This window comes from Toxorhynchites rutilus, chromosome 1, assembly GCF_029784135.1.
Source record: "Toxorhynchites rutilus septentrionalis strain SRP chromosome 1, ASM2978413v1, whole genome shotgun sequence".
NCBI classification, from domain to species: domain Eukaryota; kingdom Metazoa; phylum Arthropoda; class Insecta; order Diptera; family Culicidae; genus Toxorhynchites; species Toxorhynchites rutilus.
This window is the reverse complement of record NC_073744.1, coordinates 109581306-109725484: the sequence shown is the minus strand read 5'-3', so window position 1 is coordinate 109725484 and position 144179 is coordinate 109581306. Positions and strand designations below refer to the sequence as shown.

At 40.4% G+C, this 144179-nt stretch overlaps 6 protein-coding genes across 9 annotated transcripts; 3 read left to right on the top strand and 3 right to left on the bottom strand.

The window, feature by feature from the left end:
- Positions 1-3440: 3440 nt before the first annotated feature.
- Positions 3441-4187, bottom strand: LOC129761316 (uncharacterized protein K02A2.6-like). The gene has a single exon (XM_055759035.1). It carries the CDS (start codon positions 4185-4187, stop codon positions 3441-3443), a length of 747 nt encoding a protein of 248 aa, XP_055615010.1.
- Positions 4188-80372: 76185 nt separating this feature from the next.
- On the top strand, positions 80373-96628 carry LOC129774032 (probable methylthioribulose-1-phosphate dehydratase). Of its 4 annotated transcripts, none has more exons than XM_055777731.1 (8): positions 80373-80529; positions 80792-80964; positions 89636-89730; positions 89791-89904; positions 90025-90132; positions 91350-91395; positions 96090-96292; positions 96350-96628. In XM_055777731.1, the coding sequence occupies exons 2-8, from the start codon at positions 80911-80913 to the stop codon at positions 96459-96461; spliced, it is 732 nt and encodes a 243-aa protein (XP_055633706.1). In that variant the 5' UTR covers positions 80373-80529; positions 80792-80910; the 3' UTR covers positions 96462-96628. The 4 variants fall into 4 exon arrangements, with proteins under 4 accessions (XP_055633706.1, XP_055633703.1, XP_055633711.1 ...); XM_055777728.1 differs by lacking the exons at positions 80373-80529; positions 80792-80964 and adding exons at positions 88598-88933; positions 89455-89478; XM_055777736.1 differs by lacking the exons at positions 80373-80529; positions 80792-80964 and adding an exon at positions 88606-88933.
- A 7666-nt stretch (positions 96629-104294) lies between these two features.
- Positions 104295-106178, bottom strand: LOC129761315 (uncharacterized). Its single transcript, XM_055759034.1, has 2 exons — positions 105899-106178; positions 104295-105838 (listed from the first exon to the last, which is right to left on the bottom strand). Exons 1-2 carry the CDS (start codon positions 106176-106178, stop codon positions 104295-104297), a joined length of 1824 nt encoding a protein of 607 aa, XP_055615009.1.
- Positions 106179-110545: 4367 nt separating this feature from the next.
- On the top strand, positions 110546-118383 carry LOC129761314 (uncharacterized). Its single transcript, XM_055759033.1, has 2 exons — positions 110546-111215; positions 118319-118383. Exons 1-2 carry the CDS (start codon positions 110546-110548, stop codon positions 118381-118383), a joined length of 735 nt encoding a protein of 244 aa, XP_055615008.1.
- Positions 118384-118956: 573 nt separating this feature from the next.
- Positions 118957-124727, bottom strand: LOC129761313 (uncharacterized protein K02A2.6-like). The gene is made up of 4 exons (XM_055759032.1): positions 124595-124727; positions 123197-124505; positions 122148-123104; positions 118957-122022 (listed from the first exon to the last, which is right to left on the bottom strand). Exons 3-4 carry the CDS (start codon positions 123102-123104, stop codon positions 118957-118959), a joined length of 4023 nt encoding a protein of 1340 aa, XP_055615007.1. The 5' UTR covers positions 123197-124505; positions 124595-124727.
- A 2665-nt stretch (positions 124728-127392) lies between these two features.
- LOC129761312 (uncharacterized) lies at positions 127393-130689 on the top strand. Its single transcript, XM_055759031.1, has one exon. The coding sequence runs from the start codon at positions 127393-127395 to the stop codon at positions 130687-130689; it is 3297 nt and encodes a 1098-aa protein (XP_055615006.1).
- Positions 130690-144179: the final 13490 nt, after the last annotated feature.

Sequence of the window (144179 nt, the reverse complement as noted above, 5' to 3'; positions counted from 1 at the left end):
GTACGTCACATTCGTTGTTTGACCGTCGATGGTGATGTAGCTCTCAATATTGCGCTTTACCATCATGCGCGCAATACGAGCACCAGTCGGGCGTCCAGCGAAGCGATATTTTCTGTCCCAGAGTTGATCGGTAACCGAGAGTACCTCACCGTAGGCGCTGAGAAATTCAGCGATTTGTTCGTTTGTTATATCTTCGGATAGGTCTGTCAGCTTCACCTCTACAGCCCCGTCCTCCAATGTAATACGAAGTTTATATGTTTTACCGCCCACTTCTGTCTCATGCTTGTTGTCGTGCTCTGCCACTATTCTCTGCGCTAGTTCTAGGCCGATGACCTTTACAAAGGCACAGCCAAGTGCTCTGCTTGGCTGGAGACGAAGGACTTGCTCATACGACAGGCCCAGCTCGGAAGCAACAAAGTCGTGAAGCTCCTCATATGAAGGCTTCCTCGGCACGTTCGCATAATCTATGCGAAACGTGTTTTCGCGTCGAACACTCATCGCGGCGATATTCGCGGCGGGAGAACTTCACGAAACAAAATAATGATGAAACCAATATATATAACAATCCGAAAATCGATCCGAAAATCCGAAAAATATAGCTGGCGTGTGACTTCTAGCAGGACAATACGTTTGTTCCGCTTAGAAGTTGAGCGCTGACTGTATTATATTCGTGAGTATACAGTAAGCTTATATAATAAAGAGGGTGGGGTTTACATTCGATTCTTTTATGTTTTATAAAATGACACTTATCTTGCTTTCGTTCATTTCTTACTCTACTCTCGCACCGTGAGGACTCGTTTCATCGGGACTAAGCAGACAGCTAGTTAGTCCTTCGGTGGTAAGGCACCCCGAAAGCAGCTCGGATAAGCGCACCAGCCGCAGGAAGCGTGAAGAAGCCACATCGCTATCGACCGGGAACTTCGCATGAAATACGTCGCTATCAGAAGTCGACCGAATTGCTGATCCGCAAGCTACCTTTGCAGCATTTGGTTCGTGGAATTGCTCAGGACTTCAAAACCGACTTGCGCTTCCAAAGTTCCGCGGTTATGACGCTGCAGGAGGCTTATTCGAAGATACCAATTTGTGTGCTATCCATGCAAAACGCGTCACATCATGCCCAAGGACATCCAGCTGGCCCATCGTATCCGAGGAGAGCGTGCTATATTAGCTTAGCATATAATCAACAGCCCTTTTCAGGGCTCCAAATTTGATGGATTAGAGTTCAGAAAAGTTTTTTACAGGCCGAACTGAAAGGAGCATTTAGCGAAAATCGTGGTGTCGATGATAATTCGATACCGATAGGTGCCATGGATATGGATTTCATAATGAAGAATATGAAATACATGACATGATGTAGTGAATATATCCCCATATCGAAGAAATCACTTTAATGAAACTGTTTACCGTTTGTCGTTTTTAAGTGTAGGGAAAGGGCATTATTTTTGCTGAGTAAATTCCAAGAAAATATCCATTCCTTCTTTAAGCGTGATTCATTCTGCTTCGGATCAACGGAACAGTGATAATCATTTCATACAAAAGATAAAATGTCCAATGTTGCTATTTATTGAGTCGGAAAATTGATTCAATAGCTTAATGATAGCTTCGAAAACAGGTTATAAAATGACGCTTCCTTTGCTTTCGTTCATTTCTTACTCTACTCTCGCACCGTGACGACTCGTTTGTTTGGGACCAAGCAGATAGCAGGTTAGTCTTTCAGTGGCAAGGCACACGAAAGCAGCTCGGATAAGCGCACCAGCCGCAGGATAGGTGAAGAAGCCACATCGCTATCGACCGGGACCTTTGCGTGAAATTCATCGCTATCGGAAGTCGACCGAATTGCTGATCCGCAAGCTACCTTTGCAGCTTTTGGATCGTGGAATTGCTCAGGACTTCAAAACCGACTTGCGCTTCCAAAGTTCCGCGGTTATGACGCTGCAGGAGGCTTATTCGAAGATACAAATTTGTGTGCTATCCACGTAAAACGCGTCACATCATGCCCAAGGACATTCAGCTGGCCCGTCGAATCCAAGGAGAGGGTGCTATATTAGCTTAGCATATAATCAACGGCCCTTTTCAGGGCTCCAAATTTGATGGATTAGAGTTCAGAAAAGTTTTTTGCAGGCCGAACTGAAACGAGAATTTTCGTTTGGATGCCATACAGCATCGAGAAAATTCCGGAAAGATCTAATCGTTGCTGAAAAATAATCTGTCAGTTCCCTGGGAATTGAAGAATACATCCAATACATTTTCGTGAGGCGTCGTGCACAAATTACGTAATGCGATAAGGGGGGAAGGGGTTAGATGTTGCGTTACTTTCTGTTTATTTTAGATAGGAAATTGCGTTACGAAAGGGGGGGAGGTTCAAAATCCGGATTTTTGAGTTACGTAATTTGTGCACGACGCCTGAGGACATCGACAAGACAACATCGTTACTGAACGAGCTGAACGGCGAGGGATCGAGGTATTCATTACCTGGCTTGACCTGACCTTAAATGCAATCAGTTTGTTTTAACTGTGAGGGAGCGCAGAAAAGCCGATCGATCAGAAGGAGAAGAGAAGGTGACCAAGAGAGTATCAGCATCGAAATACGGTTCCTCGGGAAGACATAGAAGCAGCTGCCACACACACACACATACACGCGCGCAACTCTTTTCGTTTGCTGGTTATCGAGAGGAAACCTGGAAAGAAATGATCGTTGCTGAAAAATAATCTGCCAGTTCCCCTTGGAATTGAAAATTACATTCAAGCGAGTTTATTTTAATGTTTCCTATCCATATAATACTGCGACCACATACATTTGGTTTTATGATTTGTCAATCAAGTGCAGTTAACAGGAAAGCTTCTGAAGATTATTCTTCAGAACAAGGTTTTTTGTATCCAATATTGGATGCATAAAACCTTGAGTCTTCAAAGTAACACTCTCGTTTTTGAAGTCACCCAAATATTTATTTATTCATTCATTCAGGATGGATTTAGATTCAACTTCAAACAAATGATCTCTAAATCAACGATAGTCCTACGTCACCCTTGCGGTTATACCATAGATATAACCCACTTCCTGTTTTTTCGCAAGTGCAATATTTTTCCAAAAATTTCTAGGCTTTAATTTGATATATCTATCATCTGAATCGCTCTAGCAGTTCAAATGTTATGAATTTTTGAGAATAGGAAAAAGGGGAAGAAATTAATTGTTGTGACGGGCCGAGTATAAATAATCCACAACAGTTTAAACGGAATCTATTTTATTTGTCTAAAAGAATACAATATTCATTTCTATCGCGGAAGGCGAACTTACTCATAGCGAGAGTGAAAAACTAACTGACGCGCACTGAAAAACTAACTGACAGTAGAAGTAGTGGGCATGGTTAGTACGTAACGTTCAATAAACTGCTCCCTAGGAATGTCCACCGAACTCTCCTGTAGTTCAGCGCCCACACCGACTATATGGTCAATATGACGCTCCCAGATGCGTCCATCGTCGAGACGCACAGTATATCGCAGCTTCCCAAGCTTCTCGGCGATCTTTCCAAACATCCATTTGTCTTTGGATAGAAAATCTCGCACATGTACACGGTCACCATCCTGGAACTTGCGCACATATCCGCTTTGTTTGAAGTTTCATTCTTCGGCAGTAATAGGTCGAGCCTTGATCTAATTTGTCGACCAAACACGAGCATTGATGGTGACTTCCCCGTAGATGGATGGATCATCTTCCGGTAGGTAAGAAGAATGTTGGATAGTTCCAGATTCAGCTGCGACTTTGAACATTTCAACGCCTTCAATTTCTGTTTGAATGTCTGAACGTACCGCTCAGCTTGTCCATTTGTTGCTGGATGATACGGTGCTCCCATCTTATGTACCACCCTATTCATCTTAAGAAATTGCTGGAAGACCTCTGAAGTAAACTGGACGCCATGGTCGCTCACCAAAACTGAGGGAATGCCGAACGTACTGAACAATTTCCGGCACATAGCTACGGTACCTTCAGCTGTAATGGATCGGCATATCTTGATCTCCGGCCACTTACTGAAGGCATCCACATATATGAAGAAGTAGGTTTCCATGAATGGACCCGCAAAGTCCACATGGACCCTCTGAAATGGTTCACTCGGAGTTTCCCAGCAGTGAAGGTTCATCTTCGTAGGTTCCGCACGCACCGACTGACAGTCAGCGCAATTCGCAATCATTTCCTCGATTTCTCGATCTAATCATGGCCACCAGCAGTATCCTCTTGCCAGCGACTTTTTACGCGTAACACCAAAGTGAGCAGAGTGTAATTCCTCCAGAACACGTTTCCGGAGAGCAGCAGGAACGTACACACGAATTCCCCGAAGTAAGCATCCTTTTTGTAGGGAGAACTCGCTCTGTTCTACCTCGAAGCAATCCTTCGCTTCCACTGATTGACCGTGCTTGACTCCTTGGATTAGTTTTTGCACCACTTGATCCTGGGAAGTTGCTTGACTCAGCTCGGCTGCAGTCAACGGTAACGTATCGATTTGGCTCAATTCCACCACATCGGATTCTTCGATCTCGTTCTCGGAATCAGTAATCTTCAACGGAATTCATGACATTGCATCAGCATTCGCATGTTCGGTAGATTTACGAAACCTGATTTCGTAATCGAAGCTTTGCAAGTAGGTAGCGTAATGCTGCATCCTCAATGCAGACATGACCGGTAATCCTTTGTGCTCCCCGAAGATCTTCGAGATCGCCTGATTATCGGTTAGCAAAGTAAATTTCCTCCCGTACAAATATTGGAAAAACTTCTTCACGCCAAAAATTATAGCGTATGCCTCCTTGTCCACCTGCATATAATTCTGCTGCACCCGAGTCAAGGTCTGGGACGCGAACTGAATTGGGCGTTCCGTGCCATCGGGGTACACATGACTTAACACCGCTCCTACACCGTAGGGTGAAGCGTCTGTAGCAAGCAACAGTGGCAGCTCAGGTGTATAGTGAACAAGGCAATTGTCGGATAGCATCTGTTCTTTCACTTCCCTGAAAGAATCTTCGCATTGTTTAGTCCATCTGAATGGAACATCGTTTTTGAGCAGGTTATTGAGAAGATACAGAACCGTACTCAAATTCGCAAAGAATCGTCCGTAGTAATTTACGAATCCTACGAAAGACCGAACTTCATCTTTGTTCTTCGGCCTTGGCATTTCATGGATGGCTTGTACTTTTCCCTGAATCTTATGAATTCCATTTTTATCGATCACGTATCTGCAGTATTCAATTTTGTCCACGAAAAACTCACACTTTTTCTTATTTACCCGTATTCCGCATTCGTTCAGTCGCCGAAGTACCTCTTCTAGACGACGCAAATGAACTTCATCCGTTCCACCCGTGATCTTAATGTCATCCAGAAAAACGCTAACTCCTTCTATTCCTTGCAGTATGGCCTCCATCTGTCGTTGCCATATAGCTGGTGCCGATGCGACACCGTACATCAGTCGATTCGGTCGGTAAAGACCACGGTGGGTACTCAACGTGAGTATCTCACGATCTTCCGAAGTCACTTCTAGTTGCAGGTACGCTTGGACGAGATCAATCTTGCTAAACTTGATTCCTCCTGCGAGCGAAGCAAATAGCTCGTCCACAGTAGGCCACCACGAGATTCGGGTTTACGGTCTGCTTGTAGTCTCCGCAAATCCTCACCCGGTTCTGCGATTTCTTCACAGGAACAATTGGTGTTGCCCAGTGTGGTCTGGAGTACATTTTAGTTATAGTTATAGTTATAGTTGTAGTTGTAGTTGTAGTTGTAGTTGTAGTTATGGTTATAGTTATAGTTATAGTTATAGTTATAGTTATAGTTATAGTTATAGTTATAGTTATAGTTATAGTTATAGTTATAGTTATAGTTATAGTTATAGTTATAGCTCTGCCGTGGAGCTGCCGGCCTAGAATAGCACTTCGGGTCTTGGTCCCTGTCCCTGTCGTAGAAGGCGACTAATCGGGTGACAACGCGAGTAAGGGCGCGGTAAAGCCTATGGAGATTGCACGGGGGAAATACCGTGTACAGGAGCAACGTAGGGAGTGCCGAGCACATCAGGGTTGACGCCAGTAAGATCCTGATTACGACATACTGGTACGACACGGAAAACGGACATGTTAAGGATGAGAACTACTTTCGACGCTAAAGGCTGACAATCGTGCTATCCTGTTCCCTGAGTAAGGAAGGGTGACACCTTCCTGAAACGGCGTGTGGGCTAATAGCGCGGTTGCCCCCGTCCCGGTAATAACTTGGCAAGTCTTCGGGTACGTTCGATGCTCGTCTAGGCTTAGGCACTAGGTACTAGGCGTCAGATGTCACATTCCTGACTTGCGCTGATCTGGCTCTGAACACGGTCCCCATGAAGGACCGTGTCAACCCCCTGCATGGCCTCACTGCTTGCATAGATAACCATGGGATCACTGATAGCGACTATGTGCAACGAGCGGAGATAGCGGCCCGGAGTTGGGACCCAACAACAAAAATGAGTTTCCAAACAAATTCAACAGAAATCGAGAGCGAAATCGAAGAGGTAGGCATCTTTGCCAGAAGGGGACAGGTGATGAGATCTCCGCCGCTGAGCCAACCACCAGCACCAAAATCCACAAGCGATAAATACATCGGAGAGCAGCCAAACCTGCAACACGAGAAAACTAAGCTGGGTGAGGCCAAAAGGGCATCTGATGAACTCTACGAGTACATTAAGCCTCGCAGTAACGTTCACGCCGTCATAAGGACCTTGACGATTAAAATCAAATCGGCGCTTGCAGCAGCCGAACGCGAGCAACAATTCTGGAGAGCAAAAGCTGAAAAGGCGGAGAACGCACTGAAAGAGAATGTGCAGAGTAAGCCGATAGAAGCGATCTCGACACCAATGAGTGACAGTACCCCGTTAACCGCGAAAAGGAAAAGACTAACTCCTGAAGAGAAAAGGGCAGCAAAGAAACAGAAAGATGGTAGCGAAGTGGCTAATGGTGAAAGCAAACAGAACAACGAAGAGATAAATGAGTGGAAAAAGATCGAAAGAAAGAAAAAAGAAGAGAAGAAGAAAGAAAAATTAAAGCCTAGGCTGGAGAGGCCAAAGCCGGACGCTCTGATTGTGGCTACAGCGGGCGCTGCAACATATGCTGAGATCTTGCGGAAAGTAAAAGAGGATCCGTCCCTGAAAAATCTCGGAGAAAACGTGGCCAAAGTAAGGCGAACTCAAAATGGACAATTGCTGTTCGAATTAAAGAAGGACCCAACGATTAAAAGCTCAACTTATAAAGAGCTTGTCGAGAAATCGTTGGGCGAAACAGCGAAAGTGAAAGCTCTGTCCCAAGAAACAGTGGTAGAATGTAGAAACCTGGATGAGATCACTACAGATACCGAATTGAAAGAAGCCCTGAATGAACAGTTTAAGCTGGGAGAAGTCCCCATATCAATCAGGTTGAGGAAAGCATTTGGAAATACCCAAATAGCAACCTTAAGACTGCCAAGAACCGCAGCCAGCAAGCTGTTGGAGGCTGGTAAGATGAAAGTCGGATGGACGGTGTGCTCCCTGAGAGCTATCCAGCAAGTATCTAGGTGTTTCAAATGCATGGACTTTGGCCACCAAGCAAAGTACTGTAAAGGACCTGACAGATCGGAGCTCTGTATAAGATGCGGCGACAAGGGGCATTTGGCAAAGAATTGTACGAAGCCCCCAAGGTGCTTGCTCTGCACGACTGAGGAAGAGAAGGACCACGCTACAGGGGGACCGAGATGTCCGGTCTTTAAAAGGGCGATGGCAGCAATAACCAAATGGAGGTAACCCAGATAAACCTGAATCACTGCGACACGGCGCAACAATTGCTATGGCAAGCCGCATCAGAAACCAAATGTGATGTAGCGATCATAGCAGAGCCGTATCAAGTACCTCCAGATAACGGAAACTGGGTGACCGACAAAGCTAGAATAGCTGCAGTGAAGACAACGGGAAGATACCCCATCCAGGAAGTGGTATCCAACGCATATGAAGGGTTCGTGATAGCCAAAATAAATGGAATCTTCGTATGTAGCTGCTATGCCCCCCCGAGATGGACGATAGAGCAGTTTGATCAGATGCTCCACAATCTAACCGAAGATCTCGTAGGAAGGAGCCCTATAGTCATCGGCGGAGACTTCAATGCCTGGGCAGTGGAATGGGGTAGCAGATTTACCAACACGAGGGGCTTTAGTCTGCTGGAAGCTCTGGCAAAGCTGAATGTGAGACTGGCCAATGAAGGTTGCACCAGCACCTTCCATAGAGATGGTCGAGAATCAATTATTGATGTCACATTTTGCAGTCCGACACTGGCATCAAACATTAATTGGAGAGTGTGTGATGATTATACTCACAGCGACCACCAAGCAATTCGCTATACCGTCGGCAGCCAGAACTTAGTAAAAAGACGAATAATGAGAACAGAGGGTCGAAGATGGAAGTCGAAGGAATTCGACAAAAATCTCTTCCTGGAAGCACTCCGAGAGGAACGATCAGTCAATAACACGAGCGCCAGTGAATTGACAAGTATAATGGTGAGAGCATGTGACGTCGCCATGCCGAGAAAAAGAACACCGAAAAACGAACGCTGCCCAGTTTATTGGTGGAACGAGGTGATTAACTCCCTTCGCTCGGACTGTCTCCGAGCGAGAAGGAGAATGCAGAGGGCTAGAACTACTAGCGAAAGAATAGAGCGTAGAGAATTATTCAAAACGGCAAAAGCCGCCCTTAAGCACGAAATCAGATCCAGCAAGAGAAACTGCTTCAAAGAGTTATGTCGCGATGCCGATGCGAACCCTTGGGGCACAGCATATAGGGTAGTGATGGCCAAAATCAGAGGCCCATCGATGCCCCGTGAAAGCTGTCCGGATAAGCTGAAGAAAATCGTAGAAGGGCTCTTCCCGAAGCATGATCCGATTACCTGGCCAGCAACGCCATATGGCGATGATGAAGAACGCGTCGAGAGAGTGTCAACAGAGGAGCTGATTACGGCAGCAAGAAAATTAAAAGTCAACAAAACACCTGGCCCCGACGGAATCCCAAATGTGGCGGTTAAAGCCGCAATACAAGCGAACTCTGACATTTTCAGGGCAACGCTGCAAAAGTGCCTGGATGAGGGGTACTTTCCAGACATGTGGAAGAAGCAGAGACTGGTGCTACTGCCAAAACCAGGGAAGCCACCAGGGGATCCATCCTCGTATAGACCGATTTGCCTCCTTGATACCCTTGGGAAACTGTTAGAGAAGATCATCCTCAACAGGCTGTCGAGATGCACAGAAAGTGAACACGGACTCTCGAGGATGCAGTTCGGATTTCGGAAAAATAAATCTACGGTGGATGCCATCTTGTCAGTTGTCGAAGCAGCTGAAAAAGTGTTGAAGCAGAAAAAACGTGGAAATCGATTTTGCGCAGTAATTACGGTCGACGTAAAAAATGCGTTCAACAGTGCCAGCTGGGAAGCTATCGCCGAAGCGTTGCACAGACTGACGGTACCAAACTATGTTTGTAAGATCCTGAAAAGCTATTTCGAGAACCGAGTTTTGATTTATGACACAGACATGGGACAGGAGTCATTTAACATAACAGCGGGTGTCCCACAGGGTTCCATCTTGGGTCCAACACTATGGAATGGAATGTACGATGAAGTGCTGAGGTTGAAGCTTCCGCAGGGTGTAGTGATTACCGGCTTCGCCGACGATATATCCTTGACGGTAACAGGCAAGTCCCGAGAGGAAGTAGAAATGTTGGCTACTGAGGCAATACAAACTGTTGAAGATTGGATGAACGATGCTAAACTGAGGATCGCACACCACAAAACAGAAATGGTGATAATCAGCAACCACAGAGCAGTACAGCAGGCAGAAATAACAGTTGGGGCGCATACTATCGTCTCCAAACGCGAACTTAAATACCTGGGTGTTATAATAGACGACCGACTCAATTTTAAGAGCCACGTGAAATACGCGTGCGAAAAAGCGGCTAAAGTTTCCACGGCGTTTGCTAGGATAATGCCCAATAATGCAGGGCCAAGCAGTAGTAAGAGGCGCCTTCTGGCCAGTGTAGCCACTTCGATATTGCGATACGGTGGTCCGGCTTGGACAGCAGCGCTTAAATTACAACAAAACCGTAGACTGTTGAACAGAACTTACCGGATGACGGCGATGAGAGTAGCCAGTGCCTATAAAACGATATCTGCGGAGGCGGTATGTGTCATAGCCGGATTGGTTCCTATCGAAATCACTCTGAGCGAAGATAGTGTGTGCTACAATCTGAGAACGACAAGCACACAGAGCAATAGAGAAGCTCGAGTAACAGCAAGAGCCGACTCCATGAGGAAGTGGCAGCAGGAGTGGAACAGCACCCCTAACGGTAGATGGACCCACAGACTGATCCCAAATATAATCAATTGGGTACAAAGAAAGCACGGTGAAGTCAATTTCCACTTGACGCAATTCTTATCCGGACATGGTTGCTTTAGACGGTACTTGCACAGATTCGGCCATGCAAGTTCACCGTTTTGCCCTGAGTGTGATGGAATAGAGGAAACGCCGGAGCACGTGGTTTTCTACTGTCCTCGCTTTGTCCAAGAAAGAGAACAAATGTACCGGGAGATCAGCCCAGATGTGAACGCTGGAAACGTTGTTCAACGAATGTGCGAAAAAGAGAGCACGTGGAATGCGGTTAATTCTGCTATTACCAAAATACTCACGATGCTCCAACGAAGATGGAGAGAAGAACAAAGAAGTAGCAATTCATAGAGATGAGTGCATGAGCACAGCCTCCTCCCGAAGTAATACCAAACGGTGGTTCCGGGGGGGGAAAGGCAAGGCGCATAGGAGGTGGTTTTAGTGAGTAAGAATCTCACACTACCCAGTCAACATGGCGACTGGGTGTCTATGAAGATCTCCACCTTCTTCACCAAAAAAAAAAAAAAAAAAAAAAAAAAAGTTATAGTTATAGTTATAGTTATAGTTATAGTTATAGTTATAGTTATAGTTATAGTTATAGTTATAGTTATAGTTATAGTTATAGTTATAGTTATAGTTATAGTTATAGTTATAGTTATAGTTATAGTTATAGTTATAGTTATAGTTATAGTTATAGTTATAGTTATAGTTATAGTTATAGTTATAGTTATAGTTATAGTTATAGTTATAGTTATAGTTATAGTTATAGTTATAGTTATAGTTATAGTTATAGTTATAGTTATAGTTATAGTTATAGTTATAGTTATAGTTATAGTTATAGTTATAGTTATAGTTATAGTTATAGTTATAGTTATAGTTATAGTTATAGTTATAGTTATAGTTATAGTTATAGTTATAGTTATAGTTATAGTTATAGTTATAGTTATAGTTATAGTTATAGTTATAGTTATAGTTATAGTTATAGTTATAGTTATAGTTATAGTTATAGTTATAGTTATAGTTATAGTTATAGTTATAGTTATAGTTATAGTTATAGTTATAGTTATAGTTAGGGTACTTTTCCAGTACCGCCTTCAATGCCGCATCACGACACAGAGAACCATTAGCAGTAGCAGCAGTAATCGTGTTCACATTCGATCCCTGTATCAAATTGTTCCAGTCCACTGACATTTGTCGTAGCCATTCTCGACCTAGTAACGGGTGCTTCCCGGAATTCACAACGTATAACGGCATAGTCATTTTCTTTCCCGCGAATTCCACACACGCGTCAAGACTACCCAGCACATCGATGCTGGTATTGCAATAGCTAACCAAATTCGTATCACATTTACGCAACCGCACTCTCGGATAAAGTCTGTTTCGACATTCAGAACTGATAATACTGACCGGCGAACCAGTATCGATTTCAAAACGTATGAACTTTCCGTTAACGGGCACATCCAGTATAAATTTCTTACAACGCGACGTAGATTCGACCGTACAAACTTCACGTACTTCCGCACTCCCGGCACTTTTATTGTCACTGGATTGGTCCAAGTAATTGGTCTGAACTGATTGACCTTTGTTCGTCGAACGAGAATCATATTTCAACGTAGCGGATTTCTTCAGGCAAACCTTCGCAAGGTGCCCCGTTAACTTGCAAAACGAGCACACCGTTTGTTTATGCTTGCACGCATTCGCAAAATGCGATTTGTCCCCGCACCGATAGCAACTTCCATCGCTCGCACTTTTACCCGTATTTTTACTCGCATTTTTGTTTACGGTATGTTTTTCTTTTTTAAAAATTTTTTTTTTTAAATACATACACACACTCTTTACAGATACACGGGCCAAAGGTTGTGCAGTCCACTGATCATTCAACAAGAGCCAAAGGTTGTACCGCTCATGACAACTCTACACGAGCTGATGATTGCGCCGGCTAGTGACCATTCTATCCTGGATTCCTCGAGTCGAGAAAGACGCACCACGCTAGATATGGGGTACAGACTAGGGGGGCGTTGCTGATTAATGGTCAGCTGCATCCCAATAGGAAGTATCCCGTGTCGGGCACACGTACAGAGCATCGAAGACTGCGACATACCAATTATGAGAACACTTGTAATACTAACCTCGAGTCAACCGCGAGTAATCGGTTACATATTACTAACATAGTCTAAGCAAACATTGTCAAAATATTGAACTCCCGGCCCCGTTAGGCTGACGCCATATGAGCCTTAATAAAATATATATTTTGGATAAAAAAAAAAAAACTGACATACAATTATGACGGATGATTGCTTCTTGATTGACGCGTGCTCCAACTAGCGAACTGCCTATTAAAAGGCACTCCAACTAAAAAAGCGCTATAAAACTACTATAAAACTGTGAAAAATATATAAAAAATATACGAAGACTCTTTTTGTCGTTTATGAGTTTTTTTTTTAAGTTACTACTAGGCATGTTTGCGGATTAATGGAAAGATATGATATGTTGATCCTTGATATGAGAATGAAAGTTAATAATTGGAAAAAAAAATTAAATTCATGTGAATGGAGACGATTTTTGTGTACAGCACATGCCACGTGGGCCTTTTGCTGATTAAATAAGTAAGATTTCTTCCAAAACGTCATAATTTTACAACCATTGAGTCGATTTCAAAAATCGTAATATCAAATGAAATCTTATTCTTCTATGAATCAACTTCAATCTGTCATTCAAACAAACTCAAAAATTAAATACTACATAAAAACATTAATTATAAAGTTTAGAGAATTTGCGACTTAATTTTCTACAATTCGCTCTTTCACACCAAATTTCTATCTTGTCGCAATTTCGAACCTCTTAAAATGATAGGTCAAAGAACGAAAAGCAGGAAAAATTAACAAATAATGGGGGGTAAATAATAAAGCAAAGGTAATCATGGATTTTTAATAGATTAATCTCATAAAAATATTGAAAAAAACATTCCTTTTTTAATTTCTCTTTCAAATTTTGATAAAATTGCATTGAATAGTTAAATAAGGGCAATATTAATATTTGAATAAACTTATGTAATTATAAACATGTTTATATAAACCTTCCCATCTTCTCATTTTTCATTAAAGACCTTGCGTCAAGACAGCTAGAAATCCATACACTCTCAAATCAAGTGTGCCTGAAAAAAATATATTCTTCACGTAAACAAGCGATGAAAATGTGGACACTTTTTAGTTAGTGAATTGTATGGAGTTCCACTGCTGTGATTTCACTATTGATATGTATGCATGTATCGAAACTCGCCAATGTCGAATTTGGCTCCCACATTAAAATCTTGGAGTGAACTAAGCGTTATTCGTAGGTTGTTGATATTATGTCAAGTTCTGATACCTTGCAATATGAGATGCTCTTTCAGAAATGCAATGGTCAATTAAACAATTGACGGAAAAATGTAGTTCGTTCATCTTAAAAGTTTAACAATACCTTTTTTATAGTGTTAATTATCATAAGAAAAATAACACTCCTGATCGTTGGATCTTTTTTGACAGCCGTTTTGATTCAGTCCGCACTACCTAGGTTCTAACTATTACCTTGAAAACGTGTACAAATCAGCTAGTGACGCAAAAGTTTGTACCTTTGAAAAACTCGAACAGCTGGTACACTTTGGATCTTTTGCGCCTTAAACGTGAGAGAGACAAATGGTACAACAAATTTCGTAGAACAAATGATGGAAATCATTGGAATATGTACACGATCGCGCGCAATAGATATTCACAATCGATTAAGAAAACTCGTTGTGAATATATTCAGAAGAAGATTGATAAGCATCTAAACAACAGCAAAGAGTTATGGAAAATTTTGAAATCTTTACTGAAACCTAGTAATAGTAAACCGCGGTCCATAGCTTTTCATGGCACACTTGAACAGTCTGAACAGGCTATAGCATCTAAGTTTAATGATTATTTTGTCAATAGTGTTTCATTGATCAATCAGTCCATTGAATTGGTCGATGAACCTGATGAAATAAAACAGCCGGTTGATAGTAATTGTAGACTTGAAAGATTTCACCCAATTACATTAAATGAACTTAGAACTATTTGCTTTTCTTTAGGAAAAACGGCTGGAGTGGATAATGTTAATGCTAGAGTTATTCAAGATTGCTTTCATGTCATTGATCACATCTTGCTGGACCTTATTAATAAGTCTTTATTAACTGGGCATGTGCCTCAGGTGTGGAAGGAATCTTTCATAGTTCCTATTCAAAAGGTTGCTGGAACGATCAAAGCCGAAGAGTTTCGTACCATCAACATGTTGCACACATTAGAGAAAATATTAGAATTAGTTGTGAAAGGCCAGCTGTTGCAATATTTAAATCTCAACGCTTTGCTAATACCAGAACAATCGGGATATCGGGAAGGACATTCCTGTGAAACAGCATTGAACTTGGTGTTAGCAAAATGGAAAGAGAAATTAGAATGTAAAGATACCATAATTCCTGTTTTCTTTTCATAATTTCTGTTTTCTGTTTTCTTGGATCTAAAACGCGCTTTCGAGACAATTTCTAGGCCCTTGTTGTTGAATACGATTAAGCGCTTTGGAATTACGAGTACTGCTTATAAATGGTTTGAAAGTTATTTGTATGACATAACTCAACGGACTATTTTTAATGATTCAATTTCCAGTCCCGTAGGGAATAATCTTGGAGTACCTTAGGGAAGCGTATTAGGGCCCCTTTTATTTATTATGTACATCAACGATATGCGACGAGTTTTACGATCTTGTGATATTAACCTTTTTGTAGATGATACTGTGTTATTCATTGCAGCTAATGATTTGAATCAGGTCGTTTTACATTTGAATGGAGATTTGCGTTCTTTAAGTAGATGGTTGAAGTATAAGCAATTGAAGTTGAATATAAATAAAACTAAATTTATGGTAATATCGTGAAATCGTTCTAATGAAAACGTCTCAATTGTAATTGATGATGAGACCATTGATCGGGAGATTAAATATCTTGGCGTGATTATTGATGACAAACTCAAGTTCAATACTCACATTGACAATGTCATCAAGAAAATTGCCAAGAAGTATGGAATCTTATGCCGATTGAAAAACGATTTAACTATTTGCAGCAAAATATAGCTATACAAATCAATCATCTCTCCTCATTTAGACTTTTGTTCTTCCATATTATTTTTAGCCAATGATACACAAATATCGAGATTACAGCGTTTGCAGAATAAGATAATGCGGTTGATTCTAAAATGTAATAGATTCACTTCCTCATCTTTGATGCTGGACGCTCTAAAATGGTTATCCGTGAAGCAAAGAATTGTCTATTAAACTATGGTGTTCATTTTTAAAGTAATTAACGGTTTGCTGCCTCGATATTTGTGTGATCGAGTTGAAAGAGGAAGTGATTTCCATAGATATAACACTAAAAACACGAATGGACTATTTTTATTTTTATTTTGTTGTTTTTATAGTTGTATTAGTTGAAAAAAAAAATAAAAGTAGTCTACAAAAGTTTGAGCATCGCGCGCGTGGCACAGATATAAAGGATATTAAATTGAAAGATTTTTAAGTGCCGGTCTAGGAATTTTTCGTAAAGGAAATTTTCTCGATTTCTCTGAATGAGGATATTCATAGTCAATCCAAAACAAGGCTGGCGGTTGGACATGTGCTCTGGTGGACCACTTGGCTGCAAGGGCCTCGTCGGGACCGTATTGGCTCTGTGGCGGACATGACTGAGTATTGGCATGTCTTTTGACATTGCAATTTTTTAACTTATATCTGTGAATAAAATCAGTGCGTTTTTTTTGTGTTTGCTATACTGATTTCAATGTTGAGAAAAAATAAATAAATTATCTTTTAGATAACTCGTCTTGCTCAAACCTCTGTAGGGGAAGGAGGCGGGACCATCATCATCATCATTATGCGTAGTCCCACGTCAAAAAATTGTTCCAGTTTGTTCAATGTCTTGCTTTCGGGCGTCAATGCGCTGGTACCGTCTGGTACTGACCTTGACCTGCAACATAATTCAAATGTAGGATTTGAGCGTATTCTGGAACGATGTTATGCGAATTGAACAAAAAACTAGAAAGGTCTGAGCCTAGGGGCACGGACGGAAGTTTGACGTAGGACTGTGATTGTTCAGAACACTTGGTTATTATTAATGTAATTCTTTTCATTGTTCAGAAATTTGATAGTTTAACTTTTTTGAAACTCTAAATAGTAGCCCTGAGAAGGGCCGTTCGTTATTTGTACTCATAACCTTCGAACGGTTTATAACGAACAAAGAAAGACAATAAGCTTGTAACATCCGTTCATATTGGCCTAAAGCGATGACTCTGCCATCACTAAAATAAAGCTGAGCCGCAGACAACAAAATCTGCCAAATGTCAATTGACAGGGTCATTGTAAGCTCTGCGCCAGCTCATCTGGGGGACCCCGCGTCCTTAACAATGTACTGGTTTGAGCAAAGGAGAGGTCGCGTCCATGAATGGGGCAACTACCGTCGCTCAAAAGGATAGGGCATAATTGTGCTCGGCCTGTCGGCATTGTTCCCTTTTGTCCGTTTTATGTGGTCTTTCTTTCTGTTCGTGACCGTCTCCGGAAGTAGAAGTGCGCGTCGTGTAAAGTAAATGTTTTAATTTAAATATGTAGATAAGTGTAGTTTTCAGTAATGTTAAGTGTTGTTTGTTTATTAGGTTTCGTATTACGTCCACGTCGTTGATAATTGTGGACGTCGTTAGAGTTTAAAAAGTATACAAAGAAAAGGTAATGAGAAAAATTATTCCAATGGGGACGCCACGGTGGTTAACTTCTGCTGGTCAGGTCCGACCAGTGGGCCTTTTCTTTATTATCTACAGTCGAGGACGCAGAAGATCGAAGAGGACACGACAGGAAGAGGCCCTACGGAGGGACTATCAGTACCGTTCCAGTTAAGAACCGAAGGCCATCTGATTAGGGAACGGAATTTTCCTCCCCTGCACGCCGAAAACCATCAGACCGCAAGTACCGTATGCTTTAAACCCCCCCCGAAATATATAGAAATCACTACCATTACCTTCAGTGTCATTCCCTTTTAACAAACAGCCCTGAACATACATTCTTTGACGTTATTCCGGGCTCATAAAGGTAGCCGTCACTCCTCGTCCGTAGTCGGTTGTAGAGAAGGTTTCACCACAGGAGCCTTGGGAACTGTAGCAAGAGAGGCTCCCCACGAGTGACGCGAGTGGCTTTATTTAGGGTAGATAAACGGGAAAGGGTAAACTCCTGGGAAATTGTGGGTTGTGTGGTTCTTCTTGAGTCTGAATCAGCAGTTTGCAACGACCCTGAGTAATCGCGAGCAGAAGGCATTACAAATTGGCGCCCGACAAAAAATCGCTCAAGCAATTCAGTGAAAAAAAACACAGAAGAAAAAAATATATATTTTGATTTATTTTTCATTTTTCGTTAAAAAAAATAGTGTTCAAGTTACAGTGTGCGTGGGAATTTAGCAAAAATGGATTTAGAATTCCATTTACAGTATAAAAATTTGTTAGTTCATCATTTGGAAAGGCATGAAATAGAATATGAGTTAGCGATCAGAGCAGTTCAGTATGAAAATACAGAAAGTCGTGCTGCGATTCAAAGAAGATTAAGAGATAGATTGAAGGAGGAAAGAGATAAGAATGTAGTGGATGTGGACGTTCAACGTTGGCAGAAGTCCGTAGATGAGGAAATTAAGAAGATAGATGAGAATTTAGAAATAATTAGAAAATATTTGGAAAATAGAGCGCGCTTTGAAGGAGTAAAGGATAGTTTGAAAACTCGACTGGTTCATTATTTCATACGAGCACGTCGAATTCAGGAATACGCCGAGATAGAAGAAGATCTTCTAGATTTGGATAATTTAATTAGTGCTGCGCGAGGGATGATGAATACTTACTTCTCCCCGTTTTCACCAGTGCAGATAGTTCGTGAAGAAATGGTGCAGCAAATCGCACGATCATTGTCGAACATGCAGATGGGGGAGGACAATCAACACCGAAATTCTAATTGCTCCATCCCAATACAAAGTGAGGTAGATGGAGAGTCGGAAATGTCAGAGAGAAATAATAGAGAGAATCCGTTGGCCAAAACTTCTAATTCGTCAGACCGACGAAAACTTATATCCATACGTGAAACACCAAAACAATATGTACAGTATCCACCGTTCGGAAACTGGTGTCCTTTTGCGTTTCCTGCGGGTCCATATGGGTGTCCGCAGCCAGATATTCAACCAGGAAATAGCAATCAAGAAAAGGAAATTCGTAAAATTTCGCTTCAGACAAAAAAATTAAAAGTACAAAAATCGCGAGCCAAATTAGTCGACTCGGAAAACGAAGTAGAATCACATGATTCAGACTCATCATCGAACGAAATATTCCAAAGAAAAGTGACGCGTTCGCGTCGACCATCTCGTCGGCCTCGTCGTCCAGTTTCTGATTGGAATCTGTGGTACGATGGGAGAGATAACGGTCAAAACCTCATGCAATTTTTGAAAGAGATAGAGTTCTATGCAAAGTCTGAAAATATTTCCCATAGAGAATTATTTCATTCCGCGATTTATCTTTTCAAAGGCCAAGCTAAAACGTGGTACATGACTTCCATGGAAAATGAAGACTTTTCAAATTGGAGGGAGCTCGTGCATGAGCTTAAAAATGAGTTCCTCATGCCGGATCATGATCATTTGAATGAGATACGAGCAATATCGCGTAAACAGGGGTTAAAAGAAAGATTTCAAGATTATTTGGGTGAAATGCAAAAAATTTTCAATTCATCGACAAAATCGATAACAGAAAGCAAAAAATTCGAAATAGTTTTCAGGAATTTACGTTCCGATTACAAAGCCCACGCCGTAGCAGCCAATATCGATAATCTTGTAGACTTGAAAAAATTTGGTCGAAAACTCGATGCTACGTATTGGTTTAGATACTCAGTCAATACACAGGAACTAAACAATCCGCGAACGCGACCCCAAGTTAGTGAAATGGCATTTGTTAGTAAAGCCAAACAAAAATCAGTAGAAGGTGAACCGAGAAGAGTTTTTCCAACGCGAAACTTTTATCGTTCATCCAAGACGGAAATATCAGAGGATGAACAGGGGGGAAACAGAATTCCTCAAGAGCAAAAGCGGTCCGTAGCTAGTAAAGAAAGGATAAACGGAATGGAGGAAATCTCGAGAGGCACAAATATATTGCTGGAGAAATATGTTCCCCCGAGAGAGGGTATTTGTTTCAATTGTCGCCTACCGGGTCATCACCAAGAGGAGTGTGAAGCCCCGCGACACAAATATTGTCACACGTGTGGGTTTCATGAAGTAGACACTCGAAGCTGTCCATATTGCGCAAAAAACGCGCAGTAGACGATCTGTGGGGGCAGGTCGGTCAGAAAGCAATGGTAAATTCTCCTAACTTTGTCGATACACCCACTAATTTGAACAAGCTAGGATACCGGCAAGTTAATAAAGTGGAGTATAATGAACCGGGGACTGAATTAGAAGAAATCTTTCTTCAGTTAAATGAAGATGATCGCCCCTTCGCTCAAATAAGCATTTTAGATGTTCCAATTCTGGGTTTGTTGGATAGTGGAGCACACAAGAGTATTATAGGTGTGGGAAGTGAAGACTTAATCAGGTCCTGCAAATTGAAAATTTTTCCCTCTAATGTGGAACTGAGTACAGCCAGCGGACAGAAACTAGAAGTCCGGGGATATGTTAACATGCCTATGACTTTTAACGGGACTACCAAAATAATTTCGACTTTCGTCGTCCCGGAATTGAAACGTAAATTGATTCTCGGCACTGATTTTTGGAAAGCATTCGGAATTGCTCCCACCATTCAGACAGTTTCTGTCAACGAAATACACACGGACTCTGATAAACAGGAGTTATCTCCAAATCAGCAGCAACAACTAGAAAATGTGAAGAGTTTGTTCAAAGGGGTAGGAGAAGGGTGGCTAGATTCTACACCGCTCATCATGCATCGAATTGAGCTAAGGGAGATGCGAAAAAAATAGGCCCCGTGCGAATCAATCCATATCCAAATTCACCAAAAAGACAAGAACAAATTAATATGGAACTAGATAGAATGCTTGAGGCGGGAGTTATTGAAAAGTCTTATAGTGATTGGGCTCTAAGGTTGGTCCCAGTTGATAAAAAAGATGGTTCGGTCCGATTGTGTTTGGACGCGCGAAAATTAAATGAGCGCACAGTCCGTGACTGCTATCCTCTACCTCATGCAGACCGGATATTGAGTAGGCTAGGTCCATGTAAGTTTATATCGACCATTGATTTTTTTTTTTTTTTTATCCAAAATATTTATTTTTATTAAGGCTCATATGGCGTCAACCTGACGGGGCCGGGAGTTCAATATTTCGACAATGTTTGCCTTATAACTATGTTAGTAATATGTAACCGATTACTCGCGGTTGGCTCGAGGTTAGTATTACAAGTGTTTTCGTAATTGTGATGTTGCTGTCTTCAATGATCTGTACCTGTGCCCGACACGGGATACTTCCTATTGGGATGCAGCTGACCATTAATCAGCAACGCCCCCCTAGTCTGTACCCCATATCTAGCGTGGTGCGTCTTCTCGAGGAATCCAGGATAGAATGGTCACTAGCCGGCGCAATCATCAGCTCGTGTAGAGTTGTCATGAGCGGTACAACCTTTGGCTTTTGTTGAATCATCAGTGGACTGCACAACCTTTGGCCCGTGCATCTGTAAAGAGTGTGTGTATGTATTGCCGCGACTAAGTAAAAGTTTATAGATCGGATAGGAGGGATACGAAACAGGGACACAACGAAGGAAACATCATTAAACGTTGACACCGGCGTTTCTGAGGAACAGGTATAAATGAAGCAGAAGATCAGGATCACGGCTACCTAAGATATCCCGGACGGGGATATCCGATTGTCTGCCTTTTGCTCTCAGTGCTCTAGAGAGCTGAGAGCGAGCAGCATGGAACCGGATACACGACCAGACAATATGCTCCATGTCGTGGTAGCCATCGCCACATTAACAAAGATTGTTTGCTGCGAGCCCAATGCGATAGAGATGCGCGTTTAGGTTGTAGTGATTGGACATAAGCCGAGATATCACGCGAATGAAATCACGACCGACATTCAATCCCTTAAACCAAGCTTTCGTCGAAACCTTAGGGATAATCGTGTGTAACCAACGACCGAACTCATCTTCACTCCACATGCGCTGCCAACTAACGAGTATGTCCTGACGAGGAATGTGAAAAAATTCGTTATAAGCAATTTGCCTTTCAAAAAGTGTGCTTTCTGAAGCGCCCACCTTAGCTAGCGAGTCCGCTTTCTCATTCCCCGGAATCGAGCAATGAGAGGGAACCCATGCTAAGGTAATCTTGAATAATTTTTCGACCAAAACACTCAATAGTTGTCTTATTCTTGTTAGGAAATAAGATGAGCATTTATCAACTTTCATTGAGCGGATTGCCTCTATTGAGCTGAGACTGTCTGAAAAAATAAAATAGTGGTCGATGGGCAATGTTTCAATGATCCCTAATGCGTAGTATATCGCACCCAGTTCAGCGACATACACGGAACAAGGATCTTTGAGTTTGAAAGAGGCACTGGAATTTTCATTGAAGATGCCGAAGCCAGTGGACCCGTTTATGCATGAACCGTCAGTAAAGAACATTTTATCAGATCTAACTTTCCCATATTCTGCCGAAAATATCTCCGGAATATAATCGGAGCGTAGATGATCTGGGATTCCATGGATCTTTTGTCGCATGGACAGATCAAAATTGACAGAGGAATTGCAAAAGTATGGGAAGCAAACTTGTTTGGAGATGCCCGGTGAAGGGTGCACTTCATGGGTAAGGTACTCATGGTATAAAGACATAAAACTTGACTGAGGAGTCAGTTGGAGTAGATTTTCGAAGTTATCAATCACCAATGGATTCATGATCTTGCAACGGATGAGAAATCTGTAGGATAATTCTGTGAACCGAAGAGTAAGCGGGGGTACTCCTGCCAAAACTTCGAGACTCATCGTATGTGTCGAATGCAAACACCCCATGGCTATACGCAAGCAACGATATTGTATTCTCTCCAGCTTGAGAATATGAATCCTGGCAGCTGATCGGAAGCAAAAACTGCCATATTCTAACACTGATAATATCGTTGTTTTGTACAACTGAATGAGGTCTCCTGGATGGGCGCCCCACCATGTTCCGGTTATTGTTTGGAGAAAATTGATTCTTTGCTGGCATTTCTGTTTCAAATACGCAATGTGTATTCCCCAGGTACATTTAGAGTCAAAATATACTCCAAGGTATTTGAAAAACATCGAGTGCCTGATCGCTTTGCCGGATAGGTGAAGCTGGAATTGGGCGGGTTCGTGCTTCCTAGAAAAAAGACGGGTGGGTAATGTCGGGGACATAACCGGAGTGACGTAGGACTATGCAAAGGGGACAGCTTTTGTTAAATATATATTTTAAATATATTGTTTTATTTTCTTCACCTACGTGAATACCTACCTATCTACCTGAAAAATGGATTAGTTTACTGTTTACTCTTTATGAATATGTTAATGGTTCTGAAAAGAACCTTTGGTGTTGTGTTTTTGTTATCACTCGATATTCCCATCTTGTTCGGCTAAACCTTCCTGTTTAGCGATTTGTTGTCACTCGCCACAGCTTTCACAGTTGGAAAATTTCTTCCCATCCAGCTTGTGACATATTTTACAGTAAATTACATTCAATGGCACGTCGCATTACCACCACTCAGTGCCGGATTGGAGGTAATTTTAACCTGTAATTGAACATTTGCGATAACAGTGGTACAGTGTCGACTTTCAATGTGGGATCATAATTTGGATCTTTATGTTTACCAAAATATCCAACTAAATAAGTCACATTACATGTCCGTCCAATTAGCTAAATGTCGAACTAATTGTAGATTACTGTACTTTCAATCTGGAAACAATTTAAGAATTGGTGAAAATTGAATAATCAGGAAAGTCCCCAACTATCAATAAGCTCAGAACAACTGCCAAATTCACATACTCATCAAATCCTGGCAAACAAATTATGAAAACATCAATTTGTGTTTTATTATTATTTTGGATAATGTTTTAGAAAGCATTGAACTTTATTTCCTAAACTCTTTTTTGGAAGGTTTAATGGCCCTGAAAAGCGCCTTGTTTTATGGAATGGTTCCAATTTAGAAAACTTAGTACTCGTGGTTTTGAAAAAAACCATTTCGAACGCCCTCGATGCCGCCTTGTTCTGGATTTGCCACCAAAGCAGTTTGTATAAAGAACAAACTTTTTTCTTCTGCTACCTGATGCCGTTTTGCGATTGCGTTTGCCACTCGCCATTCGCTGCAACTGCCTGTTGTCTTGATGTCCGCCGAACCGAATGTGTTATGTTCCGAATGCAGGTTTTCTTATCGTCGCGAGCAGCTTTGCCAGCTAACTCGATCACTCCGGCGGCCGAAACTATATAACGCCGGCTAGGTGGACTGGTACACAGGTACTAACGCGCTCGACCTAGCTACCTTTTCCGGTGCAATTGGCGGATACACCTACGGGAAATTGCAGACCACCACGGTTCGAGCGAGATTTTGCCTTTCCCTTCTCTTTTCCTCCTTTGTTGAGTACACGATGCCGATGCCGTACAACCACACGGGTTTACGGTTTGAAAGAAAATAAGATATTTTTTTGGGGTCCGCGTGTTTTATACTCTAGCGGTACACACTCACAGGATAGAGACAAATCGGCAGACTCAGCCAAAGGGGCGGGTCCAACGAGACGAACGAATGAGCGTTAAAAGGGAGCGATGGCAAAAAAATACATTCATTACGATTTGTTCGCTCGTTGGATTCACATACAGACTAAGAAGGGTCCTTTTCAGGATCACAAAAAGTCTAAAGAGTTTATTATTTTGTTATCACTCGATATCCCCATCTTGTTCGGCTAAACCTTCCTGTTTAGCGATTTGTTGTCACTCGCCACAGCTTTCACAGTTGGAAAATTTCTTCCCATCCAGCTTGTGACATATTTTACAGTAAATTACATTCAATGGCACGTCGCATTACCACCACTCAGTGCCGGATTGGAGGTAATTGAACATTTGCGATGACAGTGGTACAGTGTCGACTTTCAATGTGGGATCATAATTTGGATCTCTATGTTTACAAAAATGTCCAACTAAATAAGTCACATTACATGTCCGTCCAATTAGCTAAATGTCGAACTAATTGTAGATTACTGTACTTTCAATCTGGAAACAATTAAAGAATTGGTGGAAATTGAATAATCAGGAAAGTCCCCAACTATCAATAAGCTCAGAACAACTGCCAAATTCACATACTCATCAAATCCTGGCAAACAAATTATGAAAACATCAATTTGTGTTTTATTATTATTTTGGATAATGTTTTAGAAAGCATTGAACTTTATTTCCTAAACTCTTTTTTGGAAGGTTTAATGGCCCTGAAAAGCGCCTTGTTTTATGGAATGGTTCCAATTTAGAAAACTTAGTACTCGTGGTTTTGAAAAAAACCATTTCGAACGCCCTCGATGCCGCCTTGTTCTGGATTTGCCACCAAAGCAGTTTGTATAAAGAACAAACTTTTTTCTTCTGCTACCTGATGCCGTTTTGCGATTGCGTTTGCCACTCGCCATTCGCTGCAACTGCCTGTTGTCTTGATGTCCGCCGAACCGAATATGTTATGTTCCGAATGCAGGTTTTCTTATCGTCGCGAGCAGCTTTGCCAGCCAACTCGATCACTCCGGCGGCCGAAACTATATAACGTCGGCTAGGTGGACTGGTACACAGGTACTAACGCGCTCGACCTAGCTACCTTTTCCGGTGCAATTGGCGGATACAGCTACGGGAAATTGCAGACCACCACGGTTCGAGCGGGATTTTGCCTTTCCCTTCACTTTTCCTCCTTTGCCATATCCAACCATGGCTGCTTGTGTTGGTTTGTTGATGTGAGGTGATGCGAAACGATGTGGTGTACGGTTCGGATGAGAATGATCGTTACGGCAGCGGAGAGGGGATTTTTAAGCTGACTGGCTGGCTCGAGAATTACGCATGTGTGAGACTGCGACCAATGTTTCCCTCATTTTTTTCTTTTTCCTTTCCAATCGTGCTTCATTCTATTTCGCTGCTGCTCTGGTTGCCCGTTTTGGTCGGTACGATTTGAGGAGCACAAAATGGACCAATCAAAAATGGGCACATAGTGTATTTGGACATTGCTTGATATTTCACAATTATTCAATTATTTATCTCAAGAAAAATGAAATGTTATTCGTTATGATAGATGCGTAGATATATTTCCTATCAATTGATGCAAAAACCTTTGCGATCTATTGAGAAATGCTCGAGTTATAAGCGTTCCAAATCTTGCATTTTTTCCTACTTGTTCAGTGCCTAGATTTCCATTTCACCCCCTATATCTTCCGGTTAGACGTAGTCCTACGTCAAAACCATTTCGAACGCCCTCGATGCCGCCTTGTTCTGGATTTGCCGCCAAAGCAGTTTGTATAAAGAACAAACTTTTTTCTTCTGCTACCTGATGCCGTTTTGCGATTGCGTTTGCCACTCGCCATTCGCTGCAACTGCCTGTTGTCTTGATGTCCGCCGAACCGAATGTGTTATGTTCCGAATGCAGGTTTTCTTATCGTCGCGAGCAGCTTTGCCAGCTAACTCCATCACTCCGGCGGCCGAAACTATATAACGCCGGCTAGGTGGACTGGTACACAGGTACTAACGCGCTCGACCTAGCAACCTTTTCCGGTGCAATTGGCGGATACACCTACGGGAAATTGCAGACCACCACGGTTCGAGCGAGATTTTGCCTTTCCCTTCTCTTTTCCTCCTTTGTTGAGTACACGATGCCGATGCCGTACAACCACACGGGTTTACGGTTTGAAAGAAAATAAGATATTTTTTTGGGGTCCGCGTGTTTTATACTCTAGCGGTACACACTCACAGGATAGAGACAAATCGGCAGACTCAGCCAAACGGGCGGGTCCAACGAGACGAACGAATGAGCGTTAAAAGGGAGCGATGGCAAAAAAAATACATTCATTACGATTTGTTCGCTCGTTGGATTCACATACAGGCTAAAAAAGGTCCTTTTCAGGATCACAAAAAGTCTAAAGAGTTTATTGTTTTTTATCACTCGATATCCCCATCTTGTTCGGCTAAACCTTCCTGTTTAGGGATTTGTTGTCACTCGCCACAGCTTTCACAGTTGGAAAATTTCTTCCCATCCAGCTTGTGACATATTTTACAGTAAATTACATTCAATGGCACGTCGCATTACCACCACTCAGTGCCGGATTGGAGGTAATTTTAACCTGTAATTGAACATTTGCGATAACAGTGGTACAGTGTCGACTTTCAATGTGGGGTCATAATTTGGATCTCTATATTTACAAAAATGTCCAACTAAATAAGTCGCATTACATGTCCGTCCAATTAGCTAAATGTCGAACTAATTGTAGATTACTGTACTTTAAATCTGGAAACAATTTAAGAATTGGTGAAAATTGAATAATCAGGAAAGTCCCCAACTATCAATAAGCTCAGAACAACTGCCAAATTCACATACTCATCAGATCCTGGCAAACAAATTATGAAAACATCAATTTGTGTTTTATTATTATTTTGGATAATGTTTTAGAAAGCATTGAACTTTATTTCCTAAACTCTTTTTTGGAAGGTTTAATGGCCCTGAAAAGCGCCTTGTTTTATGGAATGGTTCCAATTTAGAAAACTTAGTACTCGTGGTTTTGAAAAAAACCATTTCGAACGCCCTCGAAGCCGCCTTGTTCTGGATTTGCCACCAAAGCAGTTTGTATAAAGAACAAACTTTTTTCTTCTGCTACCTGATGCCGTTTTGCGATTGCGTTTGCCACTCGCCACTCGCTGCAACTGCCTGTTGTCTTGATGTCCACCGAACCGAATGTGTTCTGTTCCGAATGCAGGTTTTCTTATCGTCGCGAGCAGCTTTGCCAGCTAACTCGATCACTTCGGCGGCCGAAGCTATATAACGCCGGCTAGGTGGACTGGTACACTGGTACTAACGCGCTCGGCCTAGCTACCCTTGCGGGGAACTCCAGATCAACACGAGCGGGAACTCCAGATCAAGGTTCGTGCGGGATTTTGCCTTTCCCTTCACTTTTCCTCCTTTGCCATATCCAACCATGGCTGCTTGTGTTGGTTTGTTGATGTGAGGTGATGCGAAACGATGTGGTGTACGGTTCGGATGAGAATGATCGTTACGGCAGCGGAGAGGGGATTTTTAAGCTGACTGGCTGGCTCGAGAATTACGCATGTGTGAGACTGCGACCAATGTTTCCCTCATTTTTTTCTTTTTCCTTTCCAATCGTGCTTCATTCTATTTCGCTGCTGCTCTGGTTGCCCGTTTTGGTCGGTACGATTTGAGGAGCACAAAATGGACCAATCAAAAATGGGCACATAGTGCATTTTGACAATGCTTGATATTTCACAATTATTCAATTATTTATCTCAAGAAAAATGAAATGTTATTCGTTATGATAGATGCGTAGATATATTTCCTATCAATTGATGCAAAAACCTTTGCGATCTATTGAGAAATGCTCGAGTTATAAGCGTTCCAAATCTTGCATTTTTTCCTACTTGTTCAGTGCCTAGATTTCCATTTCACCCCCTATATCTTCCGGTTAGACGTAGTCCTACGTCAAAACGACCATTTCGGTTTTCTCCGTAGAGAATTCGATACCCAGCTTGAGAGCCCACGTGAACAGGTTGTTCAGGGTATCTTGCAAGGATTTTTGCAGAACGGCGGGATTAGTACCCGTGATGGAAATAACTCCATCGTCTGCAAGTTGTCTCAACGTGCAATCTCTAGTTAGACAATCATCTATATCATTGACGTAAAAACTGTACAAGAGGGGGCTTAGGCAGGAGCCTTGTGGCAGGCCCATAAAACTGTATCGAGAAGATTTCAAGCTGACATGATTGAAAAACATGTGCTTTTCTGAGAGTAAATTGTACAGAAAATTATTCAGAATTGGCGAAAGTCCACGATTATGAAGTTTCTCTGAGAGAATTTCCATGGAAACTGAATCAAATGCCCCTTTGATATCGAGAAAAACGGAAGCCATTTGTTCTTTGCGAGCAAATGCGATTTGGATTTCAGAAGATAGCAGCGCGAGACAATCGTTCGTCCCTTTACCTCGGCGGAAGCCAAACTGCGTATTTGACAGCAAATTGTTCGTTTCAACCCACTTGTCCAAACGAAGTAGAATCATTTTCTCTAACAATTTACGAATACAGGATAACATTGCAATCGGCCTATACGAATTGTGATCGCAAGCCGGCTTATTGGGTTTTCGTATGGCTATCACTCTCACTTGTCTCCAGTCATGCGGGACTATATTCAGCTCCAGAAACTTGTTGAACAAGTTCAGCAAACGCTGTTTTGCCAAGTCGGGAAGATTCTTCAATAAGTTGAATTTAATCTTGTCCGACCCCGGAGCTGAATTGTTACATGAGAGGAGGGAAATTGAAATTCTACCATCGAAAAATTCTCTTGATCGCATTGGAGCGGAATGTCGCGTACGACGTTTTGTGCAGGAACGGAATCGGGACAAACCTTTCTTGCAAATTTGAAAATCCAACGGTCAGAGTATTCCTCACTTTCATTTGTATGGTTCGAGCCACGCATTCTCCTAGCCGTATTCCAATGAGTGCTCATAGCTGTCTCCCTTGACAAACCATTGACGAACTTCCGCCAATATCCACGCTTTTTTGCTTTAATCAGACCTTTTAGTTTGGCTTCTAGAGCTTGGTACTTTCGAAACCATTCCACTAATCCAGTTTTCCTGAATTTTTTGAAAGCGGATGATATTTCAAGGTAGACCTTTGAACACTCCTTGTCCCACCAAAGTGATGGAGGACGTCGTCGGAAAGTGGTAGCAGGAACACGTTTCTTTTGAGCTTGAAGTGCGCTTTCGTAAATCAAACTCGATATAAAGTTATACTCTTCGAGTGGAGGAAGTTCATGCATTGAAACAAGTGCTTCAGATATTATTTCTGCAAATTTTCTCCAGTCAATATTTTTCGTGAGGTCATACGCAATATCGACTGACTCACAAGAACCTGATTCATTGGCGATCGATAAAATTATTGGCAGGTGATCACTACCGTGGGGATCTTGGATTACCTTCCACGTGCAATCCAGGGATAATGAAGAAGAGCAAAGTGATATGTCTAGCATACTTGCCCGTGCAGGAGGGTTGGCTATCCTAGTTGCTTCCCCTGTATTTAAAACTGTCATGTTGAAGTTGTCGCACAGATCATAAATCAACGTGGCACGGCTGTCATCATAGTGTGACCCCCATGCTGTTCCATGGGAGTTGAGGTCACCTAAGATTAGCCGCGGCTCAGGCAATGCCGCGATGATATCAAAAAACTGATGGCGGCCGACCATGGTTCTTGGAGGAATATATATCGAGGCAATGCAGAAGTCTTTGCCATTGATTTGTGTCTGGCAAGCGACAACTTCAATGCCTGTCATCGATGGGAGAGTGACTCTATAGAAGGAGTGACATTTTTTGATCCCCAATAGTACGCCACCAAACGAGTCATTTCGATCGAGGCGAATAATGTTGAAATCGTGGAAATTCAGCTCGTCGGCTGAAGAAAGCCATGTTTCACAGAGGGAAAATACATCACAGTTAGAACTGGAAAATTTAAATTGATCTAGTTTAGGGTTAGGCTTCTGCAATTCCACTGTATTACAGTGGTCAAATCCTTGACCTCTTGCACTGAATCAGGCATCGAGGGAAATGAACGCTGCTAAAAAACCACATTTTTCTTTCAAAAATGTTCTCACAATCGGAAGCAAACATAATACTATGCTTTTAAGAGGGTCATTTATATTTAGAGCATTTAAAATGTTGTCCACCAGGTCAGAAAGCGCAAGCAAACCAGATTGTGGCTGTTGCCTCGACCGCGAAAATGGAACAGACCGGGTGGGTGCTGCTCCGGGAAGTGCTGAGGACCCCTGGTGCGTGGAAGAACAGCTTAAACCAGGAGGTACTTGCTTCGGTCTATTCTCAACACGTTCAATTCGAGTTTTCATTCCAACTTGGGAAGTTTCGGTCGTCTTTCTGGGGAGTGAAGGAAAAGAAGTAATTTTTCTTTTCCTGACGGCACCCTGCGATGTACCGGAACTTCCTACATTGGGAGCGTCAGCAACAGGCTCGTTGTTCTGCAGAATGGAGTAGGGATTGTCCTGAGTCGCTGGAACGGAACTCTTAAGCATTTCTGCATAAGTCCGCTTGGAACGTTCCTTTAAGTTTTTCCCCTCGTTGTTTGTACACCGGGCATTGAATAATATCATGAGGAGTCCCGCCGCAATGAAGACACTTGTGCTCTTTCGCGCAAGGATTCTCATCATGGCTCTCTCCACAATCTGCGCAACGTTTTTTATTGCAAAAATAGGCGGCCGTGTGACCGAGTTGCATACATTTGTTGCATTTCATTACCCGGGGTACAAACAACCGAACAGGTAACGAAGTGCACCTATTGCAACGTAGTTTGGAAGGGCAGAACCCTCAAAAGTCACACGAAAAGAGTTTGTCCGATTGAGAACCCTTTTGTCATTTTTTGTGACACAGATTTCAGTCGATCGCATGCAAGAATCTTCACAGTTTTTAGTGAAGAGTTCTCGAAGCGACCGACACAATCGATAATCTCTTTTCGAGTCAAACCCTTTTCGGTTATTACGCCGTCTATTTCGACGTTGCAACAGGGCACGTATACGCGATACTCAATCGCAAAGAGGTCGCAGCACGTGATTTCGTTCGCTTGGGTCCTGCTTGAGACGACAACTCGTAGTTTGTCTGGCCCCATCCGTGTAATCTCGGTAACTTCGGAAAACTTCTGAGTAAGTTCCTTCGAGATACGAATGACATTGAGAGGTTTAGATTTTCGTCTAAAGTATACAATGAATGGGCCTTTGGAGCCTCTAGGGTATTCTTTTGGACGAAAATCCTGTTTTTCTTCAATGTCCTCATCTTCGGAACTTCCAACTTCATATACAGAAGTTTCTTCCTCAATTTCTGCTTCATCTTCCTGCTCTTCAGGAGGAGGATCGGTATTGGAAATATTCAATGGCGTCGATGGGGGATCCTTCCCGCCCTCAGCCATATAAAAAAAAATCGGTCAACTGTTCGATATGAACAGAATATAATGATAATCAAAATAAATAAATAAGTGAAAAAAATATTTTTTATAAGGTTATGATGCGAATATTAAATTCAATTTATTTTATGTTAAATAAAATGATAAAATGAAAAAAAAATCCAATAAAAGTTCAACGGTATATAAGAAATAATGATCACCCCTAATGCCAACGTTTGCCGATTTGGTTAACACAAAGTTGAACAATGGTGTAAATCGTGCACAGAAGGTAGAAGGAATGATAGGGAAAGAAAAGAAAAATAAATTTCTACTTGCCGCGGCTGTGTGGCGTGTGTGATGAATGTGTCTGATTTGGATCCTCAGCGCGCACCACTTTAAACTTCGCTCCACTCGCAAGCGCAACCGGTGAAAAAGAACACTATTATTCGATGTGAAAAAAACACCTTTGTTGGATCGATTAAAAACTTGTCCGATCTGCTTGCGAGTTGTCAAACCAATGATGATTTATCTAAAGCGTTTTTACAAGTCCCGATTCATCCAAAATCTAAGAAGTATACGGCTTTCTCGGTAGTAGGGAAAGGGTAGGGTAGTAGGGTAGATTGTTCCAATTCACTCGAATGCCGTTCGGATTAGTTAACAGCCCAGCTACCTTATCAAGATTAATGGATCGAGTCCTGGGCGCAGGGGAGTTAGAACCAAAAGTTTTTGTGTACCTGGACGACATAATTGTTACCAGCCAATCTTTGGACGAACACATATTGCTGCTTCGGGAAGTGGGTTCTAGATTGAAGAGAGCAAATTTGTCAATAAATCTAGCTAAGTCGCATTTTTGTGTTTCGGAGGTACCATATCTAGGCTATGTTTTGAATGAAAACGGATTGCGACCAAATCCAGATCGCATTGAGGCTATTGTAAACTTTGAACGACCGAAATCTCTCAAAGCATTACGTAGATTTCTGGGTATGAGTAACTACTATAGACGATTTATATCCGAGTACAGTGGAGTGGTACAACCCTTGACTGATTTGCTCAAAAATAAACCAGTGAGTATTCGGTGGGACAAAGGCGCGGAAAACGCCTTTTCCAGGATCAAGGAACTGCTCATAAGCGCTCCGATTCTTACAAATCCGGACTTCGAAAAACAATTTTCAATTCACTGCGATGCCAGCAACACAGCCGTCGCAGGAGTCCTAACACAAATGCACGAGGAAGTCGAAAAACCAATCGCGTATCATTCACAAAAATTGAGTGATGCTCAACAACGTTACTGTGCAACCGAAAAGGAAGCACTTGCAGTTCTTAACTCGATACAGAAATTCACATGCTACATAGAAGGCTCTCGATTTACAGTAATCACAGATGCGTCGGCGTTGACATATATTTTACAAAGTAGCTGGCGCACATCTTCCAGGCTATGCCGGTGGAGTATGGAGCTCCAAAGATACAATATGTCCATTAAGCATCGTCGAGGGGTTGATAATGCTATTCCTGACGCATTGTCCCGGTCGGTTGAAGTCTTAGGTATAGAATCATCCAATGACGATTGGTATGCTAAAATGCAGAAAAAAGTTGTGAAAAGTCCGGAAAAATATAAAGATTTTCGAATCGACAACGGTATACTTAAGAAATTTGTCCCAATTAAGAATGATAGTTTAGACTATCGATTTGAATGGAAGATGTGCGTTCCGGAAAGTAGGCGAGAGCATATTTTAGTGGAAGAGCATGATGATGCGCTTCACCTGGGCATGGAAAAAACCATTTACAGGATCCGGAAAAAACATTTTTGGCCACGGATAACCGAAGATGTCCGGGAACATATTCGTCAGTGTACTATATGTCAGCAGAACAAGCCCTCAACTCGATAACAGCATCCTGAAATAGGAAAACAACGGGTAACTACCAAACCGTTCCAAATTTTAGCGGTTGATTTCATTCAATCCCTACCACGAAGTAAACACGGCAATTCCCATTTATTGGTCACGATGGATCTGTTCTCAAAATATTGTCTTCTTTTTCCTCTTCGTAGAATCTCCTCGGGGCAGGTGGGCCGAATCTTAGAACAGAATTGGTTCAGAAGGTTCTCAACTCCAGAATATATCATAACTGATAATGCATCGACTTTTCTTTCGCACGAATTCCAAGGTTTGCTTGAAAAGTATCACATTCAGCATTGGGCCACGTCTCGACATCACAGCCAAGTCAATCCTGTCGAACGTTTGAATAGAACCAGAAACGCATGTATTAGAACATATGTTCGTACGGATCAAAAGCTATGGGATTCACGAATTTCAGAAATTGAATATGTTTTAAACACTACACCTCACACCTCTACGGGTTTCAGTCCGTACAGAGTGCTTTTTGCTCATGAAATAGTAGGAAGAGGGGACGAACATAGAATGGATAGGGACGAGAGCGAATTGGAAAAGGAGGAGAGGATAGAAAAAAGGATAGAAGTGGATAGACTGATTTTTGATTTAGTCTACAAACAGTTAAAAAAGCAACATGACAAAAACAAATCACTGTACGATATGCGATACCAACATAAAGCACCTTCCTATAAAGTGGGTCAAAGGGTCTTGAAACGAAATTTCCGTGTATCATCTGCAGCTCAAAATTATAATTCCAAACTGGGTCCCTGCTATGTGCCATGTGTGATCCTTGCCAGGATAGGTACTAGCTCATATGAACTAGCCGACGATTCTGGGAAAAGTATTGGAACATTCTCGGCGGCAGATTTAAAACCGATGGAAAATCTAAAGAAATAATGAATATGTTGAGATTGTTTTGATTCATAATGAATAACATTACCTTCAAAGATGGCGCATTGAGAATGTCACGAGGGTAGGATATGTAATCGAACATAGCAAATAGTTAGCTTATGCCTCGGAATTGAACGTAGTATATTCGAAGGACATGTTTCCGGTTAGATGAAGCAGCGATATGCTTTTTTTCCATTTAGCTTACTTTATGATACAGTTTTCTTACCGGGACGGGAGGGTAATGTAACATCCGTTCATATTGGCCTAAAGCGATGACTCTGCCATCACTAAAATAAAGCTGAGCCGCAGACAACAAAATCTGCCAAATGTCAATTGACAGGGTCATTATAAGCTCTGCGCCAGCTCATCTGGGGGACCCCGCGTCCTTAACAATGGACTGGTTTGAGCAAAGGAGAGGTCGCGTCCATGAATGGGGCAACTACCGTCGCTCAAAAGGATAGGGCATAATTGTGCTCGGCCTGTCGGTATTGTTCCCTTTTGTCCGTTTTATGTGGTCTTTCTTTCTGTTCGTGACCGTCTCCGGAAGTAGAAGTGCGCGTCGTGTAAAGTAAATGCTTTAATTTAAATATGTAGATAAGTGTAGTTTTCAGTAATGTTAAGTGTTGTTTGTTTATTAGGTTTCGTATTACGTCCACGTCGTTGATAATTGTGGACGTCGTTAGAGTTTAAAAAGTATACAAAGAAAAGGTAATGAGAAAAATTATTGGAATGGAGACGCCACGGTGGTTAACTTCTGCTGGTCAGGTCCGACCAGTGGGCCTTTTCTTTATTATCTACAGTCGAGGACGCAGAAGATCGAAGAGGACACGACAGGAAGAGGCCCTACGGAAGGGACTATCAGTACCATTCCAGTTAAGAACCGAAGGTCATCTGATTAGGGAACGGAATTTTCCTCCCACGCACGCCGAAAACCATCAGACCGCAAGTACCGTGTGCTTTAAACCCCCCCGAAATATATAGAAATCACTACCATTACCTTCAGTGTCATTCCCTTTTAACAAACAGCCCTGAACATACATTCTTTGACGTTATTCCGGGCTCATAAAGGTAGCCGTCACCCCTCGTCCGTAGTCGGTTGTAGAGAAGGTTTCACCACAGGAGCCTTGGGAACGGTAGCAAGAGAGGCTCCCCACGAGTGACGCGAGTGGCTTTATTTAGGGTAGATAAACGGGAAAGGGTAAACTCCTGGGAAATTGTGGGTTGTGTGGTTCTTCTTGAGTCTGAACCAGCAGTTTGCAACGTCCCTGAGTAATCGCGAGCAGAAGGCATTACAAGCTTCTGGCAGGTTGTTCAACTGTCTTATTGAAAATTATTAATGAATATCAGTGGGACAGTTCGGAATGGTAGATGAAGTATATGTGAATCGGTAAAAAAAAATTATATCGTCATTGATTACATTGAATATTAAATTTATAGGGAAGAAACGAAAAATCAAGTTGGAAATACTCAAGATTCCGTGATATTTTGAGGTGAAATATCACGGAATCGTGAGGTTGCTTTATTTGGATAGCTATGATATTGTGACTTCTTCTCATTGTCTAGTTCGTATTATTAGGCATCGAAAGCAGTAGCTTTTTCTGTGAAATAATGTTCGTTTGCAGACTATCACAATCATGTCGTATTGATTCTACTGCTCAATCTATCATAGAAGGAATTGAATCATTGAATATGAATATGAATATGAATATGAGTCATGAAGAATATTAAGATCTCAATAAATCTTCGCATGATATTCGTTGCCTCCTCCTAATTAATGAACGATCACTGTATGGGTGACACTCGTAGCTTTGATGAAATCTCGCATGAAGTTTGAGTGATAGGGGAAAAGGGGGGAATTTGGACCACCTAAGCAAAATGCCTTGTATTCCCAAACCAATACGATCTAAATAAAAAATGTCACATTGTATACTGAGCTTCACTTGTTTTCTCTCAATAAATAATGTTTAATCATTATATAAAGCTTCAATCTACCAAATATATCATAAAATAAAAGAGATGATTTTTGGACATTAAAATTTGATGCGGGGTGATTTGGGCCATCTGTGGGATGATTTGGTCCAGTGTGTATTTCATTGAAAAAAAAAACCTACTTATGTTTATGTAATGTTTTTGGGATAATTTTACAAACAGTAACAATGTGTTGGGATCGATACCAGGTGTCTTGGCCAGGTTCCAGACCAGAAAAGTTGGATTGACACCATCTCGAATTTTGCATGAATCTTTTCACTGTTGGGCGAGCATTTTCAAACACTTTTGATGCTTGGTCAAAGAAAATCCGTTCTAGATGGCCTGCGTTGCTCTTTCAATCTACACCTTCTACTAACGTTGTCAGTCCATCCTCTTTTTGTAATTCAGCGGCATCTGGAATCAATTATACCAAAGAAAAGTCTCAAACCTGTAGGACCAATTCACCCTACAGAAACGTGTCCATGTCACCCCACACAACACGCAAATATTAAAATGCAATTAATTTCATTTATTGTCATCAAACTTACAGTTTCGCTACATCAAATTGTTCCTCTTCTGTAGGAGAACAGAACTTTACTGCACAATACACGAAAAATTTGTTTAATTAGCGGGAAAAACCTTAAAACCACTATCGGAAAGCTCACATTTTTTGACGATTAAAGTGCTTGTTGTGTTTATGCTACCGTTTCCCTCTACTTGTGAGGTTATACCAAAGTTTTTTTACTTTAGCTACATACGGTTCAACAATAGAAGGAAATAATTATAAAAAATCCAAGTTGAGCCGTAATTTTTGAGATAAAGGGGTGGCCCAAATCACCCCATATGACCAAATCACCCCTTGTTACCCTACATGGAATCTTGCATCTGATTACTTTAACACCTTGCTAATTTGTTAGATAGAACGAATCATTGCACGCAATTTTGTGTTACATACAACATTCATGGGAGCGAAATTGGAAGAAATAATGCATAACACATAATTTACCTTCGCACCCGATCGCAAAACATACCTCTTTTATCTGCTAAATTTTTCACTTGTTTTATTATTCCCACTGTTGATGTCTCAGGCGAAACAAATTGTGGATAAATTTGACGTATAAATGTATACATTGTAACATATATCGTAAGAACGATTCTGCGTAATATGCATTTGAAAACTTCTAATAAACGTTATATTTTTCGAAGAGTGACCCCCCTATATAGAAATCAAAGACGTAGTCCTACGTCAAAATCCACAAACAAACCAATTTTTATTGCATTATTCGCGGTAACCTTACCACCCAATTCCAAGGATAACGGCTCAACTGTATTTGTAAGGTAAGACGAGTTCCTTCCTGAGAACGTGATGCATAAACTCAAGCAACCCTTGCCAATTCCTAGGCAAGTTAATTACTGCTAGTGCGCGAGTTCTGCCGAATTCATTTCCTCATCATTACATGTAGTAGCGGCATTATTCCAGCCACTTAGATGACGTTTCGCTAATCTTCTAGTTTGAGTACTGTTGGAGAGCGGTAGGATTTCAGACATGAATATTCCAGTCGAATTCAGGGTCTAATATACACTATGTTTTGTAATCGTGGTAGCATGCAATTTATTTTAGTTTCCAGTGATAGGTAAGAGCTCTGTTGAAATGATTCATAAAGTGTAGAACATAATAGCTTCGTTTATCAGACTAGTTTTATAAACATTATTGTTTTTGTCTGGCTCGAAACATTGAAAAAATCGAAGGGCCTGATCACGAACGTCACTTCACGGTAAGAACGAAATGAAGTGCATATAACCTTACATACAAATCATTTTATTTTCACCAGTCAGGTGCTATGATTGATGCTAAGATCATTAGGAAAATCTAAAGCAGGCAGAACTGTCAGTGGGGAACTCGAAATGATGGCTTCTGTCAGTTCAATAGGGGTGCAATTTGGACGTCACTGACGTGGTTTTCACCAAGATGCTGAAACGATAAGGGTGCTCATACACTGTTTGACCGAAGCCAAATATTTGACTCTTTTTGACAGATAAATTTTGTCCAACGTGTACTGATCAAATATATTCTACACAAAACACGACAAGCAAATATTCAATTATTGGATGCCTAAAATATTTTGTCAGTTTGTTCTTCGAACCTGTCGGTATATGGTTGGGTTACCTTGAATATTTCAGTTGATTTTTTCCATGTTCGGCGTTTGATATTGTTTACTACTGTTGAAAATTGAAGAGTGGCAAACAAAATAGTGTTTGTACAAATATCAAATCAAACCTTATCTGTCAAAAAATATCAAATATTTGACCTCCGGGCAAACAGTGTACGGCCACCTTAAGTGTTTCGTTCTTGACACATTCATGACATGATGTGAGACGAGTAGCGAGACGTAGCTTTCAGATTTATTTACTTTTTGTTTGGTTGTGTGGTTATGGTTTCAAATCAACTCACTGGTGAATATAACTGAAGGAAACAATTGTTAAAGATGCCGTACCAGCTGATGCCGTTCGACAAACGACACTCTCTTAATCTAATTCATATATCAAATTTCAGCAATATTGCCACGGTGTTTACAAACCTAGTGTAGTATGATTTCAAACCCCGTTCCAAAGTCCATCTTAAAACTCCCAATATACAAATTATCCTTCTCCTCATAAGCAGTTGATTGTTTCAAAATAAATGACTCATGCGTGGTCACTTCAATTTACGATTCCCACGAAACATTCCTCAAGCGCAACTGCATTATTTCGTTAATTGTTTTTCTTCCACATTCGTCCATGTAAACAAGCCAACATGCGCGGGCGATATGAATGCACCCTTACATCATGTCGCGCGCAGCTAAAGGCAATAAACCAGAAACCAAAACAAACCCAGTTCTATTCTGATTAAATACGCGACCGTACACAAAGTCGTCGTGACACTTTACGATTTCTCATGAAATCGATATGCGCGCTTATGAGCGCAGTAAGCAATTCTATTTCTTGACACCATTCACATCGAACACTGCATTGGCTATTCCCCTTTGAAATAGACTTGGCTCCTCCCAATGAAACTCTCCACAAACTGTTGGCTAAGTTAGATTAAGACTTTTGTAACTAGCATTAAGAGAGTTCTTGGATGACACTCGACGCGGACGGCCGCGTGGAGCGATGAGAAATAAATAAAGTTTTTTTAAATAAAAGTATAACTTAATTAATAGTAATAGAAAATGGCGACCGTGATTTTGTTAAACTGCAATCTTCGGATCCGTCTGTGCTCGTTCGTTAATCTGCTGGGATGTGGTTCTACTACGGTGTTATACTTTATTGAGTGATAATCGCAATTTTATACAGCCGACCCGTTGACGGGTGCTTCGAAATTACGTGCTTCATAAACATTTTGCTGTGATCATATTAGAGGTGATTTAAATTTAGTTATTACAAAAGAGTTCCTAAAAGTGATACAAACAACTTCCGTCAACTTCAGTCAACGTTATCCTGCTGTGATAGTGTGTGAAAGTATTGAACTTCGAAAATTGAAAGCTGCAGCGCAGCGATCTAGGTTGAGGCCACAGACTCTGTGCATGGCAATTGTTTAAGAACTGGATCGCAAGTTGAAACCTGTTCAAAATGATTTGCTAAACTACAATCTTCGTATGGACAGTGTTTATAAATACAATCTCCAAAGTGAAAGTCGTGATGTGCTTTTAGACGGAGTCTAGACTTAATGAGTATGCTTCAGTGAATGGAAAAATTACTTGCCAACTCTACGGAAATAACGGCACCAGAGTGTAATTAGCATGCGCAGACAAAAAGCGTTTATTACCGATAATGATCCCAAAATCGAGCAATAACAAGTGAAAAAAAAACGGTTGCGAAAAAAAAAGGGAGACAAGCAGCAGATTGTGTCGAGTGTGAGATCTTTAGAGGCAGTGAATGTGTGGCAACAGGAAAATCGTCGACTCAGAAGGTGGTTCCCGGACGCGAATCATCCGCCAGTGGTAATGGTTCGCAAGTGGTCCTGATTTGTATCCCCCACGAGTGAAGACGGAATTGTGAAGCGGAACCGTATTCCAGTGTGAGCAGTGAAAGCAACGTTCCAGCAGCATGCAGCCTATGTGCAATTAGTGCAGAAACTGTGAATATCATCATCAGCCAGGAAAGTTTTGGTGTGGTTCGATCAGCAGCAAGCAGCATGAGCAGCAAGCAAAGTGAGCAGTGTGAGCAGCAAGCAAAGTGAGCAGTGTGAGCAGCAAGCAGCATGAGCAGCAAGCAAAGTGAGCGGCGTGAGCAGTGAATCAAGCGACGGTGGTCCAAGGACAGTACTCAAGTAAATGATTAAAATAGTTTTTTATATATCTGTAGATTATACTCGAGGGAATGCAAATAGCACCAAACAACAAAAAAAACCCCTACACAAAACAAAACAAAATTGAGTGAAGTTCACTTAAGAAATTTTTTTTTTGATTACACAAGAATGATATGATGAAATAAGAGTGATTTATACAAAAGAAACAAAAAAAAATGGGGAAGACTTAATAAATGAAATACAAGTGAATCATATACAATTAAATAATTGTTATCATTTAAATTGCAGTAGCAATTAATGAAATACGAATATTATTATTATTTTTTTCTTCTCTCTAAAAACGAATATTAAGAAAACGAACTAATATGGGATTAATTAATACAAAGAAGGTTACAAATTCAGGAGACCCTCAGGTTACGGTCCTTAACTATCTCGAACAACATTCGCAGTTTCACGAGACTAATGAGACTATCCTGTGTGTAGTTCTAGTTATCGTACTATTGCTTGCGATTGCAAAAATTTATAAGGCATATAAAAATTGTACCCGATCGGAAGCTCTGAGAGCAGCAAGATCTGTTGCTGGACTACAAGAGACAGCTTGAAATATACACATATATACCTTATTATTATTTTTTTTTTGCAAATTTTTGTAATTCTGATAAAAGAACGAATACGAAAATGATTAAAGACGAGCTCCAAGAGTTCCTAGAATTATTGGAAGCGGTTAGCAAGGGCAAAGGCGAAGGACCTTTCGCACCCGATAATGAAGTATTTGAACACTGCAATAATCCTAATACATGGGAAGATGTACTAGATAGAATCGATGAATTACCTGGAGATGATCCAATCACTTGGTTAAAACTCCCAGGGCAAAAGGAAAGAAGAAAGCAGAGATTAGCTAACAAACAAAATAAGAATCAAAAGAAATACTAGTTAATAAACAGAAAAGGCATTATAATCGCAATATCTTGTATTTTATTATTATGAAAGAACAAATACTATACGAAGTAAATATATAATGAGTTGTGTTAGAGTCGTATAATGAAATTTGTAAGAACTATGTGTTAAATGGACCAACTGAAGGAAATTGAATCATATCTAAAAAAGGAATACCAGAATTTAAATAAAAATAAAAACAGACCACGAACATTGCATAATATAGAATCTAAAAGGCAACAATTGCAAGAAAATATAGCCAAATATAGAACTGTATTAAAATCGTTTGAATATCGACTAGGAGCATCAGTTTGGAATGATGAAGTTGAAACTTATGGTGCTCTGAAACAAATATACCAGAAAGCCATAAAAATTTTAGATGAATCAGAAGTAATACAAAGGGAATACGACAGTGAACCGGAAACATATGGAAAATCCAGTTGTTCGTTACACCCTTTCAAATTAAACACTGAAGACTCATTATTAAGAGTAAAAAGCGAAATTAATTTGATTAAAAAGAGAATCAAATTAAAAATACTGGTAAAAATTTTAATTTGGTATTTCAAAACACGTAAACCAAGCAAAATGGCATTAAGCATCAAAACAGCTGCTGAATTGGCAACACTAATACCCACCTATGATGGAAGTCCAGGTGGAGTAAGATGTTTTATAGATGCAGTTAATCTGACTAGTACAATAGTACCAGAGGAAAATAAGGCTGCAGCTATTCAAATAATCTTGACGAAATTGAGTGGTAAAGCGAGAAATTTATTCTCCGCCACCCCAACTGATTATGACGAAATCACAACGCGAATAAAATCAAATTGTGAAGAAAAAGGGACTTCTGATTTAGCAGTAGCTAATCTGAAAAATTTGAAATTGAAATCTGTTAATGAAATCGAGAATTTTACAAAACAACTCGAGGTTCTAACAGATAAATTGAAAGACACTTATATTAGAGAACAAATTCCTGACAATGTGGCTAGGAAAATGTCTCAAAAGACAGCCATTCAGACCCTTATAAAGGAAACATCAAATAAGGAAACTGAAGATTGGTAAATTTGATAATCTCCAAGAAGCCATCAATGTCATGATGGAGAATGAGAAAACGGAAAATAGAGATACAAATGCCGTAGTACTACATTCGAACAAAAACAGACAACCAAATAATTTTGGTCAGAATAATAACAAATATATAAATCGCAATTCTAACCATAGAAATCCAATGATGAACGACCGATTTAATCAGAGAAATTATTCTCAAGGCAGATATCAGAATAGATATCCAAATAACAACAGAAACTTCAATCGTAATTGGCAACAATATCCCGTTAGTAGAAATTTCAACCAAGGCTCTCAACAATACTCTTCTCAAAGAAATTTCAACCAAAATATTAATAGAAATCCTAACGGAACTTTCAATAGAAACAACATTCCAACGAGAATGTACGTTGCTAATCAGCATGACATTCCTCGACTGAATAATCATACAAGCAATAATCGATTTTATCCACAGAACGAATCAGATAATAATTGCCAAGCTTTGATACCGTTCAACAACAATAATACAAATAACCATAACAATCAACCGACACAATCAGGAAATTACAATCCCAATTTTTTTTAGCCAACCAGTAACAATTGAGCACAGATGTCGACTAACTGGGCAATTGTTACGGTCAGGCTCACCGATTTTGACAATAAATTTAAATGCATCAAACTTTATTCAGGTCAAAGTGCACATGACTGGAAACAAAGTATGCAATCTGATCATAGACACCGGTGCAGATATTTCGTTGTTTAAAGCACGAAATATTCTCCCAAATCAACCTGTAAATATTAATAATAAAATAAAATTAACCGGAATTACGGAAAATAGCGTAGAAACTTTAGGAATAACAAATACAGCTATGTGTTTTAATAATACTTTAACTTTAAATCATGATTTTCATCTAGTTACCGCAGACTTACCAATACAAGCAGACGGTATACTAGGACGAGATTTTTTAATAAATTATGAGTGCTTAATAGATTACGAACATTGGCTACTTACCTTTAATATAGCTAATATACAGATTTCAATACCAATTGAAGATAATTTAAAAGAAGGCTTCATGTTACCAAGCCGAAGTGAAGTAGTTAGAAGGATACCGTATTTGAATATTATAGAAGATATGGTAGTTCATTCAGAAGAAATTTATCCAGGAGTTTTCTGTGGAAATACTATAATTTCACCAGCAAAACCCTATGTAAAATTTGTAAATACAACAAGCAAACCTTTGTATATACACTATTCAGAATTTAAACCTACTTTAAGTATTTTAAATAATTACTCAATACTTAATGGTAATAACAAAAAACTTAATAGTGATAGATTCGATGAAATTTTTAAGACCATTGATACAGAAAAAATTCCCATATATGCTAAAGACAAGTTTAAAAATTTAATTAGTAGATATCAAGATATATTTTGTCTTCCGGAAGAGGATGTGACCCAAAACAATTTCTATTCGCAGAATATCGTTCTGAACGACAAAGTTCCAGTATATATTCCTAATTACAAGACAATTCATGCTCAACATAATGAAATAAATAGACAGGTGAATAAAATGTTAGAGAGTAATATAATCGAACCCTCGGTTTCACCATATAATTCACCAATTCTTCTAGTACCAAAAAAATCTTGTGATAATGACAAGAAATGGCGTTTAGTTGTCGACTTCAGACAACTAAACAAGAAAATTTTAGCAGACAAATTTCCTCTACCAAGAATTGATGATATTTTAGACCAACTTGGAAGAGCAAAATATTTTTCAACTTTAGATCTCATGTCAGGATTTCATCAAATACCTTTGGATACTGAGTCTAGAAAATTTACAGCATTTTCAACACAAAACGGACATTATCAATTTACGAGATTACCGTTTGGATTAAATATAAGTCCAAACAGTTTTCAACGCATGATGACCATAGCAATGGCCGGTTTAACCCCAGAAATATCTTTCATTTATATCGACGACATTATCGTCACGGGATGTTCAGTTAATCATCACATTTCAAATTTGACTCAAGTTATTGAACGATTAAGATTTTATAATTTGAAGCTCAACGCTCAAAAATGCAAATTCTTTAGCACAGAAGTTACCTTCCTAGGTCATAAAATAACAGAATATGGCATGTTACCGGATGATACTAAATTCTCAGCAATTCAAAATTATCCAATTCCAAAAAATGCAGATGAAGTTAGAAGATTTGTTGCATTTTGTAATTATTATCGAAAATTTGTACCAAATTTTGCATTGATTGCAAATCCTCTTAACCAACTGCTGAAAAAGGATTCAAAATTTATTTGGACAGATAATTGCCAAAATGCATTTAACATATTACGAAATTCATTAATGTCACCTAGATTACTCCAATATCCAGATTTTACGAAGCAATTTATATTAACAACAGATGCTTCAGACATAGGTTGTGGAGCTGTATTGTCACAACAAACACCAAATGGAAATTTACCAATAGCATTTGCAAGTAAAACTTTTACACTTGGCGAGAAAAATAAACCAGTTATTCTGAAGGAATTAACAGCTATACATTGGGCTATAAATTATTTCAAACCTTACCTATACGGTAGAAAATTTTTAGTGCGAACAGATCATAGACCATTGGTTTATCTGTTCGGAATGAAAAATCCAACGTCAAAATTAACCAGAATGCGTCTTGATTTAGAAGAATATGATTTTACAATTGAATATATATCAGGAAAATCTAACGTAGGAGCCGATGCTTTGTCAAGAATAATAACAACCTCTGACGAACTAAAGAAATTAAACATATTAGGAGTAAGCACGAGAGCAATGACTCGTAACATAAAAAACGACGATAGTATAGGAACATCATCTCATAAAGAGATTTCTGTACCAAGAGAACTTGATCACTTCTCTACGTACATGACAAACAACCCATCAGAAACCAACAAATTAATCAAACTTGAAACAAAAGTTGACAAAAATGAAATGAAATTTATATTGAAGAAAAATAATAAAATTCTTGCGCTAGTGCAGCAACAAATTTTCAATGGAAGTCAGACATTAGAATCTGCACTTCTAAAAGTCGAAGAATCAATGATTAAAATGAACCAAAGGAAATTAGCGCTGTCAACTAAAGATGAAATTTTTAAAATGATATCAATTGAAAACTTTAAAATATTAGCAAATGCACAAGTGTATTCAATTGAAATTATTATTTACAATCCACCAATATTTGTAACAAAAAAGGAAGATATTAAAAAAATATTATACAACTATCACAATACCCCTACTGGAAGACATATTGGTCAACATAGATTATACCTTCAAGTAAGAGAAATGTACAATTGGAGCAATATGAAAAGATCGATTGCAGAATTCATTAAGGCCTGTGAATTATGCAAACGAAACAAAATCATAAAGTATACCAAGGAAAAACAAGTGGTAACAACAACGTCATCCTACCCATTCGAAGTTATTTCCATAGACACTGTTGGACCTTTGCCTAGAAGTCACAACAACAATAGATATGCAGTTAGTATTCAAAGCGATTTGACAAAATATGTCGTATTGATTCCGGTACCCACAAAAGAAGCTAATGTAATTGCTAAGGCGTTAGTAGACAATTTTATTTTAACTTACGGAACATTTTTAATTTTACGCTCTGATCAAGGAACTAAATACAATAATGAAGTCTTTGAGCAGATCTGTAAAATGCTTAAAGTCGAACAAAAATTTAGTACAGCTTATCACCCTCAGACGATAGGATCGTGGGAGAGAAATCACAGGTGTTTAAATGAATACCTGAGATCTTTCGTTAACGAACATCAAACTGATTGGGACGAATGGTTACAATTCTATTCTTTCAATTATAATACAACCCCACATTCAGATCATGGATTTACCCCTCATGAACTTATTTTTGGAAATAAAGCTAAACTACCACATGAATTATTCGAAAAAGGAACAGAACCAATATATAATTTTGAACAATATAGTAAAGAATTAAAATTTAAAATACAACGATCTAACGAAATAGCAAAAGACAAGTTAATTAAGCAGAAAATTCAAAGAGCAAGCAACTCAGAAAACAATAGTAACCCAATTCATTTAAATATTAATGACAAAGTTTATCTAAAAATAGAAAACAGAAGAAAACTTGATCCATTCTATGACGGACCATATATAGTTCAAGAAATACTAGATACAAACTGCAGGATTCAGAACCCCAAAACAGAACATACACAGACAGTACACAAAAACAGGTTAATAAAAATATAAAATCAAACAACATTCATTTTTTAGAGAAGTTACTTCATTCGCAAAAGCCAATTATATTACAATTATTTATAGAAATCTTTAGAAATATATCAAATTACCAATATTATACAAAACCACATACCATTGTTTACAATATACCAACAGCTTTGGAAAATAAAAGTTTAGAAACCTATAAAAAGTCTATACAATATTTGTAACATTGAGAGAAGCCAAGGAATAATTAATCCATAATCTGAATACTAAGAATGATTCCATTGCATTACATCATTCTCTTAAAGAGGGATGGTGTAGTATGATTTCAAACCCCGTTCCAAAGTCCATCTTAAAACTCCCAATATACAAATTATCCTTCTCCTCATAAGCAGTTGATTGTTTCAAAATAAATGACTCATGCGTGGTCACTTCAATTTACGATTCTCACGAAACATTCCTCAAGCGCAACTGCATTATTTCGTTAATTGTTTTTCTCCCACATTCGTCCATGTAAACAAGCCAACATGCGCGGGCGATATGAATGCACCCTTACATCATGTCGCGCGCAGCTAAAGGCAATAAACCAGAAACCAAAACAAACCCAGTTCTATTCTGATTAAATACGCGACCGTACACAAAGTCGTCGTGACACTTTACGATTTCTCATGAAATCGATATGCGCGCTTATGAGCGCAGTAAGCAATTCTATTTCTTGACACCATTCACATCGAACACTGCATTCGATTGATTGGCTATTCCCCTTTGAAATCGACTTGGCTCCTCCCAATGAAACTCTCCACAAACTGTTGGCTAAGTTAGATTAAGACTTTTGTAACTAGCATTAAGAGAGTTCTTGGATGACACTCGACACGGACGGCCGCGTGGAGCGATGAGAAATAAATAAAGTTTTTTAAATAAAAGTATAACTTAATTAATAGTAATAGAAAACTAGCACTACAACATTTTGCGCGCTATTTTGCTTCAAATTTATTCATGTAACACAAAAGTCAAAAACACAAAATTGAAGGTTCAGGATTTCCTTTGATTAAAACATCCAACGCAACTGGTTACTTTCCTGTAATATATGTCAAATTAGCAACAAAAAAGAAAACTAATTTGAAAAGTAAACACGAACCTGTTGCAATCATTGTCAACCTCCTTGTGCTCTAGGATTTATGCAAAACGAATTACTTGCAGGGGAACCCGGGGCAAGAGTGCCCATCTGAATATTTTGCCTATTTCCATCATTGACAATTATTTAACTACAGAACTTTGTTTTATACAGATACTGCATATATCTCACATATTATCAGCCAGAACCTTAAATATTTCTTGTTGGAAAACAGAGAAATACTAACTGAGCTTCTTACAACTGCAATCTATATAAGAACGCACAGACGCAAATTAACGAAATACCCTCAGTTTCTATATGTTTGCATGACTCCACCCATAAATACAAATAGAATAATCATTTTTCTTCAACTTACTGTATGAACTAATTTAAATCGTACGCATTTATTTCAATAAAAAAGACGGGTGGGTAATGTCGGAGACATAATCGGAGAGACGTAGGACTATACCAAGGGTTGTCCATTATTCGAATATTATGGAGCACAGATCCCAGAATGAGCAGCTTTTCATGTACAAAATTACAGAAAAAAATCAAAGGATAAAATAAAACCTCAGAACTCAACAATCATTCAATCGTTTAGATTCAAATACGAACAAATCAAAATTTGTCGTGCAAATGTTGTAGGAGTTATTGTTCAGCCGGCAACGAACACACAGTCGATGGCAAGCATATCGTAATAGGAATTTACCGTCTCTTATCGTGATATAATTGGGCTTTGCACTCCTCATGAATAACTGTGTTCTACTAGTCAAGTCCTTCATTTGATACCCATATTGATTGGGTTTAGAGAAAATATGTAATCCGCCATTTTGTAGCGGTCACCATCTTGGATTTTCAAGATCATGAAATACGCAGTTTTATAATAACTACAGAGATAAAGGTGTGTTCCAAATTTCAGATCAACCGGTCAACAGGAAAGGGATCAAATTTCAATTAATGTGGTACCGCGCCATAGACAAAGATGTTACATACAAACATACAAATATGTCACAGCTAAATAAAACCGTTTTAAACTCCAGCATTCTATCAAATCGAGCGCTATTAGCCACTCATTCACCCGGCGCGACGCTTCCACCGCTTTTAACACACTTCGATAGGCTCTCCTGTCCCACATCCCATTGAAACTCCTGTCTCTCACTCTTGCGGTATCGCATCGCATACATCCCCGGCAAATGCAGCGATATCTCTTTTGCTGACAATCAATTTCAAGATATCGTCCATCCTGCTTGGCGTCCGATGATAGAATGTGGCCAAGCCCCACCATCGCTCACTTTATATAGCCATATAGTTAACGTTGTAGCGACCGCCTATATTTATTTATAATCTCTTTTTTGTCTCCCTCTTTCACCTTGTCCATACGTTTCGCTCGTGCCCGTGGTTGCTTGTAATGAATAGCTGTTCGCTGCGGGAGCGCAGACAAAATGTATGGGAAAGTAGGAAATTCTTTCTTCCAATTTTTCATCAATTTGAACTTTATATGAGCCGTAATGTGTAGCATATAAACAATTGCTGAGGATATCCATTCATTAATTTGGGAGGTATTAGCGTTCAAAAACTGAACACTTTTTCACACCGAAATATTGAAATGGGCCCCTATACTGAAAAGTTAGACGTAGTCCTACTTCAAAATAAATTTGTTATCTCTCAACTTCCGGGGCAAAAAGAGCCATTATTACCGGGGTAAAAATGGCATAGTCGTAACCTCGAATTCGATCTGTCAAACGCAAATAGTGTAATCGTGGTTGTGTTTGTTGTGGTCATAGTTTGTAAATATGGGCTCTATTCCAGAAAACGAGACGAGCAATTCGTCTCGTCTCAGCTTCAGTCACTGTCGAGACGAGCAAAATATCCCATTCCAGTACAAGAGTTTCATTGAGATGTTTTATTTGGTAGACTGGAGAGACTTCAGTCAATTTTTCTCGGTATGATCAGTGATGTCAGATGAGAAGACATGTTTTTGTTTTGAGAAAAACAACAAACAGTTTAAAAATTGATCAATCGATACTATTTTCTCAGTGCCTAAATATTAAAAAAAAACATAACAAAAAGGAATAAGTTTCATATATCTTTTGGTTTCATTCATCACTCAGACGTTTTGTCATTATGGATTTATTGGGGGCAGTGTTTGTACACCTAATCAACGATTTATCATGAAAAGTTTTAAATCTATATATACGTATTTCCAATGTTAATACCGTGTTAATATATTCAAAACAGTCATCTAGCATCCCTGGATATAAGTTCAATGTTTACATTTGGTTGTGTTGTTTGGAAGAGGCCCATTAGAAAATCTGTAAAATCTTGCAAAAATCTGAATTGAATTTGATGGTTGCAGTTGAAAACATACATTGCTCATGCGATACTAGTTCAGCCGTGATACAATTTTTGAAGATAAAGGCGGAGCAGAAGAATACCGATGCTTTCAATCAACAATGTGAACAAACACATCAAACAGACGATTCGACTGATTCATCGACGAGCGCGGCCAAACGGTCGTCGAGCCAGACGGGCTACTCGTCTGTTTTTAGTCGAGCTCGGCTTCTGGAATATGAAAACAAACAAGACGAGCACTCGTCTGCTCATCTCGTTTTCTGGAATAGGGCTCTATGATCGGATTTCGTTACGAAACCAGTGGCAGATGGAAACTATGGTTGTTGCCGTACATTCTGTAAATCATGGAGACGTGCTGCGGAGGAATATAGTTTGCCCATTGTGCAGAAGTTAGGCCGTTTTAAAACTGTGTTTTCTAAACAACAGGAGGAGTAAATCGTGAGTCACATCCTTAATATGCAGAAGTTATTTTATGGGCTGACAACACACGGCATCCCGAACCTAGGGCATAAAGTCGCAGAGTGAAATAATTTAGATCACTCTTTCTACAAAACATCCAACTTGGCCGAAGAAAATTGGCTTGCCGGTTTTAGTGAACGCCACCAGAACTTGAGTTTGCGCTCTTTGGAACCATCGTGGATTTCACAGTGCTTTTTTCACCTAAAATTATATTTTTTTAAGATTGGCACTCTTGCTCCGTCGAGGTGGCACTCTTGCCCCGTACTGGAAAAATACAAGCCAAAAACATCATTTTTGTAAATGAAACATTTTCATAGTAAACATAACTTTTGAACAATTTGATGCATAGCTACACCTAAATAGGAGTATAAATGAACAAACCAGCAAAAAATGGAAAAAATATAACAAAAGAGCATTCAAAAACGCGTATTAGCTTAATGTGGCACTCTTGCCCCGGGTTCCCCTAACAGCACTTTCCGGATCTTCTGGATCTGGTAATCTCCTTCCCGGTATATGCACAGCATTCTCCTCCTCTCTGAGCAAAATCAGTGGAGCCACAATCAGCGTTATTTGTTGTCACCATAGCAGTAAGCTGATAGTAATCTGTTTCCCGCCGATGGGAGCTAAACAGAAGTACATCTTGCTTGGGAAGAAAGGCATTGATTGCGCGGCTAGGAGCGAAAAGGTAGACTAAAAACATCCTTCTGCACTGTTATGATTCGACCACTAATTGTAGATATCTAAATAAATAGAAGCAATTATGAGAAATTGTTATAATATACCTAGCTACACTGAAGCGCGAGCAGCTATTTTGTCAACGAATGCATTTGTCACCAATATATACAATTTGTTTTGTAAACAAATTTGTTTTTTCACGAGCAATTATTGACATTCCTGTCCACCTATAGTACAATACCTTGGTTTTCACCATGAAGTGACGTTTGTGATCAGGCCCGAAATATTGGTGTTTCATGGCTATAATACCAGATTGAAATGCACTCCTTTACAAAATTTACATAAGGTGAAGGTGGAAGCTAGCCACATATGGCTGCCACAATGGCGCTCATTTCTTTCATCCCCCTCCCTCACCCCTCGCCCGAAAATCAATAATTTTGCGAAACAGTGTGAAGAAAATGATCGTTTTCGCACACTTCCCATCAAGTAATATCAACCAAACTCTAATCGATTACTCACAAGATATTAAATTTTCATCTGCTGTCCCAGTGTATAGTGAAAAACGTCGGAAAACTCGAGCAAGTGCTCTGAAAGTTAAATTTTCATTTTTCAATCTTCGACAATGGTTTTGTTTGTATTGGAGAAAGCATCGTTATTTTTTCGAAACTAATGCCAGACAACAACATCGAAACAGCTATAAAAACCACTCAAAAAAATGTTATTCCTGAGTCATAGTCATGAAAATCAATAGAATAAAATTGTGTTGATATCAATATAATTATTATATGTACGTTTAATGGGTCTATAATGTAAGTTTTAGCTGCTTTAACATTGGGTAAGAAAATTGTATTGCAGAGCTCGGAACACTGCCATGGCTGCCTATGCTTTTAAAAACAGTAAACGGAAAAGTATTACATTCAATCAAAATGCCTCTATATATTAGGCTGTCAAAAAAGTCCTGCGGTATTTCCGCGAGGTGTCGTTGTAAGCGCGTAGTTCTAGTTGTATTCATTGTATCGCTTGTTGGAAAGGTATTTTTGGGCGCTATAATATAGTCCTTGACAGTGTTTTGTTTGGTTAAGTCGTTCATGAGCTATAGTGTCGCAAATATGGAGCAAAATAAAGAGAAAATCCGACATATTTCACAGTACTACTATGACAAAGGCAAAAATGCATCTCAAGCTGCCAATAAAATTTGTGCAGTTTATGGACCCTATACAGTTTCCATTTCCACCGCACAACGATGGTTTCAACGTTTTCGTTCTGGTGTAGAGGTCGTCGAAGATGCGCCACGCTCCGGAAGGCCGGTCGTCGAAAATTGCGACAAAATCGCTGAATTAACCGAGAAAGACCGGCATAGTAGCAGCCGTAGCATCGGCCAAGAGCTGGGGATAAGTCATCAAACCGTTATTAACCATTTGAAGAAGCTTGGATTCACAAAGAAGCTCGATGTATGGGTGCCACACACGTTGACGCAAAAAACATCTTTGACCGTATCGACGCATGTGAATCGTTGCTGAATCGCATCAAAATCGACCCGTTTCTGAAGCGGATGGTGACTGGCGATGAAAAGTGGGTCACTTACGACAACGTGAAGCGCAAACGGTCGTGATCGAAGCCCGCTGAAGCGGCTCAGACGGTGGCCAAGCCGGTTCTGCTGTGTGTTTGGTGGGATTGTCAAGGAATAATCTATTATGAGCTGCTTCCCTATGGCCAAACGCTCAATTCGGACATGCCAACAACTGGACCGCATGAAGGTAGCACTCATGAAGAAGAAGCCATCTTTGATAAACAGAGGCCGCATTGTCTTCCATCAGGACAACGCCAGGCCACACACTTCTTTGGTGACGCGCCAGAAGCTCCGGGAGCTCGGATGGGAGGTTCTTTTGCATCCGCCGTATAGTCCGAACCTTGCACTAAGTGACTAGCACCTGTTTTTGTCCATGGCGAACGAGCTAGGTAGTCAGAAGTTAGCCACAAAAGAGGCCTGTGAAAATTGGCTATCCGAGTTTTTTGCCAATAAGGAAGCGAGCTTCTATAATAGGGGTATTATGAAGTTGGCATCTCGTTGGGAACAAGTCATCGAACAACAAATTTTATGAACAAATGAAAATTCAAAAAAAAAAAAATACCGCAGGACTTTTTTGACAGCCTAATATATTTATGTTTGCAACTGTTCATCGGAACATTTTGTTCATACATCTAACTTCAGTATTGAATTGTTATTTTTTTTTTTCAAATGTATTCAAAGACTCGTGTCAATGAAGCGCCACACAGGCTGATAAGTGAATTGATCTATTTACATGTGCTTTGCTCTTCTCTCACAAACACTATTACCCCATTTTTACACGTGGGTTTACCTATACTACTACAATGGCTAGCTTCCACCTTCACCTTAACGTGAAGGTGGAAGTAAGCCATTGTAGTAGTATACAGTCTATCGCAAAATTGAGTGTGCAAATGCTACTTGATGATACTTTCCATTTATTTGGTATAAAATATTTTGAATACATTGATTCTATTGATGCATATTAAGTACACACACAGTTAAGCTGTACGTGCAATAAAATTTCGCGAAAAGTTTTCTGCTAACTGTTTATTCTTAAAAATTGAAAACAATCTCTATTCTAGGCACCGCAAAATTGAGTGTACACCTTAAATTTCTCAGAACAAATTAGCCTTGTAAGTAAGATAATAAACAAGTGGAAATATTGACGGCGCCAGTGGTTGTGTGGTTAGCGTAACAGCCTCACAATCCGATCGGCCCGGGTTCAATCCCAGCTGGCGTCGTTGGGATTTTCTGAGGCGAAAAATCTCTGGTTACGTCTTCCTTCGGAGGGGAAGTAAAAGAAGTTGGTCCGGCTCATGAGTTGTTGAGTCTGATAGGTAGGAACAGGTGGAGTCGCCTCCCTGATGTCGGTGATTGGCACTGAAGTGGCGGAAATAGGCCGACGAAAAATAAGCGAAGATAAAAAAAAAAGTGGAAATACGAAGAAACCATGGAAAATCTCCCGAATAGAAGACACAAACGTACCCTGTCTTCTGATAACGAACGAGACATTGTGCGAACATTTCGAAAGAACTCTGAAACAAACATTCCTAAATTGACTACTGAAGTAGTCGGCATCATCGGCATCATCGACCTGTCAGCACAGATACTGTCCGGAGAGCAGCATACAGGAACAACCTGAGAGGTGAAAAGTATTTCATCTCAAAGACGAATATGAAAAACGACTACAGTTTGCTAAGGCATATGTAAACTGACCTAAGAAGTTCTGGAACAAGGTCCTTTATACGGATGAGATGAAAACCAATCTCTTTGAATCGAATGGAGGACAGATGGTGTGAAGGAAACCTGGATCGGTGCTTCAGATTCAGCATTTGGTTCCCACAGTAAAAAACGGCGGCGACTTCAGGAACTGGAACTATGGAGTTTATCGATTCGGCGATGGACTAGATGGCTTCATTTAACTTCCTGAAACATAACTTTCAGGGTCCCGTGCAGAAATTGGCTCTCCCTCGTGATTACTACTTTCAACAGAATGATGACCCGAAGCAAACCGACCTCATCATACAGTAATAACTGCTCTATAATGTCCCAATCAACTCAAAACACCTCCGAAATCACCGGACTTCAACACTATTGAGTATCTTTGATGGGAAATCGAGAACCATTTGAAAAATAAAAATCCAGTGAACAAAGCGGAACTCGAAACGACGATTACGGAGATCTGGGAGCCACTTCCGTCTACAGTGACCAGAGATCTCGCCTCGTCGCTTGCACGAAATGCTGGACTCCAAAGGGGGGCTATACCAAATACTAGGGGATTGATTTTTGTTATCTGCTAACATTTATGAACTGATTTCAATTTTCTTTTTAAGAAAAACTTGAACTGTACACTCAATTTCGCAACGTCTGAATCGAAGATTTTTTGTTTGTTTTTAAACATGAAGTAGAAATGTGACCATTTCAATTTTTTTCTTATCACTACATGAGAGTGAAAAGGATCAATTATACGATGAATATGAGTCGCTTTCAATTATTTACTTTTAAACCCCGAAAAACTGAAAAATAACAAACCAACGCGGGTTGTATTCTTAATTTTGCGATTGACTGTAGGTTAAACTACGTGTAAAAATGGAATAATAGTGTTTGTGAGAGAAGAGCAAAACAAACAGTTTTTTTGTGTGGTGGTTCACTGACACGAGTTTTAGAATACATTTAAAAAATTATAGGAGGTTGTTTCCAAGATACGACCGCATTGTTGACGTAGAACTACGTTGTTATTCTATATAAGTCGCTTATTCATACCTTCGGATATTATTCTATAATGCTGTGAAATTTTAGAAACATCTGCTTAGTCGAATAATCTCTGAAATGCTTTTTTCATTGTAGAATTTGTTGACGATAATTAATTGATGATTCATTCTTGCCCTCGCAAAACAATACACTAGCTGATCGTAAGTCGCAATTTATTTCATGTCAATGCAATGAAAATTTACCTCGAACGCTTTTCTTTTTTTTGACCTTTTTCGCAATTGACATAGATTCGGCTAGATTCAGCTCGCGCAGTCCGAAGACATCGGTCGCAAATTTGTTCGCGATTATTATAAAGTGGAGATTATACCGTTATCAGTTCGTGGCTGGTGAAGTTATTTCGCCCTAACGGGGTTCTCTTTATTGCGCGAGTGAGGAGAGCAGCAATCACTACCAGCGTGAGGAAGAAGTCCTCCACGGCGGACGCGGTGCGTGTGCCGTATCATCGCTGTGTGTGCTTTAGCATCGTCATCGATTCCATCATCGTGTTGTGGTGCGATATACCGTTGCATCTGTGCCGAGCGATTGCCACGCGGTTCGATTGAGACACCGCTTCATTTCATTCGCATTGGTGTGCGATTTAGGTATAATATATATTAGGTTTAGAAATACAAAAAAAATAAGAATTATAGTATTTTATATCTGCCGTAATGGCAGAAGGTCATGTTAACATGGAGATTGAAACTACTGTTTCCTCCTCACTAGCTACAACGGGGGCTGGGAAGTCGCTTAAACGCGTTCCCCCCTCAGAAGATGCCTCTTCAGAGAAAGAGATAATCTACCTTAACAAGCCCCCCTCAAGAAAATTGGCAAACTTTTCCTCTTCGCCCCCTCAATCTCCCGCTCCCGCTTCCGCTCTACTACCGAACTTGCCTCCCAGCCCTACTGATACCGCTCCCGTTCAACAATCGACCTCGTCCTCCCCCTCAGTTGTTTCCTCTCCTCGTGTCAAGGTCTATCCAGACGATGCACTTGGAGCTGGTCCATGGGTTGTTTTTTTCCGGCCTAAACCAAAAGGAAAGGCAATTAATGTCATTCAGGTTTCGAAAGATCTGGCAAGATTATATTCCTCCGTGGTCGAAATCTCTAAGGTTAGACCGAACAAACTGCGTGTTGTCGTGAGTGATCGGAAACACGCGAATGCAATTGTGATCGACGAGAGATTCTCCCTAGAGTATCGCGTCTACGTGCCCTCCCATGACGTAGAAATCTCGGGGGTGGTAACTGAAACTGGTCTGACGTGCGAAATGATAAAAGAAGGAGTTGGTAAATTTAAAAGACTCCCGTTGGTGGGTGTTAAAATTTTGGACAGCCGCCAACTAGGAAAAGTATCCCAAGAAGAGGGAAAAACTAAATTCACGCCGTCAGACTCGTTTCGAGTAACTTTTGCTGGTTCCGCTCTACCTGACTACGTCATGGTGGGCAAATTGAGATTGCCTGTGCGACTCTTCGTGCCAAAGCCCATGACTTGCCAAAAATGCAAGTCAGTTGGTCACACTTCAGATTATTGTGCCAACAAGGAGCGCTGTGCCACTTGCGGAGAGCAACATGAGGGGAAATCCTGCAGTGCGACTGAGCATAAATGTCCATATTGCGGGGGATCCCCACACGAGCTCTCAGTTTGTGAAACTTACAAGAGTCGCTGGGAGAAACAGAAGCGCTCTTTGAAGGAACGCTCGAAACGCACTTTTGCGGATATTTTAAAGGGCGCTTCGCCACTGGCCCAACAACAACAACCAATCAACACACAAAATGTCTTCGCCACGTTGCCCGTTGACGAAATAGAAGCGGACACAGCTAACGGGGACACACCGTTCATTTTCCAAGGGAATCCCCGGCGCAAAAATGTGACCACTCCCAAAGTTCAAGGACAAGCCCCTCCGGTGATACCCCCTGTTAGCATGCCTAAAATATCGAGTGCAGCGGACAAGCAAAATCAGGTTCCTCCTGGTTTCCGTGGGAATAATTCACCTTCGAATGGCCCAGCACTCGAGGGGACATCAAAAACCCCAACTGTCCCTGTTTTTCCGTCCAGTTCAACTTCCCAATCGGGATTTATAAAGTTGACTGACCTTGTGGATCAAATCTTCACGTGTTTTAACGTTTCCGACTCCATCAGAACCATTGTCATCTCAATGCTTCCAGTGTTAAAGACAATTTTGCAGCAATTGATGCAAACATGGCCCCTCCTTGCAATGATTATCTCTCTTGATGTCTAATTTCAATAGAGAGGTCGGAGATATCACTGTTTTACAGTGGAATTGTCGTAGTCTTATCCCTAAATTGGATACTTTCAAATTTCTAATTCATAAATTCAATTGTGATGTTTTTGCTCTGTCCGAAACCTGGCTCTCTTCTCAAAATGATCTCTCTTTCCACGATTTTAATATAATACGCTTGGACCGCAATGACAGATACGGGGGGGTACTATTGGGGATTAATAAGTGCCACCCATTTTTTAGAATTGACCTTCCACCTATTGGAGGGATCGAAGCTGTTGCTTGTCATGCAAACATCAGAGGCAAAGACCTCTGTATTGTCAGTTTGTATTGGCCTCCGAGAGCTGCGGTTAGCCGCAAGCAACTTGTTGACATGTGCTCACTCCTTCCTGAGCCACGATTGATCTTGGGAGACTTCAACTCTCACGGAACTGCCTGGGGGGAACAGTACGACGACAATCGTTCATCGTTGATATATGACCTTTGTAACAGCTTCAATATGACCGTTTTGAACACTGGGGAAACAACACGTGTACCTAAACCTCCTGCTAACCCAAGTGCTCTTGACCTCTCGCTTTGCTCGAATTCACTATCGTTAGACTGCAAGTGGAATGTAATCCAGGACCCCAACGGTAGTGATCACTTGCCAATCAAAATTTCCATCACCATTGGGTCGAATTCTTCTGAATCTATAAACATGGCATATGACCTCACAAGACACATTGACTGGAAAAATTATGCGGACGCGATTGCTCTAGCCATCAATTCCAAAGTTGGTTTGCCTCCATTGGAGGAGTATAACTTCATTTCTCGTTTGATCTATGACAGCGCGGTTCGCGCTCAAACGAAACCCATCCCAGGTTCCACTATTCGTCGAAGGCCTCCCAATCCATGGTGGGATAGCCAATGTTCCAAGCTTTATCAGGATAAATCGAACGCATTTAAAGCTTTTCGAAAACGTGGAACCATTGAGAATTTTCAAACGTATTTGGACCTTGAAAATCAATTTAAAAACTTGATCAAAGGGAAAAAACGTGCTTATTGGCGAACTTTCGTGGGAGGTTTGTCACGAGAAACGTCAATGAAAAAATTATGGAAAGTGGCTCGAAACATGAGAAATCGCTCTTCATCGAATGAAAGCGAAGAATATTCACATCGATGGATTTTTAATTTTGCACGCAAGGTTTGTCCCGATTCCGTTCCTGTGCAAAAAATTGTTCGAGATATACCACAAGATAGGTGCGATCTTGATTCCGAGTTTTCGATGGTAGAATTCTCTCTTGCTCTCCTTTCTTGTAACAATTCTGCTCCGGGATCGGATAGAATTAAGTTCAACTTGCTGAAAAACCTCCCTGATGTGGCGAAACATCGCTTGTTGAATTTATTCAATCGGTTTCTGGAGCATAATATTGTTCCAGATGATTGGAGACAAGTGCGAATTATAGCTATTCAAAAACCCGGAAAACCCGCGTCCGACTTCAATTCGTACCGCCCAATAGCAATGCTGTCTTGTATACGGAAATTGTTGGAGAAAATGATCTTGTTTCGCCTTGATCGATGGGTTGAAACGAATGGCCTACTCTCAGATACACAATATGGGTTCCGCAGGGGCAAGGGGACGAATGATTGTCTTGCGTTGCTTTCTTCAGAAATTCAAATGGCTTACGCCGAAAAAAAACAAATGGCTTCAGTATTCTTGGACATAAAGGGGGCCTTTGATTCTGTTTCAATAGAGGTTTTGTCAGACAAATTACACTCTCGGGGTCTGCCGCCTCTGTTGAATAATATGTTATATAACTTGCTTTGTGAGAAACAGTTGAATTTTTCTCACGGGGATTCGACAGTAAATCGGGTCTCCTACATGGGCCTCCCCCAGGGCTCATGTTTAAGCCCCCTTTTGTACAACTTCTATGTAAGCGACATCGACAATTGTCTTACACAAAATTGCAGCCTAAGACAACTTGCAGATGACGGAGTGGTGTCTGTCGTAGGATCAAACGAATCCGACCTGCAAGGACCCTTACAAGATACTTTGAACAATTTTTCAACCTGGGCCATTGGGCTAGGGATCGAATTCTCCACGGAGAAAACAGAGATGGTGGTTTTTTCTAGGAAGCATAGACCAGCAAAACCAAAGCTTCAACTTTTGGGTAAACCGATCACTCATGCTATGTCATTCAAGTATCTTGGGGTCTGGTTCGACTCCAAATGTACTTGGGGGGCCCATATTAGGTATCTGAGTAAAAAATGCCAACAAAGAATAAACTTTCTCCGTACAATTACCGGCACATGGTGGGGAGCCCATCCCGAAGATCTTATAATGTTGTATCGAACAACTATTCTCTCAGTGATGGAGTATGGCAGTTTCTGTTTTCAATCAGCTGCCAAAACACATCTCATTAAACTCGAGCGAATTCAGTATCTTTGTCTCCGTATTGCGTTGGGATGTATGCCCTCAACGCATACCATGAGTCTCGAGGTTTTGGCAGGCGTACTCCCACTAAAAGATCGCTTTAATTTATTATCTCTTCGGTTCCTCATCCGGTGTAAGGTTATGAACCCATTGGTGATCGGAAATTTTGAGCAGCTTATCGAGCTAAATTTTCATTCTGGATTCATGAGCTCATATCATGAATTCATCTCCATGCAGGTTGATCCTTCTTCGTATACTCCCAACCGTGTTTGTTTTCCTGACTACATCAATTCCTCTGTACATTTTGATCTGTTCATGAAGGAGAAAATCCATGGAATTCCAGATTATCATCGATCGGGGATCATTCCTACGATCTTCAATGCAAAGTATGGGCGTGTCAATTGTGATAATATGTACTTTACTGATGGGTCCTCTATGAATGAGTCCACAGGATTTGGAGTGTTCAACGAAATTTTTAGCACCTCCCACAGTCTTCAGAATCCTTGCTCTGTGTATATTGCTGAATTGGCAGCAATACATTGGGCGCTGGACAGCGTCGCCTCACGACCTGTTGAACACTATTACATTGTAACGGATAGTCTTAGCTCTGTCGAAGCTATCCGTTCAGTGAGGCCGGAAAAGCACTCGCCGTACTTCCTTGAGAGAATACGAGAAATTTTGAGTGCTTTAACCAGACGCTGTTATGTCATTACCTTTGTCTGGGTCCCTTCACATTGCTCAATTCCGGGTAACGAGAGGGCTGACTCATTGGCAAAGGTAGGTGCAATTGAAGGCGATATTTATCAGCGTCAAATCGCTTTCAATGAATTTTATTCTTTAGTCCGTAAAAATACCATCGCTAACTGGCAACGTAAATGGAACGAAGATGAATTGGGCCGGTGGTTTCACTCGATTATCCCTAAGGTTAGCCTCAAACCATGGTTCAAAAGTCTGGACTTAAGTCGGGACTTTATTCGCACCTTCTCTCGACTCATGTCCAATCACTGTTCGTTAGACGCGCTACTCTTTCGTTTTAATCTTGCCGATGGCAATATCTGTGCTTGTGGCCAAGGTTACCACGACATCGAACACGTTGTTTGGTCGTGCGAGGAGTATCTTGTTGCCAGATCGAATTTAGAAAACTCTCTTCGGGCTAGAGGAAGGCAGCCCAATGTGCCGGTGAGAGATGTGTTAGCTGGTTTAGACCTTGATTACATGTCCCAAATATATGTCTTCCTAAAAGCTATCAATCTTCGTGTGTGATTGTCCTTATATCCTTATATTCTCCTTTTCCTTTCCCTTCGCGAGAAATCAAATCCCTTCATACTAACAATAGAATAAGGTGAAATGTAAATACATGTTAGATATAAGATAGGCTTAAGAATTGAGTATGATGAATGTGAGTGCGAATGTGAGTGTGAACATTGTCAACATATCCTTATATCCCATCCTTTTCCTGAAACAAAATGTCACCCTTCTAAACTCGAGCAAGCCGCGAGTAATCGGTTCTCTACTTCATTAACATTAGAATTAATAAAAAATGTTTATATATACTTGTAACTATACAAATAGGAGTTTGGCTCCTTTAAACTTATGTAACTGAGCCTGTAAAAATAAACGATTTAATAAAAAAAAAAATAGATTCGGCTAGACTCGATTATATACATGTTGCACCAGCACCATTATTCCACATCTCATAACTACATCAATATATCTTTGGCACCGCATGGAAACAATAACAATGACAACACTTGCAAGTATCAAATATCATGCTACATGTTATTTAGTATTACCTTAAAGGAATCGCACCGCTAGGCATCGTTCGTACAACGTAAACCAAGCGCCAAACAAGCGTTCGCCATAGCATGCATACAGAGCCATACATTGGTGGCTTGAAACTACTAGGAATATAAAACACTTCTCATCATTTTGCGCTATTCTCAAAAGAAACGCTTCTGTTAATATTACTGGCTCGAAAAAAGTTGTATTTCTTTCTCATGCTCGAGAGAAGCGCAGCTATCACCCTTAGTGGAGGAAGTTTTGCTACTGGCAAGCGAAACCACATACAAAATTCCAGAACGACATTTACTTTCTCGGTGACTAAACAAGCGAAATAAACTCTTTTTGTTAATAACAACCTCGAAAACAGTAGCAATGCTTCATAGCGCTAATGCAATCCTAGCTGAAGGCAGTTTTGAAACTGGCACGCGAACCCAAATAACTTATAACATTCCAGTAAGACATTCAAGATGCTTGGTATTCCCCAAATATTTTTTGACGCACAACCTTATGATGACGGAATACAAACAATGTTGACTGCTTGGAAAAAGACTGAATTATGCCACTAAGCTTGTACTCTGATGTAACACCCATCGATGCGAATTCGCTGATGAGTTTGTCAAGAGCGACCGCCTTCACCACCAGCGGGGGGAGCTTAATTTTGGTTGCTGCCTGGGTAACGGCGTTTACATTTTCGACCGACGCGCCGAAATCGCCTACTTCGCTGTTGTGCGATGCGGTGTCACACTCGCGAAGGCTCGGTTCAGTGCGAGCGCTTTTCACTGCACCAACATCGCGTGCATCATTGGATGATGCTTGCCTCGAAATATTATTGCCCCTGGCAATGCGTTCGTTTTTTGCAGGGCTCGAGCCTGCCTTCCTCTTCTTCTTGCTCATCATACACTACGCGAAGCGTCCAATTTATGACGCGGAGAGAAAAACACACGATACGAATAACGCGAAAAACGAACAGAAAAACCAAACGACGATATCCAAGTTGGATTACCACTGGTGGGGTCCAATCTTAGATCGAAGCGCAGCGAAAGCAAAGTAAACTGGATTGCTCAACAGTCCGATGTCGAATGAAAGTTTGTCTCAGCGAGATCCACTGTTTACACTCTAGGCAATTATTCCCCTTCATTCTTCTACATTTTCCTTTGTTCACGGAGATTTTAAATCCTTCGATTTCTCCTCCGTTGGTCGTCGATTAGTTGCTCGTTATTGACAGCTCTGTTCGGGAAAGCACACAAATGGACAGAACAAATGTATGCGAAAATGGAAACGCTTAAAGTTTTCATGAATTTTAACCATCTACAAACCAGGGGAATCTAATGTATAGCATATTGAACAAATCTTACGGAATTTCCGATTCGTTTAGTATGTAAATCGCCAAAATCCGTTCGCGACAAAAATAGTTATTAATTTTAACCTGTTTTCTGATTTGGCACCCTTAATGAAAGACGTAGTTCTACGTCAAAAAATGACAATTCAATATCAAAGTAAAATGTATGAACGATGTGTTCCGATGAACAATTGCAAATATAAATATATATAGAAGGTGTATTTACATATGAAGTAAAATTCTTATTATACGCGAGCGTAACATGAGTAAATTTGGGGCTCTTTTGATATTAACAAGTTCTCCCGCACAGTAACTCGATGTTGATAATTCCTTAACCCTCCTGTACTCGCGTGCAAAATCATAACACGTATACTAGCGCACGGTGTAACAGACCGAAAGTTGAACTTCTCTGTAATGTTGCCATTGTGTGTTTTTCAGGCTTTATTGACATTTATTTGAAGAAGAGGGCATGATTGAATAAAAAACTCCGAAAAATGTGTTTTCTTCGTCTTTATTATGTTTTAACAGCCATCTAATTCAGCCTCCTCAAAATAGAGTAATTTTTGATACTCCAACACAAATAACGAAATTCGAATTTTTCAGTGTTATTAATTAAAAGTAAGCAACTGAATATAATTCATGGAAGTATAAAGAGCTAAAAAATAACATAAAAACGTATTAATTGATTGTGGTTTCATTGGAGTAAAAATCAGAACATAGCATAACTGCATGTTCGAAACAAACATATTTTCTACATTTCATGCAGTTGTTGCGTATTTTTCGGATCTTTTATTGAAGAGAAGAAAGGTTCTGAATATAAATATTTCTAACATTCTTTGTCTCTGTTTCCTCGGTAAACTAAGAATGAATGCCTTTTTTAGATGGGGCATAAAAAGATGATATAAAAGGATTTCTAGTAACTTCCTTTTCTTATTCTTGTTTTTATGTCGATATTATCTATTATAAAAAAAAATCCCCGAAACTAACTGTTAAACATTACCATAAGCTACCGATTAGTTTATAGTTTACTGTTTATAATTCTTCCACAAGTGAAATTCTTTCAAAAGTGTGTATATGTATGACCTTTATATTTAGCGAATAACTATACGAAAGTTAAACATTTATATTTTGCTTTCGAACGTATGAATCTAACGACGAATATATCGACGAATAGTTAATATATGGATCCGTTCAATTCAGTTACAAAAGGGACTGAAATCAAATAAGAATAGTCCTCTAATAATCTTATCCATTATATTCAATAAATATTCCACGCCATTAACATTAGTTCATACATTTCATTCAATAATATTCTAGAATATGAAAAACAGTTACTTGTCCAAAAAAGTTACTCCTATACTCGCGTCGGTGTGTCAGACCGAAAGTGATAAAAAAGTGGCACACATCCCCTTTGTACCAACACGTGCGATACGCTAAACGATGATGAACGACGAATAACGAAGCTAGAGAGAATCGCAAAGTCGATATTTTCTGAGAAATGAACGAATTATTGATTTCTCGGTCTGACAGACCAATGCGCGAGTATAGGGGTTGTAATATTTTTATTCGTTTATCGTATTTTGACGTAAAACTACGTCTTTCATTAAGGGTGTCAAATCAGAAAACAGGTCACGTTTTTATGAAATAAAGTTAACGTTAATAATTATTTTTGCCGCGAACGGATTTTGGCGGTTTACATACTAAACGAATCGGAAATTCCGTAAGATTTGTTTAATATGCCATACATTAGAATCCCCTTGTTAGTAAATGGTTAAAATTCATGAAAACTTTAAGTGTTTCTATTTTCCCATACATTTGTTCTGTCCATTTGAGTGCTTTCCCGAACAGAGCTATCAATAACGAGCAACTTTTCGACGACCAACGGAGGGGAAATCGTAGGATTTAAAGTCTCCGTGAACAAAGGAAAAGAAGAAGAATGAAGGGGAATACTTTCCTAGAGTATAAACAGTGGATCTCGCTGAGGCAAACTTTCATTCGGCATCGGACTGTTGAGTAATCCAGTTCACTTTGCTTTCGCTGCGCTTCGATCTAAGATTGGACCCCACCAGTGGTAATCCAACTTGGAAATCGTCGTTTGATTTTTCTGTTCGTTTTTCGCGTTATTCGTATCGTGTGTTCTTCTTTCCGCGTCATAAATTGGACGCTTCGCGTAGTGTGCGATCAGCAAGAAGAAGAGGAAGGCAGGCTCGAGCCCTGCAAAAAACGAACGCATTGCCAGGGGCAATAAAATTTCGAGGTAAGCGTCATCTAATGATGCACGCGGTGTTAGTGCAGTGAAAAGCACTCGCACTGAACCGAGCCTTCGCGAATGTGACACCGCACCGAACAACAGCGAAGTAGGCGATTTCGGCGCGTCGGTTGAAAATGTAAACGCCCAGGCAGCAACCAAAATCAAGCTCCCCCTGCTGGTGGTGAAGGCGGTCGCTCTTGGCAAACTCATCAGCGAATTCGCATCGATGGGCAGAGTACAAGCTGTGTGGCATAATTCGGTCTTTTTCCAAGCAGTTAACATTGTTTATTTTCCGTCTTCATAAGGGCTTCGTTTGTGCCTTTGAGAATGCATAAATGCATTAAACTGACGTTATGGCGAAGCAGACGTTAAGGTTGTGCACCAAAAAATTATTTGGGAATACTAAGCATCTTGAATATCTTACTGGAATGTTATAAATTATTTGGGTTCCCGTGCCAGTCGCAAAACTGCCTTCAACTAGGATTGCATTTGCGCTAATATTGATCATAATGAAGCATTGCTACTGTTTTCGAGGTTGTTATTAACAAAAAGAGTTTATTTCTCTTGTTTAGTCATCAAGAAAGTAAATGTTCTGGAATTTTGTATGTGATTAGGTTTTGCTTACCAGTAGCAAAACTTCCTCCACTGAGAGAGACAGCTGCGCTTATCTCGAGCATGAGAAAGTAATGCAACTCTTTTCGAGGCCAGTGATATTAACAGAAGCGTTTCTTTTGAGAATAGCGCAAAATGATGAGAAATGTTTATATTGCTAGTAGTTTTAAGCCACCAATGTATGGCTCTGTATGCATGCATGGTGAACGCTTGTTTGGCGCTTGGTTTACGCTTAGTTTGTACGAACGATATCTAGAGGTGCGATTCCTTTGAGGCAATACTAAATAACATGTAGCATGATATTTGATACTTGCAAGTGTTGTCATTGTTGTTGTTTACATGCGGTGCCAAAGATATATTGATGTAGTTATGAGATATGGAATAATGGTGCTGGTGCAAAATGTATATAATCGACTGTAGCCGAGTCTATGTCAATTTCGAAGAAGGCCACCGGAATAGCCTTCGATCAGGGGATAGTAACTTCAAGCAAAAAAGTGGGACCGATTCGAGATTGCTTTTATGTAAACAGTGAACTTTTTTTACACTCTAAAAATTGCACTGACAACTGAATGATATTGTCAATTCTGGGAATTAATATTGTTTATATACAGTAAGTTACATTTAATGCGACGCTTAGATGATTGGACAGACTTGTAATGTGACACGTTTAATTGGACATTTTTGAAAACATCGAGTTCATGGCCCAAATTATGGCGCCACATTAAAGCTGCCTCCAGGCGTAGACACTGTGCCACTCACATCGCCAATGTTCAATTACAGGCCAAAATCGCCTCCAAAGCGACACTGAGTGGCATGTCGGCATGTCGTATTAAATTTAAATAACTGTATTATATTGTTATTTATGTTCGCATCATAAGCAACGAACACACATTTATTTTCCACTTGCAACAGTGTTCACGATGATTGGATGGATGAATATACGACTTATACATGATAATTATAATAATTATTATAGATTTTTGTAAATACATGTATGTTTGAAATATTACGTTAAAAATTATTTTTAAGTCCGAATATCTCTGGTTTCAAGAAAAGTGAAAGTTAGAGTTGCTTTTTTTATTTTTAACTTTTATGAACGAAAGATTATCTGTTTGCCGATCTTTTGCGTTCTGATAAACATAGTGACAAAAATAAATTAGTTCAACTGCGTCATTCAATTGCACTTAACTGAAAACTGTAAACATGAGATTATGAACTTGACAAAAGAAGCTGCCAAGTATGCCAACCCAGCGAACATTAAAATGTCGACATCTGGTGGCGACTTTCAATCTGAGGCCATACTTTGGGTATGGTAAACTCGATGTTTACAAAATATCAATTATGAAAATGATGAAAATGTCCAATTATTTGTGTCCCATTACAGGTCTGTCCAATTAACTAAATGTCGAATCAGAGGTAACTTACTGTACATGCAATTTTATTAGGCAATACATAATAACATAACAAGTCTGTTTTCATACGAATATACGATTCGTCACTGCCATAAAAAATCGATATATAAATATATTGAGTAGTTTTTATAGCTGTTTTGATGATGTTGTCAGACATCAGTGTCGAAAAAATAACGATGCTGTCATGAATACAAACAAAACCATTGCGAAAAATTGAAAAATGAAAATTTAACTTTCAGAGCACTAGCTCGAGTTTTCCTACGTTTTTCATTATACATGGCGACGGTAGATGAAAATTTGATATCTTGTGAGTTATCGATTAGAGTTTGGTTGATATTACTTGATGGGAAGTGTGCGAAAACAATAATTTTCTTCAAACTGTTTCGCAAAATTACTCATTTTCGAGCGAAGGATGAGGGAGGGAGATGAAAGAAATGAGCGCCATTGTGGCAGCCATTTGTGGCTTCCTTCCACCTTCACCTTAAGCCCCAGGACATTCGCCCATTACCTTGACCTCAGAATGAGTTTAGTTTTTCCCGCGCCACAATATTTTTCTTTTCTAAGCGGTTGTTTCTGTTGCAGTTGATGATATATGATGATAAGCATATTATTTCGTGTTTCCCAAACAAATATTTAACCAACCAAATAACAAAAAAAAAGTATTAACATTTTATCTTGTATGTTCTTCAAAAGAGAATTTTTATGAATGGGCCTCGAACCTCACAGTCTTGTGAGTTGTATGTTAGTAGTGTAGCGTGTTTTACTCACCCTGTATGAACTAAAGGTAGGTTTAGAGCTAGGTAGTGCGGACTAAATCAAAACGGCTGTCAAAAAAGATCCAATTGAAATGTCAAAAGAGATTCAACGATCAGGAGTGTTATTTTTCTTATGATATCAACACTATAAAAGAGGTATTGTTGTCAAGGGGAAAAAAAATTAAAATTATAAAATGAACGAACTACATTTTCCCGTCAATTGTTTAATTAATCATTGCATCTCTGAAAGAGCATCTCAGCCTTTCACTGAGCAACGCATTTTTAATGTCCCCTTTCTTTGACATAACGTTTTCCCGAACGAATTAAAAACAAACGAAGTCAGAGTCACGTGAATGTTTACACATGCGATTTGAAAATATTCGATAAAAAGTGGAAGGAAGAGATGCCAGATGATTTTTTAAAAAAGTCTGTAAAAACATGTGAATGTCTGTAAAAAATGTGAAAAAGTCTGTAAAAGTGTGCAGATCTATAGGAATGTCTTTTAACGTTGATTTTCACATATTCATTAATACTTTGTACATCGCGATGCACGTAAGTTTGTATTTTGTGTATGTATACAGACATTCCATGCCAAACCAATATAGTGGTTCTCAGATCTCAGTGGTAATTTTGTTCTTTATCGCAAAACATTAGACTCGTATTTTTTTATTTTTTCATTAGGGTGCCCATTTCCATTTTAGGGTGATCCAAAAAATCCAATTTCTTTCCACTTTTTCCGAAAATGTCTTTTTTCAAAAATTTATAACTTTCGAACCACTTAACCGATTTAGATGATCGACATATCAAATTGAAGCCAATGAGCTTTAATTGAAAAATATTGAACTTGCAGAGAATATGGATCCTATTTTCGTAATTATTGATTGTAGTCGTTTTTTAATGTTTTCATGGCTTTGGACTAGGGGGCGCTATATTTTTCAATATTTTTTCTTGAAAGCTGAGAATTTTTTACATAAAATATCTCGATATCAGAGATGTAATTTTTTTCGTTTTTGAAATATGATTTTTCAAAACTAATCGATGATTCGAAAAACAAATTTTCCCCATTTTTCCCACTACAAAAAGTCATAACTTTTGAACTATTGAACCGATTCATATCATCGACATATCAAATTGAAGCTTACGAGTTATTTTTCTTTGAAAAAATATGACTTTTGCGAAAAAATTGAAATTTTGTTTTTGTAATTATTGATTGAGTTAGTTTTTCATAGTTTTCTCGGTTAAAGATAGGAGCGCTATATTTTTGTTTATTTTTTATGGAAAGCTGAGGATTATCCACCTAACATATCTCGATATCAGAGATGCTATAATTATCGTCTTTAAATTATAGTTTTGTAAATTTAACATGTTTTAAGTCTTCGATCAATATTCCTATGTGACCAAACTAGTCCTATGCGACTAGAATCCAATCTTCCAGCAAGTGTGATATTTTTTTCAAATTTTGCTTATTGGCTTCAATTTAATATATCGATCATCTAAATCGGTTCAGTAATTCAAATGATAGATTTTTATATTTGGACAAAGGGAGAAAAATGATTTTTCAAATCATATCTAAAAAACGAAAAAATAGCATCTCTGATATCGAGATATGTTATGTAAAAAATCCCAGCTTTACAGAAAAAATATAAAAAATATAGCACCCTCTAGTCCAAAGTTATAAAAAAAATAAAAACGACTACAATCAATAATTACTAAAATATAATTATTTTTTCGCAAGTTAATTTTTTTTTTAATAAAAGGCTAGGTGATTAGTTTCAATTTTATATGTCGATTATCTAAATCGATTCAGTGATTCAAAAGTTATTAATTTTCATTTCTTTCAAAAAAATATTTCTCGTGAATATGTTACTTGTAAAATGAGAAATAACTTATGTCTTGTAAGTGTGTTTAAATGTTTCAACGATCTACACATACATACATACATACATATACATACGCGTTGGTAATTTTCATAAAAATCAGTATTTCTTCGTTGATATGTTGGACATCCACCAAGGCTTGCGTTCTTGTCGTTGGTGGAATTTATAAGAAAATGCAGTGTATATTTTCTATCCCCCATGAAAGGCTATACAAGCTTTAGATCACCACACGGCCATGAACCATGTATGTGGTAACAATATCGAACAGTAACCCATATTTCGTCATAAGCAGATCCGAAAGCAAATGTAAGTTGTTGAAAATAGAATAAAAATTTTTATTCGATGTTGTTTAAATACTTAGAAAACATAGTCCTGACCCTAACTTAACTATTTTTCTATAAATCATCTTGAATTTCAGCAAAATAATCTTATCCAGAACAGACAATAATTATTAGAGACAATTTTCGTTCAAGATTTTTCCCTACCTGCAGATGAAGCAATTTTTCATTAATTATAATCGTATCCTCTCTTTCGTCTGCAATGATATCGGGGCAAAAGTACTTATGTGTATGAGTTCCAAACTTCATACACACCAGATGGGCCAACCAGAAAGTCTGCCGGGCCGCAGGTTGAGTATCGCTGGTCTAACGTCATGTGTATTGATATAAACTAAATATAATAACTTTTCTGTATTTAGTTGAAATGTAAATAACTATAGTAGTTATAAGATAAGTTTAAGAATTGAGTGTGATGAGTGTGAGTGAGAGTGTGGGGGTGAACATTGCCAACATATCCTTATATCCCATCCTATTCCTGATAAAAATATGTCACCCTTCTTAACTAGAGTCTACCGCGAGTAATCGGTTTTCTACCTTATTAACAATAGAATTAAGGAAAATTGTTCATAGATATATAGATATAGTTAATATGTTTAGTTAAGAATTCAGCTCCTTTAAACTTATGTAACTGAGCCTGTAAAACAAACGAATTAATAAAAAATAAAAATAATACTTTTCTGTATTAAAACTATGGAAAACTGACATATGGTCAAATGTCTTTGATGTGATGAATAAAGTCTCTTATTTTTAAAAAACCTGTGAAATATTGTTATATCCAAAAAGTCTACAACAAAAAATAAAAGTGTTTTACAGATATGTCTTTAAATTTACAAACATATTTGTAAATCTGGCATCTCTGGTGGTCTGATAATTTATTGCAAGAAATCGCTTGAAAGCATGCATGAATTTGCTTGAAAATGAAGTGAATTGAGTCCACACCACTTAGGTTTAGAGTTCCCGTGAACGTGAACGCGGACAAACACTTTTTTGTTAATAATTCATCAGTCCATATATAAATCGCGAGGAAAACATCTTGAAACGATAGGAAGAAACATTTTCTAGTTGAAAAACATGTTTAAACACAATTCATATTGATAAACCAGTAAGTGGGTTATATCTATGGTATAACCACAAGGGTGACGTAGGACTATCGTTGATTTAGAGATCATTTGTATGAAGTTGAATCTGAATTCATTCTGAATGAATGAATATTTGGAGAACTTCGAAAACGAGAGCGTTACGTTGGAGGCATAAGGTTTCATGCATCCAATATTGGATACGGAAATATCCTACTGATGGGGAAGAATAATCTTCAGAAGCTATCCTGTTGATTGCGATTGATTGAAAAATCACAAAACCTAATGTATTTGGTCACAGTGTTACATGGATAGAAAACATTAAAATAAACTCTTTCATATGAATGTAATTTTAAATTCCCAGAGGAACTGGCAGATTATTTTCAGTAACGATTAGATATTTCCACATTTTCCTCGATACTGGAAGCCCACCAGTGGTTAATACCTACTCGATAACCACCTGTTAATAGCACTTGATTGAAACATATTTGGTCACAGTGTTACATGGATAGAAAACATTCAATTAAACTCTTTCACATGAATATATTTTGAAAATTCCCAAAGGAACTGGTAGATTATTTTCCAGCAATGATTAGATCTTTCCGGAACTTTCTCGATGCTGAATGGCATCCTAACGGAAAGAGTTCTGCGCGTGTATGTGTCGATCCTTCGCCGTCCACCTCCTCCAGCACGTTAGGCAACGATGTTGTCTTGTCGATGTCCTCACGAAAAATGAATGTGTCTCACCACCAGAATATCGCTTAAGTATGCTTTTTGTGTGTGATTGAATCGAAAGAAGGTGTGGTTTACGATGGTAATTTGGAAGGCAAACTAGAGGGGAATGAACTCTCTGAGCTCGGAACTTTCGGCGACTGAGCAATAATCGATTGCAGGCGCATACAATATTGGATACGGAAATATCCTACTGATGGGGAAGAATAATCTTCTGAAGCTATCCTGTTAATTGCGATTGATTGAAAAACCACAAAACCAAATGTATTTGGTCACAGTGTTACATGGATAGAAAACATTCAATTAAACTCTTTCACATGAATATATTTTGAAAATTCCCAAAGGAACTGGCAGATTATTTTCAGTAACGATTAGATATTTCCACATTTTCCTCGATACTGGAAGCCCACCAGTGGTTAATGCCAACTCGATAACCACCTGTTAATAGCACTTGATTGAAACATATTTGGTCACAGTGTAACATGGATAGAAAACATTCAATTAAACTCTTTCACATGAATATATTTTGAAAATTCCCAAAGGAACTGGCAGATTATTTTCAGTAACGATTAGATATTTCCACATTTTCCTCGATACTGGAAGCCCACCAGTGGTTAATGCCAACTCGATAACCACCTGTTAATAGCACTTGATTGAAACATATTTGGTCACAGTGTTACATGGATAGAAAACATTCAATTAAACTCTTTCACATGAATATATTTTGAAAATTCCCAAAGGAACTGGTAGATTATTTTCCAGCAATGATTAGATCTTTCCGGATCTTTCTCGATGCTGAATGGCATCCTAAAGGAAAGAGTTCTGCGCGTGTATGTGTCGATCCTTCGCCGTCCACCTCCTCCAGCACGTTAGGCAACGATGTTGTCTTGTCGATGTCCTCACGAAAAATGAATGTGTCTCACCACCAGAATATCGCTTAAGTATGCTTTTTGTGTGTGATTGAATCGAAAGAAGGTGTGGTTTACGATGGTAATTTGGAAGGCAAACTAGAGGGGAATGAACTCTCTGAGCTCGGAACTTTCGGCGACTGAGCAATAATCGATTGCGGGCGCATACAATATTGGATACGGAAATATCCTACTGATGGGGAAGAATAATCTTCTGAAGCTATCCTGGTAATTGCGATTGATTGAAAAACCACAAAACCAAATGTATTTGGTCACAGTGTTACATGGATAGAAAACATTCAATTAAACTCTTTCACATGAATATATTTTGAAAATTCCCAAAGGAACTGGCAGATTATTTTCAGTAACGATTAGATATTTCCACATTTTCCTCGATACTGGAAGCCCACCAGTGGTTAATGCCAACTCGATAACCACCTGTTAATAGCACTTGATTGAAACATATTTGGTCACAGTGTTACATGGATAGAAAACATTCAATTAAACTCTTTCACATGAATATATTTTGAAAATTCCCAAAGGAACTGGTAGATTATTTTCCAGCAATGATTAGATCTTTCCGGAACTTTCTCGATACTGGAAGCCCACCAGTGGTTAATGCCAACTCGATAACCACCTGTTAATAGCACTTGATTGAAACATATTTGGTCACAGTGTAACATGGATAGAAAACATTCAATTAAACTCTTTCACATGAATATATTTTGAAAATTCCCAAAGGAACTGGCAGATTATTTTCAGTAACGATTAGATATTTCCACATTTTCCTCGATACTGGAAGCCCACCAGTGGTTAATGCCAACTCGATAACCACCTGTTAATAGCACTTGATTGAAACATATTTGGTCACAGTGTTACATGGATAGAAAACATTCAATTAAACTCTTTCACATGAATATATTTTGAAAATTCCCAAAGGAACTGGCAGATTATTTTCAGTAACGATTAGATATTTCCACATTTTCCTCGATACTGGAAGCCCACCAGTGGTTAATGCCAACTCGATAACCACCTGTTAATAGCACTTGATTGAAACATATTTGGTCACAGTGTTACATGGATAGAAAACATTCAATTAAACTCTTTCACATGAATATATTTTGAAAATTCCCAAAGGAACTGGTAGATTATTTTCCAGCAATGATTAGATCTTTCCGGAACTTTCTCGATGCTGAATGGCATCCTAACGGAAAGAGTTCTGCGCGTGTATGTGTCGATCCTTCGCCGTCCACCTCCTCCAGCACGTTAGTCAACGATGTTGTCTTGTCGATGTCCTCACGAAAAATGAATGTGTCTCACCACCAGAATATCGCTTAAGTATGCTTTTTGTGTGTGATTGAATCGAGAGAAGGTATGGTTTACGATGGTAATTTGGAAGGCAAACTAGAGGGGAATGAACTCTCTGAGCTCGGAACTTTCGGCGACTGAGCAATAATCGATTGCGGGCGCATACAATATTGGATACGGAAATATCCTACTGATGGGGAAGAATAATCTTCTGAAGCTATCCTGTTAATTGCGATTGATTGAAAAACCACAAAACCAAATGTATTTGGTCACAGTGTTACATGGATAGAAAACATTCAATTAAACTCTTTCACATGAATATATTTTGAAAATTACCAAAGGAACTGGCAGATTATTTTCAGTAACGATTAGATATTTCCACATTTTCCTCGATACTGGAAGCCCACCAGTGGTTAATGCCAACTCGATAACCACCTGTTAATAGCACTTGATTGAAACATATTTGGTCACAGTGTTACATGGATAGAAAACATTCAATTAAACTCTTTCACATGAATATATTTTGAAAATTCGCAAAGGAACTGGTAGATTATTTTCCAGCAATGATTAGATCTTTCCGGAACTTTCTCGATGCTGAATGGCATCCTAACGGAAAGAGTTCTGCGCGTGTATGTGTCGATCCTTCGCCGTCCACCTCCTCCAGCACGTTAGGCAACGATGTTGTCTTGTCGATGTCCTCACGAAAAATGAATGTGTCTCACATTTTTTTTTTTTTTTTTTGCATAAATTCATTTATATTTCTTATACGTTTTTGGTTAATACAAAGTTCTATACATTTTAATTGGCCAGCTAACGCTTCACATCTTTGTTCATCTTAATTTGTATAATAGAATGCTAGGTACTGTTTGTTTTTACTATATCTAATTTTTTTTAATGATAAACATTTGTATTTTTTTAATTGTTATAATAAAACTACCTACTTAACCTAAGACCTTAAACTACTATATACAAATTCCGTACAATTTCATGCACGGAAGAGGAGCACCTCTCTCCAAATTTTTGTATGACGTTGTCAAACTTTACTTCTAGGGTATCCAGACAGGCTCTTTCATGAACCTCCGTTGTTCTCGTCCAGGGTGACAAATTCAGTATGATTTTAAGAATCTTGTTTTGAACGCGTTGGAGTTTCAGTCTGTGTGTCCGGGCACAGCCCTTCCAAACAGGAACCGCATATTCAATGGCAGGATAGAATATCTGTTTATAGACAGCCATCTGATTCTTTAAACAAAGTTTCGAGTTCCTGCAAATTAAAGGATACAAGAACCGAAGTAAAATGTTACATTTGTTGACGGTTTTATCAACGTGAGATTTGAAAATTAGATGACTGTCTAATGTGAGTCCTAAATAGGTGACTTCTTTGGACCATTCAATAAGGGAGTCTCCGAACCGAATTCTCACGTTGTCAGTGGGAACAAGTTTAGGAGACCTTGAATGCGGGAAAAGGATAGTCTGGGTCTTCCCCGCATTGATTACAATTTTCCAACTTGCGTAATATTCTGTTAAAGCATCCAGACCGCACTGTAGTTTGCGAATCAGAGCGCTGATTATACGACCCTTAAACATAATCGCGGTGTCATCAGCAAATTGAGACAGTGTTCCATCACCGGGAAGCGGTGGAATGTCTGCAGTGTATATGTTATATAAAATGGGCCCAAGGATACTTCCTTGGGGCACACCTGCATTTATGTTGAATTGCTCTGAACACACATTATACAGGGACACCCGGAATGATCTATCAGAGAGATAATTTTTAATTATCTTTATCAAATACATCGGAAAATTGTATTGATGTAGCTTGAACACCAGACCATCATGCCATACGTTGTCGAAGGCCTTTTCAAAGTCCAAGAGCGCCATTGCTGTCGTCTTGGATACCGACTTGTTCCGCTGAATGATGTTAACAACTCTAGTGAGTTGATGTATGGTGGATCTTCCCTTACGGAACCTCCTCAGGAAAGATACCATGTTCATCTGCGAAAGAAAGAATTCGGGATTGAATACACTTCTCGAAAAGCTTGGAGAGGGCAGAGAGTAAACTGATGGGTCGGTAACTCTTGGGGACAGAAGGATCTTTTCCCGGTTTCAGGACTGGGATGACTTTTGCTAACTTCCACACAGAAGGGAAGTAGTTAAGCTCCCAGCATCTATTTAAAATTTTTGCTACAAAAGCAAATGAGCCGTGGCTCAAATGCTTGAGCTCGATGTTAAAAGTGTTGTCAAAACCGGGGGCCTTCATGTTCTTTGATCCTCTGATAAGACCAATCAGCTCATCAGCAGTGACTTCTGACCCCTCCGGAATAAAACTTTCTGATCGTTCGACCACAGAGACTCCCTCAATGACGTCATGCTCGTGAGGACTGATGATGTTATGCCCGAGGTTGTGAGACGACACAAACTGTTGCCCCAACGCATTCGTTTTTTCTATGGGTGTTAATAAAATGTTACCTTCATGAGAAAAAGCGGAGGCACAGGCTTTGGTTTCTTTTTTAGAACTTTAGTCAAAGACCAGAAGGGTTTCGAATGAGGAGGAATTTGACGGAGTTTATCACGAAATTCTCTATTTCGAAGCTCTCGAATCCTATCCTGGATTACCCTAGTCAGATTGGTATACGTTATCTTTTTGTTCCGATCGCCAGTACGCTGGTACTGACGTCGATACATATTTCGTAAACGAATGATGTGTTTGGTTGTGCTATCTATTTGGAGAGAGGTACTCACCTGATGTTGTTGAAGCGGAACCGCCCTGTCACGAGCTGTGGTAATCGCTCGTTGAAAGGATTCCAGCGCCAGGTCAATATTCTCCGGAGAATCTAAAGGCTGATTGGGAGTGATGTTGTTATCAACAACATGTTGGAACTCGCCCCAATTTGCTCGGTGATAGTTTCGTCGGGAATGATTGGCCACCGTATCAGCAGAGGCACCCAACTTAAGCACCACCGGGAAGTGGTCGGATGACAGTTCCTCGAAGACGAGTGGATCCTCGGAAATGGCCATGTTGGTCAGGAAAATGTCCAGAATAGAGTGAACTCCCGATCTGGAAATTCTTGTTGGACTGTTCGGCGCCAAGATATTGTAATAACCACTCTCCAAGTCCTCCGCAAGGATGATCCCGTTCCGGTTTTGCCTTCGGTTACCCCAAATCGCATGCCGAGCATTCAGGTCTCCTGCGATGATGTATTTCGCCCGCCGCCGTGTAAGCTTGGCCAAGTCGTTCCGTAGCAGTGCGGCTGAACCGTCCCTGATGTTGACTTGCTTAGGACAGTATGCCGCAATGATGATGATTGGCCCAATCGATGTACGAGCCTCGATACCGATGGCTTCGATGGTTTTGAGCTGAATGTTCGGCAGCAGGCGGCAGTCGATGTTTCGTCTCACAGCAACGGCCACTCCCCCTTTATCTGCGCTGGTTCTGTCGAGTCTTAGGAGCCGAAACTCCGGAAGAAAGATGTTGATTTCCGGTTTAAGGTGCGTCTCGGTGATGACAGCAACATCGATCTCCTTGTTATTGAGGAAATCTAGTAGCTCGATATGCTTGCTTCTCAGCGAGCAAGCGTTCCAATTTGCAATGCTGACAGCTTCACGGGACATATTTGCTAATCAGTGAATAAGCCGCTTGCAGCTGCTCAGGTATAGTTTTGCAGGTACGCATTATTGTGATGACTTCTGACACGAGAGTTAGCATCTCCTGTGTGGTGAATAGCGTACTGTCCGTGGTTGCACCAGCGGCCACATCAGCGTATGACATACGAGGGGTGGAGGAGTGCCCTTGATTCGGTTGAGTGGCAGCAGCTGCGAGGCGGGGCTGTGCTGAACGACGATTGCGGACTGCTTCATCGATTTGATTAGTAGCAGGAGATGTATTGGTGTTACGCTGACTGTTGAGGGGAAGCGGGTGTAAATTTGGGACCTGATGGCGTTGCTGGAAAGCTGGATACTCCGCATCCGAGGTAATCGGTGGTGGACGAACGTTACGCTTGCGTCTACCAGGCTGGTTGGATGTTGTCGCCTTTTCTCGGATGGTGATGAATTCAGCTCGCTTAGGGCAGGATCGGTTGGATGCTTGGTGTTCACCGTCACAATTAGCACACTTCGACTTTTGGTCATCAGCCAGACCACAGGACGCCGTGGAATGATTCCCAGCACATTTACTACAGCGAGCCTGCATGTAGCAATTTTTGGTACCGTGTCCGAACCTTTGGCAGTTCGTGCACAGTGTGACATCTCGGTGCTGGGGACGATACAGCTCCCATGATACAATGACGCGGAATAAATCACTGATGTTTTTGAGCGAGCTGATGTTGGTGGTGCCCTTGGCGAAGTGTACTAGGAACAGCTGGTTCCACGTGTTGTTGTTTGGGCGACGAGTCATCGCGAAGACGTTCTCCGGTTTCAAACCAAGATTGGACAGCTCAGTTTTAACTTCCTCCGGGCCGACAGGCGGTAGTCCACGTAAAACCACCTTCAGAGGTTTCGCCGCTTGCATATCGTGTGTGTAAAACTGCACGCCTTCGGTTTTCAGGTAGGCCCCGACTTGTTGATACTCCTTTAGGCTGGAGCATACGATTTTGATGCCCACGCTACACAGCTTGAATCGCGGCTTGAGATGTTGTTGGGAAAGCTCAGACTCGAGTTTCACTAAGTCCATCCTAGATGTGAACAGCGGGGGAACGCGCTCCTTTTTGATGACGGCATCGTTGCTTCCAGTGTCCTCTGGGAGCACCGAATATTGGTTGGTCTGTAGCAGCTGATTTGTTTCTGCATCCGCTGGGGCAGCGGACTGAGTCCGGACCTTTTTCGAAGGGCCGTCTGTGGCTGAAGTACTGGAACGCTGACGCCCCATATTCCTTTTCTTGGCGATATCCACCAAGCACGCCAAAGCGTGTGACGACGATTCCACCTCCAATGCGGGTAAAAAAAAAAGAATGGAAAAAAACCAAAAATTAAAAACTACCTGTCTTTAGCTATAAGCGAGAGTGGAAAAAATCACGTGTTGTCGAAACGAATGACATACACAGAATGAATGTGTCTCACCACCAGAATATCGCTTAAGTATGCTTTTTGTGTGTGATTGAATCGAGAGAAGGTGTGGTTTACGATGGCAATTTGGAAGGCAAACTAGAGGGGAATGAACTCTCTGAGCTCGGAAATTTCGGCGACTGAGCAATAATCTATTGCGGGCGCATACAATATTGGATACGGAAATATCCTACTGATGGGGAAGAATAATCTTCTGAAGCTATCCTGTTAATTGTGATTGATTGAAAAACCACAAAACCAAATGTATTTGGTCACAGTGTTACATGGATAGAAAACATTCAATTAAACTCTTTCACATGAATATATTTTGAAAATTCCCAAAGGAACTGGCAGGTTATTTTCAGTAACGATTAGATATTTCCACATTTTCTTCGATACTGGAAGCCCACCAGTGTAGGGTTCAGTGTTGGAATCTTACCTTACATTAAGGATTTATTTATATTGGAATATACTTACCTATATATTTAACAGATCTTGTATGACAGATAGACTGAGGGGAATAGCTGGCAACCTGGCTGGGAATGAAGGAAATCAACGAGGTGAGAGAGGAGTACGTTGAAAGCTACGGAGCAACACGGATGGACACGGTGTGCAGTGATAAAGAGTGACTTTCAGTTAAAATAAAATAAAGTATAATTAAATAAAAATACTGGTTGTAAAACCCTACAATTGGCGACGATCGGACTAAAATACCCATAGTAATTCAAGGTACGAATATTACTTTTTTTTTTTAAATTACTTCAGTTTTCGAAATCTAAAATTTATCCGATTGTTCAACGAAATAAACGGTGGCGAAGTCTGGGCCCCAAAACAATAAAACAAAATGGCAGCGTGTTTGATGTGATGTAGTAAAAAAAAAAACGAAAAATGTTTAGACTGTGATGGTGACGGATGATTCATACTGTCCCTGTAAAAAAAAAAAAAAAAAAGTAGGTTATGCGTGGTATTATAACGGTGAAAATCATTACAGGTAGCTGGATCTAACGAAGCTTGAAGGAAGAGAAAGAGCGTAGCAGGGAGCTACGTCACGATATTATACTCTAGCGCAGGGTGCCTAGACGATTATTTATCAGAGCAACAGGAGGTTACATGTTGTTTGTCCAGTGCAGGGAGCCTGGAAGACAAACGATGCAGGGAGCACAGGTATGTACATGGTACTCGATAAGTGGAAGAGTTGTTACGTAGCAGGTAGCTGTGTTTTTTTTTGTTTCTAGAGCAGGGAGCTCGTAGAAGTCGTAGTGAAGAACTACACTGTGTTTTCCTACTGCAGGGAGCTTTAAGGAAAACGGCAACCATAGCAGGGTGCTATGCTCTAGAGCAGGGAGCCTAGAAGAAACTCAAATTCAGTGAAAAGCAATGTAGTATTCGCAGGGAGCGAATCATTGTAAAAAAAAAAAAAAATTAGCAGGGAGCTATAGTGTCGATTTTAACTCATTGGTTATATTCAACATGTGAAATGCTATCATGAGTAACTGTGTGAACTGAGGTGGAAGCAGATATGGGTTTATTTATGTATTTATTTTGTTGTAATTAACGAAATTTACATTTTTGGTGTAAATGAAATATATTTTCTTTAAAATAATTCACATTTACATTATGTATATAAATAGAAAACACTTATTTATGCCAGTGATGATTTAAGAAGATAGAATATTTCAATAATGAGGAAAACCAATACAAGTTTTCTTTATTTATGGTTGCAGATGGATGAAAGTCGACCGTTGCCGATGTTTCGATGTGATCAAATCGAAAGCGGTAAATTGGCGAAAGAATGGCGTGAATGGAAGGATTCTTTGGAGTTTTATTTTGACTCTTATCAGATTACCGACCAGAAGATCAAACGTTCTAAAATGCTTCATTTTGGTGGTCCTCGGTTACAGAAAGTATTCAAGAGTTTGGAAGGCACCGAAGATTTCCCATTGGTCATGTTAGATAGGAATTGGTACGATATAGCGATTGATCGGATGCTTATTTTAAACCACGCCAACAAAATGTTCTGGAAAGACATAAGTTGCGGAAAATGAAACAAGAAAGTAATGAGAGTTTCGCCCATTATGTCTTGCGCTTACGCCAACAGTTAATGGACTGTGGGTTTGAAAAATATCAAAGAGATATTCGAAATATTTTAGAGGAAATTATGCTGATTGATGTAATTGTGGAGAGATGTAATTTACCGGAACTTCGACGAAAGATTCTTAAGAAAGATCAATCTTTATCAGACATTGAAGCTTTGGGAACTTCTTTGGAGAGCGTTCGCCAACAAGAGAAGGAATTGAAAATCGGAGTTTACACTAGTCTAGGTGGACAATCAGAAATATGTAAAATAACAACAAAGGGTGAACGACAACAGAGTCGGATCTTGAAACGTTTTGCATCCGGGTCCCACAAAGCAGTGAATAATGAGGTTCAAATAATTTGCTACGGTTGCGGACAATATGGTCATTTTTCGAAAGCACCTTCATGCCCGGCAAGAGGGCAGCAATGTCGCAGGTGTCGTAAAACCGGACACTTCGAAAAAGTTTGTCGCAAACGTCCTTTCAATCCTCCACCGTCATTTCTTCCGAAGAAAGTGCAAGCAATTGAAGATAGTGACCAAAACATACCAAGCGTCCAAAAGGATACAGTTTTATGCTCTCATGAAGCGGAGAAAAAGGTCTACTACACGTTTTATACAGGAAGTCAAGCAAACGTGTTTCAATGCAAAATAGGTGGTGTTGAAGTGGATGTATTCATCGATTCGGGTTCTGATGTAAATATAATAACTTCAAAATCATGGGATTTTATGAAAGCTCAGAAAACTATTATTGCAAGATGCGAGAAAGGAAGCGCTGCGGTTCTCAAAGCCTACGGCAATAGTAAACCACTTACGATTTTGGGAACCTTCGATGCAGTTGTTGAAATAGGGAAACGATTGACTATATCCAAATTTTTCGTTGTTGAGGATGGGCAACAAAATTTGTTGGGTGACAAAACTTCGAAGGAATTGGGCATTCTGAAAATCGGTTTGGAAGTAAATCAAGTATTCGACAGTTCTAAAATGCAGTGCTCTCCGTTTCCTAAAATTTCCGGCGTTCAAGTGCGAATTCTAATGAACCCCAGCGTGGTTCCGGTTTTTCAGCCATTGAGGCGTGTACCCATTCACCTCGAAAATGCTGTCAACAGAAAGTTAGATGAACTACTAAAACGAGACATCATCGAAGAGAAAAAAGGCCCAGCAACGTGGGTGTCACCCCTAGTAGTGGTAAATAAGACCAATGGTTCGATTAGCCTTTGCGTGGATTTGCGACGCGTGAATCAGGCGGTTATCCGGGAACGTCATCCTATGCCAATAATTGAAGACGTTCTAGCAAGGATTGGTAGAGGAAAAATTTGGAGTATTTTGGATGTCTTGGATGCATTTTTCCTACTGGAACTTGATGATAAAACGAAGGATATTATGACGTTCATCTCTCATCGAGGACTCTACCTATTCAAATGTCTTCCGTTTGGTTTAATTTCGGCGCCTGAAATTTTTCAGCGTACGATGGACGAAATATTGGCAGACTGTGAGGGCGCCTACTGGTACCTTGATGATGTAGGTGTCGAGGGCAGCACTATAGAACAGCATGATCAACGGTTGAACAAAGTTCTTCGAAGATTCAAGAACAGAGGAGTAGTACTCAATTGGGAAAAATGCAGAATCCGTGTTACCGAATTTGAATTTTTGGGATACAAAATATGTTCGGATGGTATCATGCCTTCAGATATCAAACATGATGCTGTGTTAGATTTTCGTCGTCCAACAAACGAGAGTGAAGTTCGAAGTTTTTTAGGGCTGGCTAACTATATGGGCAAATTCATACCTAACTTAGCAGAAATAGATGAACCTTTGAGAAGATTGATACAAAAAGGAAACAAGTTTCGATGGGGTGAAGCAGAAGAGATTGCGTTCACTGCTATTAAATCTTCTTTGTCGGAACTGAGACGAACCAGCCCAGGAGGCTGAAAGTCTCAAAAATAAAGAAAAAAAAAATTCTTTGTCGGAAGCTAGTTGCTTGGGATTCTTCAGAGCAAAAGATAACACTTCGTTGTTTGCGGACGCCAGTCCTGTCGCTTTAGATGCAGTATTAATTCAAACAAATGATCATGGAGACACAAGAGTTGTGTGTTACGCTTCAAAATCTCTCACAGATACCGAGAAAAGATACTGCCAGACTGAAAAGGAGGCTCTATCTCTAGTATGGAGTGTGGAGAAGTTTCAAGTCTATATCATAGGTAGAGAGTTCAGTCTGCTCACCGATTGTAAAGCTCTTACGTTCCTGTTCGCCCCAGCTTCTCGACCTTGTGCACGGATTGAACGATGGGTTCTACGCCTTCAGAGTTTTACATACAAGATAATTCACATCCCTGGACAATCTAATATTGCTGATGTCCTATCGCGACTTTCTATCAACGCTCCAAAACCATTCGATGAAGCAGAGGAACTTGTAGTACAAGAAATTATTATATCTGGAGCATCAACGGTTGCTTTGAAGTGGGAAGAAATCGAAAGCGTTAGTAGAGAGGATGAAATTATACGCCAGGTTATTGAGGCGTTGAATTCAGGCACAACTAGTGAATTTCCCTTGAGCTACAGGGTGATATCATCAGAGTTATGTTCCATCAACAATCTCTTGCTCAGAGGTGATCGTATCATAATCCTCCACGGTCTTCAGCAACGAGTATTAAACCTAGCTCACGAGGGTCATCCGGGGATTAGGATGATGAAAGGGCATTTGCGTGCCAATGTTTGGTGGCCAAAAATGGACCAGCACATAGAACAATTTGTTAAAGCATGTCGTGGATGTACGTTAGTGTCTGCACCAAATCCACCAGAACCAATTATCCGCAAAGAACTTCCTTCTCGGCCATGGGAGAAAATTGCGATCGACTTTTTGGGACCGCTTCCTGATGGGAAGAATCTACTTGTATGCATTGACTATTACACTAGGTATTTAGAAGTTATTGAAATGCGTGATATGACCACGGCATCCACAATTGATGAACTCTTGACAATTTTTTCACGATATGGATTACCTGATTCGCTTCGTGCAGATAACGGACCGCAATTTTCATCAGAAGAATTTAAAGCATTTTGTGAGGAACAAGGTATTGATCTGGAGAATTGTATTCCTTACTGGCCCCAAATGAATGGGGAGGTAGAACGCCAGAATCGGTCTATCTTGAAACGTCTTCGGATTGCGCAAGAATTGGGACATAATTGGCGAAGAGAATTACATCAATATCTACTTACATATCACTCAGCAGTACATTCTACGACAGGAAAATCTCCAGCAGAGTTGATGTTCGGTCGGCGTTTACGCACCAAGTTACCATGTATTCCTGCTGCAGTCAGTAATGATGAGGAAGTGAGAGATTACGATAGGATTCAGAAGGAAAAGGGGAGAGTGTATACCGACTGTCGACGGAAAGCAAGATCCAGTAGCATCGAGATCGGTGATCGTGTATTAGCGAAACGTACCATAAAAGAGAACAAACTGAGCTCTGACTTTTCCCCTGAAGAATACATCGTAATTAAAAAGAATGGAACAGATGTTACAATTCGTTCAGAGTCATCAGGGAAAGAATTTAGAAGAAGCGTAGCTCATCTGAAACGAATATCACGGAATACTTTCGAAAGCGATAATCTTGATGAAAATGTGGAAAACCAGAACGTAATGGATACAAACCCAACCACAACGGAATCTGCGCCCCCTCTACTGGAAATCTCTGCAAAGGAGCGATCAAAGAGGCTAAGAGCAGAGCCGAGTCGGTTTGAGGATTATGTAGCGTACTAACATCCTTTTGTTACTGTCCATTTTAATGTAAGGTAGGGATGTAGGGTTCAGTGTTGGAATCTTACCTTACATTAAGGATTTATTTATATTGGAATATACTTACCTATATATTTAACAGATCTTGTATGACAGATAGACTGAGGGGAATAGCTGGCAACCTGGCTGGGAATGAAGGAAATCAACGAGGTGAGAGAGGAGTACGTTGAAAGCTACGGAGCAACACGGATGGACACGGTGTGCAGTGATAAAGAGTGACTTTCAGTTAAAATAAAATAAAGTATAATTAAATAAAAATACTGGTTGTAAAACCCTACAACCAGTGGTTAATGCCAACTCGATAACCACCTGTTAATAGCACTTGATTGAAACATATTTGGTCACAGTGTAACATGGATAGAAAACATTCAATTAAACTCTTTCACATGAATATATTTTGAAAATTCCCAAAGGAACTGGCAGATTATTTTCAGTAACGATTAGATATTTCCACATTTTCCTCGATACTGGAAGCCCACCAGTGGTTAATGCCAACTCGATAACCACCTGTTAATAGCACTTGATTGAAACATATTTGGTCACAGTGTAACATGGATAGAAAACATTCAATTAAACTCTTTCACATGAATATATTTTGAAAATTCCCGAAGGAACTGGCAGATTATTTTCAGTAACGATTAGATATTTCCACATTTTCCTCGATACTGGAAGCCCACCAGTGGTTAATGCCAACTCGATAACCACCTGTTAATAGCACTTGATTGAAACATATTTGGTCACAGTGTTACATGGATAGAAAACATTCAATTAAACTCTTTCACATGAATATATTTTGAAAATTCCCAAAGGAACTGGCAGATTATTTTCCAGCAATGATTAGATCTTTCCGGAACTTTCTCGATGCTGAATGGCATCCTAACGGAAAGAGTTCTGTGCGTGTATGTGTCGATCCTTCGCCGTCCACCTCCTGCAGCACGTTAGGCAACGATGTTGTCTTGTCGATGTCCTCACGAAAAATGAATGTGTCTCACCACCAGAATATCGCTTAAGTATGCTTTTTGTGTGTGATTGAATCGAGAGAAGGTGTGGTTTACGATGGCAATTTGGAAGGCAAACTAGAGGGGAATGAACTCTCTGAGCTCGGAACTTTCAGCGACTGAGCAATAATCGATTGCGGGCGCATACAATATTGGATACGGAAATATCCTACTGATGGGGAAGAATAATCTTCTGAAGCTATCCTGTTAATTGCGATTGATTGAAAAACCACAAAACCAAATGTATTTGGTCACAGTGTTACATGGATAGAAAACATTCAATTAAACTCTTTCACATGAATATATTTTGAAAATTCCCAAAGGAACTGGCAGATTATTTTCAGTAACGATTACTTATTTCCACATTTTCCTCGATACTGGAAGCCCACCAGTGGTTAATGCCAACTCGATAACCACCTGTTAATAGCCGCGCGTGTATGTGTGTGTAGCGATGTCTTCCCAGGGAACCGTTTGTGGCATCACTCTCCTCCTGATAGATTCCCTTCTGGCCTAGGGTGCACAAACAGGCTCTTGGTGACACCGTTCATCCGCGCTTTCATGATAAATACAGAGCTTCACCGCAACAGCGACAACATGCTCCAATCGCTGTTCAATTAGAACTGAGTGGATTTCCGAGCGCCGCTCGCTTATATACCGATTGGTGGTTTCAATAGCCTGTTTTGAAAGCAATTTTAAGACTATTGAAACAAGTTTTTGGATCAAAAAGTAACAAGTATATAACGCGTAGACATTTTATCTTTCGAATGAAGTGTTTATCATACCATTTCGTTCAGTTGTTTAGGAGCTATTAACGCTCAAAATCTCGGTCTCCGGCGTAACGCTTTCGTTTTCGAAACTTTGATTTTACACCCCGGTATAGAAATGAAAGACGTAGTCCTACGTCAAAAGTGGATTAATTCAATATTTCACAACGGTTCTGAATTTCCACCGTGGAATCGAGCAAGGCGCGTAGAAGTATATCCTAAGGTGGGCTAACTTGCTAAAACCACTCTTCAGCCATCTTGGGTGGCTACTGTGTTTTGTTTGTAAACAAAACACAATACGCTTGTGCCCAAGCTCGCTCGTGATCAGTCTGTCTCTTTCACACTTGGAGGAAAAAATTCCCCTTCTGCTTTCTTCCGTACTGTTTTCATATACCGCTCCTCTAACCAACTTAGTGACGAAACGGCCTCACCTAGTACCATAGACCCGTCTTGGAATCGAGATGTTGGTGAACTCATCATAGTTCACCGACTTCGGTGAACGTGAACATGAAAACAGTGGTGAATATAGACGTCAAAATATTTCCCCGTTCATGTTCACGTTCAAATGTCCCAAGGCATTCTGAAAATTATTTCACCGTGAACTGTAATAGGATATGTTTAGCAATTTTCTAGTTTTGAATGAAAATTTTGATATGGATGCAATTTCATTCAATCGGATCTCTGCGCGGGTTAAAAAACTTCGTTGCTTCGGGTTGATTCGTGAACAACTCTCGCGTAACTTTTGAAAAGGTCCAATGTAACATTTTCGTCACCTCGAGAAAAATGAAGTTGAAGACCCGAACATTATTCCGCGAATTGTCTTAAAAGGTATCGATCTTTATCACTACTTTTACCACTAGCAGTCAATAATAACTCTGAAAACCCAATCGTAACAGTTGTTCCGTGATTTGAGCTTAAATTTGAAGCCTCGGAGCGAAAAATGTTACATTGGACGTTTTGACTGCCCCTGTTTGCACATTGGACATATTACGTTTTACGATAAGATTTTGAAACTAACTACTGAAGAACAATCGAAACATCAGCATTTCATTCTAAAGACAGATTATTATTGTAATCACTCGTTGAATTGCACTGACATAGATAACAACACCTGAAAGAAACAAAAACTCAAAACGACCGAAGTACGACTTCGTGTTGTTTTGATTGCTTTGTTACTTTGGACGTTTCGAGCGTCGGAGGAAAGAGGCGTCTGAAGTAACAGCCGAGTGCTTAAAATCCGAATCTGTACATTGGATATTTTTTGCATCGGCGATTAAAAGATGAAGAAGATAGATACGTGAACGATTGTTTTTGTAATGCATTCAATGATTGAAAACTAATAGCGTGCATCCATTTACTTGATTTGTTTACATTTGTTACATATGACCTTTTCAAAAGTTACGCGAGAAAATTTGTTCTTTGAACATAGTAGAGAAGTTCCTTCCAAAACAACAACATGGCATCGGCGAGGTCATCGATTTACCAGGATTTGTCTGAGGTAAATAATATTTCTTTTAAATAGGGATATTTAGTTAAAGCTAAGCTGAATTTCATGTTATGTCATGTGTAAAATAATGTAGTGATTCTGAGTGAAATTGATAACGGAAGTAATTCTAATGTCGGTAACTACCGTGTTTGATGTGATTAACAATGATAATGCGATTTACACAGTGATGTGAGCAATGTAGACTAAATTCATTTGTACAGTTGCATGTAGATTGTGCTATTTTTGATATGCACTCATGAGTTATTGAAGTCATTTAATCAACAACAATAGATTTATTATATGACTGCACTTCACATACTTTCACCAAATTATATAAAGCTACTAGTATGATGTGGGTAGCATAAAGAATGGCCTCTTGTACGTTTTGTTCAAGTTGTATCTGTACATAATTTATATCGATCTGCTATATATTCTATATTGCATGAAGCTAATCAATATTTTGATCTGACATCGTTCTATCAACTTTTATATCATCCCACGAAAAATATGCAACCATTTGTGTATACATTCAGGTATATGATAACGTTATAAATAAGGTAATTTTAAAATTCCAAGTTTGTATCTTAGTTGTTAGAATTCACAAAAAATCAGCTATATCAGTAAAGCTTCAGACCTTTTGACTCTCAGACGCGTACAATATGGTTTGTTGCACATGCTTGTACTATATACAATGACAGGAATGTTTTATCTTAGGAACATCCCAGGAAGCTTATACCGGAGCTTTGTAAACAATTCTACAACCTTGGATGGGTAACTGGAACTGGTGGAGGAATCAGTATAAAGCTTGAGTACACAATTCATAATTATGAAATCGTATATCATTATTACAGGGGTTATTCTTTTTCTAGTGACGAAATTTATATCGCTCCATCCGGGGTTCAGAAGGAGAGAATTCAGCCAGATGATTTATTCATTCAGAACATCGATGGCGATGACATACAAGAGCCTCCAGAGTATAAAAAGTGTGTATCATAGGTATACGTAAACGATGTATAATTCGATGTATATTCGTTTTGTCGAAAGAGAGAGCTACTTTCTGTTTAGTAATAGAAAAATAATGTATAACACGGTTTGCATTTTAGGTTGACAAAAAGCCAGTGCACGCCGTTATTCATGTTAGCTTATCGTGACAGAAACGCTGGAGCTGTTATACACACTCATAGCCCGGCTGCAGTTGTTGCAACGCTTCTGTAAGTACGCATGTGAAAGATAAATTTAAGTGAATCATATACTGCTCACAGACCCATTTTTGTTATTTTAAAGTTAACAGAAACGGTAAATCTAGTATTATAGTGCCATGCAAATTTCAATTTGTTATTTTTTATTCAGTACATCTATTGTGACCAATGTTATCTGTTGTTTGTGGTGCAGACGGTATTTTTACCAATAAAAAATCGAACTTGCCTGTACCAGACCTTTTCTTTTTTTTCCACGTTTCAAAAGAAAATAACTTATCACTGATATGGGATTGGAAATGCTAGGTCCCTCAAACTACTTTTGCTACTACATTTGGGTAGTTTCTGACAGTTCTCGTTTGATTATAGTACATATAATAATGCAACTGTTCCTTGAAATCATTCCATTCCCGTTATAACGAGAATACTCGTGATCATTGTATTTTCGCCCAATATAGCCTAATCTATTCGTACAGCGACAAAGGTGGCCAATCATCTTTTTTGTAAAAACTTCAATAAGTCTTATTGCTCAGTTGTGCCCAATTGTAAAAAAAAATATCCAAAAATGTAAAATGGCAAGCCTAAAACTAAACAAATCGCAAATCGGATTATGTGTATACAACATTGATAGTCGTCAGAATACAGAATTACACTTTCCGAACTACGAAATGGATAAAATAATATTATTTAAGTTGATTATTCTATAATGAAATTCCAAATGAAATCGAAATGAAACTAAAAATGCAGATTTTAAAAACTTGTATTTTTAATTCGAACGAAAGATGTTCCACAAAGTTCATCAAAAATAGTTTTACCATCTTGGACTAATTTTTTAAATTTTCTACATGACTTCTATTTTATATGAAAAAATTTAAAATATGTATTTCTCATATTGCAAATTATTTTTTTTGTAAATAAAAAAAGAGTAATATTTTTTTTGTCAGTGTATTTTTTTTCCACGTTTTAACATCAATGCTCTATAACTCTTTTCAAGACACTATTTCGGTACGACTCATAGTTTTTGAGATATAAATTATCAAAGATTTCTCTTACTAAAATCGATACGCCCTTTTCAAAAGTTACACTTGAATCAAACAATTCCCAAATGCTGTGAAAAACTCATATTTCCTCCAACCCAAACGGAATATAAACTTTCATTCGAATCAAAAATATTCATATTTTGTCATTTGTCGATTTCATTTAGAATTGCTCTATAAGATATTTTTTTACAGATGGCCTGGAAGAGAGTTTAGATGTACTCATTTGGAGATGATAAAGGTAAATATACTATTCTAATAAGCAAAACTAACACTAATCTGACTCTAATCTAAAATCTAAACTGATTGACTGAATTGCAAGACTATTTTATTCTTTTGTTCGTTACGTGTTTTTTTATCCCATATGTTTATTTTTTATTATTATTAGGCTCATCTACCAATCCAGCTGTAACAGAGCCGAATTTATCGTGTACATTTTTTTCATGTTGTATAATACACAGTAGCTATTAGGCGTAAGAGTTTTCCTATCTCATCGATACACATTTTTTTATCTATTACACATTAGCCGTTTTAGGCGTTAGAGTATTCCTTTTCTATCGATACACAACACATGTCGCATTTTTCGGCGTAAGAATATTCCTATTGTTCGAATGTTTACAGGTCGACACAGCGGGACTGTTGGTATGAGACTTCCATTGTTGTGTTTATAAATAGCACCAATTACTGATGCAAGAGATCGATCGTATGTGGATTGAGAGGCTGGGATCACCATCACATCATGGTTGTAGCGTGGACGTAGTAGCTAGAATGATCGACATATCAAATCAAAGCCTACTAGCTGGCTTTTTTTGAAAAAATGACACACTTGCCAATTATTTGGATTATAGTCACATACATCCAGTCTAGTCGCATAGAAATATTGTACGAAAACAGAATACGTGTTAACTTTGAAAAATCATAACTTAAAAACGAAAAATAACACCTCGCTGGTATTCGGATATATTATGTGAAAAATCCTCAGCTTTCAGGAAAAAAAATAAAAAAATATAGCACTCTTGGACCCGAAACGATATATGCAATGAAAAAACAAATATAATCAATAATTACGAAAACAAAAACCATTTTTAATCGGAGTGTAATATTTTTTCAAAAAATACTAGCTCATTGGCTTTTATTTGATATATCGATCATCTGAATCGGTTTAGTGGATCAAAAGTTATGATTTTTTGTAGTGGAAAAAATGGGAGATAATGATGTTTCGGACCATTGGTTAACTTTGAAAATCATAACTCAAAAACGAAAAAAGTTTGAGGTTTAGTCTCAGAGAGTGCAAACTATATGTTTATTTAGCTCGATAGAGGCTAAGGAAAGGGTAGACAGATCATATTTTCCATTTTTAACGCCGCTGTGTATATTCATATAGAGCGCAAAGTTTTACTGGCAACACCGCTCTCTTTTCCCTTTCGTTGCTCTCCGCAAATGGTGACCGAATGATGACGCAATTTTTCTTGTATCATTCATTGCTTTGCACTTGTCTGTGCAGTGGGTTTCGCTATAGTAGAGCGGGACGATATAAGTGCGATTCACATACAACATACACGTCACGTTCACGTCCCGTCACGTCACGACACGTCAATGATTCTACCATGCAATTCTCATGAAAACATTCACATACACCAGCAACGTAACGACCCGTCAGCATACGTTCAACGAAAACGACCGGCAGGGTTTGTAGAAAAGAATAATTGACGGAGACGGACGGCTCGTTTGGTTTTTGTCTGGGCTTTGTGTCTCGGCTTTTGTTTTGATTTGGTTATACAGTAATTTACATCAACATAGACATTAAGCTAATTGAACAGATCTGTGATGCAACACGTTTAATTAGACATTTTTACCTCTAGTTGGACATTTTTGTAAACATTGAGTTCGGGGCCCAAATTATGGCCCCACATTGAAAGTCGCCACCAGTCGCAAATGTCCAATTACTGGTCAAAACCGACTTCAATGCGACACTGAGTGGTGCCTCAGCATATCGCTTTATAAGTAACTTACTGTACTTTTTATGCGAACATATCTCTTAGCTTCAAATTTCGGAGTGAAAATTATTCGCGACTAGTTGAAAGAATTATTCTATTTATTATTATTATTACATAAGTGTCGGACTACGGGGTTTAAGCATATAAATAATTGAATTCAATGATTCATTGAATTTTTCAAAATTTAGAACTGATTCTAGGCATGCTGATTTGAAAGAGGGCATTGCATTCGTTTGGCATTTGACGTGACGCTGCTGGTGGAAGCATTGACTGCATGTGTGAATTGGTGGAGACGTTGACGGAACGTAGACGTTCTTCTCCGTAACGTGCTATGTGAATCGCACAATATGCGGTTCAAACTTGTATGCAGGCTTCGAAAATGGTTTGCGATGTTTGATACAGCTCGAATATGCAAACAACAGTCTTCGTTCCTCTCTTAGTTTAATCATTTAGTGTAACACGAGTGATTACTGTCATTCATACAAGTATCTGAATGATCCTCTCATATTTGGCTATATGTTCGTGAGAGTTTACTTGCATGACACATTGTGTACCATTCGATTTTGATCGAAATCCAAACACTGCTGTATATATAAAGACAAAAAAAATCGCACAAAAACAAGTTTTACTGTATATATATACACTAATCAAGCGAACGGAACCAAATTTGTCATGTGGATGTAAGGGATCGATAAACAAATGAAACACAAACTGCTGCATAACTCGAGAGCTAATCAAGTAAATGGAGCCAAATTTGGGATGTGAGGGTTTTTGGGTACGAGAAATGTTTCTATGATGGTATGACACCCCTTACTCCTCTGGAAAGGTGAGGGGGTCCCATAAAAATAATGCACATATTTCAACCAAACATATTCCAACCAAACATGACAATTGAAAATTTTCGGAAAACTCTTTCCTTCAAAGTTGGGAAAATTTGAAAAATTCAATTCGCATGTTCTACAATTACATATTGACAACCGTTGTTAGTCCATTTGATGTTTGCGGTAACAAAATTGATCTTTGTTTGAAAGTGGAAGTGGATTTTAATTTATCACATTTCATCACATCACGCATTCCTATATCGTCTTCTATATCTATATAAATATAAATACAAATAAAAATGGATCGCCGAATGTGTTGATAAGAGCAAAACTCGAGAAAGGAATTGTCCGATTTAGGGCTGTTTTCATTCATGTCTGAAAGTAATCTGATATTACAATGTCGAGTTTTGGTAGAAGTTCTGAAATTTTATAGTAACAAATAATTTTAAAAGGTAGATCTAAAGATCAATCAATGAACAGTTCTGAGATTGGGCCCATGAACGTGCGCTTAGTAAGAAAACGTGGATGTGATAACGAAAAATTAATTTTGGGCGGGACAAAGTTTGCCGGGTCAGCTGGTCCTCTATATAAATAATGGATGATTGGATCGCCAAATGTGTTGATTAGCACAAAACTCGAAGAAAGAATCGTCAGAATTGGCCATCATTATTTTGTTGTATTCGTCTCTGCCCATAGATCAATATTACGGAGAAAGAAATTGGATAATTTTCGGAAAACTCCGAAGGAAAATGGAACAATTCGGAAAATTGGACTCCCATACTTTTCAAAATTACATCCTGATGATGATTTATAGAGTAATGCGGGGCAAAGGTGCGCACAGGGCAAAAGTGCGCATTGGCCCTTTTGAAGCTAACGAGCATAAAATTTCGACAACAGTGTATTCGTTTGATACATTATTACACCAGAAGTTCACACATATAAACAAGATACATTCCATGAAAGTGGCAAAAAGTTATGAGGTAAAACGAGTTTTACGATGTTTTGATCTAATTTTTTCAGTTTTGGAGATGATGATTAACTTACCTGAAATAACTGGAAAGTTCGAAAGCTGGGCTTAGCCAACAACCTCCAGCACAAATTCAATCAAGTTGCAAAACTGGCAGGAAGAGATTGAGATTCTAGCTTCATGAGGAACCATCGTCTGTCTCTGCGAACCCCACAACAGCGCAACGAAGCAACAGCGCTCCAAGGCAAAGTATCAGAATCCTCAGAACCGAATCCAAGATGAGGAAGAAAAATAAACAATTGCTTAAAAATAATTCAAAATGAATTTGAAATGAAAAATGTTTTTATTTTCACCATGCATTCAATTCAATAACGGTTATGTTTCGTTTGTGTTTATGTTTTCACAATGAACTTCAAATATTTATTTTCAACAATGAGTTTCAAATAAATCGCACCATTATGGGGCAAAAGTACGCATTTGTCATTTTGTATAAAAATAGGTTTTTGCCTAACTACAAACAAAACTCGAGAAGTTCTTGTACTACGTTTCGAAAGTAATGTATATAGTCACAATTTGGTAAGCAAATTGAATTTTATTTGCTTTTATTTCAAGAGTTTTTGGACGACAACAGTTAGGTGCGCACCTTTGCCCCGCACTACTCTATACAAAAAACGGATCGCCATAATAATATTTGTTAGGAGTAATATAAAATTTATAGAAAGAGAAAATTGTAAAACGTCCAATAGAAAGATCAATTAATGAATAGTTCTGGGATTAAATGCAAGATCGTGCTTAGTATGAAAATGTGAATGTGAATATTCATATCAAAAATCAATTATCAATCGTTAATCGAAGAAATGCTGCTCTCTCTACTCTATTTGTGAATATATAATTCAAATCGGCGTGATCCAGCACGCTTAGAATCTGGATGAAGTAGAAATATAGACTAATGAGACTAATTTTGTGAAAGCTTAGTATTATGCTTAAATACGCTTGAAAGTGTATTCCGCTTAATTCAAATCGATACACCGAACCTCCCAACCAAACGTATCATGAAACAGCGATTTATATAGAAAAGAAATTGTTAGCTTTTATCTCAAACCTCTCGAACACTCATCTTTATCATATTAATAAACTTCACACTTGGCAGGGTATCTATGATTACGAGCTAGAACGAAATTTGCAATTCGACGAGGAGCTTGTGGTTCCAATAATTGAAAATACACCGTTCGAGAAAGATTTGGAAGATCGCATGGCGAATGCTATGAAGGAGTACCCAGGAACATCAGCCATTCTAGTCAGACGACATGGAGTTTATGTATGGGGTCAAAACTGGCAGAAAGCTAAGACAATGTTAGAACTATTTTACGTACGTGTGCACTTTAATAAAAATAAACATTTTTGTTTCAGGACCGAATGTTATGACTATTTGTTCTCACTGGCGGTGGAAATGAAAAAAATTGGGCTCGAACCGAACGAGGTGCCGAAATACTACAGAAAAAATAGATTGAGCGATAACTAAGCGGTACTGAGCAACGATGAAACATGGACCAAATTCCATCAGGTTTAGATTTGTGTACTAGTGTGACCTACCTCTTCACCAAGCACTCCTGTTACCGTTACCGTTAGCATTGTTGAAATATAAATTTAATATAAAAAGCTTGCACAAATGTGGACATCGAACAATTATTTTCTCTTCGTTCAATATAATATTCAGCCATCAGTGTTACACCCGTCTTAGAACAAAATCTCTACGAATTCGTCTCAACCAAATTTTGATTCGGTGGATTAGTGACATAGATGGCGATAAGTTGTCGGAGTTATGCAAAGAGGACGCTTCTAGGCTAAAACATCGTTAATTGAACGCCGTGCAAAACTGAATTACAAAACATCGATTCCATACCCCTCAGCAAACATTAAATCGTATGAACAGCCATAATTGGAGGCGGTATACATACATCCAAGACACATTTGGATGATATATGAGACATATACAAGCAAAAGTGGAGGCGATATACGTTAAATCGTCGGAAGACCAACATAACAGACTATGACAGGCTATAATTTGAGGAAAATGAAACAAGCGTCTGAGGGTGCACAGGATTTTACCGTCTTTACCGTTGCAGAATGTCCACGTATACGGGGCGCTGACCAGGTTACCATATCTACAGAATAATCTGTATTTATAAGGATTTTTCAGACTTTTTGAAACCAAGAATCTGTAGATACAGATTACAGAATTTTTTGGTTTTCATACAGATTTACAGATTTTTCAAAATAACGATCCAATTATAGTTATGGTTTAATCACAATAATATTATTCTCCAACTCATGAATTTTATTCCAATAGCATTCGAATCAGTATGAATGAGAGTTATTTTATCATTCATATGTACCGTGTAGTCCTGTTTCTCATGTTCAATCTAAAGTGTACTGGTCGTTATTTTTTTCACATGAAAAAGCAGTGATGTATAGCTTTGTGAGATTATGAAAAATGAACAAGATTCCTTCATTTTTGTAAACCTCTGATAAGTATTCACTAAACATTGTTTTTATGTTTATGTTTAAAACAATATTTGCTATAATTCTTCTTCGTATAATATCCTTCGCATGTATCACAAAAATAATTAGTTTGGCGTATTTCGCCTTTTATCTTTCTGTTTAAACATACAGAACAATGCTCTATACATCTACACAGTGCCGCAAAACATGGATTTTTACATTAATCCTTTCCTCAAGCATGGATGACAACTTTTGTTTATACTGAGTTCCGTTATCTATTATTCATAGTAGCGCCATTTTGGTTCGTGAATAAGTTCAAAGATATTAAATTTTCATTCGATCAGTTGTTTTTGAATGTCCCCTACTTATTCTTAAAATTTATCAGGTATAATACATATTTTAGATTAATGAGGACTAATTGTGTATGCGATAAAATATGTTATGTTTTGTAAATGCTTGTGGTACAGTAGTTTGTTTTCGAAGAATAGCAGCATTAAAGGAAATTGGAAAACCGCCAGCAGGTAACTTTCAACGACAAAAAAACAGGACCACACGGCTAACGTAAAGAAGAAAATATCGAATAAAAAAGTCTGATGCATGCGAATATACACACAGATGTGATATGAAATTGATAGCAAGAATTTTTCTGTTATCCGGATGGTCAATATTTACCAGTTTTCGCATGGAGTATAGCGTTTCACCAATCGATGGAAAATAAATACGATACAGTAATCTTCCGAATATACATATTTCAGTTTTTGCGGAATGTTTCTTCAGAAAAGAAATGATGTTCTAATGTAAATCCGAAAGAACTTTTCACACAATCAAATAACGTTACGTGCCAGATTGTATCCATTACTTCTCCCAACAAAACGTTTTAAACCTGTTCTTAACCCTAATATACTGGCGCAAATGGTCTCCCAGACCGACAATCAATAATTTTGTTTTATAGAGGATAAATGACTTTAAAAACTGAGTGAAGACGAAGAACACATATTAATAGAGTATCACGTTTTCTGCGAGGAATATTGAACAGAAAGAATATTGAAAGGTTACAATTATGATTTTTTGGGAATATATTGAAATAATTTTAATATTAGTTAAGAAAGAGTAAGTACAGGTCGGACTCAATTATCCAGAGACTCCATTATCCGAAATTTTAGACTCGATCATCCGGAGTATTTTGGTTTTGTTTTTTTTTATCGAAAATTTTGAATAATTTGTTAATATACTTTATAAATATGATTATTTGAACAAATTTGTACGAAGCTAGATAGAGGAGAGGGTTGGAAAAGGGGTTGGTCAATACAACTAGTTTCGATTATCTGCAGTAGATTTATATACGTTGGAAATTCCAAATTTAAATGAATACATCGATTTAATATTTAAACATACCTAATATGATAATTCAATGAAACATGGATGTAGTCAGGATGAGCATGGTCTGTTTAGTATGTTTTAATTCAGTTATCCACAGTGCATCATATATAATATGATCTTTCGAACAATCACGGATGTAGTAAGGAAAAGGAAAGGTTGGGGTAAGAGTGTTGAGATTGTTGCAAAGAATACAAAATAAGTGATAAATCTTTGAATCCGCTTGGATAGTCCTTCGATTTATTGGATTCTCAAAAGATGTCTATTGAGCATCTTCATATGTTACGATATTATCGCAGAATAGATTTAATCAATTTTTTTTTCTTGCAAATTATTATTTATTTCGGTTTAAAAATAAATTCATGAGTAACGATGTGCATTAGAGTGCCAGCGAGAATGGTCATCTCAAATTTACGAATGGGACTTCCTGAAAAATATTGATTACCTCGAAAAGATATACTATACAACATTTTAGCTCATTCAGACTTTACTTACTATTGTCGTAAAGACGCCAATGTTTGTGTCTTCCGAAAACCATAAAATCACCGTTCATGCGTTCTTTTACAGCCAACAACAGGATATCAACATTTTCCTTGACTTCACAATTGAATCAGTCGGTACCTCATCCCAAGCCTCGGCCACCCAAAACATAGCATCCCTAATGTTGATTCGCTTAACCATCTCATCGAACTCTCCTTGGCACCTGGATGCCAAGCTTTTGCTTGTATTTGGACTAGATCATTTGAATAATATTTTGGTTCATGAGCTGTAACAAGGCAATGATTTTTGACGTAGGACTACGTCTAACCGGAAGATATAGGGGGTGAAATGGAAATCTAGGCACTGAACAAGTAGGAAAAAATGCAAGATTTGAAACGCTTATAACTCGAGCATTTCTCAATAGATCGCAAAGGTTTTTGCATCAATTGATAGGAAATATATCTACGCATCTATCATAACGAATAACATTTCATTTTTCTTGAGATAAATAATTGAATAATTGTGAAATATCAAGCATTGTCAAAATGCACTATGTGCCCATTTTTGATTGGTCAATTTTGTGCTCCTCAAATCGTACCGACCAAAACGGGCAACCAGAGCAGCAGCGAAATAGAATGAAGCACCATTGGAAAGGAAAAAGAAAAAAATGAACGAAACATTGGTCGCAGTCTCACACATGCGTAATTCTCGAGCCAGCCAGTCAGCTTAAAAATCCCCGCTCCGCTGCCGTAACGATCATTCTTTGTGTGGACACCGACTGGACAACATCGTTGCTGGACGAGCTGGACGGCGAGGGATCGAGTGCCTTTCTTAAGGCAAGAGGGCGGAGGGCGGAGGGCGGAGGTGGTAGCGCTGGAGTAGAGTAATAGAGTAGAGTAGAGTTTTCAAAGGGCCTTTCTCAAGGCTAGAGACGAATGAACTGCAAAAGTTTGAAGTCTCTGTAATACAAGACCTTCCTTCCTTCCGTAACGATCATTCTCATTCAAACCGTACACCACATCGGTTCGCATCACAACACATCAACAAACCAACCCAAGCAGCCATGTCTGGACATGGTAAAGGAGGAAAAGTGAAGGGAAATGCAAAATCCCGCTCGAACCGTGTTGATCTGGAGTTCCCCGCAAGAGTAGCTAGGCCGAGCGCGTTAGTACCAGTGCACCAGTCCACCTAGCCGACGTTATATAGTTTCGGCCGCCGAAGTGATCGAGTTAGCTGGCAAAGCTGCTCGCGACGATAAGAAAACCCGCATTCGGAACAGAACACATTCGGTTCGGTGGACATCAAGACAACAGGCAGTTGCAGCGAGTGGCGAGTGGCAAACGCAATCGCAAAACGGCATCAGGTAGCAGAAGAAAAAAGTTTGTTCTTTATACAAACTGCTTTGGTGGCAAATCCAGAACAAGGCTGTATCGAGGGCGTTCGAAATAGTTTTTTTCAAAACCACGAGTACTAAGTTTTCTAAATTGGAACCATTCCATAAAACAAGGCGCTTTTCAGGGCCATTAAACCTTCCAAAAAAGAGTTTAGGAAATACAGTTCAATGCTTTCTAAAACATTATCCAAAAAAATAATAGAAAACAAATTGATTTTTTCATAATTTGTTTGCCAGGATCTGATGAGTATGTGAATTTGGCAGTTGTTCTGAGCTTATTGATAGTTGGGGACTTTCCTGATTATTCAATTTTCATCAATTCTTAAATTATTTCCAGATTGAGGGTACAGAAATTTACAATTAGTTCGACATTTAGCTAATTGGACGGACATGTAATGCGACTTATTTAGTTGGACATTTTTATAAACATAGATATCCAAATTATGACCCCACATTGAAAGTCGACACTGTACCACTGTCATCGCAAATGTTCAATTACAGGTTAAAATCGCCTCCAATGCGACACTGAGTGGCGCTTCGGCACGTCGCATTGAATGTAATTTACTGTACAACATGTCACAAAGCTGGATGGGAAGAAATTTTACAACTCTGAAAGCTGTGGCGAGTGGCAAACGCAATCGCTAAACAGGAAGGTTTAGCCGAACAAGATGGGGATATCGAGTGATAACAAAACAATAAACTCTTTAGGTTGAAGATAATTTTGTGATCCTGAAAAGGACCCTTTTTAGCCTGCATGTGAATCCAACGAGCGAACAAATCGTAATGAATGTATTTTTTTGCCATCGCTCCCTTTTAACGCTCATTCGTTCGTCTCGTTGGACTCGCCCCTCTGGCTGAGTCTGCCGATTTGTCTCTATCCTGTGAGTGTGTACCGCTAGAGTATAAAACACGCGGACCCCAAAAAAATATCTTATTTTCTTTCAATCCGTAAACCCGTGTGGTTGTACGGCATCGGCATCGTGGACGTAACAAAGGAGGACAAGTTAAGGGAAAGGCAAAGTCTCACTCGAACCGTGCAAGTCTCCAGTTCCCTGTTGGTCGCATTCACTGATTGCTACGCAAGGGTAACTAGGCCGAACGGATTGGTGCCGGAGCACCAGTATACCTAACAGCGATTATAGAGTTTCGGCCGTCGGAGTGCTCGAGTTGGCTTTCAAAGCTGCTCACGACAATCAGAAAACCCGCTTCAAGAACAGAGCAGCTTCGGTTCGGCGCTCATCAAGGCAACAATTAGTTTCAGTGAGTGGCAAAGTGTTTCTCCGGCACGTCGCATTAAATGTAATTTACTGAACAACATGTCACAAGCTGGATGGGAAGAAATTTTCCAACTGTGAAAGCTGTGGCGAGTGGCAAACGCAATAGCTAAACAGGAAGGTTTAACCGAACATATCGAACATAAGATGGAAATATCGAGTGATAACAAAAACACAACACCAAAGGTTCTTTTCAGAACCATCAACATATTCATAAAGAGTAAACAGTAAACATCCATTTTTCAGGTAGATAGGTAGGTATTCACGTAGAAGAAGAAAATAAAACAATATATTTAAAATATATATTTAACAAAAGCTGTCCCGTTTGTATAGTCCTACGTCACTCCGGTTATGTCCCCGACATAACCCACCCGTCTTTTTTTCTCGAATTTCAAAACATTACTCCTCCCCCATGGGGCGCTAGTCAATTTGTGGGTAAGATACTGCATTATACGAATAAGTCAATGCAAATCATTGTTATTTTACGTTTACCGAGAGATTTCCTTTTATTTTTATTTTTGATTCGATTATTCGGAAAATTCGATCATCCGGAGTGAAAATAAAATCAACATTCCTTTTCATCTCTAGTCGAGAGTGAGCTGTCTGAGAAACTGATCATCCATTGCAGACCATTGGACAAAACGATTTCTCCAAAGATTTGGTGTTTTTGTGAAAGCTATTAAAGTCCAGCGTGGATACAACCAGGTTACAAAACTAGAGGGACGAGATCTAGCTTAATGAGGATGCATCGTATGCCTTTTCGAAATTTACAACAAATCAGTCTAGCCAGCAAGTAATCAACTACCCATTTCCTTTTAGATGATGCCTACACGCGTTACTAATGATTTTGTCACTACTAATGATAAATCATTGATTTTTGATACAAGTTATCTCAAAAGTTTATTTCAATAATTGCGATCGTTTGTCTCATAGGCTGCAAACTCGTGCCTCCACAATTGGACAAAAGTCCGCATTTGAGAATTTCTATTATAATAAATATTGGACAAGCAAAACCAAGTATTTATAAATTGCGTATCGAAGGTTATATATAGTTACTACAGGTAAACTTCGATATAACGTACATTTCACTTTCAAAATTGTACGTTGTATCGAATTGTTCGTTATATCGAAGCATAATAAAGTACTCACAAACGTAGTCTATAATACATTATTGTGCTGCTGTTTTAGTAAAGTCAATGAATAACTGCAATCAGAAGACGAAGCCAGCCTTTCTCATGATGTTTCCCTTCGTACTGTTGATTAAAGAATCCGGAATTACAAAACCAGCTGTATTTCGGGATTGATTGAAGGTACAAAACTTGTTTTAGAATCACAATACAGATAATTCATTGTTCTATCAGAAAAAAAATATTGGATTTTTTTTTCCTCTACACTTTGGAAATGTGTACGTTATATCGAGGTAAAATGTACGTTATATCGAGTGACGTTATATCGAGGGTACGTTATAACGAGGGTACGTTATATCGATGTTTCCCTGTATCTGGTAAGCAAACTTAACCCTATTGGCTTTCCTTTTAAAAGTAATTGGACGACAACTGTTAGGTGCGCACCTGCGACCATTAGCACATCGAAATATTATATTTTTATCGCATCGCATTTTTGCCTTGCGATTCGATTCTTTTCTGAGAGCGACACCACTCTATCCTATCACAAAGCGATTCGATCCAAAGCTCCGAGGCTAAGCACCCAATCGGATCAGGAAACGAAAGTAAAGCGCCGGCAGAAACTAACGAACGAATCATAAAATGATACAAGCGAGCATCGATAAACACGCGCTCAGATACCAAACGATAACTCTCACGCTGTGTTCATTCAGTGTTTTCGTTGACACGTCAGTTTTCTGTTTCATGAGTGATTTGAAACATTCTATTGTGTGCGTTGAATGAATCAAATAAGAAAATGTAACGAGCGCTCGTTGATACGATTGGAACCATCCTTGCTTTCGTGGCTGAAGAGTGTTGAGATAATCTCGGGTCCATGCGCGCCAGAAATGCTCGCGCATCAGCTGCGAATGTTGCCATCTATCTAATCGGGTAGCCTTTACATTTTCCAAGGATGGTTCTGCTAAAGCGATAAGAGGGCGACCGATTAAAAAATGTGCTGGTGTGATTACCTGAGGATCCACTGGATCTCTGGAAACGGTGAATAAAGTTCTGGAGTTCAATTAAAACAGTGGCCAACTCTTCAAAAGTCAACTTTGCGGTTCCGGCAATACTTTTCAAATGCGTTTTTGCAGATTTAACAGCGGCTTCCCAAAGTCCACCAAACTCTGGAGCATCTGGTGGTATGAAATGCCATTCGATATGCTTTAATTAATCTCGGATGTCGTGCTCCTTCCTTTATCCAAAATGGACCGGCATATTCGACACCAGTTACTGCAAATGGTGGGGACGGAACTACACGTGATCTTGGCAGGCTCCCCATAAGCTGTGTAGTATCGGTCGGATTTGTTCGGAAGCAACGAATACAACTGCGGGTTAGCCAATATCGCTGCTGAATGGCATTGATAAGTCCTGTTTGGCCGACATGGTAATTCGTCGTGCATCGTTCTTATGAAAGCTTTAGTTATCGGATCCTTATCGGGTAAAATAATCTGGTGTTTGGAAGCAAAAGGCAATGTTGAATGATCCAATCTGCCTCCAACTCGAAGCAAGCCCTCATTGTATACTGGTCTCAAATTTCCTATTCGTTTACACGGTTGATTGGATAGAACTCGTTGAATCTCATCACTGAGATGTATGTGCTGCAAAATCTTAAATATCGCATCGGTTGATCGTCGTAGCTCGATGACAGTGTGATGATTTGATTTTCTGCGATCTAGCGGATTTTTCTGTCGGCAGTTATCAACAAATCGAATAATATACGACATAATTCGTTGAAGTTTGCGAAAATTATTGTGTTTGTGTAGGAAGGATAAAGGTTCTATATTTAGCGTTGATGTTGCTACCACAACTGTTAACTCGGGCAGGAGCTGATCTGGAACATGCGCTATTTCGTCGACGGGATAATCCGGACCTTCGAGGAACTTCGGTCCGTTCCACCAAAGGTAGTTCTGGCTCAATGCTTCGGGTAATTGTCCTCGTGTAACTATATCTGCTGGGTTCGATTGGGATCGTATATAGTTCCACTGACATTCTGCGGTGAATTTACGAATTTCTGCGATGCGATTACGGACAAACTGTTGAAGTTGATCAAGCGGTTTTCTCATCCAGGCTAAAACAATCGTACTACCTGACCATAGCACAATTTCTCGCATTTCCATCTGCAAGGCAGGAATCACTCGTTGTAATAATCGTGTGAGCAGAAGAGCAGCACACAACTCTTTTCGTGGAATCGAAAGCTCGTGAAGCGGTGCTACTTTCGATTTGCTGCTTAACAGACGTAGTTTAGCGGAACCATCGGCAAATTCATTGCGCAGGTAAATATAAGCACCATAGGCAACTGAAGATGCATCTGCAAAACCATGGAGCGAAAATGACACCACATTGTCGAATGTTACACACCTGGGTACGTTGATATGGGTTAGCAGTGGCAATTCCGTTTTAAGTTCCTTCCATTGATGTAAGCACTCGATATTCACTGACTCATCCCATTCAAGTTTCGCTTTCCACAACTGCTGTACTAAGAGCTTCGCTGTCACGATGACTGGAGCTATTATTCCTATGGGATCGAACAATTTCGATATTTCTGAGAAGATGCTCCTCTTGGTAACATTGTCGTTCGTCGCTTGTTGGCGGAAGGGATTCGTGATGAAGAATATGTCATTTCGTGGATCCCACAGTAATCCAAGCAACTTAATCGCTTCGTTTGCTCCATATTCCGGAATCGACATTTGTTTCTCGCGACATTCTTCTGGGATGTTCGATAAAAAATCTTCGGAGTTGGAACACTATTTATGTATGGTGAAACCACCTTTGCTTCGCAACTTCTGCAACTGTTGCTGAATATCAACGGCGTCGTCGATTGTGTCTGCACCAGACAGTGCGTCATCCATATAAAAGTCTTCTTGCAGAACGCGAGCTGCAGAAGGTGTTTCGGCGGCTTCGTCTTCGGCGAGCTTCATCAGGCAACGGCTGGCTCGAAACGGTGCGGATGCTGTACCGTACGTCACAGTGTTGAGTTGCAGCACTCGTAGTGGATCGGATGGACTTTCTCTCCAAAGTACGCGAGCAACTAGTATCTGACGATACATTTTCGTTATGTCAGCTGAAAACACGTACCGGTATTTCCTAAAGCGTATTATAATCGAAAATAAATCGCTCTGCACTATAGGACCTACCATTAGGAGGGAGGCGATCTGGCGTAGTGGTAACATCCATGCTTCTCACGCTAAAGGTCACGAGTTCAATTCTCACTCCCGACATTCTTCCAAAAATGGAAGTAAAAGTGACGAACCAGCCAAATGAGTTGAAAGTCACTATAATACAGATAAAAAAAAAGACGAGTGGGTAATGTCGGGGACATAACCGGAGTGACGTAGGACTATACAAAGGGGACAGCTTTTGCTAAATATATATTTTAAATATATTGTTTTATTTTCTTCTCCTACGTGAATACCTACCTATCTAACTGAAGAATGGATTAGTTTACTGTTTACTCTTTATGAACATGTTGTTGATGTTGTGTTTTTGCGTTTTTTTTACAAACATTCTCAATTTTTTCTCACTATCTTATAGTTGCTTCTTGATATTTTTCTGAAGGCTTTGTACTTATTCAATGTTCAACGCCGGGAATCTTTTGGCGTATGCACATATCGTACAATCAAACTGATGGCTATGATAGGGAATGCATAGTGGTCCTCAGCTCATTCACTATCATATATTTCACTATTGAGCACATTACCGTACCTTAAACTGTGGATTCGGAAACGAATGAATTGTACGATTTGTAGTTTAAAATAAGAACAGAGCAGCAGGAAATACATAGCTCATCATGTTGCTCCTTAGTTATGTTTCTATACAATGCAGATGTAACCTCAGTCAATTTTCAACATCAGTTATCAACCAAAGAAAGCAGTTACCGAGAACATCGTGAATGCCATCCTGCATACAATGTGTTGTAATTTGAAGCCACTTTCAATTCGGGAACTATGCATGGGTTTGTGAAAACTGAATGATCAACTTAAAAGACCCCAACCACCAATAAGTTCAAAAACAAGCATAAACAAAATAAATCAGTTCATATCATATATCATATTATGTCACTTTAGAATGCATTGGTATTGTGAATAACTTTTAATAACTCTTCTTTAAAAGGTTTAATGGCCCTGAAAAGCGCCGTGTTTTACGGTGGCTGGTTTTGCCACCAAAGCAGTCTGTATAAACAAACTTTTTCCTTTTTCTACCTGCTGCCGTTTTGCGATTGCGTTTGCCACTCGCTGAAACTAGTTGTTGCCACCGAACCAAATGTGCTCTGTTCTGTAGGCGGGTTTTCTTATTGTCGTGAGCAGCATTGCAAGCCAACTCGAGCACTCCGCCGGCCGAAATTCTATAACCGCTATTAGGTATACTGGTGCTCCGGAACCAATCCGTTGATGCGATGTGATGTGAAACGATGCCATACAACCACACTGATTTACGGTTTGAAAGAGAATGATATATTTTTCAGCGGATCCGCGCGTTTTGTACTTTAGCGGTACACGCTCACAGGATAGAGACAAATCGGCAGACTCAGCCAAAGGGGCGAGTCCAACGAGACGAACGAATGAGCGTTAAAAGGCAGCGATGGCAAAAAATTACATTCTGTTGGTTACTGATCGAAAAAGGGAAAATTTTACGTCTGTCAATCCCCCACATTCATAATTTGCTGCATGGGCTCAATCCAACAGATGCAGATCGCCAATATAGAAAGAAACAAATAATCCAAATAGAAGGAAAATAGATAGGAAGAAGGTGAACAAAACAAGGGTTCGCAAGAAGAACACAAAGGAAGACAAAATAGGAGGTTTATAGAAAGAGAGTTGGAAGAAAAACGGCCATTGGATCGGTCGAAATAATAATGTCCTGTTAATACATTATGTAATTTAATTGTAAATAAATATACGAGTTGTGAATGAATTGTAAATAAACGGACTGTAGTGCAATCATAAAGTTGGTGCTGTTATTTGGCGGGTACTCACCCCCCAAAAATAATAAACCCAGGAAGGAAAACCCCGACAGTTCCAGGTCGAAGAAATGCAGGATAGGGTCCTGCGTATTGGCATCGAACCAGCTACCAAACATTGGTCCTTCGAACCGGACACACGAAGGTGTTCTGATCCAAATCAAATCGAGCGAATTGCAACAGCGAATGGGAGATTCGCCATTGTTTATCCCACGAAACAATCGAGGTTCCGGCAATTCACAAGCAATTCAGCTAAATTCCACACAATAAATAACCGGATTCAAAAATATCCACATCATACTGGCTCGCACTACAGAAAATTCCGACTGGACGAAAGTCTACATCACTACAATGTCCACACCAAGACGGGTCTATAGTACTAGGTGAGGCCGTTTCGTCACTAAGTTGGTTAGAGGAGCGGTATATGAAAACAGTACGGAAGAAAGCAGAAGGGGAATTATTTGCTTGAAGCGTGAAACAGACAGACTGATCACGAGCGAGCTATTGCACAAGCGTATTGTGTTTTGTTTACAAACAAAACACAGTAGATTTCCAAGATGGCTGCAGAGTGGTTTTTGCACATTAGCCCACCTTAGGATCTACCAAGGCGCCTAGAAGTATATCCTAAGGTGGGCCAACTTGCTAAAACCACTCTTCAGCCATCTTGGAAGTCTACTGTATTTTGTTTGTAAACAAAACACAATACGCTAGTGCTGAAGCTCACTCCTGATCAGTCTGTCTCTTTCACGCTGCAAGCAAATAATTCCCCTTCTGCTTTCTTCCGTACTGTTTTCATATACCGCTCCCCTAACCAACATAGTGACGAAACGGCCTCACCTAGTACCATAGACCCGTCTTGGGATCTACTTCTAGGCGCCTTGGTCCACACCAAGATGGTGGAGTTAACAGGTGGCTCGTAATTTACACTATTTAGAAAAGACGTATGAGGAATGGCAAGACGAAAAGTTTGGGTTTGTTTATGTTATTACTTACGTTGGTATGGTTACATTTGATTTCGTCGAAGGTATTTGAAGCAGTATAACAAATAAGCAGTTGTCGTTGAAAATAGTAACCTAGTAACCTTTATGTATATGCTTCCTCCAGCTGGCTCGGCTAATGGATTCAGGGAGTGCTTTGATCGTGGTACCGCCAATGGCGCATAATTTGCAGCTTTGTTTTTTGTGCTGGTTCATAACGACAATCAACCGTGCCGGCGAAACTGTAGTCAATGTTTAGTGTTGTTTGGATACCATCTATGTAAATAAGTTCAAACTTACGGGATACGTCCGAACGGCAATTCTGACATTACGTTTTACCTTCCACTTCACTTTCCTTGGTCCACACCAGGTTCAAAATCCTGGTTGTCCAGGTAAATAAACAGATAGTTTATGTCCAGCCGATGCTGGGATAATTATTGTTATCTACACCGCGCGTTTGTTTATTTACATTTCACAACACGAGAAACAACGGAATCAACGCACACTACCAAGGACGATTCTTCAATCACACCAATTACACAACCGCCAAGGAAACCAAATCTACGCAACAAAGACGGCTCGGTGTGTGCACTAGTTTTTATCACTGATGTCATCAATTACAATCAAAGGGCATGATGTGTAAACAAACGCATTAAAGGAACAACATAACATTTGACGTCATCGAACAATACCGCGTCATCAACGAAAACAAAGGCATATCAGATCCATCGAGCATACTTGGTCACAACCGATACGTGACCTCATCAAAACACTGGGTACAATTCCTGGTTCTCCAGGTAAAATAATACACAGTATATGTCCAGCCGCTGCTGGGCTAAATTTTGTTATCTACACCGTTTTGTTTATTTACATCAACACTACCGAACCAACCGGAGAAACATAAACAATACGGGATCCACGCACGCACAATATCAAAGGCAGTACGGATGATTTATTCGCTGGAAATCAAGGTCAAAATACGGAAACATCAGATATTAGGACTGTTTGTTTACCAATCCCAATCGCACTATTTCGTCATCACTGGCACCAAAGGACGAAATCACAACCTAACACCAAATAATCGCATCGCACACGATCACCGCTTACCGTAGAAATCGCCGCACATCGGATCCCTTATTTTGTTAAGGTCAGTTTATGAACCGTATATGTCCAGCCGAAGCTGGAGTTTGTTATTGTTTATTACATCCACGCTTTCCATCTTGCACACTGGTATTGGTTTGGCATTCGATTGAATATTTTGTGGAATGTGTAACCGAGGGGCACTCAAATTTGGAATCTACACATTTTATTATTGAGGAGCAGCAGATGTGATTCCGATGTTCAGCCGGCACACTGCTTTTGGATACTAGTACCAGCTATTATTTCGTAGGTCAGTTCACAGTATATGCCCAGCCGTGGCTGGTGTTTTTGAGTACTACATAATTTGTATTTCCTGTCCTACGAAACAACTTTGGGAATCATGGCACCAATCACGCGGAATACTTCACTTAAGGCGCTTCAAACGAGGTTGAAGGCTCTCCTGGGAATGTTCGACGATATTTACCGTTTTGTCGACTCGATGGGTGAAGACACTCCAGCGACTGCAGCTACAGTTCGTCTAGAGAAAATGGACGAATTATGGGATCAGATCAACGACGCAACCATGGAGATCGAGATGCAAGACGATTTCGATGACGATAACGAAATCTACTCCAGGAAACGATCGGAATTTGGCGATCGTTATTACAGGGCGAAATCTTTGCTTCTTGAGAAGGTCAAGGAGCCGGAGGAGAAGTTGAACCTTTCAAATACCAACCAACAACCAACTCATGAGGACGTTAGACTCCCACAAATCAAGTTGCAGGCCTTTGATGGCAACATTGATGAGTGGTTGAGCTTTAGGGATCTGTATTTGTCATTGATTCATTGCAAAACAGACTTACCAGAGGTAGAAAAATTCCACTATTTAAAGGGGTGTTTAATAGGTGAACCTAGGTCGTTGATAGATTCACTTGCTATCACCAAGGCGAACTATCAGATAGCGTGGGATGCGGTGATGAAGCGGTTTAATGATAGCAAGATGTTCAAGCGTAGACAGGTGCAGGCCCTTTTCGATTTGCCTAACGTTGCAAGGGAATCGGTAGTAAAGGGTGTGTCACATCAAATTGCATCACGGAAAAAACGCTGTAGAAATTCGCCCAGTAGACCGATTCTTTTGAAAATTTTAGACAGTAAAATAAAAACTATTAAACAACTTTTGGCATTTTCTTTTTATTCATACTTCGAGCCCAAGCCCGTATGCTCGCACCTTCCTCTTTACCCCGTCCATAAGGTTCTGTACAACGTCAGGTTGTAGTTTTTTTTGAACAGAAATCCATTTTCTCTTGAAGTCCGCCTCCGGTTTGACAACTTTTGGGTTCTTCCGGAGGGCCTGCTTCATAATCGCCCAATATTTCTCTATTGGGCGAAGCTCTGGCGCGTTGGGCGGGTTCATTTCCTTTGGCACGAAGGTGACCCCGTTGGCTTCGTACCACTCCAACACGTCCTTTGAATAGTGGCACGAAGCGAGATCCGGCCAGAAGATGGTCGGGCCCTCGTGCTGCTTCAATAGTGGTAGTAAGCGCTTCTGTAGGCACTCCTTGAGGTAAACCTGCCCGTTTACCGTGCCGGTCATCACGAAGGGGGCGCTCCGCTTTCCGCAAGAGCAGATCGCTTGCCACACCATGTACTTTTTGGCAAACTTGGATAGTTTCTGCTTGCGAATCTCCTCCGGAACGCTGAATTTGTCCTCTGCGGAGAAGAACAACAGGCCCGGCAGCTGACGAAAGTCCGCTTTGATGTAGGTTTCGTCGTCCATTACCAGGCAATGCGGCTTCGTCAGCATTTCGGTGTACAGCTTCCGGGCTCGCGTCTTCCCCACCATGTTTTGCCTTTCGTCGCGGTTAGGAGCCTTCTGAACCTTGTATGTACACAGGCCCTCCCGCTGCTTGGTCCGCTGGACGAATGAACTTGACAAATTCAGCTTATTGGCGACATCCCGGACCGAACTTCTCGGATCACGTCTAAACTGCTTAACTACGCGCTTGTGATCTTTTTCACTGACGGAGCATCCATTTTTGCCGTTCTTCACCTTCCGGTCGATGGTTAGGTTCTCGAAGTATCGTTTTAGTACTCTGCTGACCGTGGATTGGACGATTCCCAGCATCTTACCGATGTCCCGATGTGACAACTCCGGATTCTCGAAATGAGTGCACAGGATTAATTCACGACGCTCTTTTTCGTTCGACGACATTTTTCCAAATTTACGAAAAATTTACAGTGAAGCATGGCCAACGTGATCTATACACTCTTATCTGATTATAAGCGAAAGCTGAAGATATAATTCCTTAAAATTAAATTTCTACAGCGTTTTTTCCGTGATGCAATTTGATGTGACACACCCTTTAGATTTACAGTAGCTGTTAGAGTCTTTCGAACGTATCCTTCAAACATTGGACCAGTTGATTCAGCCAGCCGATTACAAGGATTTGTTGCTGTTAAATTTATTGTGCTCACGATTAGATCCAACCACACGCAGAAGCTGGGAGAAGCATTCTGCCGCTAGGGACCATGACACAGCTGTAGATTTGACGGAATTCTTGCAAAGGAGAATAAGAGTGCTCAGTTCACTTCCCGATGAGTGCGTCAAGGAAAAACAAGATTACGGCCAACAATTCAAAAGGAGAATACCTTCTGTCAAAACTAACCATAACGCATTGATATCGTCCTGCGGACAATGTTTAGCTTGTCCAGGTAGCCCCCTACTTTACCAATGTCCGAAGTTTAAACATTTGACAGTATCCGCTCGCTATAATCTGATCCGTACACTATTACTATGCCGTAATTGCTTCCGGAGGGGGCACCAAGCAGCCGACTGCAAATCGCGATATGTATGTCGCAATTGTAAAGAGAAGCACCATACTTTGGTGTGCTTTAAACCTCCTAATTTCACAACGAACAAGAATTCATCAAACCAAAGGGATGTTCCACCAGAAAACAGGAAAGCCTGAATAGAATCAAATGGTGAATCTTCGAACATTTCTGCAACGGTTTCAACAAACTCGACGTCAACCAAAGAGTCCTCGGTTTTACTAGCTACAGCCGTCATTCTTGTGGAAGATGATCAAGGGATCATATATCCAGCAAGGGCTTTGCTAGATTCAGGATCCGAAGGGAACTTTATGTCGGAACGGTTTTGCCAACTCATGAAACTCCAAAGGTCTACAGCAGAAGCGACTGTTCTCGGTGTTGGACGAACAAATACAAGGGTGAAACAAAAGGTTATGGCAAAGATCAGATCGAGAATGGAAGAATATTCGTGTGAGATGGAATTCCGATTGCTTGATAAGGTGACAGGTAATCTACCAACCTCGAACATTCGTGTAGGAAACTGGAAGATACCACGAGGTGCAAAGTTGGCAGATCCAGCGTATTTAAGATCAAGCCCCAAAGATCTGATTCTTGGTATTCAACACTTCTCCAACTTTTTCAAACCAGGAAAACAAATCCATATTGGTGATGGATTACCAAAGATGACGGACACGGTATTCGGATGGGTGATTGCAGGAGCAATCAGTACTCAAAAGGCTACTAACAAATACGGTTGGAATATTGCCGCTACACTTAAAGGGAAAAGGTTTGATGGGAGATCGAAGATGAAAGAGTCAATCAAACATCACAAAACTCGTCTGATGCAAAACACAGGTCACGGAAATTTGTTCCAAAAATTCGAAACGCAAAACGATGGACTGTCATTGAGCCCTACATGGAGAAGATTACCACGACGAATTTGGGAATCTAAGAGAAGTTTGCCTGCCGAGAGAGCAGGATTTTTTTGAATGGAACCAGAATTAGAATTATACCGAACGGAGAAAAAGGGCCAACAATAATTTACAGGGGTAGATAATTTGAAGGTGTTCGATGAATGGAATAATTGGGAAACTTGGAAGAGAAGGAAACAATACCTTGATAAAACAAAAACAAACCTGCAACAAGGATAAGAATTATGGATTTTGGGAAATGGAATACATAAAAGAATACATAAAGGACAGAAGGGATCAAAGGATTAAGGCTAGGAATGTAAAAAAAAACAACATTTTCGGAGGGCACCCAATCCAGTACGCGAGAGATTTTTTTTATCTTTTTTTAGAAATTGGACAATTTCAGCGCGGGCGAGGATGTTGGTTACTGATCGAAAAAGGGAAAATTTTACGTCTGTCAACCCCCCACATTTATAATTTGCTGCATGGGCTCAATCCAACAAATGCAGATCGCCAATATAGAAAGAAACAAATAATCCAAATAGAAGGAAAATAGATAGGAAGAAGGTGAACAAAACAAGGGTTCGCAAGAAGAACACAAAGGAAGACAAAATAGGAGGTTTATAGAAAGAGAGTTGGAAGAGAAACGGCCATTGGATCGGTCGAAATAATAATGTCCTGTTAATACATTATGTAATTTAATTGTAAATAAATATACGAGTTGTGAATGAATTGTAAATAAACGGACTGTAGTGCAATCATAAAGTTGGTGCTGTTATTTGGCGGGTACTCACCCCCCAAAAATAATAAACCCAGGAAGGAAAACCCCGACAGTTCCAGGTCGAAGATGTGCAGGATAGGGTCCTGCGTATTGGCATCGAACCAGCTACCCAACACATTCATTACGATTTGTTCGCTCGTTGGATTCACATGCAGGCTAAAAAGGGTCCTTTTCAGGATCACAAAATTATCTTTAATCTAAAGAGTTTATTGTTTTGTTATCACTCGATATCCCCATCTTGTTCGGCTAAAACTTTCTGTTTAGCGATTGCGTTTGCCACTCGCCACAGCTTTCACAGTTGGAAAACTTCTTCCCATCCTGCTTGTGACATGTTGTACAGTAAATTACATTTAACGCGACGTGCCGAAGCACCGCTCAGTGTCGCATTGGAGGTGATTTTAACCTGTAATTGAACATTTGCGATGACAGTGGTACAGTGTCGACTTTCAATGTGGGGTCATAATTTGGACCCCGAACTCTATGTTTACAAAAATGTCCAACTAAATATGTCGCATTACAGGTCCGTCAAATTAGCTAAATGTCGAGCTAAATGTAAATTACTGTACTTTCAATCTGGAAGCAATTTAATTTGTGAAAATTGAATAATCGAGAAAGTCCCCAACCATCAATAAGCTCAGCACAACTGCCAAATTCTCATACTCATCATATCTTGGCAAACAAATTATGAAAAAATCAATTTGTGTTTTATTATTATTTTGGATAATATTTTAGAATGCATTGAACTGTATTTCGTAAACTCTTTTTTGAAAGGTTTAATGGCCCTGATAAGCGCCGTGTTTTATGGAATGGTTCCAATTTAGAAAACTTAGTACTCGTGGTTTTGAAAAAAACCATTTCGAACGCCATCGATGCCGCCTTGTTCTGGATTTGCCCCCAAAGCAGTTTGTATAAAGCTGCAACTGCCTGTTGTTGTCTTGGTGACCACGGAACCGATCTGAATGCGGGTTTTCTTATCGCCGCGAGCAGCTTTGCCAGCTAACTCGATAACTTCAGCGGCCGAAACTATATATCGCCTGCTAGGTGGACTGGTGCACTGGTACTAACGCGCTCGGCCTAGCTACCCTTGCGGAGCAATTGGCGGATACACATACGGGGAACTGGAGACCAACACGGTTCGAGCGGGATTTTGCCTTTCCCTTCACTTTTCCTCCTTTGCCATGTCCAACCATGGCTGCTTGTGTTGGTTTGTTGATCTGATGTGATGCGAAACGATGTGGTGTACGGTTTCGATGAGAATGGTCGTTACGGAAGGAAGGAAGGTATTGTATTATAGAGACTTTAAACTTTTTCAGTTCATTCGTCTCTAGCCTTGAGAAAGGCCCTTTGAAAACTCTACTCTACTCTACTCCAGTGCTACCACCTCCACCCTCTTGCCTTGAGAAAGGCACTCGATCCCTCGCCGTCCAGCTCGTTCAGCAACGATGTTGTCCAGTCGGTGTCCACACAAAGAATGATCGTTACGGCAGCGGAGCGGGGATTTTTAAGCTGACTGGCTGGCTCGAGAATTACGCATGGGTGAGACTGCGACCAATGTTTCGTTCATATTTTTTCTTTTTTCTTTCCAATCGTGCTTCATTGTATTCCGCTGCTGCTCTGGTTGCCCGTTTTGGTCGGTACGATTTGAGGAGCACAAAATGGACCAATCAAAAATGGGTACATAGTGTATTTGGACAATGCTTGATATTTCACAATTATTCAATTATTTATCTCAAGAAAAATGAAATGTTATTCGTTATGATAGATGCGTAGATATATTTCCTATCAATTGATGCAAAAACCTTTGCGATCTATTGAGAAATGCTCGAGTTATAAGCGTTCCAAATCTTGCATTTTTTCCTACTTGTTCAGTGCCTAGATTTTCATTTCACCCCATATATCTTCCGGTTAGACGTAGTCCTACGTCAAAAAAGACCTACCATTAGGACGTCATTAAGCGATAGGGCTGTTGGAGACGATTTAGCACTCGCGTCAAACACTACTCTGCACTTAGTGTTACTACTAGTCGGACGTAAAACTACGTGATGTGGCATGTAATACTTGCTTTGATTCGGTGTTTCGTTGGTTGGTGGAACTTCCTGGCAATGTCCAAGGTCTTCATATTCACGGATGAAATCTTGATATTGACTTCGTAGATTGGAATTCCGTGCGTTTCTCTAACGACAAGAAGCGCTTCAATGCTAGTGCATAGCAGTCATCTAAATCACTAGAGTTCTCCTTCAATGGCAGCTTCACAACAAATCTACCGCTATCGTCTCGTTTACATGTATTCACGAAATGCTCTTCGCATGACCTTTGTTCGGTCGAATATTGACTTTCGTTCGGAACATCTTCGATTTCCCAAAATCGGTGCATTCTGCTTTCGATGTCATCAATAGAGGCTAGATTTGAATGCTGTAATGTACCTGATGATGAATTATCGACGACGCCAGCTACAATCCATCCTAGGCAAGTCTCTCGTAGTTGCGGTAAATTCTCAGCGAGGTTCAATTATCCGGGTTTCATCAGCTCAAAGAACAGCTCTGCACCAATCAGCAAATCCTTGACTTGGATGGCACTAACGTTCCAGTGGAACTTTTACCTTCTCAACGTAGCATTACTTGCGTCATTTTTATTAGTAATACTTGGTTGAGATTTCTATGCCGAATAACACGCCTTAAATGTAATCTGAAGTGGCAAGCTCTAGAATACGCGTGACCACAGTGCAAGCCGGAAGCATTTTCTTTGACGAAAAATCCCTCGGCCAGAATGGGAATCGAACCCGAACCCCCGGCATGACAGTGTGGGACGCTATCCACTCGACCACGGGATCACGCTATCCACTTTGGCTGGCAAATGAAACTCTGGGTCAGCTAGTGTAAATCCATTCGGAATCTTCCAATGCGTGATGTCAATTTTACTTGTGGGTATCGTTCCAGTCACTTTCGGTGTTATCAAACATTCTATTTGGTTTCGGTATTCGCTGTTGCGGGAGCGGAAATGTACAGTAACCTTATCGCGTGCGAGTGTTCGTAGAGCGTTGATTCCAGTAATCGAAATATTTGCGCTTTTCTTCGGAATAGCTAAACGGTCAGCAGTTATGAAGTTAACCTGTGATCCACTGTCTAGCAGAACGCGACACAGGTGCGGATGATTATTCCTGTCAAAGACGTGAACCACTGCTGTAAGCAGCATTACTGTTTTCATATCCTGTGTACAGTTGCAGGAACAGGTCGTAGAAATTGGTACTTCTCTTGTGGCTGGTTTCGGAGCAGCAGCTGGCGGTTGGGGTTCTCTTGGAATAGCGGCATTCAAGTTCAGATCGCGATTTATAGCTTCTGTATCATCATGTAGTTGTGTGTGGTGTCGCTTCTGGCATTTACGACACGTCTTGGACGAATGACAATCTCTGGAGCGGTGTACTTTTTGGAGACAGTTAAAGCAAATTCCCAATGCTCTAACCTTTTCATTCTTCTGAGCTGCGGATAAATAATTTAATTTGCTGCACTGGAAATTCATGTGCTGTCCACCACAGAAAGCTAAAGCGTTGACGATGGTATTTATTTCGGCAGGTTTTGTAACGGCTGCATGGCTCCTAGTTGTCGGTAATTTCGCAGTAGCAGGAACAGTTTTCGATTTCGGTTGTAATCCTGACGTCTGATTTGCATTTTCACAGTTGTTGACAACGGTACCGTCGAGCTGGCCACCCTGTCTCTACCGGTTCCACCGCTTGAACGATAAACTGTCAGCTGCGATGTTGTGATGAATTGGGGCTATAGAAAAGAAATGTATACACAAAACAATAGAAAACATATCTCATGTGCGGTGAAATAGTTTTGAAAATTTATTTAAATCAAATTGAAAATTACGTGAAATTGGATTTCAAGCTTATTATCTAGTTCTAGATCTACTTACGAACTAGAAAAGGTAAAATTACTTAAACCAATAGCTCAATCTAGAGCTTAATTGTACTATTGAACCTACATACTGTAGAGTTCTCCTCAGATGACTATCGCTTCCGGTTTCCGGTTATTTATTGGTTTCCGGTTATGGCACTTGGAAAATGCTAATTTCTACTTCCACTCACGTTAACATTCGCCACTGTTCTGCCCTGCGCTCAGAACTCGCTCGTTCTCGCCGTCTTCAGTTCTCTCTATATTTCGACAAGGGGCTAGACGATGTATTTTATGTTTATTGCTTTTCTACATCCCTAACCTGGCCCATAAAAAAACGAAAAAAAATATATATGTTTATTCCATTTTTTTTTTATGAAAATAACTAATAGCGGTAAAAAAAATAAATCCTTTAAGGAAATTAATCATCATATCGTGCTGGCATCTTAGTTATTCTTTTTGGATATTTCGTGGGTGGGGGTTTAACATCGTTTGGTTTGTCCGCTGTAGCTGGTGTCCCGACAGGATCCGTTGTACGAGGTTGCTGCTCAGATTCATCCTCGGATTCATCTTGTTCACCAGTAGTTGGATACTTTCTCAGGTGAGACACAGGGCGTCTGTACCGCACGCCATCTTCGCTCAGTACAATTACGTCGCTTCCGCTTTTCTTAATCACTGAATACTTTTCCGGTCGAAAGGTTGGCTCCAATTTCCCCATCTCGTAATTCCTGATCATAACGGTATCTCCAACAGCTATATCTGACACCTTTGCATGCCGACGTTTATCCGCATATAGTTTACCTCGCAATTTTCTTATTATATCCTTATCCCGTTGTTCTTCATCGCGATTCCAGTAGGGTTCGGTACGTAGTGACGGCAGCAGATCTTTTACGGGCCGACCTGTAAGCAACTCCATTGGCGACTTTCCAGTTACAGAGTGCGGTGTAGTGTTGTACGAATACACATATTCATTAACCGCCTTCCGCCAATCTTCTTTCATTGTACGAGCAATTTTCAGAGTTCGCAGGATTCCCTGATTCTGTCGTTCAATCAGGCCATTCATTTGAGGCCAATATGGGATACTGTGCACTAGTCGAATATTTTTGTTAACACAGTAGTTCGCAAACTCTTCACTAGCAAAAGGGGGCCCATTATCAGAACGAATTGTTTCCGGGTACGTGTGCTGCTTGAACAAACTCTCCAGAACCTCTATCGTCTTACTCGCAGTTGTTGATTTCATTTCAGTAACGGACAAAAATCGGCTATAGTAGTCAGCAATTACCAAGAAGGTCGCACATTCTTTAGCTGTAAAAAAATCAAGAGCCAAATCTTGCCATGCCCGATTTGACATTTCGTTGCGCTGCATAGGTTCTGGAGGACCTTGTAAAGCTACTGAAGCACATCCAGCACACTCTTGCACCTTATGCTCAACATCACGGTCCATCTGAGGCCACCACAAGTTCTCCCTGAGATTTCGTTTCATTGAAACTACTCCAGGGTGTCCTCGATGCGCGATATCCAATGCTCTTTGTCGCAATCTTGAAGGAAGAATGATGCGATCATTACGCACAACAACACCATCCATTACTCCCAATTCCTTCGCGAAAGCTTGATAGGCGAACAAGCTTGACGGCCACACCTGCGTATTAATAGACTTAACTACTTCCTTGAGTGCATCATCAAGATCCGTTTCTTTCCGGATTTCGTCCAATGTTATTGCCGATGGTCCTTCACCTATTCCACAAACGAAATGCTCCGAAGCTTCGTCAAATGGAACATCTGACTGCGGGCACAATCTCGAAAAAATGTCGGAGATATTATGGGATCCCGGAACATGCACCACCTTGAAATCGTAGGGCTGTAGGCGCAACGCCCAGGCCTCAGCACGAGAGCAAGCACGTTTTCCTTCCTGGTGTTTTCCTCCAAATATATATTCGAGTGTCTTATGGTCAGTTAGCACCGTGAAGTGTATTCCGAATAAATACGAATAAAATTTCTCAACCGCCCAAACGACGGCTAAGGCTTCGCGTTGGGTTTGTGGGTACACTTTTTCTGTCTTTGTAAGGCCTTTTGACGCGAAGCTGATGATCCTTGGCTTGTTCATACTATCCCTCTGGACTAAAACCGCCCCAAGGCCCACCGCCGATGCGTCCACGTAAAGCTCTGTCTGGTCCTTCGGGTCAAAGAATCCTAAGCGATGAACGGCACTGGATAATTCGTTACGAAGATCATCGGAAGCTTTCTGTTGTTCTTTGCCAAATGTTTCTACTTCCCCTCTGATGAATGTTCGGAGAGCCTCCGTTCTCGATGACAAATGCGGTATAAACTGTCCAACAAAATTGATCAAGCCCAAAAAACTTCGTACTTCCTCCTTCGTTTCTGGCATCCTGAAGTTTTGGATAGCCGAAACTTTATCATCAGTAGGGCTGATTCCATCGACACTAACCTTGAATCCTAGTATTTTAAGCTCTTTCACTCGAAACAAACACTTCTCTTTATTCAGAAACGCGTGATTCTCTTCAAGAATATCCATGACCATTCGTAGTCGCTCATCATGCTCGTCTACTGTGGATCCCCAAATAACCACATCATCAATATAAACTACGACACCTTCAATGCCAGCCAACATTTCACACATTATCCGTTGAAAGATCTCGGGCGCGCAGTTTATACCAAACATTAATCGTTTAAAACGCATTAGACCTTTACTCGTCATGAACGTAGTAATCTCGCGCGATGCTGGATGTAACTCCACGTGATAGTATGCAGAGGTTATGTCGATCTTAGAGAACACTGTCGCTCCTTTCAGCTTGTTAAGCAGCGTGTCAATTAGTGGCAGTGGATAATGCTCCCGTTGAATGGCTTGATTCGGGTATCGCATATTGATACACAAGCGGATATCGTTAGTTCCCTTTGGAACCACAACCATTGGGGAGATCCAATCGGATGGTCCTGTTACTGGCTCAATTATGTCAGTTTCCAACATTTCCTGGATTTTCTGATTGACCTTGTCTTCCATCGCTACCGGAATTTTGAGGTAAGCCATTTTTCTGGGGGCCACAGTTGGATCAATAGATAATTTTACTTGTATATTTGGGAATTTCGGGAACGGAGCTTTATTCTGTTCAATGTTTTGAACTTCTAGTCCAACTTTCAAGACTTTGAGGTCCTCTGCGGTTCTTCTACTTAGCAAAGATTTGTGTGCTCCCTGAATTACGAAAAATTCGGTAAACATTTTGGGTTTTGTGTCGTTGATAGTGACCCATGCTTCGAAAATGCACACTACCCGTAGGGGTTCCTGGCTAGCATATGCCAAAAATCGTCGATCGCTTTGCATTTTTTTTTTAAAAACCCTGGCGTTGTTAGACACCAACTTTTCCCAGTCATACTCCGTAACGGTGTTGATTGTTGCCCCAGAATCAATCAAAAATTCTATTGGAAGTTGGTCAATAAACCCCACGATTGTTCCATCATTCTGTGTCTTCACCTAACAAAATAAATAATTTGAAAATACTATTAGTGTTTGCTTATTTATTCATCGTTTAATTAGACAAGATTTAACTTTTACAGTTTGTATACTAATAGTTAGCAAAAATGAAGAACTCATTCTACCTCTGAAGATTTATGTTCGTCGCGTCGTAATGGATATCCAGATCCCGGGCTTTGATTATTTCCATCTCGCAAAGCATTAGTTTCCGCTCTCTTCCATGAGTATCGAGCTTTAAATGACTTATTCCGGTTAGCTGTACACTTTCTTGCAAAGTGGCCCACAGCGCCGCAGCTGTGGCATGTAGTATTTCGGGCAATGCAGTTTTCAGATTCTCGTTGGTGCCGCCAAGATCCACACCGGCTACATTCTGTTCTTCCTCTACCATCCGATTTTCGCTCGTACTGAACCGGTCGTGTGGAATATCCACTCCTTGGCATCACCTTCTTTGTCCATTCTTGCTTAACCACTGCCACGGCTCCATTTTCGGATCCAAATGGATGCGTTTTCACTTTCTGCTTCAATAAAACCTCGCGGTTAATCGCATAGTTCACGATCTCATCCAGATTCAGGGTACTTTCGAGACCTTTATCTCGCACTCTCTCATCCATCGCACCGACAGTTATTTGTTGTAGTAACTCCTTCTCCTCACGCTCACCAAAATTGCAGCATGCGGCCTGCGTACGCAATCTCAACAAGTAGCGATTGAATGTCTCACCAGCGGCCTGGCGGAGAGAACGGAAAACCTCCAGTTCTACTCTTTCGTTACGTTTTCCCACGAAAAAGGCGTTGAGGCGCATGATAGCATTGTCGTACTCCGGAGCGTCTTGTGGAGCGAACGGAACTTTCACCGGTTCTGGATGGATTTCTCCCGCCACGGGTGCGAGGTGGTGATAAATTCTTTGTAGGCCCCTACCTCCCCGAGCCAGCAGAAAAAGAAGCTTTTCGTGCTGAGATTCGATCTTCTTCAGCTCCAGAACGATTTCACATGAGCGGTGCCATTCCTCCCATTCACGACGCAGATTGGAGGCATCAGTGGCATCATTGAATGGATCTAACGGGAAATGATTCTCAGAATCCATCTGAAATTCAAAACGAAACAAACCGTTTTACCCTACAGATTTCATTCAAATAAGCACAATGTACGTTTTTTTATAGAATTTTGATAACTAACATCAAATTGTTCGAATAACAAATACGGTAAACTGCAATTCCAAGCTCGTTAATCAAACCGATCGAGAAAAAACGAAACAAAATGAGTTGAACAAATGTTTTTATTATAAATTTATATTATAAAACATGGTTTCTTTTATCATGAAATACACTTCTCATACAACATATAAATCGCTCACAAAAGGGTGTTTTCCATAACGAAATAGTTTTTCCTAGCGCTGTTCTTTCTTCTGTTTTTGTTTTTTTTTCTGCTGATGGTGGTCACGATGGGATTGGTGATGACGTACAGCGTAACGGCAAATAGGTACCCGGTACTCATCAGCGACGGATGCCACGAAAACAAAACAGTAGCTTTATTGAAGCAGTGATAAATCGTCATCGTTTGCTCGTTTTCGTCTCCTCATAGGTTGCGGTCTGTTCGCAGGAGATTAACGAAATCCTTTGTTCTCCCGTGAAAGTCAACTTGCGGTCCTGTTTCCAAGAGTTTTTAATGGGGAAATAATTTCGTCGGCTTCGATGTCCCCGCTGATAATCTCATTTGCACTGTCGTCGTCAATATAAGACTCACAATGATCAGCTGGAGATGGTAAACAAAGTTGTCAACTAGGCATAACAGGGATGACTAGCTCATATAACTTCACATGATATATATTGTCACGCACTGAAATTTTGTCTTGGGACATCAAAACAAAACAAAACAAAACATGAATCAAGTTCATTAAACCACTACTGCATCACTTCGCTTTTGTCGCTTCTTTTTATTTACTAATACTCCAAACTGTAATGGTAGTGGTAAACATGTAAAAGCTCCAAAGTTCATGCAGAGCTTTCGGGTTTACTCGTTAGATGGGCTCTTCGTTTACAGATACAACGATCACTGTCCCTCATGTTGTACGTCAGTTTTCAGCCGGTCGTGCAACTTCCATGCTATCCTCCCGCACGGTCATCCATCAATCTCGCGTCCCTTCACTTGCCTCCATTTGCGCTACGGTCGTCAGCCGGCTCTTCGTATTTTCGCTCTCACTTCTTTTTTGTGCCTCGGTCGTCAGCCGATTTCGCATCTTTTCCCTTTATTAATTTTTTTTTCAAGGCCGTCAGCCGATCTCGTATCTTTTCCTCTTATTTTTTTTTCTCTTTTAATTTAATTTTTTTTCTTTGTGTACCACGGTCGTCAGCCGTTCTCGCGTCTTTTCCTCATAATTTCATCCATTTTAAATGCGTTTTTTTTTCTTGCGCAGCGTTCACAGAAAATTGTACCTTCCATTTTGAGCACCCTCACATCAAACATACGAGTCACATGAACCACACAACTCAACAATTATATGCAGAGAAAAAAAAAGGCCATTTTGATTCTCAATGAATAACATTTCCATAGATGATTTCGTACTAAAATACTCACCATGCAATCGTACCGACTGCGCCAATTTGTAGAGTTCTCCTCAGATGACTATCGCTTCCGGTTTCCGGTTATTTATTGGTTTCCGGTTATGGCACTTGGAAAATGCTAATTTCTACTTCCACTCACGTTAACATTCGCCACTGTTCTGCCCTGCGCTCAGAACTCGCTCGTTCTCGCCGTCTTCAGTTCTCTCTATATTTCGACAAGGGGCTAGACGATGTATTTTATGTTTATTGCTTTTCTACACATACTACTTAGGATCTAAATCTAACCTGAAGTTCGACGGTAAATTGAAAGGCCAACCTATTGAAGGGCCACTGAAAATGTAAGCAAATGAAATTATAAAGCTAAACTAAAACTAATGCTTAACTAACTTGCAGTTTGAAACAGTAAATGAATACTCGTTACAAAAATCAGTGCGTTGCCTTTCATTGCTGTCGCAACAAATTTCAAAATTTTCAAGATGAGCAACCCATCAATTCCCGGACCAAAGGTTGGATGTGCTGGATGCACCAGACCAGAAGATGCGGAAAATATGGTCCAATGTGACGCATGCGATACTTGGTGGCACTTCAGCTGTGCTGGAGTCGCCGATTCGATCGCCGATCGTGCATGGATATGCATTCGATGTAAACCTCACTCCCGTGCATCGTCGAGAGCCAGTGTCGCTAGTCGGTCATAATCGCACTTAACGGATAGCATGGCCAGATTGCGGGAACGCCAGGAGTTGGAGAAACAACGAGCGGAGATTGGACTGGAAAAGAAGTTCTTGAAGGAGCAAAAGGAACTACTGGAAGTTTCGATTGCCGCTGAGGAAGAGAGAAGGAGCCGAGTGAGTCGAGTGAGTCGAGCGGACAGCATCGGAAGAGTGAACGATTGGATTGAAAATAGCGCGAATCCACAATCTAGCGCGGCAGGCGGAAATCAAATGCCAGCAGCTTCGGAGATCCAGCAGCATAATCTTCAATCCACTGATTTGAATTCCGATGCGACAGTAGGAGGTATTGCCGAGGAATTTCCCTTAGCTGCGCTGTCCGACGTTAACATCCCTCACCATAGTTCCCCTCTTCGAGATCGAACCATCCCAACATTCGACACTGCCGAAGACCTAAGCCACCTACTAGTACCTACGATAGAAGATAACGTGGATCGACGAGAGACTATGAATCTGGTCCGTGACTTGCGAGCCAGATTGGAGCAGTGTTTAGCGCAGTCGGAACCAACCGTCCCTCAGATGACTCACTTACAGCGACAATTGGAATTGTGCCGGATGGCAATGGAAGTGATGCATTCAACCGTACATCGTTTGTCAATACAACTGGCGAAGACGGACTGCCGCGACAGAGCGCAAAATCACTTGGTGTGTTGTCTCCTAGCGTATTACCTCCTAACCCTAATCCTAACGTATCACCTGGTAAGTGTCATGCCTATGAAAATCAAACCGATCAAGCGAAAGAAAGCAATATCTCTCAATCAATACTATGTCCAACTATGCAAACTCCACGAAACGATCAGCAGCGTTTAGCCCACGCGCACTCAAATATAATAAAGAATAATACTATCTTGCAAAAACAGACTAGTCAATGTACACCTTCCTCCCTCGTATCAACTCAATTGCCCCCCATACCAGAGTCGTCAGAAAAACAGCTTGCAATGCAGCAGCCTACGATGCAACCATCAATGACTCCGCCTTCGGTTCAGTCTTCAGTGATGCAGCCATCAGTGCAGCAACCTACGCTGCCATCGTTAGCGCAGCAATCTTCCACACAGTCGTTAGTACCTCCACTTCAGCAAATTTCTCTGCAGAATCCTCAAATGCAGTGTCTCCGGGTGCAATTTCCGCCGATGCCGCAGAATTCAATGCAGCATCAGTCGTCTCAGCATCTACCGGTTATGCAGGTTCCAAGGCAGCCTGCTTCGGTGCAGAAGATTCCAGCGCAGCAGCTTCCGGTACAGTCCACTCCGTGGCAACCTTATCAGGTACAGCGATCTCCAGTGCAGTATCCACATGTGCAGCAACCACCAGCGCAGTATCCACAGGTGCGGCGTCATCCGATGATGCAGTATTCAGTTCAGGATTTCGACGTCGACGATCCAGCCTCAAGAACAATTTGCACCGATGCAGCAGTCAACGTATCAGTCTCCTTTACAGCCGCTTCAAGCGCAAACTCCACCGACGCAGCAGCTTCTGATGCAGCAGCCTTCGACTAATAATCCTCCGAGCTCTTGGGAAGAACCACCACCAGATTGGAACCAGGACGAGGGAGAGTCGATACCTACTCCACGACAACTTACATCACGTCAATCTTTGGCGCGCGATCTTCCGACGTTCTCAGGCGATCCAGCCGAATGGCCGATATTTATCTCCAATTTTGAGTATACGACGACGACATGCGGTTACACTCACGGGGAGAACATGGTTCGGCTCCAAAGATGCCTGAGAGGCCGTGCACTGGAGAGCGTTCGAAGTCGTCTTGTATTTCCGGCAGCAGTACCGCAGGTGATAGAGACTCTATGCATGAGATATGGGCGACCAGAGTTGCTTATCAACGCTTTGCTGCAGATAGTTAGAGTTATGCCCGCCCCTCGAGGAGATAAGCTGGAGGCTCTTATCGAATACGGGATGGTCGTTCAAGAGCTGTGCGATCATATTGAAGCAGCTAACGAGAGAGCGCATTTGTCGAATCCTACTCTACTACAGGAACTCGTCGGAAAGTTGCCTGCGGATCAGAAATTGATGGGGGCAGGCTACAAGCGAGGACGTACTGTAGTTGATTTGGAAAACCTTCAGTGACTATATGACTGGGGTGATGCAAGACGCTTCAAGCGTAGTGCTGTATGAATCGGACCCACGAAAGAACACCGCAAGAGAGAAATCGAAAGTGTACGTCAATTCACATAAGACCGACGAGACAGCCACTACAACGACAACCCAGCTTAAGACCAGTAGGTATTTACATTGCGAGAAAGAAGGTCACAAGCTTCGCGAGTACCAAGCGTTTAGAGCGCTCTCAATCGATGATCGATGGCGACGGGTTAGGGCACTAACATTGTGTCAAATTTGTCTGTATGGACACGGCGGAAGAGCATGCCGTATTAGCAGCAAATGCAACGTAAACGGTTGTCAGTTCAAACACCATCCATTGCTGCACGGGAAAGCAACGACACCAGTAACGCAATTAGGGAATATCAATACCCATCGGCCCCAGGATTCCGGTGTTTTGTTCCGGATCTTACCCGCGACGTTGTACGGGAATTCGGGCCAGGTTAACACCTTCGCTTTTTTGGACGAGGGGTCATCATTAACCCTGGTCGAGGGCGGTCTGGTAGCGCAGCTTGGCATAGCAGGAGACTCGCAACCACTTTGTCTGAGGTGGACCGGGAATACGTCAAGAGTAGAGAAGAATTCAAAGACGGTGACGATTACTGTTTCGGGATTGGAACCACAGCGTCGTTACCAATTAGTGAATGCCCGCACGGTACAGAATTTAGACTTACCGATGCAATCCTTCGATGTAGTGAGGGCAACAAAGAGGTTTGCTCACCTGAGGCAGTTGCCGATTCAAAGCTACCATAACGACGAGCTACACGAAGCTGTTAAACAGTTCTTTGCTGTGGAGGAGAGTGGAGTAAGGCAGCTTGGGGACTGTCTCAGCGCGGAAGAACAGCGAGCTCAAGAAATGCTGGAAAAAACGACAAAGCGTATCGGCCGACACTACGAAACAGGTTTACAGTGGATGGAAGAAGAAATAGAGTTACCTGACAGCTACGGTATGGCATTGCAAAGGCATCAGTGTCTACAACGAAGGATGGACCGCAACCCAGCTCTACGTGAGAATATCAGTCGTCAAATAAAAGAGTACGTAGAAAAGGGTTATGCACATAGAGCGACGCCGGCCGAATTGGAGAGTGCGAACCCCAGGAAAGCTTGGTTTTTACCATTGGGAGCAGTTACGAACCCAAACAAACCAGGAAAGGTGCGACTCATCTGGGATGCAGCGGCGAAGGCCTCCGGTGTATCACTGAACAGTGTACTGCTGAAAGGACCGGACCAGCTTACCCTCTTACCCGCTATACTTTTCCGCTTTCGTCTGTACTATATTGCTGTTAGTGCAGACATAGAACAAATGTTCCACCAATTGGGTATAATACAGGATGACAAAAACTCATTACGCTTTCTGTGGAGCGATACTGCGGATGGGCCGGTCAAAATCTACCTGATGGACGTTGCGACGTTCGGTGCTACGAGCTCACCTGCTTCGGCGCAGTACGTCAAAAACGTGAATGCCCAGGAACACATCAAGCAATACCCAAGAGCTGTCGAAGGAATTTTAAAGAGCCACTATGTCGACGATTACCTCGACAGTTTTGGCACCGAAACGCAAGCGGTGAAGGTTTCGGCAGAAGTACGGCTGATTCATCACAACGGAGGATTCCATCTACGAAACTGGAGATCAAACAGTGAAAGGGTCCTAACGGAACTCGGAGAACCAGCGGTAATAGACAGCAAGAACCTTAACCTAGATTGCGGCGAACAGGTGGATCGCGTGCTTGGAATGCTGTGGACCTCAAGCTCTGACGAATTGAGCTTCTCCACCCGTATGAGCGATGAAGTTACGAACCTTCTGCACAATGACACCCGGCCGACAAAACGTCAGGTACTGCGGTGCGTAATGTCGTTGTTCGATCCCCTGGGATTACTTGCGCCGTTTATAATCCATGGAAAGGTGCTTATCCAAGAATTGTGGCGAGCTGGAACGCAGTGGGATGAAACAGTAAGCGATGAAGTGTTCGAAAACTGGAACCGCTGGACAAGGATGATAGAGTTCATTTCAACATTGAGAATACCCAGATGTTATTTTCCCCGAGCCACAGAAGACACGTATAAGGATGTTCAGCTTCACGTATTTGTCGATGCAAGTGAGATTGCTTATTCGTGTGCAGCTTATGTCCGAACGACCGTAGGCGACTGTGTGTTAGTTTCCGGAAAATCGAAGGTAGCTCCGCTAAAACCGATATCCATCCCGAGGCTCGAGCTACAAGCATGCGTTCTTGGAGCGCGTCTTCTTAAATTCGTGCAAGACAATCATCCGGTCGTGTTCTCCAAGAGATTCCTTTGGACAGACTCTTCGACAGCAAGATCTTGGATACGGTCGGACCCGCGACGCTACAAACCCTTCGTAGCTCATCGGGTGGGCGAGATATTGGAGATCACGGATGTCAGCGAATGGCGGTGGGTACCGTCCAAACTTAACCCTGCAGATGAAGCTACCAAGTGGGGCCGAGGACCTTATTTCCACCCAGATAGCCAATGGTTCAACCGGCCGGATCTCCTGCGACTTCCCGAGGAGAAATGGCCGCAAATGACTGGAACAGTGGAGGTGACAACCGAAGATGCTAGACCTTCGGTGTTGTTTCATTTCGCGATGGAACCAGTGCTGGATTTCGAACGATTTACGACCTGGAAGAGGATGTTACGCACTACGGCTTACGTTCTACGTTTCTTCTTCAACATCTCTAAACCGGAACAGAAGCGGTGCGGATCCCTTACACAAGCTGAACTGCTCGACGCTGAACGGACGATAATGAAGCTGGTCCAACGAGAAAGCTATCCAGACGAAACGGCGGTTCTTGAACAGAGAGATTCTCAACAAAACGGACATGATCGAAACAGCAAGCTGTACCAATTAATGCCCGCAGTAGATGAAAATGGTTTGCTGAGGCAACAAAGTCGTGTAGCTGTTGCAAAGAACATGGAGTACGATGCCCGGTTTCCTATCATTCTGCCACCAAAGCACAGAGCAGTCAGACTTCTGGTGGAAGATTATCATCGCCGCTATCGTCATGCGAACAACGAAACCATCGTCAATGAACTGCGTCAGAGGTTTACTATCTCGAGTCTACGTCAGCTCATAAGATCAGTGGCCTATGAGTGTCAGTTATGCAAGATCCGCAAGGCGCTTCCCAGCAATCCCCCAATGGCTGCACTTCCTCCAGCTCGTCTAGCGATGCATTGTCGTCCTTTCACTTACGTAGGCTTGGATTATTTTGGTCCGTTCTTGACTAAAGTGGGGAGATCGAACGTGAAGAGATGAATCGCCCTCTTTACGTGTCTCACCGTTCGGGCTGTACACCTTGAGGTGGCCTACAGTCTATCAACGATTTCTTGTATCTCTTGTGTACGACGATTCGTCGGTCGTCGAGGATCGCCAATGGAAATATTTAGCGACAACGGAACGAACTTCCAAGGTGCGGAACGTATACTTCGTGAGCAGATCGAAGTTAAGACCGGAGGGGTCAATTCGGATTTTTAAAAAACTGAAGTGTTTCCTTTGACGGTCGACAGAAGTGAAGTTCTTTATTCCTTCTTAATTCTAGGTTTACATAAATTGCTTATGCTAGCATTCGCGCGCCTATCGCGGGTCTGATTCCTTGAAATATGAACAAAAACAATCACGCGCTGTTGACTGGCTGGTTTCCTGGAAATCGAACGCTGTGTTTGGATATCGTTATACCGCATGATTCGTTTGGTGTGGCAAATGATGATTCGGATGTTAACTACTCCCCTTTTGAAGTGTTGAGCCTCCTGGGTCAACGACTGGTGAAAATGTAGGTGTCAGCAAGTGTTGGCGGTTGATTAATGTAGTGTGGCTGAATGGTTGGTGCCTTTTCGCTGGACGTATTAATGTTAACTGAAGCTGTTTGTTGGCGTGCTTTAAGGTGAAGGTGGAAGCTAGCCATTGCAGTAGTATAGGTAAACCCACGTGTAAAAATGGGGTAATAGTGTTTGTGAGAGAAGAGCGAAGCACATTTACATGTCAATTCACTTATCAGACTGTGTGGCGCTTCATTGACACTGACAATACTGATTATACGCGAGCGTAACATGAGCAAATTTATAACACATGCGAATTGGGCCTCTTTTGATATTAACAAGTTCTTCCGCATGCTGATAATTCCTTCATATTTTACTTCGTTGGTCGTATTGTTTTCACATATTCACGTTGGAGAGCCTTAACTCTTCTCTTCGTTGGCCGAGACATTTTGATTGAATGTAGTACTTTTCCATTTATTGTTTTTGAAAGCATAGGCAGCCGTGGCAGTGTTCCGAGCTCTGCAATACAATTTTCTTACCCAATGTTGAAGTTGCTAAAACTTACATTATAGACCCATTAAACGTAAAAATAATGATTGTATTGATATCAACACAATTTTATTCTATTGATTTTCATGATATGAAACGCTATGACTCAGGAATAACATTTTATTGAGTGGTTTTGATAGATGTTTCGATGATGTTGTCTGGCATCAGTGTCGAAAAAATAACGATGCTTTCATCAATACAAACAAAACCATTGTCGAAGATTGAAAAATGAAAATTTAACTTTCAGAGCACTTGCTCGAGTTTTCCGACGTTGTTCACTATACAGTGCGACAGCAAATGAAAATTTAATATCTTGTGAGTAATCGATTAGAGTTTGGCTGATATTACTTCATGGGAAGTGTGCGAAAATGGTCATTTTCTCCACACTGTTTCGCAAAATTATTGATTTTCGGGCGAAGGGTGAGGGAGGGAGATGAAAGAAATGAGCGCCATTGTGGCAGCCATTTGTGGCTAGCTTCCACCTTCACCTTAATGAGGATATAGAATCCAAGTAGAATGATCAACGTAGTGGTGAACAAAAATCCTCAATTCTAGCTTGTTGATGTTTTTCAGGTGCAGCTCATGTATTTTGTTAATATTGACAGTTTGATATGTTCGAATTCTGGATATGTTCAGGTCGGTTGATGGTGTGAAAAACGGCTGTTCCACAGCTCGGATAACTTCATTTGTGAAGGAAAAATCCTGGAAAGTTTTCGTTTCGTAAACGATGAGATATGATCCTTGTAAATGTCTGTTCGTGGCTCCGTATGTGTTGGATAATGTATCGTTTATATCGTTCAAAAGTACGGTGGTAGTTCCCATCTCTATAATTGGAATATGATTGAAGATGATTTCATATGAACAGTTGCTTGGAGAACCCATTAGGACATTGCCAATACATGTTTCGACGGACACGTCTTTCAGTTCAGATGTTTTACAAAGGGTCCAATTTGCTAATTTCGCACAAGCTGCTGTCAGTAGATATAGGTTAGCTTCGTTTTTAAAGAAGAGTTTGCCGGGTATTAGGATACGTTCTGATCTGTTAATTACAGCTTCGACTCGTAGTTGTTGAAATGTAGTTTTGCTGAAGTTGGGGATCCCTACGATGTAGAATATTATTTCTCCGTTAAGGTGGCCGTACACTGTTTGCCCGGAGGTCAAATATTTGATATTTTTTGACAGATAAGGTTTGATTTGATATTTGTACAAACACTATTTTGTTTGCCACTCTTCAATTTTCAACAGTAGTAAACAACATCAAACACCGAACATGGAAAAAATCAACTGAAATATTCAAGGTAACCTAACCATGTACCGACAGGTTCGAAGAACAGACTGAAAAAATATTTTAGGCATCCAATAATCGAATATTTGCTTGTCGTGTTTTGTGTAGAAAATATTTGATCAGTACACGTTGACCAAATTTTATCTGTCAAAAAGAGTCAAATATTTGGCTTCGGTCAAACAGTGTATGAGCACTCTTAGTGACGACTAATGTGGTTGCAAACTGCAAGGCTTCATCTATTAGGTGTTGGTGAACTCCTTGTATTTCGAGCTTGGTTGTGATTTCTTCAGTTTCTTCTGGGGTTAACAATTTGTTATTTACAATATTCAATTTTGAAAATATAATTGCATTTCTAATGGCTTCGATTTCATCATTTATTAGATCTAAATTGAACATAATTTTTAGTGAATCTAATTCTTTGTTTATTTCATTGAAGTTTTGAGAATCTAGGGAAGTTATGTAATTCAAATAGTTGGTCAGATTTGCAATACTTATCTGTATTTTTTCATTGATTTCTATTTGGTCATTATTATTGTCAACAAGTTGATTTATCGAAATATTTATTGCTCTAAGATCGTCTGAATCAGGGGATCCAGCCATCCATTTCCATGCTCTGCCTAAAGCGTCCCGTCTTCTGACTCTATTGGTTTTTAAAGGTTTAACCTGCGCTAAGTTATTTTTTAAAGTTTCAATTCTGTGTACTAAAGTAGGGTTTGAATTATTTTTTTCATTAACAACTTGTTCCAAACGCGACACAGTTTTCTGTATAAAGGTAACATTTATGGTATGTATAATTTTTGTGTGTCCTTCTAATATTCTTCCGTCTCTTAATTTTACAACTGCTATAGGGTTTTTATCGAGGTTGTGGATCTGGAGGGATGCAAGGACAAGTGGTATGCTCGAATGAAAAGAATAGGTGCGATTCTTAAAGGAATGATTAGGGATTCACCGGATATGCTTTATTTGGAATGATTGTATTCTTTATATTTGATTTGTGTATGTTTTGATTTTTTTCATTTCTCACAGTTACTCTTTGATTTGATTGAACATGATGTCTTTTGAAGAGTGGTTTATGTTTACTTTTAAAAACCTTATCTTTTACAAAAATTTCCTGCCCTATTTCCAACTCTGGTGGATGTTGTCTATTTTTATTATGTGTTTCTAGATGTTTTTCTTGTTTTTCTTTTAATTGGACAATGACTTCATCATACCGTTTGTTTCTTATTTCATCTAGCTCCTCGATCGAGACGGGTTTATTTGTTATGCCAAAAAGTATTTCTTTGGGTGTTTTTCCGGTGGTGGAGTGGATTGTTTAATTGTATTTGTTCACGGAAATCGTCATCAATCTACTGCAAGGGTATGTGGGGTTTAAGGATTTTTGAATACGATATAATTCAGTAATTGTTGAATGGAACCGTTCGACTTGTTCATTAACTTCGGATTTATTGCTGGGTGTCACATAAGCTCGAATATTGAGATCTAACATTATGCCTCTGATTTCCGGCGATAAAAACGCTTTCTCATTGTCTGTTACTACAGCTGAAAGAATAATATTAGATGTTATAGTTTCTTCGAATGCTCGGCGAATGTGAACGACATGGCGTGATTTAATAGGTATCATTCTGCCAAATTTGGAAAATTTGTCAATGCTAGACAAAAAGTAATTATTGTCAATCTGATAAATATCTATGTGAATGATATCGTATGGGTGGCTTGGAATAGGAGTTTCCTGGATATGGATTTTTAGGGGGTGTCTGTCGTATTTTGTCACGTTACAAGTATCACAAGTCCGTATGAATTTTTTTACCTTGGCAGAGAGCTGTGGAAAATAGTATTCACGCAGAATTTGTTTCTTGTTTTCATCGATATGTGCTCTTTCGTGAATTTTTTCAATTATTTTTTCTTGTTCGTCTGTCTCGATTACGTCAGTTAGCATGTTTTGAGTGAATCGAATTTTTAACAGATTTGCTCTACTAAAGTATTTCTTGTATACTTCTTGAAGTTGTCCGAGAATATTTTCAGATGTGTATAATCCAATAAGTTTACTAGGGGTAAAGAACTCTTTCATAATAGCAGTCAAAGTCTGTTCTGTGAATTGAGTTCGTTTTATCGAAATTCTTTTGTAACCTGGAAAGGGTGTTATCACTGTCGTTTCAGGATTTGTATTGGTTTGTTCTATGATAATTTGATGTCGGAATGCGTTAAGTGGAGCTTCGGTTGAGATTATATAGTTACTGTCGTCGTCCTCCGCCGAATGTTGCGTTGGAGTGAGAGAATTTATTTGAATTCGGCTTAGGGCATCTGCAACTACATTTGTCCGTCCGGGTTTATATATGATCTGGTAGTCGTGTTCTTCCAAATACGACTTCCAACGTTTTAATTTAGCGTTTGTATTTTTTGATGATAAAGAGAAAGTAATCGGTTGATGATCTGTAATGACTATGAACTTTTGACCGTATATATAGTTTCTGAAGACTTTCAGAGCCCAGTAGATGGCGAGCATTTCTTTTTCCGTGGCTGAAAAGTTTTCCTCAGATTTGTTTAGAGTCCTAGAAGCAAAGTGAATTGGTTTATCTTTTCCTATTTCGCCTTGGCTGAGAACTGCTCCGATAGCGTAATTGGAAGCATCTGTTGTAATTAAAAGACGGATGGGTAATGTCGGGGACATAACCGGAGTGACGTAGGACTATGCAAAGGGGACAGCTTTTGTTAAATATATATTTTAAATATATTGTTTTATTTTCTTCACCTACGTGAATACCTACCTATCTACCTGAAAAATGGATTAGTTTACTGTTTACTCTTTATGAATATGTTAATGGTTCTGAAAAGAACCTTTGGTGTTGTGTTTTTGTTATCACTCGATATTCCCATCTTGTTCGGCTAAACCTTCCTGTTTAGCGATTTGTTGTCACTCGCCACAGCTTTCACAGTTGGTGATTTCTTCCCATCCAGCTTGTGACATATTTTACAGTAAATTACATTCAATGGCACGTCGCATTACCACCACTCAGTGCCGGATTGGAGGTAATTTTAACCTGTAATTGAACATTTGCGATGACAGTGGTACAGTGTTGACTTTCAATGTGGGATCATAATTTGGATCTTTATGTTTACAAAAATGTCCAACTAAATAAGTCACATTACATGTCCGTCCAATTAGCTAAATGTCGAACTAATTGTAGATTACTGTACTTTCAATCTAGAAACAATTTAAGAATTGGTGAAAATTGAATAATCAGGAAAGTCCCCAACTATCAATAAGCTCAGAACAACTGCCAAATTCACATACTCATCAAATCCTGGCAAACAAATTATGAAAACATCAATTTGTGTTTTATTATTATTTTGGATAATGTTTTAGAAAGCATTGAACTTTATTTCCTAAACTCTTTTTTGGAAGGTTTAATGGCCCTGAAAAGCGCCTTGTTTTATGGAATGGTTCCAATTTAGAAAACTTAGTACTCGTGGTTTTGAAAAAAACCATTTCGAACGCCCTCGATGCCGCCTTGTTCTGGATTTGCCACCAAAGCAGTTTGTATAAAGAACAAACTTTTTTCTTCTGCTACCTGATGCCGTTTTGCGATTGCGTTTGCCACTCGCCATTCGCTGCAACTGCCTGTTGTCTTGATGTCCGCCGAACCGAATGTGTTATGTTCCGAATGCAGGTTTTCTTATCGTCGCGAGCAGCTTTGCCAGCTAACTCGATCACTCCGGCGGCCGAAACTATATAACGCCGGCTAGGTGGACTGGTACACAGGTACTAACGCGCTCGACCTAGCTACCTTTTCCGGTGCAATTGGCGGATACACCTACGGGAAATTGCAGACCACCACGGTTCGAGCGAGATTTTGCCTTTCCCTTCTCTTTTCCTCCTTTGTTGAGTACACGATGCCGATGCCGTACAACCACACGGGTTTACGGTTTGAAAGAAAATAAGATATTTTTTTGGGGTCCGCGTGTTTTATACTCTAGCGGTACACACTCACAGGATAGAGACAAATCGGCAGACTCAGCCAAAGGGGCGGGTCCAACGAGACGAACGAATGAGCGTTAAAAGGGAGCGATGGCAAAAAAATACATTCATTACGATTTGTTCGCTCGTTGGATTCACATACAGACTAAAAAGGGTCCTTTTCAGGATCACAAAAAGTCTAAAGAGTTTATTATTTTGACGTAGGACTACGTCTAACCGGAAGATATAGGGGGTGAAATGGAAATCTAGGCACTGAACAAGTAGGAAAAAATGCAAGATTTGGAACGCTTATTACTCGAGCATTTCTCAATAGATCGCAAAGGTTTTTGCATCAATTGATAGGAAATATATCTACGCATCTATCATAACGAATAACATTTCATTTTTCTTGAGATAAATAATTGAATAATTGTGAAATATCAAGCATTGTCAAAATGCACTATGTGCCCATTTTTGATTGGTCCATTTTGTGCTCCTCAAATCGTACCGACCAAAACGGGCAACCAGAGCAGCAGCGAAATAGAATGAAGCACGATTGGAAAGGAAAAAGAAAAAAATGAACGAAACATTGGTCGCAGTCTCACACATGCGTAATTCTCGAGCCAGCCAGTCAGCTTAAAAATCCCCGCTCCGCTGCCGCAACGATCATTCTCATTCAAATCGTACACCACATCGGTTCGCATCACAACACATCAACAAACCAACCCAAGCAGCCATGTCTGGACATGGTCATACTGATTTTAACCTCCGACCGAGAAGGTCGCTTTTATTTTCAGCTTAGCAGTTGGACGTTTTGGACAAGCGGACTAGGACGTCCCCCCCCGGCGTTTTCGAAAGGAGCGATTTCAACGGTTTTAGTGTGGCAGCAAAAAAAGAAGCAGGAAACAACAGTTCGTTTCGACCGTGAGGAGCGGGCGCCTACTGGTGAACCGGAAAAGCGCGCGCTTTTGCGGCGTCACTGACGCCACGCCCCCTTTTTCTTTTCTGGCAGTGTTGCCAATTTTAAAAGTAGTGCTTAGTGTTTACAAAATAAAATAAAATTTAAAAAGAAGACGCACGCGTACGGACTGTGAAGTGACAAGAGGGAATAATTCCAAAAGTTTACCCGCGATATTGGTGGTTTTTCAAGTGCTCTTGTATAAAAAGTAGTATTTTCTGGGAACATATCCCCAAGTGTCAAGCCCTCACAAGAATAACTCAGTGCTTTAGTGCAAAGTGAAACCCACTTGTCGGCTATACCTAGGGTGTAGCCGACAACAAAATGGCTTCCAGTAGCTCCGGGCCTCCTCAAGGCCGGGCTACAAACCTGTACGAAGGGAAACCTACCCAACGTACCTCTCCAAAGTGGGCCGACCCACTCAACGGCAATTTGCAGATTCTGCTCCTTCGTGCAACAGGAGAGAACGTGATCCCTTCCAATCCGTTCATAGTTAGTAAAACTATCTCCAACGTTGCGGGGGATAAATTTAACAGCGCGAGACCACAACGAGACGAAAAAAAGAGGACGCAGTATATTCTTACAACCAAGGACAAGGATATTATTGGTAAGCTCCTTTCAATAACTAAATTGATAGATGAAACCCCTGTTGAAGTTATCTTTCACCCAACATTAAATCAACGCAAATGCGTTGTCACTTGCCGTGATGTCATTGACATCAAAGAATCCGTACTGGTTACTGAGCTTTCCGATCAAGGTGTGATCGATGTCAAGCGTATTACCAGGAAGGATAACAACATTGTTGTCCCAACGGCAACCTTAATTTTGACCATTCGTGGAACGGTTGTTCCCGATTTCATTTATTTCGGGTTCATTCGAGTCGGGACTAGAAACTTCTACCCTAATCCCATGCAGTGCTACAAATGCTATAAATTTGGGCATACGACCAAGCGATGCAAGCGCGAAAATCCGCTTTGCAGAAACTGCGGCCAAGAACATCCGGAACAAAAAACAGAAGCAAACATAGTTTGCAATGCTTCAGCGTTTTGTGTCAACTGCCAAGGAAACCACTCCTCTTCCAGTAGGAATTGTCCCGTATGGCAAAATGAAAATAAAATTACCAGAATCAGAATCGATAATGGAATTTCACACAAAGAGGCAAAGGAACAGTTTCAACTACAAAACAATGGCTCTTCATTCGCAAGTGTTCTGCAAAACAGACTCACCAACTTGCAAAAGCCAGCACCCACATGTAACTGCAAATGTAACTGCGCCTCGGCCGCTTCGGCCACTTCTAGTCGCGAAAGCACCCCCCCAAATGACACTACATTCGATACAACCATGACAGATTCAACAACTGGTAGTTCATCAACTGAATCCGAAAGCGAATCAGTCATTTCTATGGATACGTCTGATGTTCCAAACAAAAACAAAAACAAAAGAAAAATAACTAGAGGATCATCCTCAGAGTCAGATCAAAAATCTGAAGATGAGACCCAAACAAACAAGGACAAGAAAAGAACTAAGAATGAACAAAGACAGACACCAACAACAAATAACAATACAACCCCAACAGAAAACAACAACAACAACAACAACACATATCAAACAAAAAACAACAATAACAACAACAGAAACGCACATTCAACAAAAAACAACACAAACACAACAAACACTCCAAAGACTTCTACACCAAACAAAAACAACACCAATACCTCAAAGAAAGCTTCTCTTTCCAAGGGTAAAGGACCATCGAACTAATTCTCTTTGAATAGTTCAAACATACACACAATTAAGACTTAGGAATTAGAGTTAAAAACACCAACACATTCACTCCAACACAGAAATTCGGGATACAATGGAACATCAGAAGTATCCGACGAAATATTCTAGAACTGAAAATGCTTATCTCAAACTCTAATCCCACAGTCATAGCCCTTCAAGAAACTATGACTCCAAACAACTTCGATAAACACTTCATCTCAAAATATATCACATACTTCAAAGAGGGTCCCAACCCCTCAAAAAACGGAGTTGCAATCGCAATCAAAGATGGCACTCCACATGATCTTCTTCCCATTACCACTGATCTTCAGACAGTGGTAGTGCGCATTAAACACCCCTTTCCAATCACCGTCGTTAGCATCTACATCACTAATGATTCCGATCCGAACACTCTACGCGGCCAACTGGACCATCTGTTCGCCCAACTTCCCGCCCCAATCATGCTTATGGGTGATTTCAACGCCCACTCATACGCCTGGGGAGGTGCATATCTCGATCGAAAAGGATCCATCATTGAGGATTTCATATCCGACCATTCTCTTCTCCTTCTTAACAACGGCCAACACACCAGAATCCATTATTCTGGTACTACTTCAGCCATCGATCTCACTATAGTATCAGACAAACTATCTTCAAAACTTTCTTGGAACATCCACGATGATACTTGCGGAAGCGATCATTTTCCAATCTTCACTTCCTTCGGCCAAACTTCTCCAGAGTTTTCAACAAGGCCAAGATGGAAATTTGAATACGCTGACTGGGCTGGCTATCAGTTTGACATTGAAAACCGCCTCTCCGCTAAACGAGATTGGACAGCCAAGGAATTCTCCAAAGTTGTCCTAGAAGTTGCAATGGTGCACATCCCCAGAACCAGTGGCATCCCTGGCAGGAAATGTGTCCCATGGTGGTCGCCTGAGCTGAAGGCAGCGATCAAAGGTCGACGTAAGGCCCTACGCAAATTAAGAAAGGCCCATCCGGACAGCCCACTGAGACCCACTCTGCTTGCAGAGTTCCAAAGGGCTCGCAAAGAAGCTAAGACTGCTATCAACACAGCCAAGCACAACAGTTGGGTTAAATTCGTCAGCGAAATTAATCCCAACGCGTCAACAAAGGATTTATGGAGTAAGATTGGCAGGCTTCATGGAAAGAAAAGAAGCAAAGAATATAATCTTCTAATTAACGGTCAATACACCAATGACCGGAAAATCATCGCCGAGGCGTTTGGAGATTTCTTTGCTTCCGCCTCCTCCAATCAAAACTACGACCAAACCTTTCTAACCCACAAAACGGAATGCGAAAGAATTCCCATCGATTTTCATACCGATGTGGAATTTGACTTCAACAAAAACCTCTCCCTCAAAGAGCTCGATTGGGTACTGAACAAAGTCAAACAAGGATCCACAGGACCTGATGACATTAGCTACCCTATGCTTAAGAATCTACCCCATCTCGGGAAAAAAGCACTTCTGAAGCTCCTCAACAAAGTCTGGGACAGTGGAACCCTCCCCAGTTGCTGGAAAGAGGGTTTAATGATCTGTATCCCGAAACCAGACATGAACAACCATCTTCTTGACAATTTCCGCCCCATCACTCTCCTAAGTTGTGTTGGGAAAGTCTTGGAAAAAATGGTCAATCGACGCTTAACGACTTTTCTAGAGTCAAATAAGCTGATTGATCCCAGACAATTCGCCTTCCGTGCGGGAAAAGGTACAGAAGATTGCCTTGTAGCAATCGAAAAAATCCTAGACGACGCAACTGAAAAATTACACCACATTGATATTGTTTCCCTGGATTTATCCAAGGCCTTCGATCGGGCATGGAGATACCCAGTGCTGAAAAGCCTTTTCGACTGGGGGATTCGTGGGAGATTAGGTCTCTTCGTTAAAAGTTTTCTAGAAAACCGGTCTTTCAAAACCGTTATTAACAACCACCAATCTTCTCTAAAAATCCCAGAAAACGGCTTCCCACAAGGCTCAGCACTTTCACCAACCCTCTTCAACATTGCCATGCAATCTCTATTCGAGATTATCCCGGACCATATAAAGGTCATAGTCTATGCAGATGACATCACTCTTATCTCTACGAGCTGCTTCGGCTTAATTCAGAGAAAGAGGCTTCAAAAAACCTTAGACTCCATCCAAAACTGGGCTCTAAAAACAGGTTTTAAAATTTCCCCGGAGAAATCCAAACACATACATATCGGAAAAGCTCTCAGAAGGAGAACCTATCTTCAGCTCAACAAAATCCCGATCCCTACAATGAGGACATTGAAAATACTAGGGGTTACTTTCGACAAGAAACTCAACTTCCTATCACATTCCCAAAAGACCAAAATAGCCACCAGAAAGAAATTGAACATCATCAAGTCTATCGCAGGCAACCTAGCCTCTGGTCATAGAAAGACGTTGCTAAATGTTGTAAATGTTTGGTTGGTCCCACAAATCCTTTACGGAATAGGCACCTTCAGCCGTGGAGGGGACAGGGTGTTAAACACCATTCAACCAATTTACAATAAAGCAATTAGGCTCGCAATTGGCGCTTTTCCCACCAGTCCCACTCTTGCTGTAATGGCAGAAAGTGGGCAACTTCCCTTCACCCACCTGGTAACAAAAGCCATCACCAATAAAGCCATCCGTCACTTGTCACTCCCCGAAAGCGACCACAATGTCCCATTAATACATAGAGCTAAAACATGGTTCAAAAATCTCACGAACAAAGATCTTCCCGATATATGTGAACGTTCATCTGCGACGGGAAGAAATTGGAACGTCAAACCGCCGAACATTAACCTTGAACTTCTCAAGACAGTTCGAGCGGGAGACCCTTCTCCAAAAGTCAAAGCCTGCTTCAATAACCTCGTTGCATCCAATTTTCAAATCAACCACCAGGTATACACAGATGGTTCAGTCAGTGCCGATGGAGTTGGATGTGGAGTCTTTGAGAGTAGATACACTGGTAGCTTTTCTCTTCCACCGCAATGCTCCATCTTCAGTGCGGAAGCTTTCGCCCTTTTAATAGCTACCCAAGAATGCACCCATGAGTTTCTTCCTACCACAATTTTCTCAGACTCAGCTAGCTGTCTCCACGATCTTCTGAGTGGAAACAGCAAACACCCATGGATTAAGCAAACAGAAGAGGCTGCTTCAAATAAAAACATCTCCTTCTGCTGGGTTCCTGGTCACTCAGGAATCCGTGGAAACACAGCCACCGACATACTGGCCGGCAAGGGCAGCAAAATAGATCCCCCAGACATGCCCTGTCCTCCATCTGACATTGTCCGCTGGGTAAAACAGCAAGTCCGTAAAAGCTGGGACATAGGCTGGATAAACAGCCGTCCCACTCATCTTCATAAAATTAAAAATTCCACTCTCCCTTGGGATGACCGCCTCAATAGTAGGGAAAGGCAAGTCCTTACCCGTCTTCGAATTGGGCACACTAACTTCACCCACTCACACTTGTTCTGCAGAGCCGAAAAACCCCAATGTGCTTGCAACGAAGCTCCGGTTTCCGTTAGCCATCTTTTACTTGAATGTCAACATACCAAAGATGCTCGAGTCCGACACAACATAGGTCAGAGTCTCCGAGATATCCTCAGTAGAGACGAGACCCAAGAAACCAATTTAATTGCGTTTCTGAAAGAAACCGACTTCTTTGGTAAAATCTAAACCGAAATACTAAATACATTGGAAAGTGCTTATTAAGGTTCGCCACTTCACAGTCATGTATGCGTGTTTATGTGTGTATACACATGTATGTACGGGTCGGAAGGAAGGTATTCATACATGTATATACACGCATTCAATAACGAGCCGTGGAGTTGCCGGCCTAGAATAGCACTTCGGGTCTTGGTCCCTGTCCCTGTCGTATGAGGCGACTAATCGGGTGACAACGCGAGTAAGGGCGCGGTAAAGCCTATTGGAGATTGCACGGGGGAAATACCGTGTACAGGAGCCACGAAAGGAGTGCCAAGCACATCAGGATTGACGCCAGTAAGATCCTGATTACGACATACTGGTTACGACATAGAAAACGGACACGATACGGAAACGATTTCAACACGACGCTAAAGGCTGACAGTCGTGCTATCCTGTTCCCTGAGTAAGGAAGGGTGACACCTTCCTGAAACGGCGTGTAGGCTAATAGTGCGATTGCCCCCGTCCCGGTAATAACTTGGCAAGTCTTCGGGTACGTTCAATGCTCGTCTAGGCTCAGGCACTAGGTACTAGGCGTCAGATGTCACATTCCTGACTTGCGCTGATCTGGCTCTGAACACGGTCCCTATGAAGGACCGTGTCAACCCCTGCATGGCCTCACTGCTTGCATAGACAACCATGGGATCACTGATAGCGACTATGTACAACGAGCGGAGATAGCGGCCCGAAGTTGGGACCCAACAGACATGAATATCATCGAACAATTCAACAGACGAAACGACGGTAATGAAGACACACCAACGGG

Coding starts and splice junctions, on each gene's coding strand:
- LOC129761315 (XM_055759034.1), bottom strand. CDS start 106,178: ATGTATCGTCAGATACTAGTTGCTCGCGTACTTTGGAGAGAAAGTCCA. Junction 105,839..105,898: donor GCAGAAGTTGCGAAGCAAAG/GTGGTTTCACCA, acceptor CGAACATCCCAG/AAGAATGTCGCGAGAAACAA.
- LOC129774032 (XM_055777728.1), top strand. CDS start 88,892: ATGGCATCGGCGAGGTCATCGATTTACCAGGATTTGTCTGAG. Junction 89,479..89,635: donor ATGATAACGTTATAAATAAG/GTAATTTTAAAA, acceptor GTTTTATCTTAG/GAACATCCCAGGAAGCTTAT. Junction 89,905..90,024: donor GAGCCTCCAGAGTATAAAAA/GTGTGTATCATA, acceptor TTTGCATTTTAG/GTTGACAAAAAGCCAGTGCA.
- LOC129761316 (XM_055759035.1), bottom strand. CDS start 4,187: ATGATTGCGAATTGCGCTGACTGTCAGTCGGTGCGTGCGGAACCTACG.
- LOC129761314 (XM_055759033.1), top strand. CDS start 110,546: ATGGCACCAATCACGCGGAATACTTCACTTAAGGCGCTTCAAACGAGG. Junction 111,216..118,318: donor AAGGGAATCGGTAGTAAAGG/GTGTGTCACATC, acceptor GCATTTTCACAG/TTGTTGACAACGGTACCGTC.
- LOC129761313 (XM_055759032.1), bottom strand. CDS start 123,104: ATGGATTCTGAGAATCATTTCCCGTTAGATCCATTCAATGATGCCACT. Junction 122,023..122,147: donor ACGAACATAAATCTTCAGAG/GTAGAATGAGTT, acceptor TTATTTTGTTAG/GTGAAGACACAGAATGATGG.
- LOC129761312 (XM_055759031.1), top strand. CDS start 127,393: ATGACTGGGGTGATGCAAGACGCTTCAAGCGTAGTGCTGTATGAATCG.